The sequence below is a fragment of the Nuphar pumila genome, chromosome 10 (assembly GCF_984573655.1).
Source record: "Nuphar pumila chromosome 10, dmNupPumi1.hap1.1, whole genome shotgun sequence".
Taxonomy (NCBI): Eukaryota; Viridiplantae; Streptophyta; class Magnoliopsida; order Nymphaeales; family Nymphaeaceae; genus Nuphar; species Nuphar pumila.
In genome coordinates this window covers 112,735,007-112,856,330 of record NC_143258.1, presented here as the reverse complement: position 1 = coordinate 112,856,330, position 121,324 = coordinate 112,735,007, and the positions used below count along the sequence as shown (strand labels likewise).

General features: G+C 38.0%; 1 protein-coding gene across 2 annotated transcripts; it reads right to left on the bottom strand.

The window, feature by feature from the left end:
- Positions 1-2,486: 2,486 nt before the first annotated feature.
- Positions 2,487-109,680, bottom strand: JMJD5 (2-oxoglutarate (2OG) and Fe(II)-dependent oxygenase superfamily protein). Of its 2 annotated transcripts, XM_090019747.1 has the most exons (6): positions 109,075-109,680; positions 90,470-90,679; positions 82,900-83,034; positions 82,632-82,775; positions 71,544-71,636; positions 2,487-2,909 (listed from the first exon to the last, which is right to left on the bottom strand). In XM_090019747.1, the coding sequence occupies exons 1-6, from the start codon at positions 109,561-109,563 to the stop codon at positions 2,712-2,714; spliced, it is 1,269 nt and encodes a 422-aa protein (XP_089875873.1). In that variant the 5' UTR covers positions 109,564-109,680; the 3' UTR covers positions 2,487-2,711. The 2 variants fall into 2 exon arrangements, with proteins under 2 accessions (XP_089875873.1, XP_089875874.1); XM_090019748.1 differs by lacking the exon at positions 71,544-71,636.
- Positions 109,681-121,324: the final 11,644 nt, after the last annotated feature.

Sequence of the window (121,324 nt, the reverse complement as noted above, 5' to 3'; positions counted from 1 at the left end):
AGAACATGTATCCAACGGTTTTGATTCATCAAAACGCATCATATTCATGCATATACACATCTAAGCATGTTGTGCATCATAAATTTAATATATAACATGCTACACACACAAATCCATAGCATACACCTACTATAAATTCAAGAAACCCTCAAATATGAAACTGAGGTTGAAACCCAAAATATAAGAGATTATAACTAGGGTACTCACCTATATCAGTTCAATCTTGTATCCTCCTATATATGCACCACTAATGTGCAGTCACCATCAACACCAGCTTCATCTTCCAAAGAGTGAAACATGTGGAAGGAAGAGGGAGAAAGGAATAGAGAACAGGGATAAGAGAGATGAATATAGAGAAACTATAGGGGGCATGTGGGAGGAAGTTAGTTAAGGCCTCCTTTTCTAGTTCCATGTGGGGTTTCCTAATCACTTATGAAAACTTCTCATTAGCTTACCTACTTGGCATTTAATTTGATTTATGTGTTTATGTAGAGTTCCTAGCTAATTAGGACTCCAAAATAATTAAGAAACTATTAAATCCATTAGCTAACTTGGTCCTTTAGTAAAATTAGGAAACTAACTAATTAGTGTGACTTTAAATTAAAATAAAAAAATTAAGAACATAATTGAATCGACTACCCACAATAACCTTCTAACCCATATTCAATGTTTGTGCGCAGTACCCCAACCCCATTACACTAATTGAATGTTTGTGCGCAGTCAACCCTAACCCCATTATACTAAGACAAAACCACTGAATATTAAATAAAAGATAAACAAACAAATATAAATCATCTACAACACCAATAAATAAATAAATAAATAAAAATATGTATATATCAATGAAAACAATCTTCAACATAATAAACCCTAAATGATAAATCCAAATATTAAATAAAATATAAAAAAATATACATAAAACATCCATATCAACAACCAAGCATACATACTATAAGGCTATTAAATATTTATATTTACAAAAAAAAAAAGTTTAAAATGAAATAAAATTATATATATATATATATATATATATATATATATATATATATATATATATATATATATATATATATATATATATATATATATAACTCACCTTTCGACCTAACTGATGAAGTCAATGAGAAGGATATCACAATCTTGTTGAAATGAAGCAAAAAGATTTCACAAAAATTATAACAAGAGAAGGAAAAGTGTTTAGGGTTCTTTTTAGAAACAACTGAAAAAACAAAAAAATAAAAATAAAAATAACTTTATATATGGTTCAACAAGCATGCAAATTTACAAAAATTTACTATGTGCATGTCAACACATTTATGGATCTCATTAAAGAGAATTTCGTATAGGAAGACTCACTGGCACTCTTCATTATTTGCAAAAATAGCATCATATTTGCAATCTTAGTACGAGTGTGAAGGTCAGAAACATTCACAAAAATTATATGCAAATGTCATCACATTTACAAACCTCCTTGAGGACCATTTACTTAAAAGAAGATTCACATGACAACTCACGAATGTAGTACCTTATTTATAAAGATCAAGCATAGTACAAAAATCAAAGACATTCACAAATATTAACATACAAATATTGTGACATTTGCAAACCTCTTTAAGGATCAATTACTTAAAAGAGATTGGTACAATAACTCATGAATATCATCTATATATGCAAATTTTATACAATATTTGTAAAAGTACACAAATTTCACTTACAAAAGGTTCACAATTTTGGTTATGTAAACTTTGTAAAGTCCACAAAATCATCATACAAATGTACTTTTTAGTAAGAGGTTGCGAGAACGAAACAACATACCTATGTATCACGTAAACATCAGGAGGCATCGTGCAATGGATAAAAAGGTCCTAAAAAAGTCTAGCATTTGAGAATTTGGACATGGGGCAAATTTTAGAAATTATAGGGTATTTTGAAAAATATATCATTTTTGCCCTACAGTACAATCATTTTCCGAACTTTCAATTCCATTGTACAAGACAGATACTAAAAAAGTTTCACAGCCCAAAACTCGAGCCGACCATCTGACCCCTCTTTCTTGAAGGTCATTGACTGATGACATAACATCATAATTTCTCTTGAAAACCATGTGACAAGATGTCTGTATCATTTCCTTTTTTTTTCTCAATGCAGTACTAAAGCCGCATTTGTTTCTTTCTCATGTAAAGCAAAGGCTTTGCACAGGCATGAGCACAAATTTCTAAAAAATCCAGTCATGAAAGTTTTTATAAAAGGTACGAATAGATCTACATATAAAAAGTGGTAGGTCAAAAAAATAACTGAAGCCCACTTGCGCCAACATAAAACTTTCCCACCATGATGATTTGATTGTTTCATTAATGGTGGGAAAAGGTTGCCAGCCCAACCTTTCATATGTAAGTTACATGAAACAATGAGGCCTGAACGAAATGAATATCGCTGTTCTGTGCAGACAAATAAATATTTACCACAAAAAAGTGTTTCTCTCTCTCTCAAAAGTAATAAAAAAGAATAAAGTCCAAGCGATGCAATTATATAAATGTTGGCTACCCAAATATGACAGAATGGGCAACTCAACTCAAGATCAGGCTTTTCAAGGTTATATCTACAAAACTAGCATCTGATATGAAATGCACATGCATGTGGGTATGAACTGTGCACATACACATGCTGATGATACAGTAAAAGCTAACAATAATGAAATACATCCATAATGGTTACTGATCTGAATCAGAAAAACTGGCACTGCACTCGCTCCACCAAAAACTGACGGAGAAGCTAGTAGATAGAGATCTGACATAATGCCACCATTTGGGTGGAATGTAAAGCATGTCACCTTCTTCTATTATGCAGTCCATAAAATCTAGATTTTGTGCTTTAGGGAACTCAGTAAAGTCTGGATTATCCAGATCCACCTGTAAAAATTATAAAAAAAAAGTGCAAGTTAGAATACCATACAGTAAGATAAACCATATTCAACGTGAAAAAGAGGAACGCAATTTTTTATAAGGGAGATTCAGTTCATTCACCATCTACAAACTGAATTTAGAAAATCGTAGCAAATAGTTCTCATCTTTTTCACATAATAAATGAGATCTGAACAAATCTGGAGTTTCAAAATCTATACCATCTATTAAGACTGTATATGTGCATACGGGTCCAGGTCTGGACCCGTATCCTTGTATTTGGAATATCGGGTCTGGACTCAGACCCGATCCATCCGATTAATGTTCTATATAAATATATTGTAGAAAAGAAAAAGAGGTAGAGAGAGACTTCTTTATCTTGTATTAGGTCTAATCTACTTGTTTAAATAGAGATCAGCCATAAGAACGAAATTACATATGGATCCCTCATTATTTAGAGAATACCAAAATCAGATTTAAGTAAAACTTTAAGAGGTCGACTTATTTTAACACTCCCCCTCAAGCTGGAGCATAAATATCAATCATGCTCAGCTTGCCGCAACATTTTGAGAATCTGGACCTGGCAAGAGGTTTTGTAAAAATATCTGCAACTTGATCCTCAGAGATTACATGCTTGGTAGATATATGTCCAGCTTGAACCATATCTCTTATCTAGTGACAGTCAACTTCAATATGTTTTGTCCTCTTATGAAATACCGGATTATTTGCTATATATGTAGCTGCCTTGTTATCACACATCATCACCATAGGAGATGAAACCTTCACTTGAAGATCAGTCAACACAGTTCAAACCCACATCAATTCAGCTGCAGTTTGGGACATAGCCCTATATTCAGATTCGGCACCCGACCTAGCGATCACGGTTTGCTTCTTGCTTCTCCAAGAGATTAAGTTACCACCTACAAATACACAAAATCCTGTGGTAGATTTTCTATCCTCTATAGACCCAACAAAATCAGCATCAGAGTAAGCAATTACCTCCAGAGTACCCCCTTTCTTGAATAATAACCCTTTTTCAGGGAAAGATTTTAAATACCTGAGTATCATCATTGTAGCATTCTAGTGTACCTCTGTCGGTTTGTCCATGAATTGGCTAACCTTGCTTACAGCCAAAGCAATATCAGGTCTAGTCACTGTCACGTACAGTAACTTCCCTACCAGGGAGCAATAACTCCTGCTATCGATGGGTTTTGACCCCTCGTCCAATAAATGAACTTTGTGATCCATGGGAATATTTGCTGGTTTAGCTCCCAACATTCCTGTCTCTTTTAATAGATCAAGAACATACTTCCGTTGAGACAAAACCACTCCCTCACTGCTCCTGGCCACTTCTATGCCCAGAAAGCATCTAAGTGGACCAAGGTCTTTGGTAACAAAATATTTTTGAAGATGAGCCTTTGTAGCTGCAATCTCTTTTATGTTATCTCCTATAAGGATGATGTCATCCACATATACCACCATAACGACTAGGCCTGAGTTAGTTTTCTTAATAAATAATGAGTGGTCTGATGCTGACCTATCAAAACCAAACTTTGACATCACATCAAACAACTTTTGAAACCATGAACGAGGACTTTGCTTCAGCCCATATATTACCTTTCTTAATCTGCACACCTTCTGACACTCCCCCTCAACCTCGAACGCAGGAGGTTGTTGCATGTATACTATCTTAGACAAATCCCCATATAGGAATGCATTCTTCACATCTAGTTGACACAAACTCCATCCATGGTGAACAACTACCGAGAGAATAAGACGGATGGTGCCCATCCGCACGACAGGAGAAAATGTCTCAAAGAAATCAACATCATATATCTGAGTATAACATTTTGCTACTAACCTGGCCTTATATCTTTCAATTGAACCATCTGAGTTATACTTAATGGTATATACCCATTTGCATCCAACGATGTCCGCATCCACTGAGGGATCAACAAGATCCCATGTCTGTTGAGATAGTAAAGCATCCATTTCATCTTGCATAGCCTGCTTCCACCTGCTATCGAGAACGGCCGTTTGATAATTCAGAGGAATAGTTTCAACAGATAAGGCTGAGATAAAAGCTTTTATCTGATTAGCAATTCTGGCATCTAACACAAACTGAGACATAGGATATAAGGTACATTGTCGTGTCCCCTTTTGTAGAGCTATTGGCCTGTTATCATCAACATGAATGTCATTGCTATCAGGAACACTTACCTCAGGAGAAGAAGATGATAGAGGCACTGGAGGAGGTGAAGTTCTACGCGCATACACCAATGGAGGATTGTGAAACAGTGAGGTACGTGGAATTGAAGGTGGAGTTGGATTCGATAATGGGGGCACCGATTCCAAAGGAAAAGGAGGAACAAGAAGAGGAAAGGAGTCATCTTGATCAGTTTGCAACTGAGCACCAGTACTGGAATAATATGGAATAGACTCCAAGAAAGATACATCCGCACTGACATACTCCCGACGGAAAATCAGATCATAACATCGATACCCCTTCTGATTCTTTGGATAGCCTATAAACATACACTTAATGGCTTGAGTGACAAATTTATCACGATCACGTCCGAGTATGTGCACTGTTGAAGAAGAGAAGGGATGACCCGAACCCTAGGTAGAGAGGGGGAGAAGAAGAGAGAGAGAGGGAGAGAGAGAAGAGAGAGAGAGAAGGAGAGAGAGAAGGAGAGAGACGGCTGTGAGAATAGAACTCGTTAACTTACATTAATTAGGGCTTCTCTCTATATTAAATAGAGAGAGGCAAAAAGGAGAAATTACATATAAGTCCTTATGAGGACAAAATTTCAGAAACCCTCTAATATAAAATAACTTAAGCAAAGAACCACCTATTCTCAACACTCCCCCTCAAGCTGGAGCATAGATATCAATCATGCTCAGCTTGTCACAACACTTTGAAAAATTTGGGCTAGCAAGGGGCTTTGTAAACATATCTGCAACTTGGTCTTCCGACTTTAGGTATTTGGTAGTAATATGACCAGCTTGAATCATATCTCGTACATAGTGGCAATCAACCTCAATGTGCTTTGTTCTCTCATGAAAGACAGGATTGTTTGCTATATATGTTGCCGCTTTGTTATCGCACATCATGGTCATTGGAGAGAGAACCTTCACCTGGAGGTCATGAAGAACAGTGCAAACCCACATCAATTCAGCAGCTGTTTGGGCCATAGCCCGATATTCCGATTCAGCACTTGACCTGGAAACCACAGTTTGTTTCTTACTTCTCCATGAAATCAAGTTTTCTCCCAGAAACACACAGAATCCTGTGGTAGATTTTCTATCTACTACAGATCCAGCATAGTCAGCATCTGAATAGGCTACTATCTCCAGAGTTCCACCTTTCCTGAACCATAACCCTTTTCCAGGGGATGATTTTAGATATCTGAGAATCATTATGGCTGCATTCCAGTGTACTTCAGTTGGTTTGTCCATAAACTGGCTAACTTTGCTTACTGCTAAAGCAATATCCGGCCTGGTCACAGTTACATATAATAACTTCCCTACTAGGGAGCGATAGCTTTTGCTATCAACAGGTTTTGACCCTTCTTCAAACAACTGAACTTTATGGTCCATGAGAATATTTGCTGGTTTAGCTCCCAACATGCCCGTTTCCTTTAATAAGTCAAGAACATACTTCCGTTGAGACAACACCAACCCTTCTCGGCTCCTAGCAACTTCTATACCCAGAAAATACCTGAGTGAACCAAGATCTTTTGTAACAAAGTGTTTTTGAAGATGAGCCTTTGTGGCTTCAATAGCTTTCACATCATCTCCTGTAAGAATAATGTCATCCACATATACCACCATAACAACTATGCCAGAGCTAGTTTTCTTTATAAAAAGTGTATGATCTGCTGCTGATCTATTAAAGCCAAAGCTTGACATTACTTCAAATAACTTTTGAAACCATGCACGAGGACTTTGTTTCAAGCCATAAATCGCCTTTCGTAATCTACACACCTTCTGACACTCCCCCTCAACCTCAAAGCCTGGAGGTTGTTGCATGTAAACGGTCTCAGATAGATCCCCATAGAGAAATGCATTTTTCACATCTAATTGGCATAAGCTCCAACCATGCTGAACAGCTACTGAGAGAACAAGACGGATGGTACCCATCCGTGCAACAGGAGAAAAAGTTTCAAAGAAGTCAATTCCATATGTCTGAGTATACCCCTTCGCGACTAATCTGGCCTTGTACCTTTCAATAGAACCATCAGATTTGTACTTTATTGTATATACCCATTTACATCCAACAATGTCAGCATCTGCTGGTGAATCAACGAGATCCCAAGTATGTTGAGATACTAAAGCTGTCATTTCTTCTTGCATAGCCAGCTTCCAGCGATTATCAAGTGTTGCCTGTTGATAGTTCAGAGGAATAGTTTCAGCAGACAGGGCTGTCCAATTCTGGCATGAGAGACAAAATGAGATATGGGATATAAGGTACATTGTCTTGTCCCCTTTCGTAGAGCAATAGGCCTGTTATCATCATCCTGGAGATCACTATTGTCAGTAGAACTTACCTCAGGAGAAGAAGAAGATGAAGGCTCTTGCGGAAGTGGAGCTCTACGCACATATACCAATGGAGGATTATTAAATCTGGAAGTGGATGAAGTTTGATTCGGTAATGGGGGCACAGATTCCAAAGGAAAAGGAGGTATAGGTAATGGAAAAGACTCAACTGGACCAACCTGCAGCGAGGAACTAGAAATAGAGTAATATGGAGAGGATTCCAGGAAAGATACATCCGCACTGACATACTCTCGGCGAGAAATAGGATCATAACATCGATAGCCCTTTTGATTTTTTTGGATAACCGATAAATATGCATTTTGTAGCTTGAGAGGCTAATTTATCACGGTCAAGGCCAAGTTTGTGCACAAAACAAACACATCCAAATATTTTTGGTGATAAAGGGAAAAGTGGAGCATTAGGTTTTAAGATATGTAATGGAATTTGATCACCCACAGAAGACGAAGGCATGCGGTTGAACAAATAGCAAGCAGTGGTAATCGCATCACCCCAGTATGTGTTAAAATATAAACTGTAATATATATATATATATATTATTTAATATTATTATATTTTCTTTTATTATTTTCTTTTTTTATTTTCCTTTATTTTCTTTTTTAGCATCTAGTTCAATAGAAACTAGATATTTGATCCAGTCAAGTTCCTGTTGGAACTTGATTGTGCAAATAGCTGTTGGACTATAGTCCAACAGCTATAATAAATGTTGTTGGACTATAGTCCAACAGCTATAATAATAAATGATGTTGGACTGTAGTCCAACAGCTATATTAAGAGACGTTGGAATCCAACGTCTCTTTTGGAGAGCTCAAAATGAGCTCTCCTCTCTCTTTCACTTTTTTGTATATATAGGGGTGAACCCCTTCAATGTAAACCACAATGCTTCTTAAGCATTTTGTTCATGAATAAAGTATTATTTATTTTTCAAGTGTTCTTCCTTTTATACCCTTTCAAGGGTAATGCTTGTAGTGTCTCCAATAGACACTTGTTTGTGAGTTATTTGTGCATTTGTTGAAGACCACCCTTTCATTACATGGTATCAGAGCTACGAAATCCTTAGATCTTGAAGTGCTTCCGCCTCAATTTCCGTGCCACATTTACAAAAGGTATTTCATCACCTTGTTCTTGGCTTAAGAAGATTTGTTTGAAGAAAGGCGAACTTGTGCTACAAAAATTTTTGGTTTTGTATCCTCTCTTATTCCTTTGTCTACTCTTTTTCTTTTCTTTTTATTTTTCTCTCTCTCTCCTCCTATTTATTCCTCTCTTACCCTTGTAAAAGATGGATGACAATGATAAGATCACCATCATTCCTATGAAGCTAAATGATACTAACTATGTAATGTGGGCTTCGATTATGAAGCACCACATTTGGGGAAAAGGTTTATGGGGTATAGTGGATGGTTCCGATTTGGAACCTAAACTATCTCTTACCAAGAAAGAGGGTGATAAAGAGGTTCCTCTAACGGAAGAAGAGAAGAGTAAGGCGTTAGCCACTTATGAAAAGAAATGGAAAGAATGGAGGATAGGGCATGCAAAAATTATGTCATGGCTCATCAATAGCATAGACATTAAAAACTGCTCTAGTCTAGCTAAGTTTGAGCATGCCGATAAGGCTTGGGAATACCTCAAAAACATGTATTCCCTTAAAGATATTGCACATGTATGCAATTTACAAGATAAAGTTCGGACAATGACTCAAAAAGATAAAACTATTCGAGAATATTATAATGAGTTGTCCAAACTTTGGGAAGAGTTGGCTCTTCTTGAGCCCAAATGGCATTGTGCCGAAGACATCGAGCTTCGCCAAAAGCAACTCGATATGGAACATTTCTATCAATTTGTGAATGGTCTAAGGCCGGAGTTTGAATCCACCAAATCGGCCCTTTTACATCGTGGAAAAATTCCTTCTATTGTTGATACTATAGAAGAGCTCACTATGGAGGAAAATAGACTTAGAAAAAGTACTCCAAAAGTTGATGATGACTCCGTTTTAGCTGTATCTAGACCGGGAAATCATACTCGTACTTACAAGCCGCCTCATTTTAGAAGGCAAAACGGCGACTTTGATAAAAGAAAAGTTATTTGTCATCATTGTCATGAACCGGGGCACTATAGGCCTCAATGTCCAAAGTTAAAAAGAAGAGAAGAAAAAAGAGTTATATCTGTTGAATCGCCGACCCCAATTGTTTTGGGATGAAGGCGTAGTTGTTGTTGTATCTGTTGAATCTGAGTCAAAAGATCAAGATGCACCTGTCTATGGCTCAATTGATGGAAATCCTTCAACCTCTTCTCAAAGGGGTATCCTCCTCAACCGAAGCCTCAACTGGAGCGGCAGTTGCATCTTTCTCCGGTCCAGGTAACTTTCCTTGGCTTTTAGATTCTGGTGCTTCTTTTCATATGACCCCAAATGTTAATAGTCTATCCGAATGTCTTAAAAATAACTCAAGTGTGTCAAAGGTTTTTACAGCCGATGGCACATCTCTTGAAGTAAAAGGAATAGGATGTTTTGAAAATCTTCAAAAATCCAAAAGATTTTTTATCCCAGAAGTTAGATATATCCATAAACTTAATTTGAATCTCTTATCTGTCTCGCAAATATCTGATTATGGATGTAATATCTCATTCTCTTCTCATGGTTGTTGGGTACAGGATCGCCAGTCAGGGAAGCTGATTGGGGAAGACCATAGAGAAGGAGGACTTTATTACATGGACTTTTTGGAATTACCCAAGAATGCATTTTGTTATAATATTCAGAAATTAGAATTGGATTTATGGCACAAAAGGCTTGGCCATCCTCATATGTCTAAAATTCAATATTTTCCAAGTTTGGAAAAATTTTGTAATTCTGAAAATTTTTCTTGTAAAGACTGCATTCTTGGCAAAATGAAAAGGTTACCATTTCTTAGTAGAACTTTTGTTTCCTCACGACCACTTGAGTTAATACATTCGGATGTTTGGGGCCCCGCACCAGTTATTTCCAAAGGTGGTTATACATATTATGTCATTTTTGTTGATGACTTTTCTAGACATACTTGGATTTATTTTCTTAAACATAAATCTGATGTCTTTGCTAACTTCCAAATATTTCATAAAATGGTTAAAAATAAGTTTCAAAATGATATTTCTATTTTTCGCACTGATTCAGGGGGAGAATTTATGTCCAACGAATTCAAAGACTATCTCAATTTACATGGTATTACACATCAAAGATCATGTCCACACACTCCACAACAGAATGGCCTAGCCGAACGCAAACATCGGCACATTATGGAAACTATTAGGACATTGCTAATTGCAAATCAAGTTCCAAAAAGTTTTTGGGCTGAAGCGATCCTAACTGCCACCTACCTCATTAATAGGATGCCATCTTCCTCGTTAAAGAATACAACTCCAATAGAAAAGCTTATTAATTTAACTCCAGATTATTCTAGATTAAGAGTCTTTGGATGCAAATGTTTTGTTTTCACCAACAGAAATGACAAACTCTCTCCTCGTGTAATCCCATGTGCCTTTTTAGGATATGCTGATAATAAAAAAGGCTACAAGTGTTTCGATTTTCAAAATGACAAATTATATGTGTCAAGAAATGTATCTTTTTTGGAAAAAGAAAGCTTCTTTGAATTTGAAAAATCCAAGGATGTCACTGAATACTCGTTTTTAATTGATCCAACTTCAAAATCCAATGAATGTGATGTTGGATGTGACCTTGACAATGATCAAAGTCCTATTGTTGTTGAAAATGATGATAATGAAGAGCAAATCCATAGGGATGTTAGTCTACAATATTCAAGACGTAGAGAGCAAAATCTTCCATGTGCATTACAAAAATACTCTAAAGTCTCACCTAGAAGAACGTCTAGAATCTCTAAACCTCCAGAAAAATTTGTGTCTTATGAATCTTTTTCACCCACGTATAAGGCCGCCATTACATTAATACAATCATATGTTGAACCATCATCCTATTCTCAAGCAAAAAATCATATAGAATGGATAGAAGCCATGAAAATAGAATTGGATGCACTAGAAAAGGCCAATACTTGGACGATACAAGATATCCCTTCGGGTAAGAAACCTATAGGTTGTAGGTGGGTATACAAAGTCAAAACCAAAAGTGATGGGACCCTGGAAAGATATAAGGCCCGTTTAGTAGCAAAAGGATATGCCCAAGAGTATGGCATCGATTATGAAGAAACATTTGCTCCTGTGGCCCGTATGACCACTGTTAGAACTTTAATAGCCTTTGCCTCCATTAGAACATGGCCTATCTTTCAATTAGATGTCAAAAATGCTTTCCTGAATGAGAATCTCGTTGAAGAAGTATACATGGAAGCCCCACCTGGTATTAGTATCCCTAAGGGTAAAGCTCTTCGTCTAGAAAAAGCTCTTTATGGTCTTAAACAGGCTCCAAAAGTCTGGTATGACCGATTTAGTCATGTTATGCTTGATATTGGTTTTCAACCTTGTTTAAGTGACACTGCTTTGTTTGTTAAGAAATCTGATGCAGGCATCATTATTCTTCTTCTCTATGTGGACGATATGATCATCACCGGAGGCGACAAACAGGGAGTTGCAAATATCAAATCTCTTCTTAAAACTCACTTTGAAATGACTGACTTAGGTTTATTAAGATATTTTTTAGGCATTGAAGTTGCTTATTCCCCTCGGGGGTATTTAATATCTCAATCTAAATTTGCTCTTGATATCGTTTCCAGGTCTGGAATTACAGATGATAAGAAAGTAGACACTCCAGAAGTTGTCAATGTTAAAATGAAAATTGATGACAGAGAACTTCTTGATGATCCTACTCCTTATAGACAGCTTGTTGGAGCTCTTTCTTATCTTTCCATTACTAGGCCAGATATAACTCATGCGGTTCATACAGTCAGTCAGTTTCAACATGCTCCCACCTCCGTGCACATGGGAACGATTTTGCGTATTATTAGATACTTAAAATCCTCTCTTTCATGAGGACTCTTCTTATCTGCTTCATCTTTATTAAATTTAATTGCATATACTGATGCTGACTGGGGAGGTGATCCCAATAATAGACACTCAACTACTGGTTTTTGTGTGTTCCTAGGTGAAACCTTAATTTCGTGGAGGTGTAAGAAGCAGCAAAAAGTCTCTCTTTCCTCCACCGAAGCTGAATACAGAGCCATGGCAACCACCACTATGGAGGTTGTTTGGCTCAGACGATTGCTAGCGGATATGGGAGCTAAAGCAACGCAAGCTTCAAAGATGTGCTGTGACAACAAAAGTGCGATCTACATTGCAAGCAACCGGACATTTCATGAGCGCACTAAACACATTGAGATGGACTGTCACTATGTCAGAGAGGAATACTTACATGGAACCATTGATCTGCCATATGTTACATCAGAATATCAATTAGCAGACTTCTTCACCAAGCCTCTCGCTGCTCCCAGATTTCACTTCCTCTTAGACAAACTTTCGCTCATTGTACCGTAAGTTTGAGGGGGAGTGTTAAAATGTAAACTGTAATATATATATATATATTATTTAATATTATTATATTTTCTTTTATTATTTTCTTTTATTATTTTTCTTTATTTTCTTTTTTAGCAACTAGTTCAATAGAAACTAGATATTTGATCCAGTCAAGTTCCTGTTGGAACTTGACTGTGCAAATAGCTGTTGGACTATAGTCCAACAGCTATAATAAATGTTGTTGGACTATAGTCCAACAACACTGTAGTCCAACAGCTATATTAAGAGACGTTGGAATCCAACGTCTCTTTTGGAGAGCTCAAAATGAGCTCTCCTCTCTCTTTCACTTTTTTGTATATATAGGGGTGAACCCCTTCAATGTAAACCACAATGCTTCTTAAGCATTTTGTTCATGAATAAAGTATTATTTATTTTTCAAGTGTTCTTCCTTTTATACCCTTTCAAGGGTAATGCTTGTAGTGTCTCCAATAGACACTTGTTTGTGAGTTATTTGTGCATTTGTTGAAGACCACCATTTCATTACAGTATGACGCAGGAACATTGGATTGAATCATAATGGTCCTGGCAACATCAAGTACGTGTCGATGTTTTCGCTCAGCCACCCCATTTTGTTGAGATGAATAGGCACAGAAAGTTTGAGGTTGGATGCCATGATCTTGGTAAAATTGTAACAGACCTTTTGATTTAAACTCGAGAGCATTATCAGTACGAACAATCTTGACAATAGATTCAAACTGAGTTTTTATTTCAAGAATTAGGGATTTGATAATACTTGGAACTTCAGATCGTTCTTTTATTAAAAATACCCATGACAACTTAGAGAAATCATCAACAATAACAAGATAATAACGACACTGAGTCCTAGTAGGAATCTTACTAGGACCCCATACATCTGCATGAAGAAGTTCAAAAACTTTATTACTAGACTGACTCTGAATCGAAGGAAACGAACTTCGATGATGCTTGCCCAACTGACATGCCTCACACTGAAATGATGTGGTGGAAGGAATCTGAGGAAAGACCGACCGAAGCTTTGACAAAGAAGGATGACCAAGACGACGATGCCACTGAATAGGATTGAATGAATGTTCCACTGCAGCATGGACAGTACCCATTGGATGATGTAGGTAGTAAATTCCATTTTCTTCATAGCCTCCACCAATCTTCTTCCCCGTCAGCAAATCCCGAAAATGACAACCCATTGGATCAAATATTACTCTACAGTTTTGTTCTTTTATAAGACAACTAACAGAAAGTAAACTTTGAGGAAAATTTGGAGCATAAAGAGCATTTTTCAACTGTAATAAGGAGGATATAGAAATATTTCCCTGACCAACAACCGAGGAGGAGCTCCCATCGGCTAAGGAGACTCCAATCTGAGCCTTAATATCCTTTAGATCTGAAAAAACACGAGAATTGTCACACAAATGTCTGGATGCACCAGAGTCAATAACCCACTTACTATCAGTCGGATGAAGATGATTTCCGGTTGAATATGCAACACCAGCTGAAATTCCACTAGAGGGGGGGTGAATAGTGAAATATGATAATGATCGATAAAATAAAATAATTAAGCAATAAGGCACAACACATAAAACACAAAATTTATACTGGTTCAGTCAGTATTCAGACCTACATCCAGTCCCCAAGCAAACCACTTGAGCTTTCCACTATAACATCCGAGTCACCGGATAAATAGTACAACACCCTCTTCCCCATAGGTCTTCTTCTCTCAACAGAGAAGGACAACACCCTCTTTCACAGAGGTCTTCTTCTCTCAACAGAGAAGGGCAACACCCTCTTTCACAGAGGTCTTCTTCTCTCAACAGAGAAGGAATACAGTGAATAACAGAGTTACAATACTTCCTATAGAACCTTCAGAATGATATGAATGCACTAATGAAGGATTCTCAGAATGTTCTGTTTGTCACTCAGAGGATACTCTTTGTCAAAGAGCTAGACTTGACTTTTTCTCTTTTCTTTCTTTCCTTTTTCTCTTTCTTTTTCAAGGCTCTCTTTTCAAATATCGAATAGAAATTTTTCTCGTTGTAAGCTCACACGTCTATTCCATTCCATTATATGAATAGTTTATTTGAGTGTGTTTATATAGCTTTTAAAAAGTAGTCGTTACATTTTTGGAATTGTAACTTTTTGAAATGTGAAATGTTATGTCATTTCAAAAAATATCTTTTAGATAAATTCGAGAATGCCTTTTTCCATAAAAGTAGAATAGAGGGTACACTAGTCGTTGTAATATTTTAGGTAATACATATTTTATGTAAAAAGTCTATTTCTTACAATAGTACATTGAACGTTGGGTTGTAGTTTTGTCTTTATTCTAATTAATGATTTGAGGTACATTAGTACTTCTTTGCTTTAAATGAGTGTAAGTACAATGAGTGCTTTGAGATATTTATTTGTACATAGTCATGTCAAGTGTTTTCTTTATGTTGTGTATTTCAAAGTCTCCAGAGAGAATGAGGACCAAAAGAAGGTCGACATTCTTTGAGAAGGATATTAACAAGGATTTGTTACAGGAGGCATTTAATGCTTTATAAAGAGAATGATGACTTCAAGTAAGTCGACATTCTATGGTTATGAAAAAAGGTAACTAGAGTCCTTTCAAAAACATATTTTATTTGTTTTTCTTTTGTGTAGCCGATTTATGTTTTTGTCTTCTTCTTAAAAAAAACATTTCTTTAAAGAAGGTAACTAAAGTCTTTTCAAAAACATATTTTATTTGTTTTTCTTTTGTAGTCGATTTTATGTTTTTGTCTTCTTCTTTTATATAAAAAATATTTCTTTAAAGAAGGAAACTAGAGTCTTTTCAAAAACATATTATATTTGTTTTCTCCATGTAGCCGATTTTATGTTTTTGTCTTTTTCCTACATTCCTTTTTTCATATTGTCTTGTATATAGTGTAAGGTACAATTATTATATGACAAAATATTTTTTTAATAAAAGGTTGTAAGAAGGTACAATTATTACATGACAAAATATCTTTTTCATAAAAGGTTGTAAGAAGGTACAATTATTAGTTTTCAAAAAGGACCTTTTTGAAACTATCGTATACTTTGATGATATAGTGTTTATTAATGAGTATGTAATATGCAATATGCAAGTTCCTGGAGGTTCTATTACATATGACTCTAAAGAAGAAAAAAGTCTTCATCTTGAGGTAGCCGATCTCTTCATTTGAACTTTAGGAATGCATGGCTCATCAAGCTTTTTCTTCAAGGAGTATGATTGCACCATAGTTGTACTTGAACAGGAAGTCTCCATCCTTATTGGGTGAGATATCCTTGCATCAAATACTCGTTAGATTTATGGCAAAACATATTCAGTCATAATATAGCATTATTTCAAGAGGACATATTATCATATTATATAAAATCAAATGAGACAGTGTATCATATTATGTGACATCAAAACAGAGTTTCTCAACACCAGCTACAGGAGGAGTGGAACTCAAAGGTCGAAGAGCTATGAGCTCATCATATTCCGCACGACTAAGGGTGATACTACTCTCATTTTCAGCGATATTCTTTTGTACATTTGTAGCCTCGATAGTAGTCACATTTGCTTTAGGAGTATATGACTTTGATGAAGAAGAGGTTGGCCGACCATGCTTATCCCAACAACGATCTTCTAAATGTCCAGATTTTCCGCAGAATGTACATTGAAGCTTTCCTCTGCCACCCATACCACGTCCACGTCCTCGTCCTCTGATATTCTGAACATTTCCACGCCCATAACTAGATGGGACAACAAGAGCAGATGACTGAGTCACAGGCTGAGATTGTGGCAGAGAGATCGCAAGTCTACTCAGGCGATTGTAAGCATCGGCAAGAGTGGGAACATCTGATCCAGTCAACATTTGAACTTTTGCAACGGAAAAATCTGAAGAAAGACCTGTAAGAAAACGATCAACCATGGTTTGTTCTTGATGATCCTTTTGCTTTGAGCAACATAGAGGCCTGTGAGCATTAAGTCTTTCAAACGCAGCTTTGACCGAGGCATAGTACTGGGCCAAGGTCTGATCTCCCTGTTGCAAATTATATATTTCCTGTTCGACTTGCAGGATACGACTCACATTCGTTTCTTGTGAATATGTATCACAAAGATTGTCCCACATCAGTTTGGCTGTATTATAGTAGATCAATCCATCTGCAATATGGGGTTCAACACTATTCATGATCCATGACATAACTATGTCATTATCTTCGTCCCAAGTAACATATTTTCCCAATTTCTCAGTGGGTTCGCCTTCCAACAAAATATGTTTTCGACGATGTCCAGATACCGACATCATAAAAGTTCTGGACCATCTGGCATAGTTGGTTTCATTCAACCTTACGGAAGAGCCATATGAGAAGGGGTTGGCAAATGCTTTATATTCACCAATGTGTTCCAATTTGGAATCACACTTTGAAGTTTCAGCCATACTAACAAAATATTTCTGTTTCAGCAGAAAAAAAATCTGGACAGATTTCAAGCAACCTAGCAGCTGTTCACAAAAAGACACCACGACAGTAAGGAACAACAGGCCACACGAGGAGAATATTCCCCAGCACCACAGGAATCAAGCCTGCAATTTCCACGACAATAGTGGACAGCAGCCCACACACATGAATCTTGAACAACAGTCCACACACATAACAGTCAGGCATCAGCCAGAACCAACGACCAGAAAAAAACTTTCACATAAACATGATGATTTTCAACACAGCAAAAAAAAATGGCTGTTTCCACTACAGAGCTTCCGATGCTGAAACTAATCACGACAGCATGGGAAAAACAATCACGACATCATGAAGAATCACGGCTGATGTGGGTTTGATGCTGAAGTCACGACAACAGATGCAATCACGACAAACAAAATAATAACGACAGCATGAAGGGTCACGGCAGATGCTGAAATCATGACAGAGGCTTAAAATCACGACAACAATTACTGAAATCATATTTGCAGATGCTGTAAGTCACGACAGCCACAAACACATCATGGCAGCAGACATAGCCATACGACAATAGGATCTGCTATCAGCTGCCACACCCAGACGTCATGGCATGTGAGACACAGAAAAAAAATTACGACTGCCTGACCTGAGTACTCCCACGATGCTCTCTATGTTGCTCTTTAGGTCTGATAACAGATCTAGGACAGATCTGTCATCAGATCTCAAAAAAAAATTTAATCGACACCTGGTTCGAGGATGTAGATCACGCTCCTGAGATCAGATCGATCACGCTCCTCGATCACGCTCCTGAGATCGCTAGCTTTAATACCATGTTGAAGAAGAGAAAGGATGACCCGAACCCTAGGTAGAGAGGGGGAGAAGAAGAGAGAGAGAGGGAGAGAGAGAAGAGAGAGACGGCTGCGAGAATAGAACTTATTAACTTACATTAATTAGGGCTTCTCTCTATATTAAATAGAGAGAGGCAAAAAGGAGAAATTACATGTAAGTCCTTATGAGGACAAAATTTCAGAAACCCTCTAATATAAAATAACTTAAGCAAAGAACCACCTATTCTCAACATGCACAAAACAAACGCACCCAAATACCATGGGTGAAAGAGAGAAGAGAGGTACATTAGGATACAGGATTTGCAAAGGAATTTGGTCTTCCACGGATGATAAAGGCATACGGTTGATCAAATAACAAGCTATGATAACTGCATCACCCCAATATGAAGCAGGAACATTGGATTGAATCATAAGGGTGCGGGCTACATCAAGGAGGTGCCTGTGTTTTCGCTCAGCCACCCCATTTTGTTAGGAAGTATAGGCACAAGAGGTTTGGGGGTTGAAAGCCATGGTCTCAATAAAATTGCAATAGTGCTTTGGTTTTAAATTCAAGAGCATTATCAGTGTGAATAATCTTGACAACAGATTCAAACTGAGTCTTTATTTCAATAACTAATGACTTGAAGATACTAGGAACTTCAGATCTTTCTTTTATTAAGAATACCCAAGACAACTTAGAAAAATCATCAACAATAACAAAGTAATAACGACATTGAGTCCTAGTAGGAATCTTACTGGGACCCCATACATCCGCATGAAGAAGTTCAAAGACCCTATGACTGGACTGATTCTGAATAGAAAGAAACGAACTCAGATGATGCTTGCCCAACTGACATGCTTCACACTGGAATGATGTAGTAGAAGGAATTGGAGGAATGACACGACGAAGCTTCGACAATGAAGGATGTCCGAGATGACGATGCCACTGAACAGGACTCGAGGAAGAATCGACTGCAGCATAAATGTTTCCCACATGGTGATATAGATAGTAGACTCCATTTTCTTCATAGCCTCCACCAATCTTCTTCCCCGTCAGCAAATCCTGAAAATGACAGCACACAAGATTAAATATCACTCTACAATTTAGCTCTTTTGTAAGGCAACTCACTGATAATAAACTTTGAGGAAATGAAAGAGCATGAAGGACATTTTTTTAGCAAAGAAGAGGATATAGAGACATTTCCCTGACCAATAACCGGGGAGGAACTACCATCAGGTAATGAGACTCCCCGATGTGCAGTAATAGCTTTTAGATCTGAAAAATTTTGAGAGTTTCCACATAGATGTCTAGATGCACCAGAGTCAATAATCCACTTACTATCATGAGGGGAAAGATGGTCTCCAGTAGAGTAGGCCACACCAACAACAGGAAAAGAGGAACTTGAAGGACGATAAGAAACTAGCTCCTTATATTTTGCACGGCTAAGAGTGATAGATTTACTAGGAGAATTGGTTTCATGCTCCACCTCTAGTTTTGTAACATTAGCTTTTGGAACATTCGGCTTCAATGGAGAAAATGCAGGTCGTCCATGTTTATCCCAGCAGCGATCTTCTAAATGTCCTGATTTTCCACAATAGGTACATTGGAGTCTGCATCTACCTCCCATACCTCTTCCACGACCTCTGCCTCTAACATGCATAGTATTTCCTCGTCCATAACTAGATGGTACAGCTAAAGCAGATGACTGAGATGCAGGTTGAGATTATGGAAGAGAGATGGCAAGTCTATTCAATCGATTATATGCATCAGCAAGAGTAAGAACATCTGACCCAATCAACAATTGAACTTTTGCAACTGAGAACTCTGATGAGACCTGTGAGGAAACGAGCAACCATGGTCTGTTCTTGATGATCCTTCTGTTTTGAGCAGCACAGAGGCCTATGAGCATTCAGTCTTTCAAAGGCTGCCTTGACAGAGGCATAATACTGGGCTAATGATTGGTCACCTTGTTGTAGATTATATATTTCCTGTTCAACTTGTAGAATACGACTAACATTGGTCTCTTGAGAGTACGTATCTCGAAGAGTGTCCCACATCTGTTTAGCCGTATTGTAATAAATTAAGTCATCTGCAATATGAGATTCAATGCTATTCATGATCCATGACATACCAATGTCATTATCTTTGTCCCAAGTATTATATTTTCCTGTTTTATCATTAGGTTTAGATTCCAATAGAATATGCTTTCTACGATGTCCAGACACGGACATCATAAAGGTTCTGGACCACCTTGCATAGTTAGTTTCATTTAATTTCACAGAAGAACCATAGGAGAAAGGATTGGCAAAGGCTTTATATTCCCCAATAGCTTCATTCTTATAATCAGATTTTTGAGCATCACCCATGATGAATAACACGAACTAAGGAGCCACAACCACTGACGCTGCTGCAGTAGATGTCCACGTGCACACAAAAACTTGTCACAGTTCATAAATGAACTACTCCACAATGAACCGATCCTCTATAGTGATTTGCCTTCACCACAACACCCAGATCTGTGATCAGATCTGAACATACGATCAGATCCAAAAGAATATGCCGGTCCACGACATATGATCAGATCGACTTATTTTACGACAACCAGAACAACAAAACACAAAAAAAAACTGACCCACGACAAATCTGGTCGTCACCCATATCCACGACAAAAACAGGTCGCCACCCACTTCACTACAACATTATTGCACCGTACCTGTATCCACCAGATTTGATCGACCGAAACCCATAATTCTGCCTCAACTTTTAGATCTGATTACAGATCTGAGTCATGACTTTTGTCAGACTGCAGATCTGTTATCAGATCTATACCACTTGATTCCAAAAAAAATTTCGAACACACCTTAGGTCTGGTCCCCTTCACGCGATCTGGTACCCTTCACGCACGCTTTGTCGCAGACCCAGAAGTCACGCCCTTTCACGCGATCTGATACTCTTCACGCACACTTTGTCGCAGACCCAGAAGTCACACCCCCAAGGTCGATGGCTCTGATACCATGTGGAAAAGAAAAAGAGGTAGAGAGAGACGTCTTTACCTTGCATTAGGTCTAATCTCTACTTGTTTAAATAGAGATCAGCCATAAGAAAGAAATTACATATGGGTCCCTCATTATTTAGAGAATACCAAAATCATACTTAAGTAAAACTTTAATAAGAAAAACTTTAAGAGGTCGACTTATTTTAACATATATATTAAGGAATAGGGAACAATTCTGATTAAATCAAGAATTGTGCTGCTCGTTGTTGTTGTCTCCTTCCTTCTCTCCCTTCCTGCAGTGACGAAGAACAACCGAACATACAAGTGCGCCATTTCTGACATGGTATAAGAGCGGGTTGAAGTCTAACAACCAGGTCCTGTTTCTCCTTTCTCTCCTCTTGTTCTAAATCAGATTCTATTTTCTTCATTTCTCAAAAAAAAAAAAATCGTTTTGATCATATTGGGTCATTTTCCTTTCAGTCATTCTTTCTTCTTCAACTTCTTCAACGACAATCTGAATCTGTCGTGTCTGATCAGATTTGTCATCCTCTTTATTTTCAAAACAAAGTTTTTTTTTAATATAGATTCAGGTCACGTTAGCCTGATTTTCCCTTTTCCTTCATACGTAGCAAATCAAATCTGATCATATCCGATCAGATTTACAATCGTTCCAGATTTTGAATCTCGATCGCCACTTAATCTCTCAGATCCGACGTTAGGGAAGAGATTGAGTTAGATCTGATTGGACCTTTCACCACGTCAAAATCGAATCTGATCATATCAGATCAGTTTTCTAAACCCTGATCACTCTTCTGCCCTCGTTTTACATCTGATTTTTGTTTTAAATTAGATTAAAACCTATTTGTTCTTCTTCCTTACCTATACTGTTGGATAAAATCTGATTTTTCCAGAACTCAAAACACGAGTTGATATTTTCAAATCAGATTTGCAATCGTTCCAAATCTCGATTTCTGCAAAGCATTTCTGAAGAACTATATCAAGACTGTCCGCAAAAAAAAAAGGCCGGAGAGGTCTCCGTTGCTGAGTCATTGGATCATCTTCCTCTTTTAATCAATCATTTTCCTTTCATCAACACGTGTTTTCTCCTTCTTCTCTTTAGTCACCTCATTTATTTTCCTCATGGATTTCCCGTCAGTTCCGTCCAGTTTCCTTGGTCAACTCATATCTGAGAAATTGAATAACTCTAATTTCTTGACCTGGAAGAGGCAAATTTTGTCTTTTATTCGTAGTTTGGACCTCTCTGGTCACCTCGATGGAACGATTCATGCACCTTCCAAGTTCATCCTGTAGGAAGAGCGAGATGAAAAAGGAGAGGTTTCTAGTAAACTAGTTCGCAATCCAGAGTTTACAACATGGAAAAGAAAAGATCAGGCGGTTGTGGCTTACATTACTTCTACACTTTCTCAAGAGGTATTAGTGGCCATTCCAAATGAATGTTCAGCTAGAGAATTGTGGGAGATACTAGCGCACACCTATTCACAGATTTCCGAGGCTGGGATTCTTCATTTAAAGAGAGAGTTTCAACTCTTAAAGAAAGAGAATTTATCAGTTACAGAGTTACAGAATACATGAACAAAGTCAAGAGCATCACAGACCAATTAGCGATGGTGGGATGTGTCATTCCGGACAAAGAGAAAGATCAACAGGCGTTGAATGGTCTTGGATCTGATTATCACATGTTGGTCACCTCCCTTATATTCTTTCCTTTATTGCCTAACTTTGATGATATGCGTGCGAAACTACTGCAATATGAAGTTACTATTAAAGGTGAGGAGTTGACTTTAAATTCCAACAATCATGAGGTCCTTGTTACAGGCATGGTGGCAAGACGTGGACGTGGAGGCTTTGGAGGTGGACGAGGACAGGGAAGAGGTAACCAAGAAGGCCGTGGATTACTTCCCACGCCTAACATGTCACCCAACTCATTCCCAGGGAACCAATCTTCTAGACAAATACCAACGTGTTTCCAGTGTAATAAAAGAGGGCACATTAAGGCAAATTGCTGACATAATCTGCAAAACAGAGGCATATTTAATGGTGTTGGGTCTTCCACTAGAGGACAAGCAAGGGATGAAAAGGGGAATGTGAAGAACCTCTTGATTTCTGCTCTTTCTGCGTTAAGTTTCAAGCAAACTGAGCAGGGGACTTGGTACATCGACTCTGGGGCAGCTGCACATGTGACAGGTGACATTGGTAAGATTTCACAACCCATTCCTTATCGCGGTAAATTTAGTATTAAAACTGGAGATGGTTTCCTCCACCCTATCTCTCATGTTGGAAACATTTGTCTTCTACTCCCCAATTCTTCACTTCTTTTATCTGATGTTTACCACTCACCCAGTATTGTTAAAAATATTGTTTCTGTTTCTAAATTTGTCAATGATATTAATTCTTGTGTCAAATTTACTCCTTCTATATGTGTCAAGGATCTTCTCACGAAGAAGACGCTCGTTGAAGGAGAACGATAGGAAAATATGTATGTCCTCAAGGAGTCTACTTTTGCTCGTGCTGCTTAAATAAATCCACAGCCAGTGTCATTTAAAGATTGTTTTAGTCTATCTCAGTATAATAAGCCAGAAGTCTGGCATCGTCGTTTGGGTCATTGTAATCGTTCATTCATTGAGAGACTTGTGTCTAGTGGACTTGTTTCACAGTCCAGTTTGAGTATTGAGTATGATATTTCTCTTTGTTCCGATTGTCATTTATGTAAGAGTCATGTTCTTTCATTTTACTCAATAAATCAAAGACCTTCTGTGCCTTTTGAAATTATCTATTATGATGTTTGGGGACCTGCCTCGAAATCTTCTTTATCGATAGTCGCTATTATGTCACTTTTATCGACAATTATTCTAGATATACTTGGATCTACTTTATGAAACACAAATCTGAAGCGTTCAAGATTTTTCGCTCATTTTGTTCCTTAGTTTGTAATCAATTCTCATCTCAAATCCAACATTTCCAATGTCATGGTGGGGGAGAGTATCTATCAAAGAAATTTACTGAATTTCTCCAGGATAATGGAATAAGTCATCGAATATCTTGCCCGCACACACCGCAACAAAATGGTGTGGCAGAAAGAAAGCACTGACATATTGTAGAAAGTGCATTGAGCATGATACATGAAACTCATGTCCCTTTAAGCTTGTGGATGGAAGCTTTTCATTCTGCCGTATATATCATAAATCGACTGCCAATGAAATTGCTTGTGAATCAATCTCCTTATTTTACACTCTTTGGGACTCATCCTGATTATAAAGAATTACGAGTGTTTGGTTGTATATGTTATATTCATATTGACAGTTCCCAACGTGACAAGTTCCAGAACAAGGCATACAAGTGTAAGTTCGTTGGTTATGCTGATCAATACAGAGGTTATCGTTGCTACGATCCCACTACTAATCGCATCAGAGTCTCACAGAATGTGGTGTTTGAAGAGACTCATACTGAGAGCCCAAGAAGGGTAGAAGAACACATAGTGAATGATGAAGGTTATTAGCCGTGGCTTGTTGCTGAGGTGTTCGATCAAATGGCTACACATGATGCTTCCTCATGTCATACAATACCGACCGAACGGAATAAACCCATGTGCATTCACAAAGGGAAGAGTATGTTAGAAAACAAAAGGTTCGATAATGAACCCATAAATGCACACTTAAGGTGCAAATACACAAACCAACTACGGGGCAACCAAAATCACATAAAGTGCAAAACCCATAAACCCACAAAGGGGCTAAGCCAAAAGGCTAAAAGAATATATCTTTATTACGAGAAATAGGGTAAAACCCTTTTACAATGGAGCTAAAGCTCCCTTAAGAATCTAAATATAAAGGAGAGGACCCCCTTTTATAGGGGTTACATTGAGGGCCTTGGAGGGGCTCCAATGTAGTCATTAGAGCCCCTCCAACGGTCATAAATGTGACCGTTGGAGGGGTCCAACGTCTACATTGGGCCCCCCAAGGTGGTACGAATATCAAAAAACAAAAAGAAAGAAAAAAAAGAAAACAAAAAGAAATAAAAAATTACAATCATATTCCTAATGGAATATGCATAAAATGAAAATGACAAAAATACCCTTTTAGGGTATTATAAGAATATATATACAAAAGGAATTATGGTTACATTTTAACTGTTAAAATATATGTAATCATATATACATATATATGTATTTATCTCATCATACCCAATAAAGGGTATTTTTGTAATTCTGCCCATTAGGGGCATTTTAGTCTTTTTTACATCTTTTACATGTATTTTATTTTACATTTTCTCTTTCCTTTTTATTTTTCATTTATTGTAAAATGCATTTAATGCATTGCATTGGGGGTCCCAACCAAAGGAGTCGTTGGACCCCCAACGGTCACAAATGTGACCGTTGGGGGCCCAACGAGTCCCCTTTTGGGCCTCCCAATGTTCTCTCTCTCTCACTCTTTCTCTCACTCCTTTGTGTATAAATAGAGGGGTATTTCTCCATGTAAGGAATGGCCTTTTAGGCCCTCATTCAATAAAGTTTATGCAACTTATGCCTCTTCGTAGGCTTCTTGTGGTGTCCCTTAGTGGACCATTGTGTTATTCCCCATTATAGGGTTGTGTTTGTCCAATGTTGGACCTTATGAATGCATTATGCATTCTTGTAATTCATTTCCGCATACTTTCTAACATGGTATCAGAGCAAGGTTGTGACCGAGTTGCTCTTTAGTGCATCGGAAAACGTGTTATTCAAGAAATATTAAGAAAATAGTGAAGTTTTCTTGTTCTCTCTCTTTTCTTTCTTAAAGTTATTTGGTATGTATTCTTTTTCGTTTAGTATCATGCATTATAAAGAAATATCTACTTCCTTAATAATCTATATGTATGTGTTTTTTGTTTTTTAGTACTTGTGTTATTCAGTTCTTCATTGAGCCTTTGCTTTTGTGTATATCACATTTATAAAATCTCTTAAAAGATAATTAGTTAAATCGGTGAACTTGTTTGTCATTGCTTAAAACTTCCTTTAATAGGGTTGTTAATCGTGCTTATCTTTCAAGCATAAGTTGATGTCAATCTTGAACTCGTGTGGTATGGTTTTAGGAGTCTTTGTGATCTTATTGTTGTTTTTCAAATCCTACATATGATTTAAAAGCTTTGTATTGATGGACATCTTTGACTCCTTGAATTTAAATTTTTATCAAATAACTTCGGTACTTTGAAGTTATCTCTTGCATGTTTGCTTAAAAGCATGAATTATATATGTGTGAGAAGTTTTTTAAAGAAAAGTTGATTTGAGATTGAAATTCTTTAACATATAAAAACTTGTGATAATTCACATTCTTTTCTACACACTTGCTATCATATATTATGAGTAGTGATGTTTATTAGAGATTTCTCATGTAGTGATATTTTTTAAGAATCTCGAAAATGATTTCAAATCATGTGTCTTAGTGCATTTTTTTTGTAATTAGAGATTCCTCATGTAGTGATGTATGAATACCTCTAGTAACTCTTGAAGTATGGTTTTCTTTTATTTGGAGTTAAGTTTTTTCTTCTTTACTTTACATACTCGTTTTTGAGTGTTGTGTGGTTCTTATTGGTGAATACTATGTGTGAGACTTCCACAGTTCTTGTAAGAAGAGTGTTTGTTCTTGTGAAAATCCTTCAAAGTTTCGGTCTTAAAAGGATTATTCTTTTGGGAAGTTTTGTTATGGGCATTTGAAGGTCTAATTGTAGAAGTCCAATTCTTTCTACAAGCTTGGTCCTTTAGTTTTTGATTTTCTACTAATATTGCAAGTTTTACAAACTTGTTCTTTTTGTGAATTTTTTCGCATGAGTTTTCCAAATTTTACCGCATCTATTAAAAAATGCCCATATTAAACTAAATTTGTTATATTGTCATTCGACATCTTATATTACATAAAAATTGCATCTATTATCATTTGGTGTGCATATAATTGCACTTTATATCTATCATGGTTAAAGCTTGTGGGATTATAGCCCAAGCTCTGTTAGTGAAACTTATGGCTTTTGGGTTCGCATTTGCGAGTTTGTATTGTGCTCTTTGTGCACAAGTGTTCTTTTTTAGCATGTTGTATTACGAGAGCTTTCATGAGCTTCATCTTCTTACATGATATAGAAATTTCATATGCATTATTTGTTTAATGTTTCATGATAAGTCTTTTTAGTATAAATTAAAGAATTGATCATGATTAAGCATAATTCGTGTTTGTGCAAAATTGTTGTTATGAGGCATATTGTTGTGATTGATTATATTGGACCTTTGATTCGATTTTTAATCGGTCCTCTTTGTAAAAACTTCTATTTGGAAAATGATTCCCTTAAGTGTTTATTGCCTTTTTATGGCATTTATATTTGGCCATCACATGTTATTTAATGCATCATTTGTTTGGCCTTATTATTGTTATATTAGAGATATTTGGTGAGGTGAGTTATGTGCACCTCGTGTTATGTCATTTTAGATTGTCAACTTGTAGTTTGACTCTAAAATGACTTCTTATGTGATCTCTAATTATGATTGTGTCACTCGTTTATTTTGGCCATTGATGCTCTTAATTATGTATACATGTGATGGATGTCTAAAGTTTGAAACCATAAGTGTTTTAAGATATATTAAAATTGATAATCTGTTAAATGTTTGTCATTACAAGTCTTATTGCCTCAAAAGTCTTCTCCTTTTATAACTCTTATTTAAGTGTCATCATACGTAGACAAGATTTTTATTACACCTTTGTGTGTTGGTAGCCCTTTGTTGACTTTGTTCTCTTGGTCTAGTAGCTGAACATACTTGTCTTGAGTGTTATTATATGTAGACAAGGCACGCTGGTTCACACCATGGTGTGTGATTTTAGTCCATGTTGGCATTTGTGTCCTTGTTCTAGTCGCTGAGATGTATGCCCATGGTTGGCTTCTTTCACTCATTTCAAGTGTCATTTTATGTAGACAAGAGATGTATTGTGTTTTAGCCCATGGTTGGCTTGATTCTCTTGTTCTAATAGCTGAACATACTTGATGTTGAGTGTATTTTTACGTAGACAAGAGATGTTTTTGGTCCATGTTGGCATGTATTCTCTTGTTCTTGTCGTTGATGCACTCATTTCAAGTATTATTACATGTAGAAAAGAGGTATTTTTACACACCTTTGTGTGTGTCTTTGACCTTTAATGGCATTATATTTATGTTCTTGATCTAGTAGCTTATATACTTGATTTATGGATTTTGGAGGACTAATGAGGTAGTTGCTTGTAATGGATGAACTATTGTTTAAATTTGTGAAATTTCATTCATATTTTGTGTAAAATCCCATTTAAAAAAAAAAAAATCTGTTTGGACCCGGGCCGGGTCGGGTCCGGACCCGACCCGGGCCCCTTTTTATTTTAGGGTTTTGCGTAACCCGACGCAGGGTCCCGAGCGCCGCACTCCCCCCCCCCTTCTCCCCCTTCTCTTGCGGGAGGATTTGGGAAACCCACCAGGGGTTTCCCCTTCCGGTGCCCCCCTTCGCCTTTAAGAGAGAGATCAGAGGGCGAGGGGAGTCTCGCCTCCCTCTCGCAGCCCTCTCGAGCTTCCTCCCCCGCGCCGGTCTCCTTCCCTGCTGCGCCCGCCGCCGACGCCGGGAACCCCCCCCCCCAGGTACGCCGTTCTTCTCTTCTCCTCCCTCTTTTCTTCCTCACCCCCCTCCTTGTCACCTCGCCGGGAGGCCGGCAGGCTCACAGCCGCTGCCGCAGGCCTCCCACTGCCTCCCTGTACCATCGGGCCCCCGATAGGTGGCTTACGCAGCCCCTGTCGTCCCCTTCTCTCGCTGGGGATCGCCGGAGTGCCGGCAGGGGACCTGAGGCCCCTGCGACCCCCCTCCCTGTCACCTCGCCGGGAGGCCGGCAGGTGGTTCACAGCCACTGCCGCGGCCTCCCACCGCCTCTCTGTGTCGCCAGGGCCCCGACAGGTGGCCTACACGGCCCCTGTCGTCCCCGTCTCCCTCTGCGATTCGCCGGAGTGCCGGCAGGGGACCGGTGGCCCCTGCGGCACCCCTTTTTGCTGCCACTTCGTGCTGTCGGCAGGGGTTGGCCCCTGCCGACCTGTGCTTTCGGCAGGGGCTGGGCCCCCTGCCGACCTGTGTTGTCGGCAGGGGCTCAGCCCCTGCCACTTCGTGCTGACGGCAGGGGGCTGGCCCCCTGCCATCCATGTGCTTCTGGCAGGGGTTGGCCCCCTGCCATCCTTATGCTTCCGGCAGGGGCTGGCCCCCTGCCATCCATTGTTTCCGGCAGGGGCTGGCCCCCTGCCATCCATTGTTTCCGGTAGGGGCTGGCCCCCTGCCATCCATTGCTGTCGGCAGGAGCTCAGCCCCTGCCACTTGGTGGCTGTCGGCAGGGGTTGGCCCCTGCCGCTACGCTATGTTTAGGCAGGGGCTTGTTCCCCCGCCGCTTGTCTGTTTTCGGCCAGCAGGGGCACACCTCTGCTGCCTCTCTTTTCCTATAGGCAGGTTTGTCTTTCTTTTGCTCCGCATGATAATTAACGTAGCACTGTTGCAGACTTCGTATCGGACCCCCGCTCTGGCTCCGCGGCCCGAGCCTCGTATCATCTACACGCGTAGACGCACGCAGCTGCACGACATCTCGAGGTAGGGGAAAGTCGCACGAAGGGTTTGTGTGAATGAAATAAATTATAAGGATTCTGTGATAGAATAGTTTATTTGACATGCATTCTTACCCGTAGAATTTCTTAACTGGTGATTGTCTGTATGGTGTTCCCGCTCCCGTATTTGTTTTGAAATTACATGCTTATTGTGAGCTCTACGAGTAGACTCCTTGCTAGAAAGATCTTATTATTGTATTTCCGCCTTGCTCACTGTTATAAGTTACTATAGATGCATTATTGGTTATTGCCTGATGAATCTTGTATGAGACTTCTTGTTTCTTAGTATTCGAGCATGCCAAGTATAATACAGATTTTTACAAAAGTTTGTGATGGGTTATCTATCGAGAAACCCACAAATTACTATCATTAGAACTGAAGACAGGTATGATACAAATAGTACTGGGGGTCATTGAGTACCTCGAAGTGATCAAGCAACTCTTTATTGATATCAATGAGATAATACCGGCCTCCACAGGCCCATTTGCTCATAAGGCAATACATGCATGAACCAAAAGTATCATAGAACATTTTATGTTGCCCTCTCATCGTAGTCGTATCTCTAGGGAGGTACAACCGTACTTTTGGACAAGTACGTCCCATGTGGGTTACGATGGTTGGGGGATGAGGTTTTAGCAACCTCAATGCGTGCAATTGGCACAATGCTGAGATCACATAAATGGTGACCTTTCGCCTTCACAGGCAAGATGCTCGAGTGGGTCTAATAGACCAGAGCATGTAGGATGGGGCGGCGGTTAAGAAAACCCCGTCGTACCCATTCGATCTTCACGGTTCATCAAGGGAGAGGATGGATGGTACAAAGACTCCGATGGACAGGTTGTTAACAACCACCCCACGGGCAAAAGACTTGGTTTCCCAAGTCATCGGAGTTAGGGGAATTGGGATTACCATAAATTATCCTAGGTGGTAACTCCCAGGCACTTCTGCAGAAGTTGGATGCATCCATGGGCCACGAATGCCTTTGGGGATTTACTCTCTTGGTCACTGACCATCCCCTTAGGAGCGGACTCAGTCAGCCATCCGGGTTAATGAAAACACCTGACATAATAAACCCCCGGATCGGTCTCGGCTGTTTCTACGTTTCGCGTCTGTGCGTACCCACAGGCCAGTTAATATCAGAACTTAAAGAATATATTCAGGAATAGATATAGAGGACTGAGACTTACACTGTTTCTCTTTGCACTTATTACATTTGCTAGAATAGACTACAACTGCTTTAATTGCTTAAATATCATAACTGCTGATCTCATGAATGTCCTGTTTTATTTTCATTCTACTTATCTGTTCGTGCACCTACTAGTTTGTTATGAAACTGACCCATTTCATGGGCAGGTGAGGAGTAGGATTTCACTGGCGGCCGATGGCGTGGTGCAAACGTGATCAAGATTCATTTTCTTTCTGCTGGCGGCTTGGCTCTGGGACTTTTTGGAGTTTTTCTTAGATTTATTGAACTTTGGAATAAAAGGCTCATTTTGTAATAAACTGCAGATTTTAATCGATTGCCTTATTTCTTAAATTTCTTTAAGATGTTGTACATGTGAATGATGGTTTTTCAGCTAACGTACCCAGGATTGTTGACTTGTGTTCCTTTTTAAATGTCTTCCGCTGTTGTTTTTAAAAATTAAACTTTAAATCTTTGAAAGGGTTTTTCGATAAGGTTTTCGAAATCACAAGTCGAAATTTTGGGGCGTTACATTTTGTCTTTTAAATATACAAGTGAATCATATCATTAATATGCATATTTTAAAATCAAATTGATTTTTTGGCATTTAATATACATATTAAGTGCTTATAGTTTTGGCCACCTTTGTATTTGATATGCAAAATGAGTTTTTGTAATTGCAATCATTTGAGTGAGATGTTCCTAAATGTGTAAGGTTCTCTACTAAAATAACACTCATTATCTTGACTCTTGGGTGGATGTTTTTTTAGATCATGTCCTTGCAAGTTCACATATGGCATTTGTTTGACATAGAATTTATTCTCTCTAAGATGTGAGAAATCATTAACTCATCTTTTGTTGATAAAAAGTCTCCCTATTGGTGATCTATGTGTGTTAAACATGCTTTCTTTCGTATGATCTTGTACACTTCCCTTGGGAGCAATTTGTTCTTATGTGAACATTGTCTTCTTAGATATATTTCTAATACATGATTTTTTTTACTTGATCTTAATACAAATCTCATATTTTGTGTCTTTGTGCACTTGTGAGTGTTCTCCGTGCACACACTCCTTACTTTCAAATATTGATAAAACCCTTTGTAAGAATGATTTTGGGAGCCTTAGTGCTCACCTATTCTAAGAAATTCAATCTTTTGCATTTGTGGGTGTCCCCTTTGTACCTTTGGGTATTTTTATTCAAGTGTTCTTGGTGTGTCTTTGTAAAAACCGTAAGTTTTGCCATTTAAATTTTGGGGAAAACATGCAATTTGGACCTAAGATCCATATTTCAGATCTCGGACCCATAAATGGGTATTGATGCATAGCTTAGGGCTTTTAAAAAAAAAATAATATATATATGTTAACGTTTGTAATAAAGCGATATGTATGGCGAACTCACGGATCCACAGTTGGATCCATTTGGATCCAACTTGTGGACCCATTTTCGTTAAGAAACAGGCGTAGACCCAACTCGGGGTCGGTTACCGGGTCCCGGGTCCATACCCGGGTCGCCCCTGTGTATCGAGTAAAAGAAAAAGGGGGGCAACCCGATAAGGGTTGCCCGATTTTTCTGAAAAAGGGGAAAGTGAGAAGGGGAAGGGTTAGGGTGCTGAGAGTAAACCCTAACCCCTATCGTGTGAGGGGAAAAAGGGAAAGAGGAGCCGCAGCCTCCTGCGAAAGGGGAGCGACCTCCACCAAATTCGGAAGGTTTCCTCCTTTAAGATGGCAGGTTGGTATCCCCTTCCCCTTTACCTCTCTATTTTCGCCCCAAATCTCCCTCACTCTCCTCGTTTTGGTGCACATTGCTAGAGCCACACCACCGGCAACTCCCCAACTGCGGCAGACGTGCGTACCACCCTTGGCAAGTGACGGTCCTTCCTCCTCGTTGTTTCCCTTCAGCCGGAGCTCGATAGTGGGGGGTGGGATCGACCTCAGCCGACCTCTCTCTAGTTTCAGCTGCATCCGATCATCCGGATTTGCGAAACGAGGTACGGGTACCTCTTTTTGATTCAAATGGGGCATCGGTGGAGATTTGATCTCCATGCAACAGTCGATGGAAATCTCATGGAGAACAGTTTCCACTGTTACTCCCTTGCGCCTTCTGTGCTCATGTGGTATTGAAGAAAAAAAAAATAAAAACAGATTTAAAAGCTTTTCCTGCATGTTTTGGGGCCCAGGTATGCAGTCGGCTGGGCTGTGAACCAGACCCAGCCAACTGGGTCTGGCCGGGTGCTAGACCCAGTTTTAGCTGAGTCTTTTATTCCAAATTTCTTATTTTAATTTGAATGGTTAGAATAAGTTGAGATTGATTAATGAAGTTTTGCATCAGAATTATCATGTTAATAGGCATTTTTAGTTTGAACTTGAATGGTTAGAATAAGTTGATATTGTTTAATGAAATTGGCATCAGATTTATCAAGCTGATAGGCATTCTTATTTTAATTTGAATGGTTAGAATAAGTTGATATTGATTAATGAAGTTTTGCATCAGAATTATCATGTTAATAGGCATTTTTAGTTTGAACTTGAATGGTTAGAATAAGTTGATATTGTTTAATGAAATTGGCATCAGATTTATCAAGCTGATAGGCATTCTTATTTTAATTTGAATGGTTAGAATAAGTTGATATTGATTAATGAAGTTTTGCATCAGCATTATCATGTTGATAGGTATCTTTTAATTGAACTTGAATGGTCAGAATAATGTTGATATTGTTTAATAAAGTTTTGCATCAGAATTTTCATGTTAATAGGCATCTTTTATTTGAACTTGAATGGTTAGAATGAGATGATAATTCATCCATAGTTTAATTCTGATATGTCTTAGAAATTAAATATGGTATTGAATTTGTGATCATTGCTTAGCAACTGTTAAAGCTTAACCAGCTGGGCATTTAGGAAAACCTGAGACAAAAAGGGATTGTACCTAGTGATTTCAAAAAGAGATATAACTATAAAGTAATTCAATGGTGGTTTTCGAAATAGGATAGGCTGTCGTTTTGACAGCATACACAGGTCCATACTGGACCTGTGAATATGCTGCCAGACCCAGCCGATGGGATCGGCTGGGCTGGGTCCAGTCTTTTCATAAGAATCTACATATAGGTCTGTCTATATATATATATATATATATATATATATATATATATATGTAAACAGGGATATTAGCATATGACATCCTTTTTTGGTGCGTTTCCGGACAGCATACACAGCTCCTGTTTGGGCCTGTGTCTATGCTGCCACACCCAGCCGATAGGGTCGACTGGGCTGAGCTGCTAATTTCAAAATTTCTCTTATGCTGGGAATCATGCCATGTTAGTAACATAGGTGGTTAGCATCGGAAAACAGGCCCTGGTTATGTGCTTGGTGAGGTTAATATTCTAATCATTTGAGGCATGATAAATCTTGAGCATGAATTATGTACCTACAGTCTCATTTCTCTTTGTGTTAGGAGTTGAGGTGGTGTACATGACTGTTGGAACATGTTTACTCATTAATGTACTTGATGTGTGTTGTTACATTACATATGATTGTGATTCCTGCATTAGTGTTCCGGTGATCAAAATGAATCATCGAGGGTTTGGTAAACCCGAGCTGTGGGAATATTTTCCCTTACTCATTTCAAATGCATTTCAAAGATCATGCTTTATAAATATTTCAGCTTTGTTGCACTGTTCTATATGTTTCCACAGGCCGAAGTCCTGTGATGGCTCTCGCGAGGTAGATGCGAGCTTTTGTCTTTCTTTTTGCATATGATGTTGCAAAACTTAAGAAATTAATTAAAAAGTAATAACAAAGCACAATGTAATATACCTTCTGGGATCACCCATCTGGAGAATGAGGATCCTAGAAATCCGGTCTTGGGGAGACTGTGAGGATACAAAACTCCGTGTGCTTATTTTGGTCCCCTGAACCCGATATTGAGGTTCCTTCTCCTGACCACGGTTTTAGGGAGAGTCCGCCACTTTACCCGAAAGTAGTGTGTTTGACACAACTGTTGTTTTTGGTACCAAGGAAGTGGCACTTGTGGGCGTGGGGTGTCCCTTGTGTCCCCGACATTAGATGTGGAGGTCTAATGTTCCGAAGGTGATTCAGTCGAGGGCTAAGTTGGAACCCAGTAATAAAATATAAATTGTGTGTTAAGCTACCCTGGGAACCTAACTTAACCTCGGGGTTTGTACCCGTTTGGTGTATCCGCGGGCAACGATAATTAAAAAGAGAAACTTAAAGCTGTATGCATTTAATAGGGCATGCATAAGGAAACACAAGACTTAATGGAAGATAATAAAATGATTCATGCATTGCACAAAAGACATGCATTTTTCCTGTTATGCATTAGATCATGCATACTTTAATGGTTTCCTTACTCAGTACATGAGGGTAAGTGTTGAATGTTTAATTCTTGTTACATGCTGAAATTTTAGTAGATGCTACTGCTTTACTGTCTTTGCATGCTTAGCATTTACGATTGTTGCATGAATAAATTCTCAAATGCTATAAACTGTCTTGTATGTATTTCCCTTAATTGTTGCATGATATCTCATCTCGACTCTTTATCTCACTTGTTTCATTAAGAAGTAGCTGTGCTCAAGATTTCGATTCTGACACCCTACTTTATTGGTTTTTCGCAGAAACAGGTGATCAGTGAGGTCGACAGCTACTGCGAGGGCGCGAGAGTCACAACGAGTTTTGACAGTCTTCTTTGTGGACAGAGTGGCTCTTTATTTTGGTTTTTCAGTCTAGTGTTCTTGTTATTTGCTTATTGTCATCAGTGGTTACTTGAGTCAGACACTTTATTTTTGAGATTTGTTTTTAATTCATGAATAAAGGTAATGGTTAGTTATGGATGTTAATTGCAAGTTCTTTTGTGGTTTATGGCTATCCAGTTGGAATTGGAACTGTGAGGACCCCGGGTCTCTGGGAAGTTTTCCGCACTGTTTTAGAAAAAAAAAAATTTCCGCATTTTCAAAGGGGATGAGTTGGGGTCGTTACAGTCTTTGCACACGTATTCCTTTGTGGTGATTGGTGCTTGAAGTGCACATCTTAAAAGGCATTTTTACATGGTTCTTAGGGATATTTTTGGTCAAATGCTCTTAGTGTGGCCTTTGTGCACTTATCTTTCTTCAAGAACTTAGCGTGTTTTATCAATGTTTAAGGTTAATTCGTGTTTTGCATAAATACTCAATCAAAATGCATAAATTATCTTTTGAATCATTGTCCTTCTTAATCAATGTTATGGTCTATTATGCATTTTTTATATCTCTTATTTGATTAAGATACAAAGGTACTTTTTACTTGGAGTTCTTTTGGCTTGTTCCACAGGATCTTCAAGATGGGATGAATGAAGCATCTATAATACATCGTGAAAGGAGCTTGAGGATGATCATTAAAGACAGTTAAAGGCTGACAGATGCAAAGTTCTTTCATGTGCTATAATGTTGGTGACTTTCATGTAAGATTTTTTTTGAAGACTGGAACCCTCATTTTGTATCTTCAAACTTCTCGTTATCCCCACGCAAAGTTTGAGGGGGGTGTTAAAATATATGTAATCATATATACATATATATGTATATATATACATATATATTGTAAAACCCAAAATTTTTATTATAAAATATTTCAAATTTTGCAAATTGGGCCTAGATCCAGTTTCGGATCCAAGACCCATAGAGGGGTATTTATGCTTAAATAATGGAGTTATATTAAAATAATATTAATATTGATAATAAAATAGAAATATACATAAATATATATATATATATATTGAGCGAATTCGAGGATCCACAGTTGGATCCAACTTGCGGATCCATATTGATGGGGGTTAAATTATATGTATAATGTTAAATTCAAAATTTAATAAATAATTAATATTAATTATAAGAAAATTTTGGAACAAGGGGGTCGGACCCACAGTTGGATCCACCCGGATCCAACTAAGGATCCGTTATTATTGACGAATTGGGTCCATTTTAATAATGGACCCAGCGTCGCGGGTCACAGGCTCGGACCCGGACCCGGACCCGAGTCCAGCTTTTAAAGGAAAGCTTGAAACAGAATCGTGCCGCACGATTCTTGTTTCAAGAAGCTGAATACAGATAAGGAAAGGGGGAAAGGGGGGGGGGGGGTTACGCAGGGCATAACCGACCTCCCCCTCCCATCTCGGCAAAGAAGGAGGGGGCCTGGGGCCGATAAAAGGGGAGTGAAGAGAGGGTTATGCCCTCTTCACTCGGGCTCTCTCCCTTCCCCCATCTCTTTTCCCTCATTTCTCTCTCTCCCTGTCTGCGTGCGCGCACCGGAGGAAGGTGTCGCCGGAAAAAAAAGTTGCGGCAACCCACAGCCACCAAAGTCTTCCAGCAAGCTCCCTTCTTCACGGCAGCAGCGGGGAGCGACACCAGCCGTCCGTGCCTGCACGTCTCCAGCCTCCGATCGCCGGAAAAGTCTTCTCGAGGTACGGTACTTCTTGGATTCATGGGTAAGGGATCGAACCTGAGTTCGATTTCGGGTTGTGATTTGAGAGGTGGGGGTTCTTGGCTGCCGGAAAATCCTTAGGTGGTAAGGGTATTGGGTTTTTCGGTGGTTACGACCCAAATTTGGGGATTTTCGTGTATAACCCTAACCCGAAGGTGGGGTGGGGGTTATGGCTTCCAAAAACCCCACTGTGTGTGATTTGAGACATTGTCCACAGGAAACCCCATCGATGCATGTATCTTTCGTTTTTAAAAAAGGGTAGCAAGGGGTTTTCAGTGGTCTGGTAACTGATTTGGAAAGAAAAAAAATTTAGAGTGCAGCCCTAAATCGATACCATGAATATGCATAAGATGAGAAAAAGAAAGGTGAAATCTCAAGCTGGAGGTTCTTGAATGATTTTAGTAAGTTGGCAGGATATAACTTAAATGGCGGAATTTCCGTTAGCCAAATCGCTTAAATCCATCTATGTAAATCTTTAAATCTTTGGATCGTTGATAGCTATTTTCAGACCTGTTGCTACTCAATTATTTCGGGTTGAATCATTACCTGTCTTTCCTATTACTGTTTGTTTATGCACTCACTGTTTCTTTTTTTTGGGACATAGTGTCTATGCCTGTATTTTGAAAGGGGGAAAAAGGGGTTGTCTGATGGCCTGCATATGGGAAATTTTTGTTGATTTCCATTAAATTTGGAATTTGTGCTATCCTTAAAATCCAACGTGTTGCTGGGTATATTTTTGTTAATGAGCTGTAAATCGTTTTATGCATAGAATTCTTTTACATTTGACTACAGTAGGCTTGATCAATGGCTTTATACTAAGTGGCAATATTAAAGAAAAAAAAACTATTATACTTGCATTGCATTTTTGGCTTCCTGCAGTACTGTTTCCAAACATGTATCTTTTTCACAACAGATTAAATAGTTGTAAAATATTCTCCTGGAACTTACTTGGAAGGGCACATCTTAGCATACCAAAGTATTTTTTTTGAAATATTGTATATATTCTCTTAAGCTTCATTGAATTTGCTGAAAATGCTTTCTCTTGAAATGCGTTTACTGGTAGTATTAAGGTTTATATGTGATTAAGAAATCTGAATGGATTGGACCTAAAATGAACCGTATCCAATACTTCACCCATGTGGAACAACGTCCTTGCTTACATTTCAGGGATTTTGATCCATTTATCTTTTAGGTGTGTTTGTTTTCCTGTTAATGGTTTGTCGATATGTAAGGAATCTGGAGGGAGTGGTCTTATAGTTCGTAACTTTGTCTGACTGTTTTTGAACTAAAATTTCTGAGCCTAATATTAGCATCCAAAACTTGTCACCTTAGACAGAATACTTAGTCTCACAGCTTAACTATTATCCAACTTGACTGATTCTAAAGTGAATGGCAATTGACATTAAGGCTGGGAGTGAACTTGCTGGGAATGGACTAGTTAGGAACCCACTTATCTTTGGGTTGTGTTACTGCCATATAGGAATAAAAATTCTGTTGTAAAACTGGGAGTTGTACGAATACGGCAATGGGGATATGAACAGCTTAAATGGTTGCTGGTATACCTGTATTAGATTAATTATGTTTGAAAGGGTCAGCCCTACGTACCATGCAAATTTTATGTTTGATATGCCTGTTTTACCTGCTCATGCCAGAGGGTTTTTAATTCTGTCCCTGCAGCATATATGTATATATATATATATATATATATATACATGTCCTGATTTCTATTGGCAGGGCTGATTTCCATATGTTTTCATAGTTAGCCGAATGATGTTAATCAGACTTCCTATTTTCATAAATGAATATACAAAGTCTTAAACCATTAAAACATGAATAGTGTAATACACTGCTGCTAGGTTCATGAACGGTTAAAGTCTGATAGGATCATTGCAACATAACCTAAAAATTTCAGTTATGTGTAATAGTGCTCATGTTACACGGTTTAGGGAGGATGGATACCTAAAACTGAAATTTTGTATGTAATGTATCTTGTTTTGTTGTCTCTAGCTGAACATTTTACTTTTGTCTAAAGTCCATGTGTTATTTAAAAGTTTGTGTATTGGATTGTATGGAAACACTTGACGTGGAGGTTTATGCTTGACTGTTATGATTATGGTATGCATGAGTGTGAGCAAGATTAAATCATTAGTAATTCTTCTTGAATATGTACGCTTGATTATTGTGTGAAATGGTACATATACACTCACACACTTAAAGAAACCATGGATTGGTTAATACCCATATGTGATGTAGGTAACACACATATCGAAAATGCATATGAATGTGGGTTTATATTTGCATGAATATATATGCTTTTGGCATTTTGGCTTAGTGTTATAAATGAAACACTCGTTTGTGGTGGTTGGGCTATCCAATGGAAAGTGGAACTGTGAAGACCCCAGATCTCTGGGAAGGTTTCCGCAACTCTTAGAAAAAAAAAATTCTGCATTTTTCAAAGGGTATGGATTGGGGTCGTTACATATATGTATTTATCTCATCATACCCGATAAATGGTATTTTTGTAATTCTGCCCATTAGGGGCATTTTAGTCTTTTTTACATCTTTTACATGTATTTTATTTTACATTTTCTCTTTCCTTTTTATTTTTCATTTATTGTAAAATGCATTTAATGCATTGCATTGGGGGTCCCAACCAAAGGAGTCGTTGGAACCCCAACGGTCACAAATGTGACTGTTGGGGGCCCAACGAGTCCCCTTTTGGGCCTCCCAATGTTCTCACTCTTTCTCTCACTCCTTTGTGTATAAATAGAGGGGTATTTCCCCATGTAAGGAATGGCCTTTTAGGCCCTCGTTCAATAAAGTTTATGCAACTTATGCCTCTTCGTAGGCTTCTTGTGGTGTCCCTTAGTGGACCATTGTGTTATTCCCCATTACGGGGTTGTGTTTGTCCAATGTTGGACCTTATGAATGCATTATTTATTCTGGTAATTCATTTTCGCATACTTTCTAACATTAACACCCCCCTCAAACTTTGCGTGGGAAAACAAAAAGTTTGAAGAAATACAAGAGGAAGAATCTCAAGGCTTCAAGAGTCTTTGCAAATGTCTTTCTCCAATTGTCTTTAATGGTGAGCATCTTCCATGATCTATCTAAGGTACTTCTTTTCATCTCATCATTAAGATCCTGTGAAAAAAAAAAAAGTCCAAGTAAAAGATATCTTTGCATTTTAATCAAGTGAAATATTTCAATCAAGATGAATCAACAAAACCATATCATATGATTCATCAAAAAACAATGATGCAAAAAGATATTCTATGCATTTCAATAAACGCTTAATTATCTTATTTAAAGCACAGGATCCATCAAGACAAAATAATTACTTATGAATACAAAATGTTTTTAGAAGACCAACTTTCAAAAGTCATATACTTGAAAATAAGTAAAAGTGAGAAAATTTTAAAATGTATGTGGAAATGTATAATAAGAATGCTTAATGCATTAATACGGTCCAATAATGGATAAACAAGAACCCCCAATGGGGAATATCGAAATAGTCCATGAAGGGACAACATAAAGAGCCTTCAAAGAGCCAATACATAAAAAAATATGAATCTTAATTGAGTGAGGGCTTAAAAAGCCATTACGAGCATATGCATACAATATCATGTAATGAAATGAATCAACCCTAAAAGAGTCATTAATGAACATGCTCCAATCATACTTTAATCAAGTATATTACTTGAGCTTACAAGAAGAGAAAAACAAGTGTTATTGAATAGAGCAATTCTCTTTAAGGAGATGTGCACATATAAAATGAACATGAGTTAGAAAATCTTATATCAAAACCAATTTTCAAATTCCCATAAATATGAAATTTTGTAAATCTCAACAATAATTCACCCGCTACAAGCAATCACCTTATTAGACCTCCAAAACCCACAAATCAAGTGTATAAGCGACTAGAACAAGAACATAAGTATAATGCCACCAAAGTGCCAAAGACACACACACGAAGGTGTGTATAAACATCTCTTGTCTACATATAATAATACTTGAAATGAGTGTATCAGCGACTAGAACAAGAATACAAAAGCCAACCATGGGCTAAAATCACACATAAAAATGTGAATAAACATCTCGTCTACATATAATGACACTCAAAATCAAGTATGTTCAGCTACTAGAACAAGAGTACAAAAGCCAACCATGGGCTAAAACACACACGAAGGTGTGACTAAACATCTCTTGTTTACATAAAATAACACTTGAAATGAGTGTATCAACGACTAGAACAAGGACACAAAATACAACTATGGGCTAACATCACACTCAATGGTGTGAAACAACAAGCCTTGTCTACAAATAATGTGTAACACCCCGAAATTTAACCCATATTTTTAAAGGGATTTTTTTTTCATTTATTTTTAACAGCGGAAACAAGAGGTACTATAGGGTTAAGCATTCCGGAACATTACAGTGGAGAGCAAACCAAATTCTTTATTTTATTTCAACATTTAATGAAAATTACATCAGAGTTTTAAATGATATGAGCAAATAAATTACAAAGATCCCAAGCGATCCCGGGAACAGTAAATCCAAAACCTCGATCAGAACCTTAGCCCACAGCCACTCATATACTTTATTCATTACCTAAAAAATGGTAAAATTATAAGAATTAGACTACAATTGTCTAAGTAGGAAATCTATAACTTTTAATGTAGGTATATCATGAATCTAGTATGTGATGTGGGTGCCGTGTGTAATTTTCAGCATATACAAGATCAAGTAAAGAAATTACACAACAACAGTAACATGTATATCATTTAGCTACCAATCACAACATTAACATGGATAACGTTTAGCTAACAGATACACACCAACAAGATTGAAATATGTTACAATTTCTAAAGTATGCAAAAAGTACAAAACTATATTCTGAAAAAGTTGTGAAGCTATAAATCTACCAGTTTACTCAGTGTGATACCTAAAATGTTCTAATTAATGTTTATCTTTATTTATCCCGCGGGTACACGCGGGCCGAATCACCCATAACGGAAGAGAACATTCGAGGGTTTATTATTCATGGGTGTTTTATTAACCCGAACGTTCTAACCGAAACTGTAAATCCTAAGGGAGCGGCCAATGACCGAGAGAACCTCCCAAAGGCCAAAACCAAAACATGATGCATCCCTAACTTCTTCTGAAGAACATGGAGCTACCACCTAGGACACATTTGGTAGTCTGGGTCCCCCAACTCCGAAGACTGGGGACCAACGAGTCACTTTAACTCAAAACAGTAAAACACATGTCCCCGAAGTTTTGTACCACCTACCCTCTCCAAGGTAAGCCCGAATCTGAGTGAGTTACTCTTTTTATTTATTTAAATTACCCAAAGTATAGGGGCATTTCCCCAACTTCCTTCTACTACCATAGCAGTAGAATTCTCAACCTTAGTCATTTTACCAAGGTATATAAAACAATCCCAATCTTTTGTCATATTGATTTCATAAACCCACTCAAAGTGCTTCGGTGCCTTTAAACCAGTCGAGCACACAAGCTTCGGTACCTTTAAACTAGTCAGGCCACAAAATTAAATTTAAGTTTTTCATCAGTGTTATGATTATTGTCTAGAATGCTTCGGTACCTTTAAACTATCAAGCACTAAGGCCCTGGTACCTTTAAACCATCAAGCACTAAGGCCCTGGTACCTTTAAACCAGTCGAGCACACAACATTTACAATTAAGTTTTCATCATTTTATTGCCATAGCACACAAGCTAATAGCCCAAGTACCCGCATCGGGTAATCAATCCAATATAGCCCATTAGGCAAGGTTTTCCCAAGTGTCTGCCTCGCGGAAAGGCACATGTCCATATGTCACTAAGTGCACCATCATATGTTTGAAACCAATATAACCTCATTCCTCAAACACAGTTAACATGCTGCATACAAGCAATTCAAATCATACATTTTATGACAAAAAGCAGTTTAAGCACGTGGTATTTCATGTAGATCAGTCATAGCACTAGAGAAACCTGGAAGAATGCAATTTACTATTTAACATATTACAAAGTCTGATCTACTGTTTCAACCTTGAAAACACTACAACCAGATTTTAGTTTTTCTTGAAAGCCATGTAGCATAATCACAGAACCACAATCTGTTTGAATCTGGTTTTATAATTTGACCATTCTCAAATATATTGGTAAACATAACAGAACCCTAAGTTGTGTGGATCCGATGCAAAATTTGAACATTCTCAAATACACAATATAACAAAACCTTATGCTGTCAGGATCAGATTTATAATAACAGAACCGTAAGTTATGTGGACCAGATTCATAATTTGAACAGAAATAATATAACAGGTAGTCATTGTATGTGTCAAATGCTAAGGATTTGACTTACTTCAACTACAACCTATATTATCTTTCAAGGGTTGAAGTCTTCTTTATTGGGCAAAGATGATAAAACAAGAAAACATGCCAGTTGAATGCTAAACGTCACGATCTCGCATTATTGTCCAATAGGCTGAAAACCTACAACACCTCAAGGGCAAAATACCTTTGTTTATTAATTCAAGATTTTCATTAAAGACAACAATCTCAATAATAACTGTAACTTCTACTATAGATCATGAGTTCTGAACATTTATTCACTACAAAATCACACAGGGTTTACATGCGGAAACAAACTGTAATGCTTTACAAAGAATTTCTGTAAGGTAATCCTTTAACCGTCATTATAGATTTCATGTCTAAAATGTTGATTGCACACGTTTCAGCAGCAAAAAGAAATTAATACAAGTAAGAAACACATGCATGTCAAGTCCATCTCCAGGCACAAATCAAATAAATCAACACAGTCACAATGTCACCTTCATATCAATTTGCCAGAACGTAACAATACACTGGTCCAATAATGATATGTATGATAAAACACACAAATTACTGAAGAGACAAAACCATACCATACTGAACAAAAACAAGAGCTAAACTACTCAGATCCTTCTACCAAACACCCCTGCCAAAACAAGTCCTCACTCATTTCACTCCAAACTTAAAACAGAAACATCCCATCATATCTTCCAAGCCTATAAAACTAGAACAAGAACATCTGAATTTCACTACTGCCGAAAACCCCCAAATTTGTTGATTTTGGGGTTTTTCCACAGCCGTGATCAAATAGGGTTCCATGGCAGCCGAAAATATATCGATCAAGTTAGATTTCAGCAACCATAACCCCCATATTCCATTCGAATTAGAGTTGTACACGAAAACCCCCAAATCTGGGTAGCAGCCAACGGAATCTCAAACACCAGCATCGTAGCATGCAATACACATAGTAATTTCCGGCATGACAGAAATACCCACAACCAGAGATTAATTGATATCTAATCAGAAAGGGGGTACCGATCCCTACAAGAACCTGTTTCTAAACTACCTACGAAAACCCAGACAAACCCAATCCCATTCAAGATATCAATCAACGCCTACAATAACAGAGGAGGAGGATGAAGAGGTAGCCGCTGTCGCAAGAACAGGATCGCCGGCGTCGACGGTCTTGCCGCCGCGCGAGAAATCAGGAGGGAGACGAGAGACAGAGGGTAGGAAAGAACGGGAGAGAGATGAGAAGCAAAGGGAAGAGAGAGGTTCGGGACCCCATTTGTAGGAGGGTGGCCTCCCGGAAAGGGAGGAGGCTGTTACCCTCACCCTGGCGGCTACGCATCCCCCATCCCCCAGCCTTCTCTCAACGTGTTAAGGTTCAAAATGAACCCTAACACGAATTATCATTTTTTTTCCTTACCTCTTTACACGGGGCACGGCCCCGAGTCCGAGACCCGAGATCCGAATCGGGATTTGGATCCGGTTACGCAAATAACGGTGGATCCACGACTTGGATCCAATTGGGTCCAACTGTGGATCAAACCCAATGAAAAATAATTTTCTTTATTTCTTTCTTTATTTTATTATGATTTTATATATATTACAATATATATATGGATATATGGATCCAGAAAGTGGATCCCAGACCCATCTACGCACTATTTTAAATAGTTATCACTTGAATAATTTAATTAATTAAAATTATTGCACTTATATTTACATATAAGTTTATACGAGATAAATATATACGTAAAGATTCCTTTATGGGTCTTGGATCCGAAACTTGGATATCAGGCCCAAATCACATTATTATGCAATTTGTATATAATTTTTCTAAATAAATGCCTAAAAATTGCAGTTATTACATAATGACACTCAAAACAAGTGTGTTTAGCTACTAGATCAAGAGAACAAAGTCAACAATGGGCTAAAAACACACACGAATGTATGATCAACATTTCTTGTCTACATGAGATGACACTTAAATAAGGGGCATAAAAGGAGAAAACACTTAGGTAAGAAAGCTTGTAATGGAAATACAATTAAAGAACATCAATTTTTCAATATACCTTGAAACACTATGGTTTCAAACCTTAGACATCCATCACAAGTATACATAATTAAAAGCATCCATAAGATCAACAGTAAAAAAACAAACGAGTGACACACTCATAATCAGAGATCACATAACAAGTCATTTAGAGTCAAACTACAAGTTGATAGTCTAAGATGACATAACACGAGGTGCACATAACTCACCTCAACAAACATCACTAATATAACAATAACAAGGCCAAAAAGGATTGATGCATCATATAACAACTTGTGATGGACAACATAAGAGTGTCATAAAAGGCAAAGAATACTCTTTTAAAAAACAGCATTCTTTCGAATACGCAATGCTATGTGAAAGAACCATTTAGGGATAATCAAGACTAAAACCAAGCTTTAATATTCCTTGATTGTAATGAGATATGCGGAAACATAAAAAAATGTTATAAGCACTTACAATGTCCTACAATGGACAAATAAAAGAGTCAATAGCCAAGTCCACTAAAGGACAATACATACACAAGCCTTGAGAAAGGCACTAAAAAATAAAAGCTTCTTTAAAGAGTATTCAAACAAGCACTAATACTTTCACAAAAGATGTGCGCAAAGGCATTCAAACAATACTTGAACAAATACGCACAACGGCGTAAAATAATGCAAACATGCACAAAGGCATGTATCGAAAATCTACTGAAAGGAAGAGAAGAGCTTGAGACTCTCAAGCATTAATTATGCAATTATATGCTCAACAAGTACAATTCAATGTAAGAAAATGAGAACATATTACGGCCAAGGTAGGCAGCTTTTAATAGAAGTGATATAATCAAGAGGTTTGGAAATCTCATGTGAAAAATACAAACAAACAAGTTTATAAACTTGCACCATTAGAAGAAAATCCAAACTAATGAAATCTTTTATACCAAAAGATCTTATTATGCAATAAACACAATATGAAATTTTAATACTTACCACAAACTTTTCAAGATTCTTTAAATAAACCAAAAACATTGAAGGACCTTTACAATCCTTCTTTTCGCAAAGATCGTAGAATTCTCACAAATAGTTATCATTAACAAGAACCGCTTAGGGTTCATACAAAAAATGAAAGACAGACTAAATTCAAATGTGAGAAATTTACATTCAAGAATTACCAAATTCATATATCAATTTTTCGCAAAAAGTGCACTAAGACACAAACAAGAGAGGACCTCAAAACAAATTAGGTTTCATATGAGACTCAAGAGTATTAAGCAAAGACCAATAATACTCATTTAGCAAGAAAACATATATAATTTTAGAAGTTAACTTATAAGTCAATCATGAAACAACTATGCAAAAATCATCAATCTTACATAATTGAAGACAATTTTGAAAAACATAAATTACTATTATATGTGATGGGTAATCGATGAATGAGTAGAGAAGTATGTGAATTATCACAATCCTTTATATACTAAAACTTTCAATCTCAACCAAACATTCTTTAAGAGCTTCCTACACATATAAAAGAATTTTATCACAACCATGTATGTTTATTCATGTAAAAATCTCTATATATAAAAAAAATATTTGTATATAAACACAATGCTAAAAACAAGAAGTGTGCACAAAGGCACAAGGAGAACTCTCACAAGTGCACAAAGTATGGATACACATGCACAAAGACATGAAAAATATGATCTTCAAGCTTTTAATACTTGAAGTCAATAATAATAGAAAACTCCTAAAGCCATACACGAGTTCAAGTAGGATTGACATCAAATTTAAAAAATATAATATATGACCCATTTTTGAGCAATCATATATCTAGAAAACAAACAAGTTTACCAATTTTAAAAGAAAATATTTTAAAACATGCGAACAAGTGAAATGTGATATGTGAAAAGTAAGGGTTCTCAAGTACCACAAACACTAGATGTGCAAAATACATTTTGATTTTCATAATGATGAAAAAAACACATGCAAGAACATAGTTTCATAATGCATAATACTTTAAGAAAAGGGATACATACCGAATAACTTCAAGAAAGAGAAGAAAAACAATGAATACTTTACCATTCTTTGAAGTTTCTTGAGCGACACGCCTTCCGATGCACCAAAAGACAACCTGATCATGACCTCACTCTGATACCATGTTAGAAAACAAAAGGTTCGATAATGAACCCATAAATGAACACTTAAGGTGCAAATACACAAACCAACTAAGGGGCAACCAAAAGCACATAAAGTACAAAACCCATAAACCCACAAAGGGGTTAAGCCAAAAGGCTAAAAGAATATATCTTTATTATGAGAAATAGGGTAAAACCCTTTTACAATGGAGCTAAAGCTCCCTTAAGAATCTAAATACAAAGGAGAGGACCCCCTTTTATAGGGGTTGCATTGAGGGCCTTGGAGGGGCTCCAATGTAGTCGTTGGAGCCCCTCCAACGGTCACAAATGTGACCGTTGGAGGGGTCCAACGTCTACATTGGGCCCCCCAAGGCGGTACGAATATAAAAAAGAAAATAAGAAAGAAAGGAAAAAAATAAAATAAAAAAATAAAAAAGTACAATCATATTCCTAATGGAATATGCGTAAAATGGAAATGACAAAAATACCCTTTTAAGGTATTACAAGAAAAATATATATACAAAAGGAATTACGGTTACATTTTAACAGAGTCGCCAACCATGCAGGATACTATGCCTATCGTTTCAGATATTACCAAGTTCCAAGGGGCTGTCTATATACGGCGAAATAAAGACAATGCCCAGCGAACCGATGTGCACCCTAGAAGGCCTGAGAGGATTCAACATCCTATTGAAAGATGGGTTAGTTATAACAACTTCTCTACATACTTACAGTTGTTCATCCCTCAGATTGAAAACAGGATGAACCTATTAGTTTTTTACAAGCATTTATGTCATTCAATTGGGTTGAAGCCATGAATGAGGAAATGAAAGCCTTACATGAGTGTGGAACTTGGGAGATTGTCCCTAGACCATCCGACAAAAATGTTTCAGGGTCTAAATGGGTCTATAAAATAAAGTATAGACCAGATGGATCTATTGAACACTACAAGGCAAGGTTGGTGGTAAAAGGTTTCACTCAAGAATATGGGCAGGATTATGATGAGACCTTTAGTCCTGTGGTCAAGATGGAAACTATTCGATTAATTCTGTCATTGTCGGTTCAATATAGATGGATTCTTAGTCAACTTGATATCAAAAATGCATTTCTGCATGGTAGCCTGAAAGAAGAGGTGTATATGGAGCAACCCTCTGGTTATGCAGAATATAGCCCCAACACACATGTTTGCAAACTACAAAGAGCGATATATGGGTTAAAGCAGGCTTCTCGTTCATGGTTTGACAATTTTTCCCTTGAAGTTCAGCGATACAGTTTCATTCGTTCGCACCTCGATCATTCATTGTTTATTTTCTGTGATCGTCAGGTATGTACCTTGATTCTTATATATGTGAATGACATTATTATTATTGGGAATTCAGATGAACACATAGAAGCTACCAAGGACTTACTGAGTCGACAGTTTAAGATGAAAGATTTGTGAGTCTTGCGTTATTTCTTGGGAGTTGAAGTGGATAGACAAAATGGATCTCTTTTATTAACCCAACACAAATATACCTTGGATCTATTGGAAAAGGCAGGCATGACAGATTGTAAACCATTATCCACTCCTAGTATATTAAACCACAAGCTCAGTTCTCAAGATGGGGAATCATATAAAGACTCCAAGCAATATCGTAGTCTCGTTGGTATGCTTCAATACCTCACGTTCATCAGACCAGACATTGTGTATGCAGTGAACCAAGTGTCACAATTCATGCATGATCCACGAACAAAGCATATGAATGTTGTTAAGAGAATTCTTTGATATTTAAAAGGTACTCTTGGCGATGGTCTAGTTTATCATCGGTCCAAGTCCAAAGGAGAGTGACATCGATTAGATGCTTACACAGATGCAGATTGGTCTGGAGATCCAGATGACAGGCGATCGGTTTCTAGATATTGTGTTTTTCTTGACGGAAACTTGATAGCATGGAGTAGCAGGAAACAGCGTGCAGTTGCACGATCCAGTACAAAAGCTGAGTACCGGTCTATGGCGGCCGCTACAGCAGAGGCTACATGGCTAAGACATCTTTTGACTGAGATCGAAGAATCTATTATGCCCACCAATCTTTTTTGTGATAATCAGAGTGCCATACAAATTGCCTTCAACCCCATTCATCACAGGCGTACCAAACATATAGAGATTGATCAACACTTCATTCGGCAAAAGATCGAAGATAGAGAAGTCGAACCAGCTTACATTCCCACGCCTGATCAAGTGGCATATTTGTTTACTAAGGAACTTACCAACATCCACTTTTGGTTTTTGAAGAACAAGTTGTCCATGGTACAAAACCATGCACAACTTGAGGGAGACTATTAAGACTGTATATGTGCATACGGGTCCAGGTTTGGACCCGTATCCTTGTATTTGGAATATCGGGTCTGGACTCGGACCCGATCCATCCGATCAATGTTCTCTCTCTCTCTCTCTCTCTCTCTCTCTCTCTCTCTATATATATATATATATATATATATATTAAGGAATAGGGCACGATTCTGATTTAATCAAGAATCGTGCTGCTTGTTGTTGCTATCTCCTTCCTTCAGTGACGAAGAACAACCGAACATACAGGTGCGCCATTTCTGACACCATCATGTTCAGTACTTCGCTCTTTTTGCCTTTGTGTATTCTCTCATCAAAACTGAAAACCTAACCATCATATTTCAACCATATCACCATCTCGAGTGCTAACCATACATAGAAAGCATCCAGTTGGCGATGAGTTTCACTACTATATGTGCAATGGATCTACATTGAGATTAGTAACAACATTTGTCATAGGATACAAGGGAGCTAAATGCGCCTTCTACCTCACTTAAAGCCAGTGCTTGAAGATATACAAGAATGGTCCAGAGCATGGTTCAATCCCTTATCCAATTGAGAACAATCCATAAAAACATGGATTATTGCAATAGAAAACGCAATGGAACCAAGAAACATTGAATTCCAGAAATGGCATAATTCGATACCTGTGATTAACGATGGTAAAGTGACAGACAGGCTGAACAACATTAAGAATCACAATCTCATTTCGATTTGTCAAACAGTTTCGATTTTGTTTTTGGTTCTAGGGACTATGAGGGTAAGAAGATGCCACATCACTACCCTGAGCTCAAAATTAAAATCAATGTCATCAGAAGTTCTAGTCAGAGCCGCACAGATACAGCACACTGCCTCAAATGCAGTTGCAGATGTCTTCTTTGATGCCTTGAAGAGAATATTTGCCTTCATTCCAACCACACCTTTCACAGACACAAAAAATATGCAATATCCAAAATACATAGCACATCACGGAACTGAATCATAAACCTTTATTGAACGCAAACTGTTTTGAGCAATGTTGTCAGTATCGGTGCGTATCGGCCTGTATCAGCCGATACGTATCGTATTGGCAGAAAATCGATAGGCTTCACCCCTGAGTCTGCTATTTTTTAGTAAATGTAAAAAATACTTAAAATTATTTTTTAATATTATTTTAATGGCTTTAACACGTGTCATGTTCTGATTGACACGTAATATTTTTAAATTATTTTTTGGCTGATTCAGAACGATTCACCTGAATTGTTGGCCAAACGATACAAGGCCGATACCGATACTGACAACATTGGTTGAGTAGACAGACATTGCTGACCAACAGAGGGACAACCTATATCCTGAGGCTTCACATGTTGGAATTGTCACCAGGGTCATCAGCAGAAGGATAAGGGATGCAGGTTGCATTATTAGACACTTTGAGATATCCAATATCTTGTGTAGGATCATTCATTAGAGTGTTCATGCATGCGCGAATGTATGCGCATCTGTAAGCTAGTATTTAGTTTTATATGTGTATGTGTGTAGACACCCAAAATTTTTCAGGTTCTCGAAACAACTTTTTATTCATTGGTTCCCAGCACATAGTCATGCCATGACTCTTCAGAATTCGAGTTTTGCTTGTTCACATTCGTCGAGCTTCAGGGTGTAAATTTTGAAATATTTCATCATCCGTTGAGAGTACAAAGTATTTCAGATAAGAAGGAATTTTTCAGAGGGCATTACAAGTCATTCGAACATTTTTCAAAGTATAAGAACATTTTCTAAATTTTTTCCAAGTTTTGAGGAACATTTTGGATATTTCAGATCCCAAAGTGTACTTTGGAATATTCCATGAATTCAAGGGCGCACTTGCCTATTTCCATGAGTTTCTTAGAAATATAGGTGAGTATTTTGGAAAATATGCGTTTTAAGAAGGTTTTCTCAAAATTTCTATAAAACTTCATTATAACCCTTGATTATTCTAAGTCTTCCATTTCAGACCCTATAATTTCCCAGTTTGCCACCTTGGTCCATTGACCAAGGCTAGCAACAATTAGAAGAGATTTTATCATTTCTTTCAAAAATAACAAAACATTTACAACCAAAGACTCAAGTTCCTATAATCAGGGTTTTTTTCTAAAAAGTTTTTTCTAAAGATGAGACATTTTGCAATGAGGATGAGGGCATTCTGTTAATAAGATATACAACATTAAGTGTGGTCTTGGCCCAAAAAATTCTTGAAACTTTTCTAGAAATGAATAAGATCCTAGTAGCTTTAATAATGTGATGGTGTTTTCTTTTGGCAAGATCATTTTGTTAACGAATTTTGGGACATCTTTGATGAGAAATTCCATTTGAGTATAACTAATTTTGATAAGAACTCTCTCCTCGAACTTGAGTAAAACATAATAATGTTGGATTCAAATTGATTCTTAACCAAATTATGAAAATTTTTGAAATATAAGAAAACTTCATACTTAAGTCTAAGAAAGTATGTTATAGTGAAATCATCTATAAATGTCACATAATAAGAAAATCTCCTTTATATAGAACAAGAGTGTTCCCCCCACCAAACATACACACATGCATCAATTCAAAAGGTTTTTTAGACACAAATGTCCTAGAGGCAAAAGGTAAAGTTTTCATTTTTTCAAGTATGCAATCATTACATATAAACTCTTCCTCACTACAATTTTTTTTCAAAAACGGAAACTGAGATAGTTTAGATAAACTAGAATGACCTAATTTTTTATGCCAAAGTTTAATATCATTTTCTTGGGAACAATTACAAAAAGAGTTCTAGGTTAGACAAAAAAAGTCTATGTAGTAAAGATCTCTCCTATAGCTTTCTGGTGATTATACATCGAATAACCCTTAAATAAGTAGACCTCACATCTATGGTTGAAATTTGAGAAACTGAAAGTAATTTTAAATTCAATTTTGGAATAACTATAACTTTAGAAACATAAAAGCTTTTAGAATATGTGAAAATATTTTCCAAATTCCCAATGCCTTTAATTTTAAGGGAAATTTCATTGTTGGTGGACACATCAAAAAAGTTTGAGTTGACGCAACATTCAAACAAGAGGGACTCATTAGTGGTCATATAAAACAAAGTTCCCAAATCAAGAATCCAAGTAGACATATTATGGTAGAAGTTGAAACTGTGACACTGGAAGTTGAAGAAGATTTTAAGAAGTGTTGGAAAGCCTCCACCAAATGGAAAATGGACATGTCTTTAAGATCGGCGCCTTTCTTGATTGCTTCGTTTCCTTTCTTGGAAAAGTCAACTCCAATGGAAGCAACCTTTTTTTAGATTAGGACATTCCGGTTTGATCAACTACAATTTATTGCAATGGTGACAGATCATTTTTCTTGTCCTCTTTTAAAGTGAAGTGGCTTGTAGGTTCTCACATTGTTTCTCAATTCAGATACGGTAAGAACCTCCTTTTGCTATGCTAAGATGAGTTTCTTCAAGACTAACTTCATCAAAAAGTTTCATTATATGCAACAATAACGATCCCACTTGTTCAAATTCAGGGTGAAGGCTATGAAGGAGGGTCTCTTCCTTTAATGGCCTTTGCCTCATTTCAATATATAGTCCCTCCCATTTAAGCTTAAGAAGGGCTAACTCGTACCATAAAGGGGACAAAGTACCAAAGCATTTCCTCACACTTTTATCTCCTTATTTGGTAGTGTGAATCTTCACTTTGAGGCAATACTTGCAGGCTAAATCTTTTTGGGTTTATATGCCTTTGAGAAAAATCCATGCCTTGTTTTCTTGAATTTGGCAAGATTGCACAAATAAAGTACTACACTTCATAAATCAAGACAAGATCTTAGCATTATCCATCTCCCAATTTTCCATTTTATTTTGATATTATTGAATGGCCTTATCCCTTTCATCTCCATCAAGAGTCTTATCTCCCTCCTCTTCTCTAGAGAGTTTAAGTTGGGGCTACAAAATGGTACCATTAATATATCCCCAAAGCCTTCTACTTTTGATGTCATTTTTCATGATAGCGGACCACATCAAGTAGTTCAAGCCATTGAGCTTGAAGGAGAGAATGGTAATGGACTTCTTTTCGACAATGGTGAGAATGAAGAATGAAAGAGGCATAAAGAAGAACTCAAAGGATAATCACCACAAAGAGAAAGCACCACAAACCACAAACCAAAGAGAGTCTCTGCCAAGAGTCAGCACCACAAAGATCTCAAAAAAGGATTAAAGTGTAATGACCCCAACTCATACCTATTGAAAATGCGTTTTTTTTTAAATCAATTGCGAAAATCTTCCCAGAAACCCGGAGCCTTTACAATTTCATTCCCAATTGGATAACTCGACACACCACAAGGGATCTTACACCCCATCTTCCAAACCAAACCCAAACTGAATCAACTTTATTAATTAAGAAATAATAAAGTCACGAGACAATTAAATAAGAACATCAGAGTGCATAAAAAAAAATAAAAAGAGAATGAGCCTCGTTGTCTATAGAAATCTGCCAAACAGTCATCTGATCCCCTCGTAGCTCCTCTCATGAGCAAGTCACCTCACTGAGCACCTGAGGCTGCGATATATAAGAAAAAAAATATGGGTGTCAGAACCAAACAAGATTCTGAGTACAAGTCTCTCTAATGAAACAAATAAGCGTAAAGAATACAGATAGGATGCATGCAATAATTTAAAGTGATACAACTAGAATAATTACAAAATATCAAGTAAGCAATAAGAATAATCTGTCATGCAACAGTATGCAATATATTTAATGAATCATGCAAGACAAGTAAAGATGCAAGCAAAATGCATGATCTAATGCATAACAGAAAAATACATGAACAATTTATTATCTTTAATCAAGTTCTCTTTCATATGCATGTCCCTATTAAGATGCACATACATTTAAATTTCCTCTTTTTATTATTATCATTGTCCGCGGATACTCAAGACAGGTAAAAATTCTCGAGGTCAAGTATGATCCCTAGGATAATTTAGCACATAAGTTGTATTTTATTACTGGGTTCCAAACTTAGCCCTCGACAGATATCAGGAAACAACATCATCCATCGGAATATTAGAAATCAGCATCTAATGTCGGGGCACTAGGGACATTAGCATCCACAAGTGCCACTTTTCTTGGTATACCAAAACAACAGTTGTGTCTACACAACACCCCCAGGCAAAGTGATAGAAACTCCCTAAAACCGTGGCCGGAGAAAAAACCCCAATATCGGGTTCGGGAGCAACAACAACGCACACGGAGTTTTAGTATCCTCACGGTTTCCCCAAAACCGCAATATCCAAGATTCTCACACTAAAAAAAGAACATCAAGGAAACATAAATTACACTGTTCTTTACTTTCTTTTATCTTGTTATTAATTCATCTCTTTTACATTTGCAAATCAACATGCAGAATTAATAACATAAGCTTGCAAATCAACATGCCAAGCTCTTCACGGGACCACAACCCGTGGCATCATGGAATAGTGCAATAAAAACAATAATATCACATTTGATTTTTGCAATGCATTTAACAACTAAAACAAAGAGCAACCCATGCTCAAGGCTCACACAGCCTAGATGATCAATTTGATCATCAGTGCATTCATATGCAAAAATCATCAACCGCATTCCACTATGCATTACTTTCAAATGCTTTTTAATGCACATTCATACCTGCCAACTAGAGATGTGCAAGAACCAAAACATTCATATGCATGTGTTCACGTAATCATGCCAAATACATGCTTTCATTCGTGGACACTCATGCAAATATATACATGCAAAACATATCAATTTCAGGTATGTGCATGCATAAAAAACAACTGCACATTACTATTACAAACATGCATCCTATGACAAGCATAAGTATGCAAGAAAATATCATTCTTTTGCATGCATAAAACCAGGTCCATTGTCATAAGTGAAAATCTGAAAATCCATACATCAACTGAATTTCTGGCCAAGTTCAAATGAAATTTGGTCAAGTACCAAATCTGGAATTTATTTGAGCAAAATCTAATCATGAAAACAACCTCCGATGTAGGAACTAAAATCTGTACATTTAATCAATGGAGGTTAACTTACACAAATTATATATTATACATATATATTTTTTTGAAAAAAAAATCAACTGCACCCAGCTGCCCAGCCGAGCCCACTCGACTGGGCCTACAAGTTTATATATATCCAGCTGCGACAAACATAATGTTTGTCATAGTGTCCAAAGGAACAATAGACTGGGGATCGTGCAAGGAGAACACATTTATTTATTTTTTTTGAACAATAAGACCCCAATTAAAACCTCATGTCCTTACGTATCTGATTATGTATTTGTAAATCAGATTCACATGAAGGTTTTTTATTCAGCAAACCATGAGTGTAAATGCTTATGCCCACCCGACTACCCTGTATGAAATCCTTTTATTATATATATTTTTTTCAACCACACTACTATCCACCCGACTACCCTGTATTCCATAACTGTGCATCTCACATTAGGGTGCAAGCGTACAGAACGATCATGGTCAGGTGGCTGTCAGCATACTTATACAATTCTGAAATAAACAGTTTTTGTCACTAACGTTGCCCCACCATATCTATGTATGCCAGTTTTAAAAATTATTCAGGGGTCTGGTATAACACGCTCATACCCCTTAATTCCCAAACCTGGATTCATCTGACCCTCAAGTTCGGATCCATATATTTGAATAGGTTCGGATGGTCAGACCCTTATGACCGGTTCATGACCTAATCCAAGCCTTTCACCTGGAATCCGATCAGTGTATGGATGTGGTCTCAACCCACTACCATCTCTAAGTTTAATTAGGGTACTATATAGTGAAAGAATTCACACAAGTTAAATCGATTCCATAAAAAGAAATCACAAAACGTTGTTTCAAGAATTCAATGTTTTTTTTATAAATATTATGCATTCATGTGTATGCTCACGTAAACTCAATCAGCATGCTCTGCCATTAAAAGTGAGAAACATATAGGGCTTCTTGCATTCAAACTTTCATACGGATTTGTAAGAGCAAATATTTGACATAGAGCATGCACCCATGTATGCAGTTCTAACATGAGCAAAAACCAAAACAGATTTTTTTGTTTTGTCATAACATTGAGCATACAAGAAAATCTTTCTAACTACTTGCGGACCATATTACATCTTTCTTTTAAGCTTTGGAACACTAAATCTGAACAGTTAATAGCATTCATTTTTAATTCCCTTAACAAACCTTTTTTTTTCAGTTTATAATATATATACTTTTTTTTGTACCAAGCCTGCCAACACAAAGAAAACCACCCTGCACAGGTTGTACCTGTGCAGGTTTGCCGAAGCCTGACAGGCCAGCCGAGTATGACTCGGCTGGGCTGCCAGTCAGCCCAGCAGATGCCTGAAAAAAACTGTTTTTTTTTCATGCCCAGCCAACACATGGCTAGGGTTACACGAGTGGCCAGGGCCTGACAGGCCAGCCGAACTGAGTTCGGTTGGGCTGCCAGCCGGCCCCAAGATAGCAAATAAGTACCCAGTCGTTAGCCATGAACTATGCATATTTTCATCCGATTTTACATGCATATACGAATTACTAAATCAATAAGCATAAGAAATCAGAATATTACTTTAAACCCATGCATCACATTCTCATTTAAGCATGAATGACCATGGGATCTCATAATTTAATAATACATGCATGTGAAGAGTGTGATATCACAACCGATTCATATGGCCAACATGCATACATATTCAGATTTAAAAATGCATGAAACATTGATTCAACGCATTTTTATATGCATCTAATCGGTCCAGAGCATGATCCATCTATGGAAAATCAATATCTATCAAAAGAAACCTCTAAATAAGCACTTCTACTATCAATGAAAATTCTGTTTTAGCATATACAAAATTTTTATTGCATGAAAGAATGAAAAATAAACAAAAGTACAACCATGGAGGAACATCCATGCATTATCCTCCATGTGTTTTTGCAAAAACATAGATATAAACACTTTTTTCATGGATTTTCATCAAATTATTGCATGAAAATCCAATCTATATCAATTTCTCACTTGATTCAAGAGAGAAAACCCATACCTTGAATAAAAAAAGTGAAGAAAAATATGGGTAAAGGTTGAAAAACGTGGGTGGAGGGCTGGAGCAGCTCTCCTCCTCTTTCTTCCTCTATTTTCCTCTCTTTCTCATTCCTTGTTTTTTTTTTTACTTTATATAGACAAGAGGGAGGGTGAGCCCCCCCCCCCTGTTAAAACTGGTAGCTTTGTCGTGAATACCAAGAGGGAGGTAGTAGAAGAGAGGTGAGAGGAGAGGAAATTTTTCTTGGAATCGGCAGCCACACTTTTCTTCTGTGTTACTGCACTAAATATCATTAAGATAAATAGGTTTACAAAGTCTTTTACAATGGCAAGATTGCCCTTACTTAGTAAAGTATATTACATCATAACATACAGGTGGTCTATATGGATATGGATCCTCTACTGGATCCATATCCGATCCGATTGGTGTTCTAATACCCTCCCTCAAGTTGTGCATGGGATTGAATCATGTGCAACTTGTTCTTCAGATACCAAAAAGCGGTTACTTGTGAGACCTTTTGTGAACATATCAACAACTTGGTCTTCTGAAGATACATAAATCGGTTCAATCTCTTTGTCTGCTACCTTTTATCTGATGAAATGTTGGTCAATCTCAATATGTTTGGTCCGACCGTGTTGAACAGGATTGAACGCAATTTGTATAGCACTTCTATTATCACACATGAGGGTTGAACTTGAAATACTCTCTCCCATCTCTGTAAGGAGATGCCTAATCCAGGTTACTTCTGCTGTGGCAGCTGCCATAGATCTATATTCTGCCTCCGTGCTAGATCTTGCCACAGCTTTCTGTTTTCTACTACTCCATGAGATAAGATTATTTCCAATGAAAACACAGTATCCTGAAACAGACCTCCTTTCATCTGGGTCCCCTGCCCAGTCTGCATCTGTATAGGCCAATATGTCATGTTTCGGTGTTACCCATGAAGGTTGAACATATTTGAGTCCATCACCCACCGTGCCTTTCAGATATCGGAGAATACGTTTGACGACATCCATATGACCAGTCTTTGGTTCATGCATAAACTGAGATACTTGATTTACAGAATATACAATGTCTGGTCTAGTAAAAGTAAGATACTGTAACATGCCCACTAAACTGCGATACTTGCTTGCATCAGGATACAACTCGCCATCACAAATGCTGAGCTTTTGATTGACAATACTAGGTGTAGGGACAGGTTTGCAATCTGTCATTCCTGCTTTGGCCAAAAGATCAAGAGTGTATTTGTGTTGAGTTAATGACATTTCTCCATCCTGTCTGTCCACCTCTACACCAAGAAAATATCTTAGCTTTCCAAGATCTTTCATCTTGAATCGTATACTCAGCAAAACTTTAATTTGCTGAATATGTTCTGGAGCATTACCAGTGACCACTATATCATCAACATATATAAGTAAGAAAACCACAGCGGTTCCATCCCTGTATATGAATAAAGAATGATCTAGTTGGGAACGAATGAAGCCGCGGTTCTGAATCTCTGAGGAGAAGCTTTCAAACCATGACCTGGAGGCTTGCTTTAAACCATACAATGCTCTGGTTAATTTGCATACATATTCTTTTGGGTCTCCCTCTGCATAACCTTGAGGTTGCTCCATATAGACCTCTTCTTTTAAATCCCCATGAAGAAACGCATTTTTGACATCAAACTGACTTAGGCTCCATCCATGTTCAATAGCCAGGCCAAGAATAATTCGAATGGTTCCCATTTTCACTACTGGACTGAAGGTCTCATCATAATCTTCACCATATTCTTGGGTGAAGCCTTTGGCAACAAGACGTGCCTTGTATCGTTCAATGCTCCCATCCGGTTTATATTTAATCTTATACACCCATTTTGAGCCAACAACATTTTTATCTGGGGGACGACCAACTATCTCCCATGTTTGACACTCATGAAGTGCCTCTATCTCCTCATTCATCGCCTCAATCCATTTATGAGATTGAACAGCTTGACAAAACCCCAGTGGTTCTTCATGTTTTTCAATCTTGGATAGAAAGATCTGAAAATCCATAGAGAAGTTATCGTAACTTACCCATTTTTCAATTGGATGCCTTATCCTGCTTGATCTTCTTGGTGCCTCTTTGTTACTGGGTAATGCCATGTGTTCTCCAACAGGGGCATCTGTTTGCTCTCTGGGTCTTCTGGTGTAGACATTCCCTTTGTATCTCTGACATTCTAATTCCGATACCTTATCTGAAACCGTCTCATCATGTATGCTTTCAGGAGCCAAAGTGGTACACTCAGCAGCATGTGAGATAAGTTCAGCACTGAGCCATGGATCATACCAATTATCAGCCATATCACCATGTTCACGATTATTGTTGGCTTTATTTCCCAGAAAGCTATTTTCATCAAAGACAACATTTCTGGAAATTCTGATCTTCTTATTGATAGGGTCATAACACCTGTACCCCATGTGTTCATCAGCATAACCTACAAATTGGCATATAGAGGCCTTGTCTTGGAATTTGTTTCTCATGGATTTGTCAACATGTACATAACATGTGCATCCAAAAACTCGTAACTCATCATAATTAGGTTGTATACCAAAGAGAACATAATAGGGAGACTGATTTTCAAGGACAGGCATAGGCAAACGATTTATCACATGAGTGGCAGTGTGAAAGGCTTCTTTCCAAAGGTTGATGGGCAAATTACAACCATGCATCATACTCATTGCACTTTCCACAATATGTCTGTGTTTACGTTCAACAATTCCATTTTGTTGTGGAGTATACGGGCAAAGAATTCTACGATGTATCCCATTATCTTGGAGGAAATCCAAAAAATCTTTGGAGGAATACTCACCACCTCCATCACATTGGAGAATTTGAATATTTTGGGAGAATTGATTTTTAACATAGGCATGAAAGTGGCGAAAAATAAGAAAGACCTCTGATTTGTGTTTCATGAAGAATATCCAGGTAAAACGAGAGAAAATGTCAATAAAGGATACATAATATTTACTTCCAGAAGAAGAAGGATTGGGAGCTGGACCCCAAACATCAGAACATATTATCTCAAAAGGAATAGAAGCTCTTTTATTTATTTGATGAAAAGGAAGTACATGACTCTTGCAAACTTGACAACTGGAACACATTTTATTCTTTAATGAAAGTGAAACAGACTCTGAAAGAAAACCATTGGACACTAACTTTTCAATAAAGACTTGACTACAATGACCAAGACGAGAATGCCAGAGATCTGGCTTATTACATTTGGATAAACTTAGGACGTTTTCAAAGACATGATCAGATTTGGGCTTCAAGACACTGAAGGCTGGATCTTCATTGAAGACATACATGTTTCCACGTCGCTCTCCTTTAGCGAACATCTCCTTCGTTTGAAGATCCTTGACAAAGACAGAAGTAGGAGTAAATTCCACAAATGAATTGGTAGAGTCAACAAGTTTAGATACAGAGACAATGTTTTTCTTTATATTTGGTGCATGAACAACATCAGATAAAGAAATAGATGACTCCGGCAAAGGAATAAGGACATTGCCTATGTTTGAAATAAGGTGGTGAGTCCCATCTCCAATTACAATATTAGATTTTCCAAAATAAGGAACCAAAGTAGAGAATTTACCTGCATTGCCAGTGACATGAGCCGCTGCCCCAGAGTCAACATACCATATTCCATCATCATTCTGTTTCAGGTTCAAGTTGGCCATCGCAGATAGGAGAATATCCTTAGCATCATGACTGACCTGAAAAGTACCTGCAGTTCCTGGTGTAGCAATATTTCTATTATTTTGTGCTCTGTTTCGATTCTGCGGGTTGAACCAACAGTTGGCTTTGATGTGACCCCGTTTATTACACTGATAGCATGTGGGAACATTCCTTGAAAAATTGACTGTAGAATTTGGTGTAGGTAGTAATCCACGTCCACCCTGGATGGCAGATCCCCTGCCTCTGCCACGTCCTCCTCGCGCACGATCAACTATCATCCCTGTGGCAAGAACCTCATGTGTAGATGATTGTCCAGCTGAAGCATCAGACATGCTCTTCAGAGTCATTTCATACTGAAGGAGTTTGGCACGTAATTCCTCAAAACTGAGTAATGTAGGTAAGCATAACAAAGAGGTCACAAGGACATGATATTCTGATCCCAGGGCATTCAATGTCTGTTGCACCTTTTCTTTATCTGATACTGGATATCCAACCATGGCTAACTGGTCTGTAATGCTTTTAACTTGATTTAAGAATTCAATAATGCTCATTGCCCCCTTTCTTAACATCTGAAATTCGCGTTTGAGAAACAACACTTTAGCCTCTGATATCTGAGAATATGCCTGAGCTAAGACCTCCCACAAAACTTTGGATGTGCAATCATCAGGAATGGAAATCAATATCTCTTGTGATAATGTGGAAGTGATGTATGCGACGAGAGCTTGATCGCGCTTCATCCAAGAGACGAATGCAGGATTGCGGATAGTACTCGGCAATCCTCCATCTTCTTTGGCTTCGGTTATGATAAATTCTGGGGGTATTGGAGTAGAGCCATCCAAGTGGCCTGAAAGGTCTTGACTTCGAATAAAAGGAGCAATTTGCCTTTTCCAAGTCAGATAGTTGTTGGTAGTCAGCTTTTCCGAAACTAGCTGTCCAAGGAAGTTGGAAGAAAGACCCGAATTGCCTGAAGTATCCATTGGTAGTAGCAGTAACGTGAGGGTTATGGAATTAATTAGAACTGATTGGAGAAGGAAATCAAAAAGCAACGACTGTGTGGAAAGGAAGGAACGATAACAGGTCTGAAACTACTTCAGATTTATGACAGAGAAACTCAACGAGAGGTTATGGAAAGGAGTATTTTAGCAAAAGAGAGAAAGGAAATGAGTATTTCAGCAAAAAGGGGAGAAAGGAATAAAGGCAGAAGAAAACAGGTATTTCAGCAAAGGGGGAGAAAGAACAGAAGACTCAGCTGAAGGGGAGAAAGAAACAAAAGCATAAGAAAATAGGTATTTCAGCAAACAGAAGACTCGGCTGAAGGGGAGAAAGAATAAAAACAGACGTGACCTGTCTGTAAATTCAACTGAAGAAAGGAATAAAGGTAGAAGAAAACAAGTATTTCAGCAAAAAGGGAGAAAGAACAGAAGACTCGGCTGTTTGTAAACTCAACTGAAGAGGAGAAAGAGCAGGCTCGGCTCGTCTGATTGGAAAAGGTAGCAGACGTGACGCTGGATGGAGCAAGCACGGTAGGTCGTGAGCAGACGTGACGCTGGATGGAGCAGGCACGGTAGGTCGTGAGGAGACGTGACGGAAGATGGAGCAGGCACGGTAGGTCGTGGCTAATGAAAGACTCGACTCTTTCATGTTCCCTGATGAAGAAACAGGCTCGGCTGAAGGTGGATCAAGATCGGCTGAAGGTGGAGCAGGCTCGGCAGATTGTGGAACAGGCTCTGTCACGTTCTCTGATGAAGGAACGAGCTCGACTATGGGTGGAGCAGGCTCGACAGGCTCTTTCACGTTCTTTGGTGAAGGCACTTTTACGCCCAGATCAATCGCCGCTTTGATACCATGTTAAAACTGGTAGCTTTGTCGTGAATACCAAGAGGGAGGTAGTAGAAGAGAGGAGAGAGGAGAGGAAATTTTTCTTGGAATCGGCAGCCACACTTTTCTTCTGTGTTACTGCACTAAATATCATTAAGATAAATAGGTTTACAAAGTCTTTTACAATGGCAAGATTGCCCTTACTTAGTAAAGTATATTACATCATAACATACAGGTGGTCTATATGGATATGGATCCTCTACTCGATCCATATCCGATCCGATTTGTGTTCTAATACCCCCCCCCTTTAGATGGGCTAGAGAGGGAGAGTTTCCTCATAAGAGGACTCTCTCTCACCTTTCTTTCCAAGAATTTCCAAAACTCAATTTTTTTTTACTTTTTCAAAGTTTCCAAATTTCTTTAAAGTCCCTTCTTAAAACAGCTTAGCTCTTTCTAGGTAAGTATAGGGACTAGCTTTTTAATAAGTCCTAATCATCCCTAAACCAAAATTCGGAATTAATATATTTTAATTAAATAAATAAATAAATATTAAATATTAATTAATTAAAATTATCTAAAAACTTCTAAAAATAGCCAAATTAACCTAGAAGGCTCCCTAACCTTATTAAACCCCAAATAAAAGCTTTATATTGAATTTAAAGCTGGAAAAACGTGGGGCTTGGATTTGGATATAAATCCAAAAATCCAAACCCATACAACAACACAACAACAACTACGCCTTCATCCCAAAACAATTGGGGTCGACGATATGAACCAAAAAAGAAAATCATTCTAGGTCTTCAACATGAATGGATCGAGATCTGGATTAAATCCAAATTTAAGTAGGTCTTAAATAAGATCCAAATCCATAATAATTTGGATCATATGCATTGGATCCAACCCGATCCAACTCCGGATCCATTTTGACAAACTACTCATTTTTTTGAAAAAACGCAAATTTCGGGCCAACCGTAGCCCGAATTTAGAAAAGTAAAATATTGTTGTGCTCAGAATTCCAAAACGCATCCAACGACATATTACACGAATATCAAATTCCGAATTTCACCAAAAAATAACTCGAATTTTGCTCGAATTTCACTTGAATTTAAAGGTCGAAAATAAAACTTTTTCTCACGTTTTGATTGGCTCGTTTAGACCTAGTTGATGAGACCTGAGTCAAGCCCAGACTCAAAGGCATCAGTCTAAAAATCGAGCCTCAAACAATTTTTCTCCTAGACTTGGCCAAATTTCCGAAAAAATTCTCAAAATGGATAAGTGTGAAAATACCCGATATTACATAAAGAGCCAATGGCTCTGATACCATATAATGGAATCTATGTCACATAGGGTGGGTGCGGATATGGGTGTGGATACGGCAATGCAACACTTTAAAAAAAACTTGGGTGCAGGGGTGCAGGGAGGGTACATAATTTTTAACAGTTTTAAGTTAACACGTGTATGTGTGTGCATTTATGTATTTATATATAATATAAATAAAACTGGACTTGGTTAGGGTTAACTGAATCTACTCTTGGACAAAAATGGACCTCAGTGTGGTTGACTTCACCTAACACAAAGGAAGTCGTGTCCAAGTGTCGCACTTGCGATGCTCTGTTAGAAGAGTTTGTGTTACATAGAATGGAATAAGCCTAAGGAGAGCAATACACTCACATGAGCAAGAAACTCTCAACACTCACAAAGCCACCAAGGGCAAATCGTAAAAAAGGCCACTGAAGGCACACACACACGCATCACAAAAGGTAGAAAATAGAGAACAATATAAAAAATTAATACTTTTATTATTTAAGAATGCTCAAGAAAAAATCATATATATATATAGTAATGCTAGGGGTGCTCCCCGAGCATGGAAAACAAGTTTTGGATCTTGTGATTATGGCATACATGTGGGTTTTAAAGATCTTAAAAAATCAACGGCTCTAATATACCAAAATTTCATGACTTAAAAAATCATATTGTTATGTCCAAAAAACATGATCCCTATCAAATAAACTATGTTAAGCACATCTATAAGGTCTGGTCGTGAAGATGAAGCCTACAACTATGATTTCTAGCAGGTGGCAGTTGGTGCTCCTGGAGCACCGTAGCATTACTCATATATATTAGTAATGCTAGGGTGCACATGGAGCACCTACTCCCACCTTATAAAAGCTTCAAATTTTCATAATTTTCAAACATTTTTTTGTTGATCAAACCCTATAGATATGATCTACAATCATTATTTAGCAGAAAACAAGTTTTGGATCTTGTGATTATGGCATACATGTGATATATATATATATATATATGTATATATATATATAACGTACAATTTCTAACACCGTCTACTATGTAGATACACGAAATAAATCAAATTATCAACACCATTAACAATAGTATCTGATAAATATGCAGTGAGAAGTAAAAAGATGATAACAAATATAGAATAAAATTAGGCAACCAGCAACGTCCAACAATCTTGGATCGTTAAATACATGCATATTGTAACGCCACGAAATTTTAACCCAAATTTTGAGGACTTTTTTTTTATAACAGCGGAAACAAGAAATACTATAGGGTTAAGCATTTCGAAACATTACAATGGAGAGAAAACCCAACACATTTATTTCATTCCCTTTATCAATGAAAATCATCAGAGTTTTAAATGATATGAACAATTAAAAATTACAATAAACCCAAGCGATCCCTGGAACAGTAAATCCAAAATCTTGATCCGATGTCTCATCCTGCAGGCGCTCGTACTTTCGATTGTTCGCCTGAAAACAGTAAATTTATAGGAATTAGACTATAATTGTCTAAGTAGGAATTACTGTAAATTTTCTTGCAGGTATATCATGTGTCAAGTATGTGATGTGGGTGTCGTGGGTGATTTTCAGCATATACAAGATCAAATAAAGAAATTACACAACACCAGTAACATATATATCATTTAACTCACAACCACAACATTAACATGGATAACATTTAGCAAACAAATACACATCAACAGGATTCAAACATCTCACATGTTACAATTTTTAAAGTATGCTAAAAATAAAGAGATACATTCTGAAATGACTGTTTAACTGTGAAACTGCAATCCAGTAATTCAACTCAGTGTGATACCTAAAATGTTCTAATTGATGTTTATCTTTTCTTATCCCGCGGGTACACGCGGGCCGAATCACCCGTAACGGAAGAAAACATTTGGGGGTTTATTATTCATGAGTGTTTTATTAACCCGAACGTTCTAACCGAAACTGTAAATCCTAAGGGAACGACCAGTGACCGAGAGAGTCTCCCAAAGGCCAAAACCAAAACAGGATGCATCCCTCGCTTCTGGAGAAGTACAAAGAGCTACTACCTAGGACATATTGGTAGTCTAGGTCTCCCAATTCAGAGGACTGGAGACCAACGAGTCATTTTAGCTCGAAACAATTAAACATGTCCCCGGAGTTTTGTACCACCTACCCTCTCCAAGGTAAGCCCCAATCTGAGCGAGTTAATCTTTTCATTTAATTATTTTCCTGAAGTATGGAGGCGTTTCCACATCTACCTCCTACTACCATAGTAGTAAGTTCCCAACCTTAGTCATTTTACTAAGGTACGCATACTTCAAAAAAAAATCATATTAATTGCACAAACCCACTCAGAGTGTCCTGGTACCTTTAAACCAGTCAAGCACATAAGCCTCGGTACCTTTAAACCAATCAGGCTCACAAAATTTAAATTTAAGTTTTTCATCAGTGTTGGTTATTGCCCAAAGTACTTCGGTACCTTTAAACCAGTCAAGCACAAATGCCTCGATACCTTTAAACCAGTCGGGAAACAATATTATATTCTCATTTTCATGTGAATTCACATCATAACTTCGATGGTCTATGCATGACCCTCAACACACTGGCTTGACACTCATATGTTCACAACAAACCGACCCATAAGTTCGGTTATCAAATCATCATTCATCATCATTATTCTTTTTTTTTTTTCAATAGTGATTTGTTGCAACCTACCATTAGGTTTTAGATGATATGCAACTTAACAAGCATTGAGCATTAGAACATTTGTTGCTTAACAGGCATAAGAGAATATGCAACTTAATAGGTATGCAAGCATCAAAAGTATGCAGCTTAACAGTAAGAACATCGCAGGCATGAGCAATATTTCAAAACCAATTGCATATCGGGTTTACGTAGAAAAATGTGTAGCATACATGCATGCTAACAATGTGCCATTATATATTCAAAAGTACATGATGGAACATTGACCTGTGCCAAAACATTACCCTAGTCTGAGTATTTAAAAATTCAGATTTTATGATAATATAACTATAGAACAAATCAAAAGCCAACAATTTAAACATACTCAGACGTCTATTAATCAGATGAATATCAAAGGAAATAGACATAACTTAAGCATGCTCAGACATCGATTAATCAGATAAAAAACAAACGAAATACACCAAACTCAAACCTGGGTAACCTTGTTTAACTTAATATTTACTAATCTTATGTGTATCCCAATTTACGAGAATATACCTAATACCCAAATGAGAAGGAGAATGCAAACAGTCATTCAGTGAATGATGGTATTAAGTATGAAATTTACAAATGCTATCACACCACCATTGTCACACTCACATATGCGTGTACAGGTTACCTATGTTAATAACCCAATTTTAGTATCACAGACAACCTATGTTAATAACACAATTTTAGTACCACAGACAGCACAATCCGTCCAAAATTAACCATTTTGGGTCCACTTAAACATTCTTTCTTCCTAAAAATATGAATCAATACTTCTCACTACAAGTCCAAGACAATGCTAGTACAACCACAACTAGCAACTACTTCCCCCTAACCATACAACATAGACTAATGAAAGTGCCCGAATTGATCCAGTTAAAAGCATCTGCTCTCTCAAATACGTACATCAAATTGACATCAGGAATCATATATTAGCGTGAAACGAATTACCCAAACCCCTCAGTACACCTGAAAGGAATACCAATAACCCAGATCATATGTAACCAACAGACTAAATGAATTAAATTTTGGATCGTTGTCCACTATGTTCTGCAGGCTCATGGACCACCACCGGGAGGTAAGCTACATTATAAGAATGCATATAGGCCATACTGTATCTAATATGTTCCAAACAGATTTATTTATTTTTATTTTTATTTATTTATTTTTTTCTTCTGGAAATCCAACTTGGGGCGTGAGACTGCATACCCATAACTAAATCGGAAATGACAGTGTTGTGACAAACCTAAACTGCATATCATAATATCGGAAAAGGATAACGATTCATGGTGATGATCATGGCGAAGGAGAAAACAATGATAGTGGACTATACCAAAACAGATAAGTAATCTTATCAGGAACACAAAAAAGAACAAAGAGAATATCTGCTTATTCAAAGCAAGACAGACCCATACCCTACAAACCGTAGTCAATCCTGCTATCGGAAATCCGAATTTAAGGATTTCCCGGCACCTCAACCCTCAAATCCCCATTTACAACAACAATCTGAAACCCCCAAATCGTAGATTTGGGGTTTCGGTTTCGGGTTGACAGAAACCCCCAATTTGGGGATTTTCCTTTTGGTTTCACACGCACACACCCGGGCACATTCCATAGCCCACAAAAAAAAGAGTACAGAACCCTACTTGTTCCGGCGTTCAGAGGTTGCTGTCACAGGTGGAGGGTCGCCGGCGACATCAGTGGTTGCTGATGGTCGAGGTTGTCGACAGGGACGGGAGCGAGCGAGCGAGAGAGAGAGAGAGAGAGAGACGAAAGGCTTGCCGGCGTGGGGTCTCCTCTGACGAGCCGAGGAAGTCGAGGGAGTACGTGAGGGAAGGAGGAACAGTAGCGTTGCCGGCGGTTGGTGGGCGGAAAGGAAACGGGAGAGAGTTGAGGAAGACCGAGAGAGCGAGGGTTCGGCTAAATGGGAGAGGAAGGAGGCGAGATGTGGAAGGGTTCCACGAAAATCGGAAGGGGATCTGTTATCCGCCCCTTCACCAGGCGGCTACGCATCCCCCTTCCTCAGCCTCCTCACTTCCACGCTGTGTTAGGGTTCAGAAACGAACCCTAACACTCGTTTTTATCGGGTAGGGCTTTTGTTTGTTTTTTGTTTTTGTTTTTATTTTTATTTTTATTTTTTTTTACTTACCTCTTTACATGATGCACGGCCCCGGGTTCGAGTCAGAGACCCAGGATCCAGACACAGTCTGGATCCGTGACACCCAATGTGGTGTGGGTATGGACCCGCAAGTCGGATCCCACTGTGGATCCCCGTGTATAGTTTATGTTTATTTTATAATATTGTTATTATTATTATTATTATTTCTTTTTATAATATATATATATGGATCCTAGATCCAATCTATTTATAAATCCCTACAAGAGATCTGAATCTAAGGATCCAAGGTTTTCTTTATACTATGAATTGGAACTAGGGATCCAAATTAATATTCATGGATCCAAAAGACTCTATCGTGGATTCCAACAAATTATTATAGATGCAAACATTAAAATTTTTAATTGGATCCATACTATATTTAAATCTCCGACGTCCAGGATCCAAACGAAAGTAATATGGATCCAAATATCGCCTAGGCTATTACAGATCCCAATAAAGTGTTACAGATCTTATATAAAAAATTTCTTATTAAGAATCTGATTTAAACTTCGTTGATCCGCTTCATTCATCCTAGATCCAATATCAAATTTGATCCCGATAATGAGGATTCATTACCAGAAATCCGATCCCCTTGACTGAAAGTTGATTATTAACTATTCAAATTAAGGTTCGTGATTCGATATCTAATGATCGTATCGGATTATCGAAGATCCGAACAGGATATTTATGGATCTGACATTAAAGTTCCAAATAGGATATCCGAGGTCTAAATATAAATAAACAATTAAAACAATACAATATCCTTGTAACAACCTAACGATGTAAATTTTAAGTCTATTTATCTGATAAAATTTACGGGTATTACACATATATTTGCAATGACAAGAAAGAGCAGAAACTTGGCAAGCAGATACAGCAATGAGAAATACATTGTTTTCTTTTTTTCTTCCTAATATTAATGATGTTAGTGATATAGTTCTGTGTTGATCATGAACTGAGGAAAATATGACTGCTTTGCCTTCATGCATCCTATTCTAATTCACATCAATAACAACATCATATTGCTCAAAAAGGGAAAAAAAAGAAAGACATGTTAAATACATATATCCAATCACTAGAGATACAAGAACTGCATCACAGCAGTCACTCAATCAAAGTGCACAGGGAAGGGCATAAAACACCAATAATGGATCCAAAACCTCAAATGTGATTTCATGGTGGATATAAAGTACATAATGTTAGGTGAATGAGAGAGCATACAAGTACAAAGGAGATGACTAGGTTGACGTGCAGATCAGAGAGAAGCTACATTGCATATATATTAAAGAAATTGAAACTCATAAGTTTAAGATCATTTCATGATGAAGTAGGTGCCAGTACACCTGTAGAAGATACCTTCACGGAACTATTCACATTTATTCTTATCTAGAATGCAACCCTAGAAAGATTGAAGAGACACCCATCCCTCAAAAGAGAAGCCACTTACCTTACTAGAGTTGCTTAACATAGACTCCTCAAAAGGGTACAACTCCTCAGATATCTGTGAAGGATATAGCCTTAAATATTTTTTACCAACTACCTGGAGAGGGAAAAAAGTTGATCAGGTGCCTAATGATGTGCACGTAAATAAAGAGTAGGTAATTGTCCAATCATCACCAATATATATATATAGTGTGTGTGTGTGTGTGAATGTGCCCATGTATATTATAATCCAAAATGGGTACTAGAGTAAACCTGAAAGTAAAATATCAAGTTAAACAAGTTAACTCCACAGTACCCATTAGTGCGTACAAGTATGTAAGATAAGGGCACGTTTGGAAGCAAGAAAAACTCACTTAGGAAAAGAAAATTTTGCCTATGAGAAGTTTTGATATGATAAATTTTCTAAATGAAAAAATTTTACTTGTTTGAGTAGCATCAGAAAAATAAAATGGAAAATCTTAAAAAAAATGAGGGGTGGGGGTGGGGGGGAGCTTTTCCGGAACGGTTTTCTGGGAGGTGGGTGATGGTGGGTGGTTGTGGTGGTGAGATGGATGGTGGTGGTGGTGGTGGTAAGATGGATGGTGGTGATGGTTGTGGTGAAAAATCATCATGGGTGGTGGTGGTGGAGCTTCTTCAGCACAATTTTTCGAGAGGTGGTGATGATGGGTGGTAGTGGCGATAGATGGTGAAAAATCATTGTGGGAAGGGCGGTTTTTTGGGAGGTGGGTGATGGTGGTGGTAGTGGTGGTGAGATGGATGGTGGTGGTGGTGGTGGTGGAGCTTCTCCGACGCGGTTTTTCAGGAAGTGGGTGATGGTGGGTGGTAGTGAGACGGATGATGGTGAAAAATCATCGTGGGGAGGGAGGTTTTTCGGGAGGTTGGTGATGGCGGTGAGATGGAGAGAGAGAGCTATGCATCATGTTGATCATCCCCAATTTGGAGTCAACTTTGGCACCAATTCATCCACTATTTGAGTTCACAGTCCTGTCAACCAATTGGTTTTGATATTAAATGGGGCAGAAGAGTTACTATCATTAAACACAACAAAATTGCTAACACAGAGGACATGGAATAATTACTGATGTGACTATAAGTAAATTTTTGGACCTTCTAAGGCTCAAGTTTGGAGTTGTCCTAACAAATGAAAGGTGACAATGATGCACATTTCCTAAGATCAAGTGCAACTTTCAGCAACATATGATAACAAGATGCCGGTCTAAGAAAATGCTGAACTAATGCTTGGTCGTTTTGTTACTTGTTCAAACTCTAAACTGTATGCAAGTGAGGCACCTACATCTGCTAAACCATACAACACCATGGGACATCTATATAGCGTGTGTTCTGAGTACGAATTGGGTTCTACTAAAATTTGACTGGAAAAATAGAAATTCATTTGATTTTATGCATATATGCACATCCATGTCTACATGTATATCTGATAAAGAAATAAATTTGACATGAAAAAAATCTGATAAAATAGATTACTCCTTGCCTTAGTTGTCAAAAGCAGTAGGCGGAACCTAAGCGAAAGACCCCTAAAAGGCCTAGTCGGGACCAAAAGAAAAAAATGTTGAAAATAGTAGAAATATCACAATAAATTGTTAAATTTAAGCAACAAACATATGATTGTGACTATGAATGAAGTATAAGTGTGTACTTCAGCATAATATAATTGCATAATATTGAACATAAACAATATATATTTGTGAAAAACACAGATTATATATTATATAATATATGTCTGTGAAAAAGACACATATAACCGAGTGAAGGGGTGAGAAGGAAGAAGAAGAAAAGAGAAGGAAAAAAGGAAAAAGTGGAAAAAAGGAAAGGGAAGAAAGGAAGGAAAAGAAGAGGTTGGAGGGTGTGAGGTTAGAGGAAGAAGAAAATGTGAAAATATCTCAAAAAGAGATAATGTGTATTACAAACACCAACTCCACAAAGGCACAAGAACACTTGAATGAAAGTACACAAAGGTACAATAAGAATAGCCAAATGCAAAATATATTGAATCTATATTGAACAATTGGAGAAAACAAGCTCCAAGCTTGAATACCTAATGAGGGGGGTTCCACCACTATTTATAATACAAGGTAGAAGCCTTGGAGGGGCTCCTACTAGACGTTGGAGCCCCTCCAACGGTTAGAAATCTAACCGTTGGAGGGGCCCAACGCCTAGTGTTGGCCCCCCTTCAAAGTTGACTTAGTCAACAAAAGAAAATAAAGGAAAGAAAGAAAGAAAAAAGAAAAGAAAAAGAATTACAAGCATATTCATAATTATGAATATGCGTAAAAGCTGAAAAAGATAAAAATACCCCTGGGGGTTTTACAATAGAGAGGTGAAAGAATATATATATATATATATATATATATATATATATATATATATATATATATATATATACACACACACACACAAAAGTGATACAATTTGACACCCTCCCTCAAACTTAAGGCGCAATGACCGAAAGTTTGCTAAGGATAAAGTTGAATCTGAGAGAGCAGAGTGTCTTGGTGAAGAAATCTACCAACTGATATTCTGAAGTCACATAAGGAAGGGTCTATGACTTTTTGCAAGTATGCTTCTCTAACATAATGGCAGTTCATCTCAATATGCTTTGTGGGCTCATGAAATGTGTGATTTTTAGCAATATAGATTGCACTCTTATTATCACAACATAACTTCATGGGTCCTTTAACCTGAATTCCCATGTCTTGTAGTAATTGATGAATCCAAACAATTTCCATGGTTGTTGAGGCCATGACTCGATATTATACTTCCGTAAATGATAGAGACACCTTCTGTTGTTTCTTGTATCTCCATGAGACCAAAGATTCTCCTAAAAAAATATAAAAGCTTGTGGTGGAGTGACGGTTATTTGGGTCACCTCCCCAATCAGAGTCAGTATAAGCAATCAGATTTAATTCAGAAGATGAGGAAAGATATACTCCCTTATTTATGGTCCCCTTTATATATCTGACAACTCAGAGAACGGCGCACATATGGACGGATGTAGGGGCATGTTGAAATTAGCTTGCAGTGTGCACAACATGCAAGATGTCTGGCCGTGTGATGCTAAGGTACATTAGTGACCCCACAAGTTGCCGGTAGGGAGTAGGATCTTCCAAAGGTATCCCATCATCAATCTTCATTTTTGACCCTACAACTTCAGGAGTCTCACAGATTTTTTCGTCCGTAATGCTTGATCTGTCAATAATCTCATATGCAAGTTTAGTTTGTGACAAGAAATAACCCCTGTGAGAGTAGGCAACCTTAATACCTAGAAAATATGTCAATACCCTAAGTCTGACATTTCAAATCTTTCTTTTAGTGTGGTTTGATACTTTTGATTCCCTTGATATCACTACCTGTGATCAACATATCGTCAACATAAAGCAACAAAATTACAATTCCTGCATTAGACCCTTTGACAAACAAAGCAGTGTTAGTATAGCATGAGATAAATCCATTTTGAACCATTATTTTATTAAATTGATCATACCAAGCCTTGGGGGCTTGTTTCAACCCGTAGAGTGCTTTTTGTAAACGAAGGACTTTTTCCTTTGGAACATCCATGCCCGAAGAAGCATCCATTATACTTCTTCATTTAGATCCTCATTTAAGAATGCATTTTTAACATCAATTTGGTATATATTTCATTTTTTAATAGATGCAATAGTGATAAAACACCTAACGGTGACCATTCTCGCAACAGGAGCAAAAGTTTTCTCGTAATCTATACCGTATTCTTGACTATATCCTTTTGCGACAAGACGGGCTTTATATCTTTCAAGAGTCCCATTGCTCTTGGTTTTAACCTTAAAACCCATTTACACCCTATTGTTTTCTTTCCTTTTGGTAGATATTAAAAATCCCAAGTCTTGGCTTTGTTGAGTGCTTCAAGTTCGTTATCCATTGCATCCCTTCATTCTATCATTTTCTTAGCTTCTTCAAAGTTCCTAGGTTCTTCATACGAATGAATGGCACTAAGACAAGCCTTATGTTTTTGTGAAAAAGACTCATAGAATATGAATCTAGAAGGATTTCTTCTAGAACTTTCGGTTCTACGTGAGTGGTTGATTTGGGAAGGTTCATTAAGTTCACTATATTTTTCTATTGCACTTCTAAAGGTATTTCTATCTCTATGTGTGTATGTAATTGGTTTATTAGTTATATCTTCTTCATGTTGGATGGGTGGTGGAATACTTTCACATATCTGCCCATCATTATCCATTTCATCATCACTAGAAAAATCCTCATTTCTAGATAATAATTCAAATAAGGAGTAATCAACATTACCTTCATGAGATTTATGTTCTTCAAAACCACTTGTATTTTCCAAAAAAGTCACATTTCTTGAAACATATAATTTATCATTTTGAATATCATAGCACCTAAATCCCTTTTGTGTTTCCGAATATCCAAGAAAAGCACACAAGGGATGGCTTTGGGAGACAGTTTATCATTTTTGTCGGTGAGAACAAAACATTTACAACAAAAAACTCTTAGTCTATTGTAATCGAGTTCCTTTTTATGTAAAGTTTCAAAAGAAGATATTTGATTCAAAGTTTTAGATGGAAGACGATTTATGAGATAAACTGATGCAAGGGCCGCTTTGGCCAAAAATCTTTTTAGAATTTTTTGAGAAATAAGTAAGGTCCTACTAGTTTCACCTCCAAGAATAGCAAGAAAACCGAGCTCTTCTTCTATAAGCCTTGCTCTGATACCATGGCAAAATATCTCAAAAAGAGATAATATGTATTACAAACACCAACTCCACAAAGAGATATGTGCACAAAGGCACAAGAACACTTGAATGAAAGTACACAAAGGTACTGTTGGAACCAAAATTGAGAACGCTGGAACAGAGAGAGAGAGAGAGAGAGAGAGAGAGAGACGGCTGCACAATAAGAGAACTTGTTCACTTGATTAGGGTTAATCTCTATGTTAAATAGAGAGAGGCCAAAAGGAGAAATTACACATAAGTCCCTCATTAAAATAAAAATTCAAATGACCTCTAGTTTAGAAAAACTTAACCATAAAACCTCTTAATCTCAACACTCCCCCTCAAGCTGGAGCATAGATATCGATCATGCTCAGCTTGTCACAACAATGGGAGAAACTAGGCCTCGCAAGGGCCTTGGTAAAGACATCAGCAACTTGATTTTCGGAAGATACATGATCTGTACAAATATAACCAGCCTGAATCAAGTCACGTACATAGTGACAGTCAACTTCAATATGTTTAGTCATTTCATGAAAAACTGGGTTGTTGGCAATATATGTAGCAGCCCTATTATCACACACCATCACCATAGGTAGGGATACTTTCACCTGAAGTTCGGTCAAAACTGATTTTACCCACATGATTTCAGCTGCGGTCTGAGCCATAGCTCGGTATTCTGATTCCGCACTCGACCTGGCTACAACAGTTTGTTTCTTACTCCTCCAGGTAACAAGATTTCCTCCCACAAAAACACAGAATCCAGTTGTTGACTTTCTATCTTCGATAGACCCCGCATAATCTGCGTCAATGTAAGCAACAACGTCCAAGGAAGGATTTTGTTTAAACAAAAGTCCTTTACCAGGAGATGACTTTAAGTACCTGAGAACCATCATAGCTGCATCCCAGTGAGCTTTGGTAGGTTTATCCATGAATTGACTAATTTTACTCACGGCTAATGAAATGTCAGGTCTAGTAACGGTCACATATAACAACTTACCCACCAAGGATCTAAAACCGGTACTATCCACATATTCAGATTTCTCATCGAACATATGAGTTTTGGGATCCATAGGAATGTTAGTTGGCTTCGCTCCTAGCATTCCAGTCTCTTTTAATAAGTTCATCACATACTTTCTTTGTGACAAAACTAAGCCCTCTTTGTTTCTTGCAGCCTCAATACCCAAAAAATATCGAAGGAAACCAAGATCTTTAGTAACAAAATGTTTCTGAAGATGATCCTTTGTTGCGGAAATATCTTGGGCACTGCTTCCTGTTAATATGATGTCATCGACATATACCACCATAACCACAATTCCAAAACTAGTTTTCTTGATAAACAAGGAGTGGTCTGAGGCTGACCTGACAAATCCAAAATCCGACATTACCTCAAATAATTTTTGAAACCATGCCCGAGGACTCTGCTTCAGGCCATAAATAGCCTTCTTCAACTTGCACACTTTCTGACACTCCCCCTGAACCTCAAAGCCTGGGGGTTGTTGCATATACACTGTTTCATGTAAATCTCCATACAAAAAGGCATTCTTGACATCCAACTGAGACAAGGGCCATCCATAGTGCACTGCAACAGAGAGAACGAGACGAATAGTGCCAAGACGAGCGACTGGAGAAAAAGTTTCAAAAAAGTCAACACCATAAGTCTGAGTATAGCCTTTTGCAACCAACCGGGCTTTGTACCGTTCAATTGACCCATCCAAGTTATATTTAATGGTATATACCCATTTGCAACCAACAATATCTGCATCAGTTGGAGGATCAACCAAGTCCCAAGTGCCCCTAGAGCATAGGGCATCCATCTCATCCTGCATAGCCTGCATCCATTTGGGGTCGAATAGAGCCTGACTGTGATGAAGCGGAACAGAGGAGGCAGACAAAGCCGAGATAAAATTCTTCATAGATGCCCCAAGATTAACTTCAGAAACAAACTGAAAAATGGGATGAAAGGTGCACTGTCTTTTCCCTTTTCGGAGAGCAATAGGAAGATCCTCATCAAGAGCAGAAACTTCAGTATGCTCAGAGATACTTACCTCAGGAGAAGGAGATAATGAGGGCATGGAGGTAGGTGGTAACCTGTGAGTATACACTATAGGAGGGTTTCTGTATCGAGACTCCCCAGAGGATGGAGCCACAGGCTGTGGAGTGACCGACTCTAAAGGAAAAGGAGAAATTGGCAGAGGAAAGACATCACCCTGACTCTCCTGTAACCTTGGAGTAGTACTCGTGAAATATGGAGTAGACTTAAAGAAGGTAACATCCGCACTGACATACTCTTTATGGGATATAGGGTCATAGCAACGATATCCTTTTTTATTCTTAGGATACCCAAGGAAAACACATTTAATAGACTGTGAAGCAAGTTTATCTCGTTCAGGACCCAGCTTATGCACAAAGCACACACATCCAAAAACTTTAGGGGAAATAGGAAAAAGAGGAACCTCGGGATGGAGAATTTGGATTGGGATCTGTTCTTCTATAGAACTTGAAGGCATGCGGTTTATAAGAAAACCAGTAGTCAAAATTGCATCTCCCCAGTATGACGCAGGCATATTGGATTGAATCATTAGGCACCGAGCGACATTGAGAATTTGTCTATGTTTCCTCTCAGCCACACCATTTTGTTGGGATGTATGAGGACATGTAAATTGAGGTTGAATCCCGTTATCAGAATAAAATTGAAGCAAGTCTTTGGATTTGAACTTAAGAGCATTATCAGTGCGAACAATTCTAACACACACGTCAAATTGGGTTTTTATTTCAACAATCAAAGATTTAAGAATGACAGGGCCTTGAGACCGATCTTTTAACAAGAACACCCACGATAACCTTGAGAAGTCATCAACAATGACCAAATAATAACGACACTGCGACCTACTAGGAATCCTACTCGGACCCCATACATCGACATGAAGAAGGTCAAACAATCTTTGACTCGATGGACTTTGACTAGAGGGAAAAGAGCTTCGGCAATGTTTTCCCAATTGACATGTTTCACATTGAAAGGAAACTGAGGGAGGTATATGAGGAATAACTCGACGAAGTTTTGGCACTGGAAGATGACCCAGACGATGATGCCACAATAAAGGACTCGAGGATGATGAAACAGCAGAATAGGCCGAAACCTCTGGTTGATGTAAATAATACAGACCACCTTCCTCATAGCCGCTACCAATCCTCTTCCCCGTCAGCAAGTCCTGAATTGTGCACCCCATAGGATAAAAAATCATCCTACAATTCAACTCTTTTGTCATTCGACTGACAGATAATAAATTTTGTGGAAATGAAGGAGCATAAAGAACATGCGACAATTGAAGGGTAGGGGAAATAGATATGTTTCCCTGCCCTACAATTGGGGAAGAGCTCCCATCAGCAAGAACTACCCCTTTTTGATCACTCACAGGATTTAAACTTAAAAAGTTACTCGAATTTCCACACAAGTGTCTGGATGCTCCAGAATCCATGATCCACCTACCACCTTGGCCAGATAGGCCATCACCTGCCGAGCATGCAACCTTAGCAACAGAAGACTTCGAAGATGATGAGCATAAAGAAAGAAGCTTGTTATATTCAGCCCGGCTTAGAGTTACATAATCATTAGAGTAATCTGCATCTGATTTAACCACTTGAGCCATAAGAAAAAGTAATGGGTTAAAAATGAACAGGTACAGTCACACGTGCACACCAACAACCAGCTATGAAACCGACTATATCTCGATTGGATTTTACCAATGAAATCTGAGATGCACGATTGCCACCTGTTTAGATCCACACTTAAGTATAATTTTAAAGGAACTTGACCAAAACCTTCCACCTCAACAAAAAGAATTGCTATAGAGAGTATATCAATACCACACATCCAACATGATACAGATGTGTTTGGTTTATACCTGAAACTGCGATACTTCCAGCTGACAATGGTATACTCAACTCTCCACCACAGCAGTCAATCAAGATTGTGATACGACTGGTTCATGACGGAACTTGCAGACTTGTTCGACATCCTCGCTACCACCATAGATATGATCAGAAGATGCAAACAACTACACCCCTTTCTGGATGATCTCATAAAACTATTGAGATGCTTATACTCCAGCAAATCAATATTTGAGCAAGCATATCAAGTTGGGAACCTAGGTGTTGGTCTGCAGTAGACAACTTCAATTACACCAAAAACAACTATCAGATCTGAATATGATCTGACTTAACATCACCACGTCAGCCCATATGAACAGCAACCCATGACAACTCAGAGGCCGTTGATCGCCAGCACCACACCGATATTAACTGCAGTAACTCACGACCACACCAGATTAAATCTAATCACAACATCTTTAACACACCTGCAAAGAAGACCGATCTGGTCCACACCATGCGACAATCTCAGAATCACTACCGACTGCAACCTCGTCAACGCCACGACTTCAACACACAGATATCAGCCTGATGCTCCAGCTTGCCAAATCACGATGATCCATATCTTTACACAAATCTGCGTGGATCTTATGCCCACACCATCCTTACCAATCAATCAGGCCCACACCCCATTCAGATCAATGACATATGTGAGTCATGCCCCTGCAAAATCAGATCTGCGACCTGATCAGCGACATGACCTTTTCACGACCACACAACCCACGACTACTGCACTCAGATCTGATTAGATGTTAGATCTGAATCACATCAGAAAAAAAAAACAACTTTCAGATTTGCGCAAAATCAAAATCACAACTTTCAGATTTGCGACAAGCCAGATCGATATTGGGTCCACAGCGTTGACGGCGGCTGCAACTTTGATGTTCTCAAGACGCCACCAATGATGAACTTCAGCTGCCCAGAGATATGCAAGGCTCTGATACCATGTTGGAACCAAGATTGAGAACGCTGGAACAGAGAGAGAGAGAGAGAGAGAGACGGCTGCACAATAAGAGAACTTGTTCACTTGATTAGGGCTAATCTCTATGTTAAATAGAGAGAGGCCAAAAGGACACATAAGTCTCTCATTAAAATAAAAATTCAAATGACCTCTAGTTTAGAAAAACTTAACCATAAAACCTCTTAATCTCAACAGGTATAATAAGAATAGCCAAATGCAAAATATATTGAATCTATATTGAACAATTGGAGAAAACAAGCTCCAAGCTTGAATACCTAATGAGGGGGGTTCCACCTCTATTTATAATACAAGGTAGAAAACTTGAACGGGCTCCTACTAGACGTTGGAGCCCCTCCAACGGTTAGAAATCTAACCGTAGGAGGGGCCCAACGCCTAGTGTTGGGCCCCCTCCAAAGTTGACTTAGTCAACTAAAGGAAATAAAAGGAAAGAAAGAAAGAAAGAAAAAGGAAAAAAAGAAAAGAAAAAGAATTACAAGCATATTCATAATTATGAATATGCATAAAAGCTGAAAAAGACAAAAATACCCCTGGGGGTTTTACAATAGAGGTGAAAGAATATATATTTATATATATATAATGATAGATACATATGCATATATATATATATGTATATGTATATGTATCTTTCTTTATATACATATAAATATATATATATACAAAAGTGATACAATTTAACAGAAAAAACAAGAAAAAAAAAGAAAAGGGAAGAAGAAGGGAAAAAATAAGAAAATGAAAAAGAAGAGGGTAGAAGGTGTGAGGTCAGTGGAGGGAGAAAAAGATGAGGAGAAAACAAAACCAAGAAAAAAAGGGAAGGAAAAAGAAAAGAAGAGGAAGAAGAAGATGGTGGAAAAAAAAGGAAAAGAAGAATAAGAAGAAAAGAAGAAATGAAAAAGAGAAAAAAAAGAAGGAAAAAAGTATATATGGTCTTCTTCTCACAGCCACATCTCAAAAGAGAGAGAGAGAGAACAAAAAGGGTTTCCCCCTTTATATTTGCCCTAATAGGGGTGAAAATGGGTCGGACTCAGGCCATATCTGAATCTGAATCTAAAATAAAAACATGGATTGAATATCCGACCATATCAAATCCGTTTTCAGCCGAACAAAATTAAAAAAAGGACATATGTGTCCCTGCAGCCTAGGCAGCAGCTAGTCAGGAAAAAAGAGCCCTACTGCCCAAACCCATAAGCCCAAGCAGTGGGGCTGTGCCTTAGGGCACCTAGGTCTCCTAGGCGCCGCTTTTGACAACTAAGGTCCTTGCAATGAGAAGGAAAAAAAACAGATTAATAAGGAAAACAACATCTTGTCTTCAAAAAAATAAAAGAATATGGTGAACCTCTGCAATCATCAGGATCACAAACACTATCAGAAGAAAATTTTACAACATAGGTAAGACTGCATGAAACCACAGATACAAGCATGGATCCATCATGATACAGTTCCAGTATGTCATAATATACCTGAGCAAACAGATTATGGTGGGGGTCATGGTGCAGTGGTGTGACTGTTCCAGATGGACCAAACCATGCATTAACAGATTTCAGCTCCCCACAACTAGCAGTACAATAGTCAGGAATCATTATGTCCTCACGCAGTTCAGAAATCTGCCACATAAAACACCATAATTGATTCCTTGAAAGGAAATATTAAATGCTATAACTGATGAATCGTGTGAGAGACAAAAAGTAACAGCCTGAAAAACGAAAGGTAGGAACAAACAACCAAAACCTGATCAAATAAGGGATGCTGAGCCAGATATGAAGGACCATTAGAATTATTCCCATTGGACTGGATCCTTTCAAGAAACTGAGAGAATGTAAGTAATTCTTGCTTCCATCCAGGGGCCAGATAATTATCGCCAACCTACAAAATACTATTACCACATTTCAAGTTGCAGGGTACTTTAAAGTAAAGAATGTCATTTCAAGTTGATTGTGGAAGCATCATTTTTCTCTAGGAAAGGCGGGAGCATGTATGCTAGGAGAAAAAAATATCTGATGTCTAATTGCGGAAATTGGGTTAAAGAAGCTGAACAAAGTAATAAACATCTTGGTAAGTGGTGCACTTATTGAGATGGCTCCTTCTAATTGCATTTTTATTCAAAATGCTATCATAATTATTTAAAAACAAAAGAATGGAAAATGGCAATTAACTGAAGCTTCAATAATTCTAGCCAAACAACAGTCTTCATCAAATGGAGTGAAGGAGGGAGCAAAACGACTTGTAAAATCAACCCCATAACAGCAATGATCGGAGACTCTAAGTATTCACACCAAGGGACCAAACGATCTTCACTAAGTTAACACTATACCTAGTAAAAGGTTCATTTAGGGATATTACCAAGAGCTTCTAAAGCTCTGATACCATGCTTCTGCCATGGGAACAAAGGTTAATCTTAAATAACAGGATAGAGGATAAATATAAAGATAAAAAGAAAAAAGAGATCGAAGGAGAAGAGAAACAATAGGGCAGGCAAAATCATAACCCCTTTATCGTCACTGCTCAAACTTAATACAAATATGAAATACGCTAAAATTCATCCATACAGACATATTTTGACTAAGGGCATGTTTGTTTTGATCACAGGTTATTGTAACTGTGAAAGTTTTGTCCCTAAGAAAGTGATTTATGTGATTCACAATCTCAGGCATTAACTTTTTCATGTTTGCTTTTAAGCTATGGATTTGACTTGTGTGAAAATCTATCATGTGAGAATGTGTCATGTCATGTCATATCACTGCTTTAACACATTCACGGCTAAGCATCTAATGCTTGTGAAAGTTTTACACAGGGTTAGACTTGTGTAAAACTTTCACAAGTTTTGAGACTTCAACAGATATGGGAATCACATTCACGGGTTGCTTTTTTGCATGTTTGTAATGCCCTTGTGAAAGTTCTAAAATGTGATTGAAACCTGTCAAAGTCACAAAATCATAAGCTTTGCAAACATGCCCTAAAATTCATCCATTTACCATTTGAGCTAGATTTCCATCCGTCTAGCTCGACACATCTGGCATGACAGAGGTGTCATGATTCTTTAATCAGAAAGAATTTGTTTTAGGTGGAGGATACCTATCCAAAAGTTTTCGCAACTCAATCATGTACGATGGAATCATCAAAGATTTGATATTTTCTAACTTTGTTTGTAACTCAATAGAGACTCAGGAAATAAAGAGAAGATGTGTACAAAAGAGATATCCTGCAACAACAACAAAAAGGATTCAATGGAGGAACTCCCGAGCATTTGGTGATCGTAGATGTATCCACTAAAATGGAATGGGTGACTCATTATTTTGATGAATTATTTCTTTGGGTAGAAGAAGATTATGTAAACACTTACTCGAAATCTCAATTATCAGATTCCAATGAGACATCTAAGTCATACAAGCAAAGAAATCTATTCATTGATAAGAAAAAACATGAGCAATGATTGGATTGATGGGATTTGGTATGATACTTATGAGATAGATGATATCGATGAAACTCGACTACAAATTATGCATGCATACGAGTGCGCTCAACATTCTTTGCTTTCCAAAATATAGTGCCCTTTGGGGAGGTCACTATCAAATTTATATATGGTCTATTTTTAGTTGTACTTTTTCAAATATTGAACATAAGTATACATTTGGTTTGAGACTAGATTTCATTTCATCAACATATGCTCTAATTTTCTTTTTTTCATCCTCAAATAATCTTGTTATTGCCACTTCACTACCTGGTGGAAAATATCCTAGACCATGATTTGAAGCGGCAATAACAAAATTTTTTAACTCTTCCGACTGAAGCAAATTAAAGGGAAAATCATTCATTGCAACACAATAAAAAATAAGAGAAACAATGTCCTCCTTTTTTGGTTTCTACAAATCCCAGGAACTGTTTTTTGTTTTGTTTGAGTCCCTTGAAATGAACTAATAAAAGAAAAAGGGATGTTACCTAAAGATGTACTTCCATGCCCACTTGAAGTGCCAAAGTAGTTATACATTGTCCCCTTCTTAGAAGGTTGAGCTTCAAGCTCTCGAGTTACTTTCAATGTCATTTCTCTCTCATTAGGTGGTACATTCGGGCATGTCATAATATCCTTGCATGCTATGCCAGCTAAATGACATTTGAAGTGTGTGATGCCAGCTAAAGACATTTGAAAGTTCCTCTTTTTCAATCCATAATTGAAAGATATGGATTTGTCCTCTACTCATTCTGGTCTTTTCTCTAGCTTTCTGAGTCAACTTGTCTCTGAAAAACTCAATCATTCAAATTTCTTGATCTGGAAACGGCAAATAATTCCCTTCATACGAAGCCAAGATCTTTCTGGGCACCTAGATGGATCAACTCCAGCCCCGCTTCAATTTATCACGCAGGAAATACAGGATGATAAAGGGGTTGTCTCATATCGGATTCTTCAAAATCCTGACTTTACGGTTTGGATGAAAAGAGACCAAGCACTAATCACGTACATCACCCCCCTTGGCTATATAAAGTCAAAAAAAAAGAGAAAGAAAGGGAGAAGGAAAGAAAAAGAGAAAGAGAGGGAGGAGGAGAGTTGCTCCAGCCCTCCACCCATGTTTTTCAACCTTAACCCTTATTTTTTCTTCATTGGATATTCAAGGTATGGGTTTTCTCTCTTAAATCAAGTGACAAATTAATATAGATTGGATTTTCATGCAATAATTTGATGAAAATCCATGAAAAAGTGTTTATATCTATGTTTTTGCAAAAACACATGGAGGATGATGCATGGATCTTCCTCCATGGTTGTACTCTTGATATTTTCATTCTTTCATGCAATAAAAATTTTGTATATGTTAAAACAGAATTTTTATTGGTAGTAAATGTGCGTATTTAGAGGTTTCTTTTGGTAGACATCGATTTCCATGGATGTGTTTTGATTCTTTTCATTGTTTCAAAAATAAAATTCCGGTACATGTTCCATGTTAAAACAGAATTATATTCATGGTAGAAATAGCTTAATATGTATTCTTTCATGCTAGATTTGATCTCCATGAATGGTACATGGTACGTATCGTTTGATGTAAGCATGCCAAGAAGGAATACATGATCGATTTTGTGTTGTCTTGCATGGAAGCATACTAAGTTTGAATGCTTATGCCTATACCTCATGTTCAAGTGCATGTATAACTATATAGGAATACATAGGAGACATATATATTGCTGAATATTTAGATCATAATCTGTCCGAGTCTGCCGTGACACCATGCATGGTTTTATTTTCTAACTATGATGTCTGTTTAGGTGAAACCAAAGAGCACATGAGGTTTGGGCTCGAACTTGAGCTTAGGCTCATTAAGGGATCGATGGGCCTGTTGTTCATTTTACTGCTGTATATGCTTGATCCGAGTGGAACAAGACCAAGTTACCAGGCATATAAATACATCTCCTATTGAGAGGCCATGAGCCACATCTAGGTCTTTAGAGTAGTGACCCATAAAGGAAAATTTTCAGTAGTCTACAGGCTGGCCAACTTGAGCCAGACTGAGATTCGAGATCGTAGTCTCTGCTGGACCTGCTAGACCTGTTGGGCAGCAGGTTAAACCAAACAAATAAATAAATAAGTAAATATATATATATATAAACGTTAAGCATATCTTAAAAAGGATAAGAATAAATGGTTCATATTACATGAGAGTATAACTATCAAAAGTTCTTTTCACATCTAAAATGGAAAATATGATACTAAATTGACCATGCTAAATTCATCCATACAGTCTAATCTATGCGATTAATGAACTAAGTGGTGAGTTGTGACATAGCTGGGAATCCAGTCTAGGTTGTGAATGTTTATGCTTGGTAAATTTTTCTTCAAGCATGATATTGCTAACATCCTTGTTTCTGATTAGTTGTCTGTAACATGTATTGCTTACCATCTCTATATGTCTTTCATAATCAGGTTGTGAACTAATGTCTATTGAGAGAACCCTACCTTCTGATGTGGATAACAAAATAGATTTCTGGAGGCTAGCAGGGCCCAGTCAGACCCAGTCCAGCCACTCGGTTGGACTGGTGCAGGTCTGGCAACCCCCCCCCCAGCCAGACCCGGATTTGGTCGGACCAGCGTCGGCTGGGCCTGATCCAATCGGCTGCATGTTAAGGCCTATTTAAAAAAAAAATACAGCAGGTTTATGTAGCCTGGCTAGGGTCTGCTAACCCCCAGTCGGCTACCATCTTATGACTGGACAGACTGGGCGCTGCACCCTGCTGAACGCAGCGGATGCAGGCAGCCCTGTCGAGTAAGGTGGGCAGCAGCAGCTGCACCTGTTTAGGTGTAGCCAGCTGGGGTCAACTGGACCAGCCTGCATACCAAGGATATCCTCATGCTGGCCTATTCATATAAAAAAAATGAATGTATTTTATGTTGTGGCTTGTTTAGGATTTGGAAACATACTATGCATGAATGAGTTTCATGTGCTTTAAGTAACGTGGCATTCTTAAGCATTGTGTCATATGCAGCTTGCTTCAAGTACATGTGTACATGAGATGATGTATGGTTTGCGGATATATGCATGTTTACATTTTTAAAATTTAGCTCTCATGAATGGAAGCATATATGTGAATGATTACAGATAAGCACATGCACATGAATGTTGTGAACATATGCATACGGATGTTTAATGTATACACATTGTCATTCGACATATATGAGTGTGCATGTTGACGTCATTGTATTTATATCATGGTTGTTACGATTTTTGCATATGATGTACCGATGATCAATGGATCATCGCGGGCCTGGTGAGCCCTGAGCTTTGATTGCTCATTTACTTGTTTTTATACATCACAAAAATCATATTTGTCATGTTTTTCTATATTACATTGTTCTGCATTTTTTCACAGGTTGTAGTCCCGTGACGAGCCTCGCATTTGGGAATGCGAATTTGTGATATTAATTTGGCATGCCGAATTGTAAATTAATGAAGCAACTATTAATAATAACATAAAGAAAAAGAACAGTGTAATGCACATTCTGAGATGTCTCGTCGAAAGTATGGGACTCTTAGAGTTGCGGTTTTGAGGAAACCAAAAGAATATAAAAACTCCGTGTGCATTGTTGTTGACCTTGAACCCGATATTGAGGTTCTTTCTCCTGACTACGATTTTAAGGAGTTTCCGCCACTTTGCCGGGTGGTGGTGTGTAGACACAGTTGTTGTTTTAGTATATCAAGAAAAGTGGTACTTGTGGATGGGTAGTCCTTGGTGTTCTGACATTAGATGGGTGGTTTAATGTTCCGAAGGTTGTTTCGGTCGAAGGTTAAGTTTGGAATTCAATAATAAAATACAACTTGTGTGCTAAGTTATCCTGGGAACCCTACTTGACCTCGAGAATTCTTACCCGTTTTAAGTATCCGCAGGCAATGGTAATAATAAAAAGTGAAACTTAAATTGTGTGCATCCTAATAGGGACATGCATATAATAAGAGAACTTATTAAAGATAATAAATTATTCATGCATGTGCACTGACATCATGCATTTTTCTGTTATGCATTAGATCATGCATATTTACTTGTTCTCTTGTGTTGTATGAGTGACTGCATAATATGTGTTCTCTATTGCATGATAACATGTCTTTAATGATATTTAATGTTCTCTGTTGATATTAGTTGTTCCCTATTGTTTAGCACTTGTTCTTTGTTACTTAAATGATTGCTTAAATTATGAAATTGTTATAATTACATCCCTCTAAATTATTGCATGAATCTTATTTGTATTTCTTATACTTATTTGTTTCATTAGAAAAATTCGTACACAAAATTCTTTGGATTTCTAACACCCTACTTTTTATGTTTTTCGCAGCCTCAGATGCCCAGTGAAGCGACTTGCTCATGAGAGGAGCTACGAGGGGATCACATGATTGTTTGGCAGACTTCTATGAACAGCGGGGCTCTTTCTTTTTATTTTTATTTTTGCACTCTGATGTTCTTATTTATTTGTCTCATGACTCTATCATTTCTTAATTAATAAAGTTGATTCAGTTTGGGTTTGGATTGAAAGATGGGGTGTAAGATCCCTTGTGGTGTGTCGAGTTTCCTAGTTTTGGTGGAATTGTAAAGGCCCTCTGGAAAGATTTTCGCAATTGATTTAAAAAAAAATCGCACTTTTTCTTGGGTATGAGTTGGGGTCGTTACACGCGTCCTGTGAACCATGAGCACCTCGCTCACTTCGACGCTCCCTTTCTTGGGTAAAGTCATTAAACCTTCTAGTCAATTCTTCGACTTGGCGCATCACTCTAAGGTAGAAAACCCTAAGTTGGCTATGATACCAAAATGATGCAACCGACTACGTGTGGTTGGTTCGCGAATGCACCTAAACTTTGAATTCGAATGCAGAAGCGATTTGGATTTTAAATTAGGTGCAGTTTGGAATGCAAATTCAGATTCGGTGTATAGGGCCAAATCGAATTGCATATATATATATATATATATATATATGGCCCTATACACTGAAGCTGAATTCGTCTAATTTAAAATCCAAATTGCATCAGCATTCAAATTCAAAGATTAGGTGCGCTCGCGAACCAACCACACGTAGTCGGTTGTATCAGTATTAGCCATTAATGAGCAAATACTAATGGTTGGCACTTGGCACAAAAACAGACTGTATGCAAAATATAGACAGAATGCACCCTTGCAACTGAGTAAAGAAAAAGAAAGATGTGAAACAAAAAAAAACAGAAACTTCCTTGTAAATGAAGTTTCGCTATAGTACTGTTGAGAATAACCATGTGCTGTAAAGGGTATTATAGTCATTCAAGTTAGAATGGGTGTGATTATTATTTTGCATTTAGGCCAAGTGCATTTTTGTACGCCAAAAATATAATGAATACATATAAAAGGACGTGAACCCTATCTTTGCTATTCCCCTCCCTATTCCTTCTCTTATTCAACTAGGGCATGACTCCCAAGGCGGGCACATATTCCAAGATATTTGATAAGTACATCATGGAGCCAGCATTTATATAAAATTCGATCATGTTCTTATGGAATTGTTATTGCAAACCATAATAAACAAGTTTCACAGGGTCAAACAAAGTAGCTGAAATGCTGAATTGATGAAATTGCACCATCTTAATCGAGGTGTCTCCTGTTTGAATCCCACTAGGGGCTATCCCAGCTCAGCTTCAAAAATGAAAACAAAAAATTTTAAAAAATGCAAATTACTAATCATGAGCATTCCTTTAGTTTCAATATCTGCTAATGAAAAACTATTCTCTCAAGAAGCATCAATGAAACCAAGGAAAAACTGAAACAATGCATAGAATGGCAACCACAAAGAGAAAGTAAATACCTCAACGGGAACTGTCCTGTCACCTGCAACAGATCTTAGATACTTCATATCTTTCCACTTAGTTGATGCTGGCCAATGATCTATGCAACCACTAATTATAACAGGAGTACCAGTTAGAAAATAATCACGTAAGAATCCTTCCAAGGACAAGGCAGTACTCTTATTGATTAGCTTGCAAGAAAGTGATCTAGCTGGGAGAACTTGAAGCACCTTAAGAAAATCACAGGATTTGTTAGTCAAAGATAGTAAAACCACAGTGGATTTTTATTGATAACATCACAAACTAGACACATGGAAAAGCCAAAGACATACATGTAATCCATTAGAAAATAAACATATAAACATGTGAAGAGAAATTTGCAAAGAAAGTCTCAAACAGACCAGCCAGTAAATGCATTATTTCATGAATACTCTAATAATAGCATATTGTTAAATAACTGAATTGTGCAGACTTCATAAGACCTGTGCCTTGTGCTTTTGTCTTTTCTTTTCTTTTTCAAAATCTGACTACACGTGATCTACATGCTTGGTTTTGTAGGAACCTGTAAGGAAACGAGGATCTTCCACGAAAGCACAAATGCTTGCAACAAGTGTCTATCAAAGACACTGTAATCATAACCCACAAAAGGGCACAAATAAGAGAACTCAAAAGAAAAATAATAAACTTTATTTCATTCACATAAAATGCTTAAGCATTGATACAATGAGAGGGAGTTAACCTTATTTATATACATTGAGAGAGAGCCTTTAGAGGGTTTCAAGAGAGTCGTTGGAGCTAGTCCAACGGCTTTATTTGTAGCCGTTGGACTAGCTCCAACGGCTATTCAAACTAGTCAAATCTTTGACTAGTTTGTCTAGTTCAATATGAACTAGACAACCTAAAATACAAAAAAAATAAAATAAAGAGAAGAAAAAGAAAAATATAAATTATATTATATATAATTATATTTATATGTATATACACTTTTTAGCACTCCCCCTCAAACTTACGGTACAATGAGCGAAAGTTTGTTTAAGAGGAAATGAAATCTAGGAGCAGCAAGAGGTTTGGTGAAGAAATCTGTTAATTGGTATTCTGATATAACATAAGGCAAATCAATGGTTTCATGTAGATACTCCTCTCTGACATAGTGACAATCCATTCCAATATGTTTGGTGTGTTCATGAAATATTCGGTTGCTAATAATGTATATTGCACTCTTATTGTCATAGCACATGCGTGAAGCTTTTGTCACTTCTACTCCCATGTCAGCCAGCAGTCTTCTGAACCAGACTACCTCCATCATTGTGATGGTCATGGCTCGGTATTCAGCTTCGGTTGACGAAAGAAAGACCTTTTGCTACTTTTTGCACCGCCACAAAATCAAGGATTCACCTAAGAAAATACAACAACCAGTGGTTGAGTGCCTGTTATTGAGATCACCTCCCCAGTCAGCATCAATATAAACAATTAAATCTAATGAAGATGAAGCAGACAAAAAGAAGCCTCGTGAAAGGGAAGACTTAATATATCTAATAATACGCAAAAATGCTCCCATGTGAACAGAAGTATGAGTCTGCTGAAATTAACTAGTTGTGTGTAAGGCGTTTGCTATACCAGGTCTAATAATAGAGAGATAGAAAATTGTACCAATAAGCTGTATGTAAGGAGTGGGATCGTCAAGAGGTTTTCTATCATCAATTCTCATTTCGATGTTGACAACTTCTGGAATATCTACTTTCTTATCATCTGTGATTCCGGGCCTATAAACAATATCAAAAGCAAACTTAAATTGAGATAATAAATAATCTCGAGGAGCATAAACAACTTTAATTCCTAAAAAATATTTCAATAAACCTAAATCAGTCATTTCAAAATGATTTTTAAGAAGTTTTTTAATGTTTTCAACTCCCTGTTTGTCTCCTCCGGTGATGATTATGTCATCCACATAAACAAGAAGAATAATAATCCCCGCATCAGAAATCTTAACAAACAAAGCAGTGTCAGTTAGGCAAGTTCTGAATCCAATATCAAGCATAACATGACTAAACCGGTCATACCAAGCTTTTGGTGCCGGTTTAAGACCATAAAAAGCTTTTTCTAAACGAAGAGCTTTACCCTTAGGAATACTTATATCAGGTGGTGCTTTCATACATACTTCTATAACTAGGTTTTTATTGAGAAAACCATTTTTGACATCCATTTGAAATATAAGTCATTTTCTAATTGAGGCTAAGGCTATTAAGGTCCTAACTGTGGTCATCCTGGTAACTGAAGCAAAAGTTTCTTCGTAATTTATGCCATACTCTTGAAAATACCCCTTGGCCACTAATCTGGCTTTATATCTTTCAAGAGTTTCATAACTCTTGGTTTTAATTTTATAAACTCACCTACAACTTATAGGTTTCTTTCCTTGTAGAATATCTTGAATAGTTCAAGTGTTAGTTTTTTCTAAGGCTTTTAATTTTGTCCTCATGGCTTCTACACATTCTATATGTTCTTTGGCTTTAGTATAGGATGAAGGTTCTATATACGAGTGTATAAATAAAATAAATGCCTTATATGTGGGTAAAAAAGATTCGTAGGACACAAATTTACCGAAATGTTTAGAGAGTCTATATGACCAAATATTTTTTCAATGCACATGAAAGATTGGATTCCCTACGTCTTGAGTATTATAAACAATTGGTGTCCCTATGGGTTTGCTTTTCATTAATTACATTATGTTCTGTATCTACAATATCTTGACCATCGTCAAGGTCACATTCATAGTCACATCCATCAAATTTCGAAGTCAAATTTATCAAAAAGGAATATTTGGTTACTTCCTTGACCTTTTCAAAATCAAAAAAACTTTTTTTTCAAGAAGGATACATTTTTTGATACATACAATTTTTCGTTTTTAATATCAAAACACCTATAGCTTTTTTTGTTATCTGCATAACCTAAAAAAGCACAAGGAATGGCATAGGAAGAGAGTTTATCATTATTGTTAGTGAAGACAAAACATTTGCATCGAAAAACTCTTAACCTAGAGTAATCAGAAGATAAATGAACAAGTTTTTCAATTGGAGTTCTATTTTTCAAAGAAAATGATGGTTAATGAGATAGGTAGCAGTTACGGATGCTTCAGCCCAAAGCACTTTTAGTATTTGGTTTGCTATCAATAAGGTCCCAGTAGTTTCCATAATGTGTCGGTGTTTTCGTTCGGCCAAACCATTTTGTTGTGGTGTGTGAGCAAGATCTTTGATATGTGATGCCATGTAAATTGAGATAATCTTTAAATTCTTTTAACAAAAAATTTCTCCCTGAATCGGTGAAAAAATTAAAAAAATCATTTTGAAATTTATTTTTAGCCATTTTGTGAAATGTTTGAAAATACAAAAAAAAAAACTCTGATTTATGTTTTATGAAGTAGATCCAAGTATGCCTAGAGAAATCATCAACAAAAATTACATAATATGTGTATCCGCCTTTTGATATAACCGGTGTAGACATCTGAATGTATTAACTCAAGTGGTCTAAATGAAACAAAAGTTCAATCATGAAATGGTAATCTCTTCATTTTACCAAGAATACAATCTTTACAAGCAAAATTTTCAGAATTACAAAATTTTCCTAAACTTGAAGAGTTTTGGATTTTGGATATATGAGGATGGCCAAGTCTTTTGTGCCATAAATCCAAATCCAATTCCTAAACATTATAACAAAAAGCATTATTGAGTAATTCCAAAAAATCCATATAGTAGAGTCCTCCTTCTCTATGGTCTTCCCCAATCAGCTTCCTTAACTAGTGATCCTGTACCCAACAACCATGAGAAGAGAAGGAGATGTTAGACCCATAATCAGATATTTGAGAGACAAATAAAAGATTTAGATTTAATTTGAGAATATATCTAACTTTGGGGATAAATAATTTTCTGGAGTTTTAAAAATTTTCGAAAATTCCTATTCCTATTATTTCAAGAGATGTACCATCGGTTGTGAAAACATTTAACACACTTGAGTTATTATTATGATATTTAAACAAACTATTGTTATTTGGGGTCATATGAAAGGAAGCACCAGAGTCAAGAAGCCAAGGAAAGTTATTGGGATCAGAAAATGATGAAACAACTTGTAAAACCCGCAAAAAAAAAACTTTTATCGGACCCGGGCCGGGTCGGGTTCAGACCCGACCCGGGCCCGTCATCTTTAGGGTTTCATAACCCGACGCAGGAGAGGTTTTGTTTAAAACAAAACCCCCCTGTGCGCCGCACCCCCCACCACGCATTCGACCCGATAAGGGAAACCCATCGGGGTTTCCCCTTTTGTCGCCCCTCCCCGAGCTCTTTAAGAGCGTTGCGGGAGGGGAGGATCGATGCCCCCCCCCCTTCTCGTTCCCTGCAGGCGACAACCTCGCCGGAAACCCCGATCGACGCACCCTCTTTCCCTGTGCACGCCGCCGACCGCCAGCCACCTCGCCTCCTCTCCTTCCAGGTACGCCACTCCACCTTCTCCTTCTCCCCCTCCCACCTCCCTCCTTGCCCTTTGGAGACCCGACAGGGGGCCTACAGGGCCCCTGTCGTCCCCTTCTCTCTTTTGGGGTGCGCCGGAGTGCCGGCAGCGGCCAATGGCCCCTGCGACACCCCCTCGCCCCGATCTCTCACCTCTCTCTCTCTCTCATCTCGCTGGAAGGCACGACAGGAGGCCGGTGGCCCCTGCCGTGCCCTCCTCTTCACCTCCCTCTTTTTCCCCCTTCTTAGGGGTTCGCAGGGAGGCCGACAGGCTGCGCACGACCCTTGTCGCGCTCTGCGTACCCTTCAGAGGCCGACAGGGGGCCTACGGGGCCCCTGTCTACTCCTTCTCTTCCCTGTGAGAGATCGGGCGACCGACAGGAGGTCGGTCGTCCCCCTGTCTCCCGGCCTTCTTCTTTTAAAACCCAGCAGGGGCCGATGGCCCCTGCCCTTTCTTTTCAAGCCCGACAGGGGCCTTTGGCCCCTGTCACCCTCCCCTCTGCCATGATCTGCGAAGGGGTCGGCAGGAGGCTGATGGCTCCTGCCGCCCCGATCCCTCTCTCGTCGGCAGGGGCTAGCCCCCTGCCCCTTCGGTGCTGACAGCAGGGGTTGCCTCCCCTGCTGTTTTGCTGCCATCGGCAGGGGCTCGACCCCTGCCGATTCGCCACCGTCGGGAGGGGCGCGACCCCTGCCGCTTCGTTGCTATCGGCAGGGGCTGCCCCCCCTTTCGATTCGCTGTCGTTGGCAGGGGCTTTTCCCCCTGCCGCTTCGCTGCTGTCGGCAAGGGCTCGCCCCCTGCCGCCTTAGTGCCGTCGGCAAGGGCTCGTCCCCTGTCGCCTAATTCTACCCTTGCCCCGTTGCACCATTAATTATATTAACATAATTGAATATTTTTCACACTCTTGCATATTTACACAACAGGTCCCGATCGTGCTCCGCGGCTTAACCCTCGTATTATCCTCACGCGTAGGCGTACGCAGCTGCACGACATCCCAAGGTAGGGTAAAGTCGCACAAAGGGCAATTGATGAACGTATTTAAGTTGAAATGATTAAGATGTCATGCTAGATATGCTTAGAGTTATATTGCTTCTGCATTTCGTATTATCATGTTTGTATGCTCATGGGTCGAGGTACAATTTCATTCTTCGATCATTATTTTGCATAGCTGCTTATGAGTTTGAGGTGTGGTTTCGTACTTCGTGCCATACCTATGCTCTCATTTGCTGGCATATATTTTTGCCTGCACGTTTCCTTTGAGTGAGGTACGACTTCGTGTCTCATGTGTTACTTATGACCGTATGTGTTTGCCTATCTAAGTGGTCAATGTATGGTTTTGGTACCTCGTGTATTACTTATGTGCTTTTCCCTCGATGTGCGGCATCGCAAGTCGAGAGTTGTTTGTTGACATGTTATAACCTGCACATGCTCACACTCATGGTAAATATGTACTTACATAAATGTAGTCTTGTGCCTATCCTGTTATCACTTGTTTTCAAAACACTAGAAGTTGCACTTGTGCACTATAGTTCTTTTAAAGATGATTTCCTTCTGCAAACCCAAGGCTCTTCAAAATACACAGCTTTTGCAAAGTTAAGTTTTAAGTCCTGTCGGATTTCGAAGTCACATATAGGCCCTCCCAGGTCCACACACTTGGGAGAAATATTTTATAACCCCGATTCGAGTTGCGACCCAATTCGAATAACCCCGATCAGGGGCATGAGCCTATGGATGAGTGGGGTTCTGTTGAAGAACTCATTCTTTATTTGTCAATCTAGTGTCACATGTCGATACTAAGCTAAATTCTGGATGCGAGTTTGATAGTGTTGTGCCTTGCGTGAATGACTTAATGTGGCATTATGGCTTTTACGGATGAATCGTGTCAAATGAGCACTCCTTTATTCTTTGGATCGTTATGAAGTTGTGTGTTGGGTATTCCTTTTGAGAAGCCCACAGACCTCCCTGGTTCAGTATAGCGTACTTTTAGACATGCACAACATGTTGAGTACTTTGTTGATCGGACGAGAGATCCAAGATGACCTTGCATCATGAAATATGAAATTGAATGATTGTACTGTGTACTTTTACAAAGCAGATGTGTTGGGGATTTCATATGAGAAATCCACTCCCCTCTCATCGTGATTGTACTTTTGAACATGTACGTTGTGTATTACGATTAGTAGGATGAGGGGTCCATGTTTACCTCGAACGTGCAATGGCGCGTATAACACACATAATGGTGATGGTTTCGCCTTCACAAGCAAGATGCTCGAGTGGGTCGAAAGACCAGAGCATGTAGAACGAGGCGGCGGTTAAGAAACCCCCGTCGTGCTCGTTCGACATGGTTCGTCAAGAGAGAGGACGGATGATACAAAACTCCGATGGACAGGTCCTTTAATGGCAGTTACGGGCAAAAGACTCGGATTCCCCAGTCATCGGAGTTAGGGGAAATGGGCTACAAATGGTAGCTTACAGTTGGATGCATCCACAGACCACCTATGCCTTTGAAGATTTACTCTCTTGGTCACTGGCCATCCCCTTAGGAGCGGACTCAGTCAGCCATCCGGGTTATCTAAAACACATAGCATAATAAACCCCTGGACTGGTCTCGATTGTTTCTATGTTTCGTGCCTTGCGCGTACCCGCCTGGCCAGTTAATATCGAAACATAAATTTAAATCTGATCACACAATTTGTTGAGTTATGCCCATATGAAAGTTATAATGTGTAACAAGTTCAATACTTATGAAATTGTGTGTGTGGTTGATGAAGTATTGTATTGTACTAGTTAACTTTCTTGTGCAGTGTTTTGCTTGTAATAGTTAGCCTACTTGTGCCAGTAAAATGCTTGTAATAATTTTAGCATTGTGCTCATGATAGTTGCTCTGTGAATCTGTTGAAATTAAATTGCTATTTAATTGCATGTCTACTTGACATATTAAATTATTCTGCTTAATTATGTTCAATATTGTCCTGTCTGTGCACCTACCAGTTTTTAGTGAAACTGACTCATTTTATGGGGAGGTTTTGGATAGGTAATACAGTCTGCGATGGCACGATGGCGTGATGAGGTCAAGATAGAGCTCTTTCCCTGACATTTCGCTCCTGAGGACATGTTGGTAAATTGGGTATAAAGTGTGTTTCAAAATTTCTCTTTTATTAAACAGTGAGTTAATAAAACTGTTTTAGTAAGCTTCTTCTTGGTTTCAACAAACGAATTCTCAATTATTGAAACTTCGTTTCTAAACCATTTGATTTCAATGGTTGTGCGGGATTTGACAAAAAGGAAAGTTTACGCTGTAATGTGCTCAAGGTCCATTGACTTGTGGTTTTAAAAATATCATTTTCCGTTGAAGTATTATTTAAACTCTGATTATTGTATGATTTCAAAGCTTTCTAAACTTTTCTAAAAAGTTACAAGTCCTGGATTTTTGGGGAGTTACACAACTGCTCCGGTTAGGGTTTCAATTGAGGAAGATGCTCCTTTGAGAAGAGGTTGAAGAATTTTCATTAGTTGTGCCATAGATACGGATGTGTCTTGATTGACTTGGTAATGATGACAAATGACTTTCCTTTTGTCATAATCATTGCCTTGTCTACCGAAATGAGGCAGCCTATAAGTGCGCATATAGTTTCCCGGTCTAGATATAGCTAGAACGAAATCTTCATTTTTTAGAGTATTTTTTTTAGCCTATTTTTCTCTATAGTTAATTCTTCAATAGTGTCAACAATAGAGGAAACTTTTCCGCTATTTAGAAGGGTCAGTTTGGTTGTTTCAAATTACGACCTCAAACCATTTACAAATTGGTAAAAATGTTCTATATCGAGTTGTTTTTGGCAAAGCTTGATATCTTCGAGACAATGTCACTTTAGCTCAAGAAGAGCCAACTCTTCCCAAAGTTCGGACAACTCATTATAATATTCTCTAATACTTTTGTGCCTTTGAGTTATAGTTCGCACATTGTCTTGTAAATTGCACACATATGCAATATCTTTAAAGGAATACATATTTCTAAAATATTCTCAAGCCTTATTGGCATGCTCAAATTTTGCAAGACGAGCATTTCTTGATATCTACGATATTAATTAGCCAAGACATGATCTTGGCATGCCCCATCCTCCATTCTTTCCACTTTTTCTCATAGGTAGCTAATGTCTTAGTTTTCTCTCCTCATAGGCAGCTAATGTCTTAGTTTTCTCTCTTTTCGTGAGAGGTACCTCTTTCTCATTTTCAATCTTTATGAGAATTAGTTTTGGTTTCGAATCGGAACCATCTACTAACCCCCACAACCCCTTCCCCCAAATGTGATGCTTCATAATTGAAGCCTACATCACATAATTGGTATCATTTAGTTTTACAGGCATGATGGCGACTTTATCATTGTCATCCATTCTTACAAAGGCGAAAGAGAGAGAGAGAGAATAAAGAGAAAAAGAGAAAAATATGAGAGAAAAAAGGAGCAAGAGCACAATCACGATATTTGAATAGTCAACAATCCTTCGAACCACTTCTTTCTTTAACTATGTAGGCACAAGAGCACTTGAATCACAAACAAAGAGACAAATCAACTTCTTGCTAGAATGGCACAAAAAAACGAGGTGGCAACTTTTCAAGATCTAGAAGCTTTCAAGCTCTAATATCATGTAAGGAAATGAGGATCTTCCACGAAAGCACAAATGCTTGCAACAAGTGTCTATCAAAGACACTTTAATCATAACCCAAAAAAGGGCACAAATGAGAGAACTCAAAAGAAAAATAATAAACTTTATTTCATTCACGTAAAATGCTTAAGCATTGCTACAATGAGAGGGGAGTTACCCCTATTTATATACATTGAGAGAGAGAGAGAAAGAGAGAGAGGAGCCTATAGAGAGCTCCAAGAGAGTCGTCTCTATTTGTAGCCATTGGACTACCTCTAACGGCTATTCAAACTAGTCTAGTTCAATATGAACTAGACAACCTAAAATACAAAAAAAAAATAAAGAGAAGAAAAAGAAAAATATAAATAATATATAAATTATATTTATATGTACATACACTTTTTAACAAAACCAAGGTTACCAGACTAGAAAGTGGAAGCGGGAAACGATACGAGAAGTGAAAGCGAGAAGCGGTGCATTTTAAAATGTATAGGAAGCGGGAAGCGAGGAATAAAAAAAAAACAATATAAGAATTGAATGGGAACAGAAATGGAACACAAATAAAAACTAAAATAAAAGTGATTGTTCTTAAATTTCATGATTTTTTTAATATAAGAATTAAATTTTTAACAGAATTTAAAAATGATGATTGTCAATTTAGAGAAAGCACATGAAAGTTGTAATGGAATGTAATCAAAACAAACAAGTGCCTCTTACGGGAAAGAAAACATACACAAATAGAGACCTCTTATGGGTTAAGATACAATCATGAACACAATGCCACTTACGGGCAAGAGAAACAACATAAAGAATATTAGGATCTTATCGAGAGAATGCTTGAGAACAAGCTTGAAATACATGAGGGGGTTCTCCCCTATTTATACACAAAAAGAAGCATCTAGAGCCATTATGAGTGCTCCCAATGGCTAGAAATATAGCCGTTGGGAGCTCTCCCAACAGCTCTATTTTGAGAGCATTACAAGGACTATAATGCCCTCAATGAAAAGAATAAATTACATAAAAAGAAAACCCCTAAAGAGACCCTAATGAATACTACTAATTACATAATGTGTAATGACCAAAATACTCCTAATGGGTTTCACTTATTACATCAATATATATATATATATATACTTTTAACATAAGTGAGTGAGAAGCGTAAGAGGAAACACAAAAAACATGAAAAGTAGAGTGAGAAAATATATAAGAAGAATAGATAAAGTGTTTGGAAAGCATAGGAGAAGCGTGGGAGAATCGAGATTCTCATCAAGTTTCAGAAGCGAGGAGTATCGCAATTCCAAAGTGAGTTTTCAGGAAGCGGGCTTCCCACCTACCTAAGAAGCTTCTGGTAACTTTGGTAGGAACCAGCTCTTGGAACATCCTATTGCAACACTATGAGCAGGTCTTTTTAAGGATTAGAAAATGAACCCACAAATTTTGTGAATTTTAAGGCTCAACAAAATAATAATTTTTTTGCCAAGAAAGTACGATTCAAGTGCTGATTCATAGCAAATGGACCATACCAAACACATTTATGAGGAGGGTTGCCAAAAAACAGTTGAAACTGCCCCATCTGCATGCAGTTTGCCCGAAAGGTGGTTTGCACAAACCAGTTTCCCTATATATAGGGTTTTGGAAGGCACACGTCAAAGTGGTGGTTTATTTTGTGCTGCATTGGATTCAGAGATATCAAAACAGAACTTAAATTATCATAATATAACACAAATATTCTACATTATTCTGATGCAAAGACATAAGAATTCTAATCCATGTAAATTCTATCGTTGACAATGCTATAGATCGGCATTATGCTTCTATATTGGATCTTGCAACCGTTTTTTGCTTCTTGCTACTCCAAGACACCAAATGTGTCTCAAATATGTTGTACCTCGATAAATGTGAACACTAACATTAGAAGCTTGATTGAAAGGAAGAGGCGCTGCCATCTATATGTTGTACCTCGATAAATTTGAACACCTGCATCCGCATCCACACCTATGTGACAGACACGAAACTACTTTTTAGGGATGTCCCATCTAGGGCTGCACACGAGCGGGATTTGAACCGAGCTTAGGCTAGAAAAGCTCGGCTCGTTAGAAAATATATGTGTTCAAGCTCGAGCCGAGTTTGAATATTATCTGTACAGAGTGAGCTCGAGCCAAGCTGGCTTCATTTAAATAGGTAAAGAAAATTAATGTGCAGGCGGTGGGATTCGAAACCACCACCTCACATGCAAAAGCCACACACCTTACATAATTGGCTAAGACTTCTTTTTGTGCTTAACAGTCAACAAATAATGTACATATCCATATACTAGCACCTATATAGCCATATAAGCCCAGCCTAATCGGGCTTATCGAGCTTGAATGTTTGATCATGTTTGGCTCGTTTATATTTAACAAGCCTGAGTTTTTGTTCAAATTCAGCTAATTTACGTACTCAGACGAATCCGAACCAGGCTTAAATGAGTCAAGCTCTAGCCGAGCCCGAGCTAGCTTGGCTCGTTGTGCGGCCCTAGTCCCATCAAGTATATATTAATGGTAATAGTTTTTATGACAGATTACATAAATATCCCTCATAAGTACACATGTTACAAACATACCCAATAGAAACAAATGGACAGAAATAGCCCTGCTATGACTGCTGTTATGACTAGACAGTTGGACAGAAATACCCTTAAATAACCTGTCTATTCTTATCACTCCCCCTCAAATTATGCTTGGTCTATGACCATAGACGGTTTACCTTTCAAATATCAATGTTGAGCAGTAGATAGAGGCCTCATAAAAAAATCAGCAACTTGATTCATCCCTTGAATAAATGGTCGTTGCAATTATTTAGTTTTAGCTTTTCTCTCACAAAATGTTTGTGATCTCCACATGCTTCATTTTACCATGCTGCACTGGATTACTAGCTATTTCCACTGCACTTTTATCACACAAGAGCAAGAATTGTCCAATGCATTGATGTAAAGACATAAGCAAATGTTCTAGTTATAATATCTCTGATGTGATTGCTGCCATTGCCCTATATTTCAGTTATGTACTAGAACAAGTCACAGCTTTTTGTTTTCTACTAGAAAATGATATTCATTGGAAGTTGGCATCTTCCTCAAGATGAATGGAAGCCAAACTCACTTTCTCCACCTTGGGCATTTGCATCACCGGGAAATAATGTTCAGCCTTGAAAACCCAACTTGTAAAGTCTTTGCCATCAAATATTGGAAACTTGAGACTTGATTGTCTGGTGTGCATTGCCCCCAATATCTTCCCAGTTATCATTGGCCTGAGATCAAGATGGTGCATTATTCACCTCCTGTGCACTTGCATTCAAGCGTGCCATCAAAGTTTCCATCATTCGAGTCATGTTCTCTGCATCATCTTTGAGGCTCCTGATATCTTTGTCAATGGCATTAATTTTGAGTTGTCTCAACCCTCAAGCTCATGTGCACCACAGGTTGCCAATATGTGATGCAAGTAACAAGTTCAAAAAAATTTCTGCTACTGTTAAACTGTTCAGCTGCTAAGTTGAACTGCCTGTGGTGCACAAGATTCTTTGTATCTCATGTGCACCACGGGTTTTCCAAATCGATTTTCCAAGATTCTTTGTTTGGTCACTATCAGTAGAATGTTAACTAAGTCCTGGGATGTTTTGAGGATTTTAGAAAGTCTTTAAGTAGGTGAAAATAGGTATACTACAATGTTCAGTTCTGTGACAGAATGTAGTCTCCCCAGTCACAGAAAACAGGGTTTAGGAAAATGATAATATCTCACAGTCTAGGAAAGGTATTGAGGTGAATTTTATGAGGTTTGAAAGTAGAGGCTAACCATCTGCAATTTTCAGATTTTTCTATGGTAGGGTTCTGATTGCCACAACTGCACAGGTTATGGCCCTGTTTGGAATCTGGTAGTTTGGATGGAATCATGTGCATTTATGCATTTGAAGAAGTGGCAGCTACCAAATCCATTCTTTAGTGTAAATACAAAGGAGAAAGGACCTCACTTCCCATCCCAAATGCATAAATGCCCATCCCAGCTACCAGATTCCAAACGGGACCACCAAGGTAGTTTGACCAAGATTTTACTTCGGGAACACCAAATGCATAAACGCCCATCCCAGCTACCAGATTCCAAACAGGCCCTAAGGAAATTTCTGGTTCTGTGACAGATTTAGAACAGAGTAGGTTCAGGATAGGGTTCAGTAATTCCAGCAATTCATGAGATATAAAAAAACAATTTACAAAATTCAACACCAACGCCAACTACACATCATTAATAACTTCAGGACAATTTTTCAGAATTTATGAACTGGTTTAGACCCTCAAATTTGATTTTCTAACTCAGTTCAAACTCTGTTAAGCAGGACAGTAGCAGAGTTTCAACTCAGAATTTTCACCGACTTTGAGAGAGCTTCTAGAGGCAAACACAAACTCAATTTTAACAAAACAAGAGCCTAAAATTAAATTCAAAATGTGTAGAATCTGTACCCCAAATTTGAGCTCTGACTGACAATTGATGAATTCCCAGTAAGCAAATCTTTCAGATGTGTTTCCGCAGGAGTTTCTGCTAAAATAGAATTGCAGTTTTGTGTTTTCCAGTGGGAGTCTTGTTGGAATTCAGTGGAATCTCGCCGAAATCTTCCATCCAACACCTCCTCCGATGTGTCACAGAGAACACAGAAGTTTGACCCAGCCTCTACAGAGGCAAGAAAGCACTCCAAATTACATGCTTAAACACTCTTGACTACTTCTCGACAGAAAAATGCTTCTATGCTTCAATTTTCACCAAATTCGTCATAAATCACCAGATCTACTTCTTCTTTCAGAACTAAACTCTAGACCAGGTCGATCTGAGCAAAGGAATGGCAGATCTGAACATGCTAGAATCAAATTTCACTTAAAAAATTAGATCGCGGGAATTGTTATTCATGATAAATCGATTTCACGTCAATTAACGTGAAAATCCACTAATTCTCACTCAATTTCAATCAGATTGAATGCAAATCACTTCAATTTGATCTGATCTCCACTTCTACTCAATCTACCTTGAAAGAACACGATCCAATTCAAATTTCACAGTGAAATTGAAAATCTTGTTGAATTCAAGAAGAATCCATGTCGAATGAGCTTGATCTTGACGGATTGACTTCAATTATCCTTTAATCTGATTGATTCCACTTTTGATCTGATCATCCTTCATGAATTCAACGCAATCAAGGCCGATCTGATGGTTTTTCACTTGAATTTTGGTGTGGCACATGATTTCCTCCATTCATCATGTGAAAAATGGAGTAGATCTTCAAATCAGCTACAATTGTTTTGGATTTTTTTTCTTGATGGCTAAATTTTTTAGTGTTTTGATGATAATGATGATGGATCTATGCTCTGGTACCAGAAAATGATACTGGTTGGGATTAGGATGTGGATTTGATGATGAGAATCGGGAAAAATAAAGAAAAGATAAAGGTAGGAGAAGATTAAGGGAGATCGGCTAGCTTGGAAAAGAGAAGGAAGGGTTAGGGATGGATGGATGAGGGAGATGAGTGTAGGGAAACTCTCAATTGCAAGAAATTGAGCCAAAACTCCAGTAAATTGCTAGAGCCAAATCCACCAAGTCTAGAGAGGCAAGGAAGCATTTCCAAATTCAAGAGATAGAGAAATTACAACTTTGAAACTATTTATAGTTCCCTCCAACTACCAAAAAAAAAGACTAAACTACCTTTACATTGTGCCTAAAATCCCCATTACAACGCTCAAGTGGGTCGTGGACCCTTATACAGGAAAAAAGAAGGGCCAAGTGGGCATGGTAACATCCTCAAACAGACAAAACCAACCATATTATCAGTAAATTCATCATTGACAGGAATTGTTTTCAGGCATCAACTGCCACCGTTTAAAGAATAATTCAACCTGAGAAACCTCTTGGATATAATGCAACGCAGTATTTCTTCCAAGGTATGCCTTTGGATACTCTAACTTGCAACTCCATTTGCGTCGGATTATTCTAGAACATCGATTTCCTGAACTGGAACTAAGTCCAGGATTCTTTTTGCCCTGGGCCAAAATCTGGAATTTGGAGATTTTCAGACTTTTCTTGAAATCCAAACCCATGTACCAAATAAAAAAATGAAGAAATTCCAGTCTTGGTCCACTTTCCAATTATGGAATCCAAACTCCAGATAATCCAAGCACAACTTGTAAAAACTGATGATATATCCAGACGGCCATTCCAATTTTGGGAATGCAATGGCCCGAGAGTTCCAAGTTGAGCGGAAATCCAAAAGCAAAATGTAAAACCCATGTTTCTTTTAAAAAAAAATTGTATTAGACTCGGGCCGGGTCGGGTCCGGACCCGACCCGGGCCCCTCTTCATTAGGGTTTTAATAACCCGACTCAGGAAGAGGATTTTAAATCCTCTTCCCGAGCGCCGCAACACCCCCCCCCCTCCACCTGCGATTTCGGGAAGATTAGGGGAAACCCATTGGGGTTTCCCCATTCATCGCCCCCCCCCCCCCCTGAGGCCCTTAAAAGCACTGCAGGGGAAGGCACACAGCCCTTCGCTCCCCTCGCGACGACCCCCTCCTCCTTCCCTGTGCACGCCACCAGCGCCACCAACGCCGTCGTCGGTCTCCTCCCAGGTTAGTACTCCCCCTCTTCTCCTCCATCTTCTCTTCCTCACCCCCCCCCCCTCTCTGTCACCTCGCCGGGAGGCCAACAGGCGGCTCACAACCCCTGCCGCGGCCTCCCACCTCCCCTGTCAACCCCCCCCCCGTCCCGATCTCTTTCTCTCTGTCGGCAGGGGTTGGCCCCTGCCGCCTCTCGGTTGTCGGCAGGGGCTGGCCCCTGCCACCTTATTGCCATCGGCAGGGGCTCAGCCCCTGCCGATTCGATGTTGTCGGCATGGGCTTAGCCCCTGCCGCTTTGTTGTTGTCGGCAGGGGCTGTCCCCTGCCACCTTATAGCCATCGGCAGGGGCTAGACCCCTGCCGTCTCGTGTCTGTCGGCAGGGGCTCAGCCCCTACCGATTTGATGTTGTCGGCAGGGGCTAGACCCCAGTCGTCTCGTGTCTGTCGGCAGGGGCTCAGCCCCTGCCACTTTGATGTTGTCGGCAGGGGTTGGCCCCCTGTCGTCTCGAGGCTGTCGGCAGGGGCTCAGACCCTGCCGCTTCGTTGCGGTCGGCAGGGGCTGACCCCCTGCCGCCTCGGTGTTTTCGACAGAGGGCTCAACCCCTGTCGCCCCGCTGTTGTCAGCAGGCAGGGGCTCGCCCCCTGTCGCTTTTCTGATTTCGGCCAACAGGGGCACACCCCTGCTTCCTCTCTCTTTTTCGATCGACAGGCCTGACTTTCTATTCTTCGCATGATAATTAACGTAGCGCTGAATACTCACACTTTTGCAGACTTCGCATCAAACCCCGCTCTGGCTCCGCGGCCTGAGCCTCGTATCATCTACACTCGTAGACGCACGCAGCTGCACGACATCCAGAGGTAGGGGAAAGTCGCACGAGGATTTTGGATGAATAAAATAAAATAAGACTCCTGAGATAGAATAGTTATTTTACATACCTGCTTATCTGAAGAAGTATTTAATTTATGAATTGTTAGTCAGTGTTTTACTCGTTCTGATTCTTTTGAAACTACATGCTTAGAGTAAACTCTATGGGTAGACTCATTCTAGAGAGAATCAAGTAGTTTAATTGGTATACTTGTTTACCTGTAGGACTTCTTGACTTGTGATTGTCTGTCCTGCATGCTTATCCTTTTGAAATTGCATACTTAATGTAAACTTTGTGAATAGACTCATTTCTGGAGAGAAACTCACTGCAATTACTATTATAACCGAACCTTAAGGCAGGGATGGTATAAATTTGACGAGAGGTCATGGAGTACCTTGAAGGGGGAACTCAACACTTTATTGATATAGATGAGATAATGTCGGCCTCCACAGGCCAATTGCTCAAAGAGCAATACATGTCATGTATGAACCAAAAGAATCATAAAACATTATATGTTGCCCTCTCATCGTAGTTGTACCTCTAGGAAGGTACGATCGTACTTTTGGACAAGTACGTCCCATGTGGGTTACGATGGTTGGATGATGAGGTTGTAGCAACCTCGATGCGTGCATTTAGCACAATGCTGAGATCACATAAATGGTGATCATTCGCCTTCACAGGCAAGATGCTCGAGTGGGTCTAATAGACCAGAGCATGTAGGATAGGGCGGTGGTTAAAAAAACCCCATCGTACACATTCGACCTTCACGGTTCATCAAGGGAGAGGATGGATGGTACAAAAACTCCGATGGACAGGTTGTTAACAACCACTCCACGGGCAAAAGACTCGGTTTTATCCAGTCATCGGAGTTAGGGGAATTGGGATTACCATAAATTATCCTAGGTGGTAACTCCCAGGTACTTCTGCAGAAGTTGAATGCATCCATGGGCCACAAATGCCTTTGGGGATTTACTCTCTTGGTCACTGACCGTCCCCTTAGGAGCGGAATCAGTCAGTCATCCGGGTTAATGAAAACACCTGACATAATAAACCCCCGGATCGGTCTCGGTTGTTTCTACGTTTCGCGTCTGTGCGTACCCACAGGCCAGTTAATATCAGAACTTAAAGAATATCTTCTTGAATAGTTGTAGATGATTGAGACTTACACTGCTTGAAATGCTTCAACTAACAGCTCTTTGCATATATTACACTTGTTAGAATAGATTACAATTGTATTGATTGTTTTAATATCATAACTGCTTATCTCATGAATGTCCTGCTTCATTTTCATTCTACTTATCTGTTTGTGCACCTACTGGTTTGTTATGAAACTGACCCATTTCATGGGCAGGTGAGGAGTAGGACTTCACAGGTGGTCGATGGCGTGGTGCAATATGGATCAAGATTTACCTTCTTTCTGCTGGCGGCTTGGCTTTGAGTCTTTTTGAGTTTTTTTTAGATTATTGAACTTTGGAAAAATGCTCATTTTGTAATAAACTGCAGAATTTTAATCTATTGCCTTATTTCCTCAATTCCTTTAAGTTGTTGTTCATGTGAATGATGGTTTTTCAGCTAATGTACCCAAGATTGTTGACTTGTGCTCCTTTCTAAATGTCTTCCGTTGTCGTTTTTAAAAGTTAAAACTTTAAATCTTTGAAAGGTTTTTCGATAATGTTTTCGAAATCACAAGTCAAAATTTTGGGACTTTACACAAAAGATCCAATAAAAGCAGTGCATTGGTCAAACTCCAGCGAAACCGGATGTCCCAAGATATTGAATCCCGGAACCTGGATATCCGACACCTATGGTTGTCCTACAAAGCCCAGGATTTCGAGTTCCATCCTAGTCGTGTCAAAGAACACGAAAAGCTGGATTTGGAGCATTTCAAGAAATCTCTGGAAATCAAAATCTGGAAGTCAAATCGATGATAGGCACATGATTTCCAAATTCCAGCGATCCAAAGAAGAGAAATCAACAGAAAGAGAGGAAGAAAGTATCATACGTTGACAGAGGCGGCACTGTCCGGACTCCGTCCACTGCAAAGGGCATAGTCACCGCCCGGCCAGGAGGAGAGGTCGGAGCCCATAGCAGCCGCAGCCATCCTGGCGAGGATAGAGACGGACCGATCAAGGTCGCAGCGCAGAAGGGGACCTCCCATGAGGAGGCCGAGGTCGAGGGTGCGGAGGGCGGCGCGGAGGTCGCCGGAGGCGCAGCGGACGCGGGCGAGGCAGAGGCAGGAGAGGGAGTAGGCGTCGCGCCAGAAGGGCTCGACGGCGTGCCAGGGGCCAGAATGGAGCTGCTCCCACGCCATCTCCTGCAGTGCCTCCGCGGCGATGGCATCCCCGGACTCGGCCAGCTCCGCCAGCGCCACGAAAGCGAATCCTCCCTCGTCCGCGATCCTCCGCAGCAGCCCCGGCCTCTCAGCGTCCAGCGTCGGCGTCGGAAGCCCCGTCTCCATGGACTCCAACGAGAGCACTCTTCCTCTTTTCATCTCCCTCCCATAAAAGCAGGATCAGGCGCTCCACGCCGTCGCCTTCTCTCCACCCACGAGCGAGAGAAAGGCCGGGTTAGTTTGCCGCCGGTTTTCCCCTCACCAGGTTTTCACTTTGAAAATAGCTGTCTGTTGCCCATTTTGCCACTTTTAAACGTTCTTCCCTGCTGTGGGCTTGACCGAAAAAAAAATATAAAAAAAAAAAAAAAGTTCGGGGCTGCGCCTAAGGGATAGTATTGGGTCGGGCTCGGTCAGCCCGAAGAGAGCCCATAAGGGCCCCGTAGGCCCCAAGCTCAATGGCGCCTGTTGGAACACCCAGCCAGTAGATGACGAGCCGGGTTGGACCCAAAATTCGCGTTAGGACACTAAATTCCAGCCCAAACCCATCACTAGGCTTGGATCGGGCTAATTTAATTGGGTTGAGCCTGACCATTCTCGAGCCCATTTTACCATGTATTAGAGCTGCCAGGATACAAGATTGTTGAATACAAGCATAGAGAGCTAAAATTAGCTATTGAAATCGGGAACCAATGAAACAATATGCATCCGCACTCTTGAAAAGATCGGGCCACACAGCTGGATGAATTGTTGGACCATATGCATCATCAGCACTCTTGAAAATATAATAGTAAAGTCCAAGAGCTGGTTTATATTTTTCTGCAAAGCAGTATTAACTTGGTGTGCCATGCCTGTTGGAAGGCTCAAGGATAGTGCGACTAATGACAAGGAGGATTATTGAGGTTCAAACCATCAAGTGGCTTCAGTGGAACCTGCAATATGTTGGCATACAAGACATGCCGTTTCATAAAACCAACCTGTATTGTCATGAATAGTATAACCAGCATACCATCTTTGGTGGAGGCAACAAAGAAGAGAGGTTTTAATCCAACCAATAGGTGGTGGTCTTTATTGATTTAGAGAAATCCAATTAAGTGCAATGTCATCAAGCTCCCTTGTTTGGAAATTGCCGGTATGTCAGAACCCAACCCCAGGAAGGGACGGTTCTGTAGATCTGGTATTGTCTGCGCATAATCCCAAAAGGGGGGCGTCAGCAGGGAGGAGGGAGAAAAGTGTTTCCTCCTAGGACGGCGTCCTGCTCTGGAAAAGTAAAAGGGGTATGTGGAGGGAGAAACATGTTTCCTTCATGGTTTAATTATTGAACAAGAACTAAGAGAGATCAAAAAAAGAGTCTCAATAGACCAGGAAAGCAAGAATCCAAATAGAAAGGGTCGTCCTCCCGAAGGCAATCCGGCTGGGACACTTGGGCAGATTTAGATCCGAATCAGGCAAAACGGATCCTCCCTGGATAGATTGAGGGTGGTCTGTAACAATCCACCGCTCTCAAACTCGCATGCCCTCAAGGCGAAAACTCTAGAAAGTGATCCGTGATCTGATCTTCTTTTCATGTCGCTTTGTCCACTCCGTTCTTGCTCCATTGTACCAGCACTTTTTATGGCTAAACAATCGCGCTTTCTGCACTTTTTTTTTTCAATATGCGGGTGGGTTGTGGCTGAGAGACTTCTCTCAAGTCGAGCTGAGAGATTATCTGGTGGCTACCCTTTGTAGGGCTTCAGGTATGAAATGTAGAACATAGGATGGACCTAGACTCATGCAAAGAGGTCCAAGCGATAAGCCACTATACCGGTCCTCTCTAAGATGGAAAAGGGTCCACAGAATCGAGGTGTCCTTCTCTTCAGTGCCTCTACCTTTTCTTTTACCTCAGACACTATAACACCTGACATTTTCTACCCGATAATCTTTATTTTATCAAAAAGTTTTATCAGCATAAGGCAAAACCTTTAAATAAGAGAAATTAAAAGCTTGTCACATATGAGAAAATTCATAGATTGAAGCTCTATGCTATATTAGATGTTAAACACCCATATTATTTTGCTGAAAAGTGATTGTTGGTCTAATGTTTCGGTTTCACATCAGTGACAATATAATTTTAAGCAATTAAGTTTTGCCCCTAGATTTAAAAATAAATAAATAATTACATTGTTGTTTCATGGCTGCTCGAGTTGTGCTTCACCAAAGTGCACTGTTTGTGAACCAAAAAATTTTAGCAAAGTTCTTTGTCAAGTGCTTCAAGCAATATTCAATATGACATTTAGGCCATGTGTGGGACATCATACTTTAGCCTTGGGTGCCTATCTGAGATCATTGTCAACTCTCCTATGTCTTTATAGTCGTCAAAGTGTGTGAATTCTTTCTTTATATGCTTTAAAAACATACTCATGAATCATTTGACTCTGGATCTACAACTGCAAATGCTATCAGAAATATCTCACCACAATGATCAATAATATGATCCGATAATAATATACTCATATTTTTTTTTAGGATTGTGTCATCTACCATAAGAACTAGATGACATCATTTAAAAAACTCAACGATGAATGGACGAAAGGATACAAATATATACTTAAATTGATCTTTATTATCGGTCTCAATGTACCCTAGCATTTCTGGGTTTGCCTTCATCAAATAATCCAAATAGGCAGAGCATGCAGTTGCCTGAATCAATTAGGGATATAAATGTTTAATGTGCAGACAATAAAGAACTTTCATGAACAATTGATATTGTACATGATGAGAGGATCACTGTAGGGGATGTAAAACTATATCGACAAACCAATGCTAGTAATTTCCATCGCAGTAATTTGGATGACATACAATATTTTAGGGCAAATAACATAACTAGGTACAATTTGTTGGACTTTATAATTTATGATTGAGATATAGGTGTGATGATAGAAGTGCTATTTTTATAGTTAATCTTGAAAGTTAGAAATACAGAAATGATGCAATCTCAAAATTTGTAGACCCAAATCCAACTCTTATAGTTCAAAAATTGCAAACAGATCTCTTGTAGGACAATCCTAATATGTTATCCAAGCTCCAGAGTATGCAAGCCATGCCATGCCACCTCATCACAACAACCACCTAAGCTAGGTGTGTGGGCCCTACCCCTTGGTGCTACCCAGGGGCCTTAACTCCCTCCAAGGAAGTCGTGTAGACCCTTGAAGTGCCTTCTTTGGTAGTCCCAAGTAGGCCCTAGTGAGTTGAGCCCGCTTTAAGATGACTTGAGGGAGAGTTTTACTAAGTAGGGAATTAGGTGCTTAGTTATTTGAAAATTGATTTTATTAGGCCTTGTTAGTTGTGTCTTTATTTTAATATCTCTTGTAATTGGTAATGCTATTATGGAGCTTCTCTTGGCTTATAAAAGGGGGCCCCTTTTGTATTTTGGATATGATATATGAAATTAAATCAAGTTGCCTCACTTTCTCTCTCAAGAAAATCACCACCTGCTTGGAGGTTGACTTTCTCTCTCTCCCTCTTCTACCCACTTGGCCTGTAGGCCCTCTTCCCTCCTTTATCTCTCTGAATCTGTACCTCCTTCTTTATCTCTTTGAATCTCAACCCCCTTGGCTCCTAAGCCCTTTTGTGTTTTGGATGGGATAACGACTTCAAACCCGTTTTCTATCTTATTTTGTGTCCTGATTTTGGATGTTAGAACTTATTTACTTTGCAAATATTTATGACATATATATGGGTGTTTTGAAACCCTTTTTAATGTTCATCATAATCTTTTCTTGCTTTGAATGGTTTGTGGATACAAATGCTAAATTAGCTGCACCGGTGGATTGGGATCTAAGTCCAAATTAGGGATTGAGTTCAATCCATGGATGTGTTTGGGTACTCACCTGTGACTCGCTCAAGATTGTCTAATCCAAAACCAAAAGAAAGATTTTTGTTGTTTCTTACTCATATTTAAAAAAAAAAGTCTTAAATATTGATAAAAATTTGTTTTTATCAAGGAAACAATAGTGGAAAACTATTTACCTGATTGTTATCAGAATGTCGCCAGAATGTTGTCGAAAGGATTGGGGACCATAAGAACCCTAGGGTTACAAAAACAGGTCATCCAGATGCAAATAAGGGGTTGATTAATGAATCATCATTTATATAGAACAAAATTTCACAAGAAAAAGGAATTTCACAATACCGATGTGATACTCATCGCAATCTCGTAATATCGTTCTTTCGCAAGTTTTTCATAATTTTGTAATATCTCATGTGATACTCTTTTAGAATTTTTTAAGGTATGAACTTTTGCAACACTTAAAGAACTTTCACAATGTGCCTTGCAAAACTTGTCATGAATTTCGCAAATGTTTTGGAATTTCACAATCTTTTTTGGAATATCACAACATCAGATGCGATTTTGTTGATGAGTTTCATAGTTATATTTTTTTAGCATTGCGACCCATGAAAGTTTGAGTCAAGGTGTGGAAGAAAAATTTTCATTTGCATATTAGTTTTATTGAAGGTACGAATATTGATTCATTGATTTGATTTGATTCATATGAAAACATAATTTTGTTATCTTTATGTAATAATTTGTGTATTAATCTGTGTAATGATCCTTGCAGGTTTGGATATGGGAGCACATATCCATTAGAAGACCTTCTTAGACGTAACAAAGTACCTAGGTTTTCACATATTGCTATGTGAAGTGGGTCATGCAAGGGAGAAAACTTAGACGAATAGAAAGAGGAAGATAGGAATAATAGAAGAGGGACTAGAAGGGCCCTTTGCACTACAAGGTGTGTAATGTGACCGAAGCACATATAAGTATACATGAAAGAAGTGATTATATTATTATAAATAATGTAATATAGGACTCTGACCATGAATGAAACTTTATTTTGTAGGTAACGTGGTGCCCCTATAGACAAGATGCAGATAATGAGAATGATGTAGTTATACATGCCATGGAACTTGGGAAGAAGGACATTTGATTGCACAATATGAATAAATTTGAATGTCAAATGGCCAGTCGAGTGGTCTGACAATTTAGATATTCCCAGCCACAACCTCATGACCCTCCTTGTGATAGAAGAAGTGTCTTATGGTGTTTAACTGGTCGATCAAACGATTACCCCATCATGTTCTTCACCAAACTTGAAAACTGGCGCAATGACGACAATGATATCGATTACTATTCCATGGTACGTGTTCGCTTGAAGAACGTAGCAGATCATAACCAGCATTTGCCAAGCAGTTCTAACACCAAGAGGGTCAGTGAGATGATACTGCACTTATACATATATATTTTGATTTTCTCATATACTTTTATATTCATAATTTGATTATATTTTGATTACAAATTAACTATATATATACTTTGATTACAAATGCAAAGGGGTCAAGCAAATTAGGGCTAGGAGTATGAAGCTTAGAAGCACTTCAAGTGAAGTGGATGTCATAGAAGAGTTAGCCCTTGTAAAGACTGAAATTCATAGGCTGCAGGTTTTCTTGAAGCAAAAGATATCCTTTAAAAGCTCGAAAAGAGCTTTTGTGAATTCAGACAAAGCTGCTCTCTACCAAGGATAAAAAGCTAAGAGCACGAGGATATGATATGCAACATCAACGAGAGTTGCAAGCCCCAAATTTCTTGTAGTTCTGATAAGATTTACAAACATTTATCTGTTATATAGATGTTCTTATAATTTATATATACTTTTTGTTGTAATCAATTATAATTGAATGGTAGGTTTTGATTGGAATAAATTTGTATTTTGATTTATGAAAAATGATCATACTGTATGACTAATTTGACATATTTTTTGAAATGCCCTATAATTTTTGCTATTCTCCACATGTTCAAAATCATAAATATCTGGTTTAAAAAGTCCCTTTTACCGTTCGCACATGTAAACTTCCTAAATATATGTGAATTTTCTCTCAAATATGTGATTGTTTTATGCAGAATAGTCTCTATTCTCAGATCTGTATCTCTCTAATTCAACGTTGAAAACTTACATTTTTATAGTCGTTGGAAAGTTGAGACATATGCTTATAACTTTTTTGTTTTGAATCAGAACTGAAAACCCCTCTAGGATTCCCATTTCTGAGTTCCAAAACTAAAATAGAAGTATACTTTGTAGACTAGAACAAACACAACTTCATCTTTTCTGTCTGTTCTATGCTATTTTTTGGCTACCTATACTGAAAATCAAGAAAAAAAAATAAAAGAGATAGATCGAGATGTTAGCTTTCCAATGCCACCAAGATCACCTTGATCTGATGAGTGGTTTGAGAGAAAATTTCTCTGGAAGATAGAATGTTCAGCTATTATAGTTTGTTGAGCATGCTTCTATTTTGGTTTTGAAACTCAAAAACTAGAACCTTAAATGAGTTTTCGTCTCTAACTCAAAACATAAAAATTATAGACATGTATCTCAGCTTTCCAACTACTATAAAAACGCAAGTTTTTGACATAGGATGAGAGAGATATGGATATGAGAATAGAGACTTTTGCAGAAAGTATATATGCAATTTCCCCCCTAAATATATGTGATTTTCCTCCTAAATATATATAATTTTTCTCCTATATATGTGATTTTCCTCCAAAATATATGCAATTTTCCTCCTATATATGTGATTTTCCTCCTATATATGTGATTTTTCTCTTAAATATATGATTTTCTCCTAAGTATATAATATTTTCTTCCTATATATGCGATTTTCTCCTAAATATATACAGAGTTCCTCCTATATATGTGATTTTTCTCCTAAACATGTAATTTTCTCTTAAATACATGCAATTTTCGACATTCATACCTATTTTTATGCAAACTTAGATATTTGCAAAGTTTAAGGTTTGAGTTTAACAAGATGTTCACACTTATTTTTATGCGAACTTCCTCATTTTATGCGGACTTTCTCATTTTATGTGTATATTTTGTGCAAACTTTTTCATTTTATGCAAACTTCTTCATCCTCTTTAAAAATCAAAATAGAAGCATGCTTTGCAGATTGGAATAGATGTGGCTACGCCTTTTTTGTTTTTTCTATGCTATTTTTAGTCACATGCACTGAAAATCGAGAAAAACAGAAAAAGGACAAAGATAGATCAGGACATTAGCTTTTTAATGCCACCAAAATCACTTTGATCTAATGAGCGATTGGAAAGAAACAACATCTGGAAGATGGACTATTCAGTTATTATAGTATGTAGAGCATGCTTTTATTCCAGTTTTGAAACTAAAAACAAGAACTCTAGAGAGGTTTCTGGCTCTAACTCAAAACATAAAAGTTATAAGTCTATGTCTCAGCTTTCCAACGACTATAAAAACGCAGGTTTTTGACGTTGGAGTGAAGAAATACAGACCTGAAAACAGAGATTGTTCTGTAGAAAATATATATGCGATTTTGCATATATTTTATGTGATTTCGCATATATTTTATGCAATTTTCTCTTAAATATATGCAAAGTTCCTCCTATATATGCATTTCTCCTAAATATATATGATTTCCTCATATATATGTGATTTTTATCCTAAACATGTGATTTTCTTCTAAATATATGCAATTTTTCTCCTTTATATGTGGTTTTCTTTTAAATATGTATTTTTTTCCTAAATATATATGATTTTTATGAATGAAAAATCGCATATATAGGAGAAACACTACATATATTTAGGAGAAAATCACATTTTTAGAGCAAAAATCAGATATATATGAGAAAAATCGTATATATAGGAAGAACTTCACATATATTTAAGAGAAAATCACAGGAAATATATACATAAATCACATGTTTAGGAGAAAAATCTCATATATAGAAAGAAAATCTCATATATAGGAGGAACTCCACCTATATTTAAGAGAAAATTGTAGAAAATATATGCAAAAATTGTATATATATTTTCTGTAAAATAGTCTCTATTCTCAGGTTTGTATCTCTCCGCTCTGACATCGAAAACCTGCATTTTTATAATCGTTGGAAAGATAATACATAGACCTATAACTTTTCTATTTTGAGTTAAAGCCAAAAACCCCTCTAAGGTTTTTGTCTTTTAGCTCTAAAACTAGAAGCATGTTTTGTAGACTGGAACAACTGAACAGTCTATCTTGCATAAGACGTTTCTCCGCAATCGCTCATCAGATCAAGGTGACATTGGTGGTGTTGAAAAGCTAACATCCTGATCTATCTTTTATTTTTCTTTGATTTTCAATGTAAGTAGCTGAAAAATAGCATAGAACATATAAAAAATGTGCAACCATATATGTTCTAATATGTAGAGCATGCTTATATTTTGATTTTGGAATATAGAAACGATAACCCTAGAGGGGTTTTCAGTTCTAACTCAAAATAGAAAAATTATAGGCCTATGTCTCAGCTTTCCAACGGCTATAAAAAATATAAGTTTTCGATGTCGGATCAGAGAAATACAAATTTGAGAACATAGACTATTCTGTAAAAAAGTCACATATTTGAAAGAAAATTTGCATATATTTAGAAAATTACATGTGTAAGGGGTAGAAAGGTCTTTTTAAAATTAGATATTATGATTTTGGATATAAAAAAATAACATAAATTATAGGGCATTTCAAAAAACATGTCATATTTGTCGTACAATACGATCATTTTTCATTTTATTTATATACACTTGTTTCAATGCTTAAATGTATATACTGTGAATGTTCAGATGTATATACTGTGTTTTCTGGGTATGGGTGTATTGATAGGTTTTTGTGTATGGAAGTATGTATAGTTTGTAATAGGTATTCATGTATGAATGTACATATAAATTGTAATAGGTTTGTTATATTGTAAATGTATATACTATGTTTGCTACGTATGGATGTATTAACAAGTTTCTATGTATGGATGCATGTATAATTTATAACAAATTTTATATAATGAGGACATATAAATAACATATGTTTAAACTATATTTGAATCATGACACTATTAACATTAGAGTGTGCAAACATAAGGACATTCACACACTTTGATATTAATTTTGTCAATTGGACAACATTCACACATCAGAGTTTGTGAATGTCCTCATGTTATTCGCATACTCTAATATTAACCTTATCAATTGGATGACATTCACACATTAGAGTATGCAATCATCAGGACATTTACATGCTCTAATATTAAACTTATCAATTGGATGACATTCACACATTAGAGTGCGAACATGAGGACATTCACATACTCTGGTATTAGTTGATGTTCGCAAACATCAAGATATTCACACATGTTGACTTGCGAAGACCAAAGTTCAACTTAAGCAAATGTATACTTAAAGGAGGTATACATGCAATGAATGTGTGAAGGTCCTCAGCTCCACAAATATGTGACACAAACATGTGGACCTCGTAATCATCATAGTTGCAAAGGTCAGGACATTCACAACACATTTGCAAACTCTGGCATGTATTTGCGGACTTCAGAGTTCAACTTAAGTGAATGTATACTTAAAGGAGGTCTATATGCAATGAACGCATGAAGGTTCTCAGCTCCACAAATATGTGATTAATCATCAAAGTTGCGAAGGTTGGGACGTTCTCAACACATATTTGTGAACTCTGACATGTATTTGCAAACTTCAGCGTTCAACTTAAGCGAATGTATACTTAAAAGGAGGTCCGCATGCAATGAACACATGAAGGTCCTTAGCTTTACAAATATGTGACGTGAACATGCGAACCTCATAATCATTAGAGTTGTGAAGGTCAAAACATTCACAACACATATTTGCGAACTCTGGTTTGTATTTGCAGACTTCAGTATTCAACTTAAACGAATGTATACTTAAAGGAAGCCCACATGCAATAAACATGCGAGGTCTTCAGCTCCACAAATATGTGACGCGAACACGCAAACCTTATAATCATCAGAGTTGCGAAGGTTGGGACATTCACAACACATATTTGCGAACTTTGGCCTATATTTGGTGATGTCCTCTATTTACGAACTGTGAACTATATTTATGAATGTCCTTCGTTTTGCATAATGTGATATGTGAACGTCGCCGATTTGTGAGGTTAATGAGCTCTGCTAATGCCATGAGTTTATGGTGAAAATATCATTCAAGACCTGTTCTTATCAAGTCTCCGTAAATATCATCCACACAATATCCACAAAAAGCACATACATGAGTACATATTAATGTATGTATAAATTCATACACACAAATTCAAACATATTAATCACATAATATAGAAGGTAATATATGTATAAATTCATACATGTCAATAACAACGTAAAATTTACAAAACATCTTATTTACAAATATCAGGGATGATTTGACAAATCTCATATCTCCTTAGTATTAGTTTCCTCATCACAAGCCATATTTGCAGTTATTTGCGAACGTATGTCAAAATTGTTTAGTTAAAGGAGATTCACACATTTTGAGGGACATTCACAAAAATGATTTGTGATGTTCATACCATATTTGCAAACGTATATTAGGAGAGTTTAGTTAAAGGAGTTGCAAACATTTTGAGTGGCATTCACAAATATTATTCGTAAAGGCCATACCATATTTGTTAAAAAAGTTGGGAGTATTCAGTTAAAGGAGGTTCACACATTTTAAGTGACATTCGCAAATGGCAAAAAGTCCTCAAAAGTCAAAAATCGAAGATTTTGGATATGGGGAGTATTTCTGCAAATTGTGAAGCATTTCAGAGAACACCATTTTGAAAAGACAATCCAGTCATTTTTTGTAAAATTAAAGCATTTCTTTTTACTGGAACTCGCCATTCTCTAGATCACTGGGACTAACCCTTCCCAACACCTTTCACAGGTCCCAAAGAGCACATTTGCAAAAGATAAAAAGACATTTTATTGAAATAAAGAAATGAAATAAATTAAAATATAGAGGACAATAAAATAAAAAGAGTTAATAAATACAACTAAAAAAATATCAAATGAAAGCTCATCATATGATGATAATTTTGTTTTAAAAGTATAATATCTCAATATTGCTAATGTATCATGATCTTAACAGAATTTTGAAATTCCATTGACACATTGCATTTTCTTTTGGTAATATTTTGCAAGAATGACATCATCTTGTCACTATCCGATGAGGGTTTTTTTAAAGGTTAGTTTGTTATTTGTCTTTTTATTCGAACTGATTTTATTTCTGATTTGCATCAACTTCATGTCGCAAGAAAACGGTTGAGTTACCCGTTAACCATGTACCATTCAATATATAGAAGAGCAATATTCTGTTCTTAGAAAGCAGGCCTCGTGTCACAAGAAAATAAAGAAAACTAAAGAAATCCAAAACTTTATTATAAACAGACTGATAACATTAAATATTTACATACTGAAAACTTTTTCAAATAACAAAACCAAGAAAAGTCTTTGCAAGACTAAAGAAACTGCAAAAACTCGAGCAATTCTCCAAAACCATAATACACATATAACCTAAAATAGATTGACGTCTAGAACAATAAATAGTTGTTATTCCGTGGATTCCACACGACCCTTTGAATTTTTACAATTTCTATATTCAGTAAATAAATTTCCCAAGAATGCAGCAATCACCCTCATTTGATATCAACATCAAAAGCTATTTTCTTTGAAAAGTTAGCCTATCAACGTGACCACTTATTCTACACAGACACATATACATACATTGGCATTCTCACCACTATGAAAGGCAGTCATGCTTCCGTTGTGCATGTAGTGCTTAGTGGTTATTCTAAACATAATTAGGACGAAAATATAATGCCTTGACATCATAATATGGATATGAATTAATGTTTGTCTTAAACTAGAGGTTCTCCGCACACAGGTGAAAAAGGGTATCTCAATAAACAGATGTGTTCAAAGCCACATTAACAATACCAGTTAAGGTCCCTGACTTAACCTCAAAATTGGAGAGAGAGAGAGAGAGAGAGAGAGAGAGAGAGAGAGGCACCTAAGCACAAAAGAAATTGA

Coding starts and splice junctions, on each gene's coding strand:
- JMJD5 (XM_090019747.1), bottom strand. CDS start 109,563: ATGAAAAGAGGAAGAGTGCTCTCGTTGGAGTCCATGGAGACGGGGCTT. Junction 83,035..90,469: donor ACAGGACAGTTCCCGTTGAG/GTATTTACTTTC, acceptor AGTATTTTGTAG/GTTGGCGATAATTATCTGGC. Junction 71,637..82,631: donor ACCATAATCTGTTTGCTCAG/GTATATTATGAC, acceptor TTCCCTCTCCAG/GTAGTTGGTAAAAAATATTT.